This window comes from Triturus cristatus, chromosome 5_1 (assembly GCF_964204655.1).
Source record: "Triturus cristatus chromosome 5_1, aTriCri1.1, whole genome shotgun sequence".
NCBI classification, from domain to species: Eukaryota; Metazoa; Chordata; class Amphibia; order Caudata; family Salamandridae; genus Triturus; species Triturus cristatus.
The window spans coordinates 542,421,552-542,565,730 of record NC_140587.1 but is presented as its reverse complement, the minus strand read 5'-3'; the positions used below and the strand labels follow the sequence as shown (position 1 = coordinate 542,565,730).

At 44.2% G+C, this 144,179-nt stretch overlaps 1 protein-coding gene across 1 annotated transcript; it reads left to right on the top strand.

Moving 5' to 3' along the window:
* Nucleotides 1–35,143: 35,143 nt before the first annotated feature.
* GDAP1 (ganglioside induced differentiation associated protein 1) lies at nt 35,144–127,560 on the top strand. Its single transcript, XM_085605418.1, has 6 exons — nt 35,144–35,318; nt 38,775–38,967; nt 52,332–52,505; nt 79,280–79,374; nt 81,244–81,358; nt 125,783–127,560. Exons 1-6 carry the CDS (start codon nt 35,172–35,174, stop codon nt 126,163–126,165), a joined length of 1,107 nt encoding a protein of 368 aa, XP_085461544.1. The 5' UTR covers nt 35,144–35,171; the 3' UTR covers nt 126,166–127,560.
* The last annotated feature ends 16,619 nt before the right edge of the window (nt 127,561–144,179 follow it).

The window sequence follows — 144,179 nt, the reverse complement described above, 5'->3', positions numbered from 1 at the left end:
ACACATACAAATGATACATTGACAATAAATTATATGTGTGTACATCAATATAAAGGATGTGTTACATGAGACAGTGAGAGTTACAAGATGTAGGAGTCACATGTCCTTGATATCTCACTGTACTATATTAGAGGTATTACAATTAATGAACTGCAAGTAACAAAAGGATCTCTTACTCAAAAGCAGTAACCCACTTACCCATTTAAATAAAGTAAAAATCTGTCATCTGCGTGTTACATAATGTGCATTGCAGGAGACATATTAACCCTTCATGCTATTTTGATTCAAAGCTAGGGCTAGGTAAAACACAGATATCTCCAGCACATACGTCATCCTCCAGAGTTATCTTACCATTAAAATTATTATTCTCTGAGATTTAGCTGGTGCACAAAGATCTATGCAGCAGGTGCCTTAACTCCATAATATATTATAAAATACAGGCATTGCAACCAATTAAGCAGAACACGTTTATTGCCACGTTTCTCCTTGCTGCCAATTTCTTTGTGGCAGAGTTTAAAAAAAGTAAATGTCTGAGTTGAGACACAGATTTTGCGTCCGGGTTGCGTCAATATTTTGGCTCAACCCCAATGCAAAATCCAATTTTTTAAATATTGTAATGTGCTCAAATGTACTCATGATAAACCTGCTAAACATATGTGAGGTATTAAGATCTGATGTCCCTTTCATGGGTTGTGATGTCACTTCCTGTGATGCCACATGCAATGTCACTTCCTGTGATGTCACACACGGTGATGTCACACCCATTCTGCCTATCTTGGTGAGTCTCCACACTTCTTTTTTAGGAAATGAGCCCTGCCACAGGCACAGCCACTGCAAGTAAAAATGCATACAGTCTCCCATACCTTGCATAACACCTCTACAGTGTGTCCGTGCAAATTCAAAACTGTCCTAATTTGAAAATGTGACCCTCTTTTTTAGCTATCTAATTCACTAATGGAAGCCACTTTTATTTTGGCACCCAGGCTTATTTTATGTGCACACTTTAGGTCATTATGACTGAATTATGCAGTGCACAATTATGGAACTGGCATTTTGCTTCCGGTGAAGATGTCCTTGGTACAATCGGTTGCCCGAGATAAGGTTTCAGTACATTATAACGCATACCATATGCAGCTCAATGAGCTCAGTCTGGCGCAGTCCATCATCCTTGCTAAACCACTAAGTCTATCATCTTCAATGGAGCGCCCACCTTTGAGCAGAGGGAGACATCGTACTAAAGCAGCCAGACTTTGGATGAAGGTTCACCAACTTATCTACATGAGCCATCTGCGGGGACAGTGATTTGTCTGAACCCAGAAGGTAGTCCCAAATAGGTATGGTGTCAACTTCTTCAGTACCCATACCACAGCAAAGGCTTCTCTTTTCTGTTCCCTGGACAGTAACCTCCTACTGATGAAAGCTGCAGGTTGTTATAGGCCCTACTCATTCAGCTGTGATAGCACCGCCCCTATACCACACCCTGAAGCATGTATCTGCACTAAAAATTCCTTGGGGAAGTTAGGGGCCTTGAGTACTGGTGCTGTACACATGGCCCTCTTAAGGGTATCAAAAGCTTTCTGGTAGGACTCTGTTCATGTCACCATTTTGGGCTGCTGCTTCTCGGAAGTCAGCTCATTTGAACAAGCAACAATGGTGCCACATCCCATGAAAAAACTCCTGTAATATCCAGTGAGGCCTAGGACGGCCCTCACCTCTGTCTGAGGTCTGGGGTTCCCAGATCAGGATAGTCTCAACCTTGGCTTGGAGGGGCGGCACCATGCCCCCTCCCACTAGGTTTCCCAGATACACCACAGATCCCTGCCTTACCTGGCACATGCTGGCCTTGATAACAGGCCGGGTTCCAATAAAGTATATCTGGATGGGCTAATAATATGTTCAGGTGGAGCAATTTGTGCCCAATTTTTGACAATTCTGTAGGTGGCCTACAAGTGTTAGATTTACGTTATATTTCCTTCCAAACAGTCATATAGAACATGTGGAGAGTTATTTGAGAGTAAAAGAGGATGTCTATACTCGTCAGGCCCAACCCTCATAATTTCCAGCAGGCCCGGCTTTAATAAAAGCACCCAGATACCAGGCTGATTGTAATACTAGTTCAAGTTTCAGGAGGTACCTGTAATCACACCAGAGCTTTTGCATTTTTGCAGTAGCCATTTACTCCTTGCAATTTGCCAAACACTTATTTCTTTGCACACTGTGATCTTTGTAACTGTTTATTTTTATGTAATTCTTTTGCTTTCACTGATAAAAACGTTTAAAAAACAGCAACTCATTTGGAACAAAAAAAGCAGTATTTTTGATACCTGAGAACAGCTTTAATGTCTGCAATTGTAAAACCGTTAATTGCAGTCAAAGAGGTATCCTTCTGGGGCGTATAGCACAGAGAGCCCCAGGGGCCAAATGTCCCGCTTTGTGCATCCTGGGACACTACAATATTGCAGAAGAGGGACGCATGTGCAGCCCCTTCTGTAATACTGGTAGCGCTGGCACACATATAGAGCCAGCATTATCTTCAGAGCATATTCGTTCATTTTCATGGGAGTGAGGCCCCATGCAAGCGCAGAAATGACTTAGCCTCTGCGCCCAATTTCATGGATGAGGGAGCAGGGGTGAAAAGACTCAGGATGCGCACTGACAATTTGCTACAAGAAGGTGGTGCACAGTCTGTGTGCCTCCTTAAGCCAGCCTCCTGGAGGGGAGCCAAGGGGCTACCATGGCTCCCCTCAGACATGACCCTGCAGGCAGGTGCAGTCACTAACTGCACCTACCTGCAAGGGGATCTCTCTTCCCTCTTTATTCGCAGACCACATAATGCCTGCATTGTTAGACACATGATTTCTATACTTATAAACAGCTATTCCATATTTCACTGAAAGCTCTGCTCCCAGGGCAGGCATGTGCTCCTGGCTGTCCTGATGTCAGTGCATTAATTGTAACAGGGTGCACTGTCCCTGTTTGCACCCCGCGCACAAGTTTAAATGTTGACAGTGATGCAAACATGGATAATATTCCTTATCTGTAAAACAAGTCATGTTGTTCTTTGAAAGCTCTCTTACAAACTCAGCCATACATAAGTTTGCTGTGAGCTCCATTGCGTGCTCTAAAATGGTCAAATTCTGTTACCACTCATTGTGTGATGGAAAGGTGTGAAGACAGGAGATAGTGTTGAAAAGGTGCTCTCACAGGCTGTAGTTGCAATCTCTATAACAACTGCAGGTACCTACATTTTATGACGTACTGGAAAAGCTTCAGAATGATCATGTACCAGTTCACAAATGGTGGCAACCTCTGCGCCAGTGTAGCTCCTTGATGTGAGGTGATATATGTGTCTTCAGGGTGGGGAAGCATATGGCGGTGACAGCGCTGACTTGGACTGTCATGTAGAGTTTGAAGTTGTGACGATCCCGAGGTTCTTGGCATGGGCGATTGGGGTGGGTGTAGGTCCTAGCTCTGTTGGTCACCAGTGTAGTCACAAGAAAAAGAAAGCTCCCCAAAGATCACAACTTCAGTCTTCTCAGTGTTTCATTTCAGACAGTTGGACTTCATTCACCATTCATTAGTCATTGTGATATATATATTCTAGGCAGATACAGCTAAGGGGAGAGAAGCACTGAGAGCTTGTGGGGCCTGCAGTTTTTGATGCACTGTTTGTGAATAGTGAAGGTTTGTTCTTGTGCATCTCTAGTATATGTGATCTACATATGTACATGTGCAGTTTGAGTGAGCATTGTATGTGTGTGTGTCAGTGGTGTTTTTGCGCATGTGTGTGATGGCCATTCTGGTGTTGGGGTTTCTGTGTGCAGCGTTCCTTTGAGCCTGATTTGATTGTGCTTATGTTTTGTGTGTATGGGTATAAACATGGTGTTTATACATGTGGTGGATGTGATGTGTTTTGTGTTCGTTAAACAATGGATGGGTGTGCAAAACAATATTGATGAATTGACACAAAAATGTATTTGAGGCAAGCAGACAGCGTGTATTATCTAAATGTGTATGTGATGCAATTTTGGGCCCTGAAGGTCGAAAGAACACACACTCTGCAGCGTATGTGCATGAACCATCAGTTGTGTGACCTCTCACTATAACAACTAACCTTATCAAACCTAGTGCTATGCAGTGAAATGTAAGAGTAATCAATTACTATTTAGGAAATGTGACCAAATAGAACAGATTACATTTTGTCTTAAAAGTTGTACATACTTGGTTTTAACATAGCTGTATAAATTATATGCTGTGAAGTATGCAGAGATTGACCATTTATCTGAAAGTGATACTTTGTGGCAAAGGTTTAGCGATATCAATTATAAAATATACCTGTGGAATGAAATATTTATTTCTGCGGTAAGTTTGGATCATTACCCTTAACGCCACCATGTCTATATCATGCCACATTGTATAACTCCTGGTAGCTCTTTATAGAACTGAATTTTGATGAGTATCATTGCCAGTACATGTGAAGAGTAAGATCCCTATAAACAGGACCAATGGAATCATGAGGCAGGGGATGACCAAATTATGCGTCAGGGTTGACCAAATTATGCCTCAAGAAAAGACAAATAATGCGGTGTAATAAGGCACATTTTGTGATAGTATTACTTCATTACTTTGTCATTTTTTTACACTTGTTATCAATATCTGGGCATAGATTGCACCTCAGTTGTACATGTTTACAACCCAAGTATAGCAATATGCAACAGAAAAGGGACCAGCCAGCCTTTGAGAAGGGCCTTCAAATGTGCGGTAACACATGTGGCAATGTTTTTCGCAACTTTTGAAGCATTTGAGCTAGATATGTTTTTTAATCTGTAGATTATTCATCAGATAATGGATTATGTGGTAAATGCGGCAAATCCTTAATTATACAGATAACACCATAGCAGCAAATTCCAGTGGCCTGACTAAAACCTGCTAATGTGCAATGTACTGTGACAAAATATCAGAATATGAAATGCGCACATTTGTAACCCTGCCACACTTGTATGAATAAGTCCAGCCCAGCACAATATCTTACTTGAGATAAAACTGTCATTTACTTTACTACAGCATCTGGCAGAGAACAGACAGATGTACATATTCCAGTAGGCATTGTAAATCCATGTTATGGCTGCTCATCCAATGAGACATGAACTGCCACCATCTGAATAGTATAATGCATGCCCCATTCTACAATATATTACTGAGCGCATTCTACGCAGGCTAAACTTATATAACAATCTCAGAATCCCAACACAGAAACGGCCATAGTTGAGGTGCAGAGGCCGTTCATAGCCCTGGGCCTGGTACCACTGCACCTGCTGCATCATTGGCAGGTAAATCCATATCCTCTCTCCCCCAACATACACACACACACACCACTGAAGGTTGCCTCAGACATGAGCTAGGGTTGCCACTGGGCTGTTTTCTTTTTACTGGTATGACCAGCATATTAATGTCTCAGCCAGTAAAAAAAATGGGAAAATCAACTAAAGCCTGTATTTTTCTCCCTATCGCTACATAATTTAAACAGCTATTATTAAAACAATGCACTTTAAAATGTATTCTAGTGGTTCCTTGTTGACCCCTGACTGATAATTAGAGTAAACAAAATGGGGAAAATACCTGAATGTTTAGCCGTTGATATGGAAGATGCACCGAACATGTGCTTTCTCTGTGGCCTCTTCTGCTTTGACTGGGAAGGCCAAAGGTCATGTTTGGGTGAGCCTGGTCCACCCAGCTCATCTACTAGAACCCGGCCTGCTTGATAGTCAGGCCTGATGATGCAGGGCCTGAAGCACCTCCTCGAGGTGGAACAAGTGATCCTCCCGGCCACAGCTGAAGACAGGTATGTCATCTAGGTAGGCAGCACTAAAAGCCTCTATGCCAGACAGGACCCTGTTAACCAACCTCTGAAAAGTGGTGGGGCATTCTTAAACAAAATGGGCATCAGTCTGTATTGGCAGTGGCCCTCTGGAGTGGAGAATGCTGACCTTTCCTTAGCCCCCTCGGTTAGGGCAATCTGCCAGACACAGAAGTCAAGTCAAAGGTCCTTAGGAATTTGACAGCTTCCAGCCTATAAGTTCATCTGCTTGGGAACTGGGGTGAGCATCAGTCTTTGTAACTGAGTTAAGCCCCCTATAGTTCACCCAGTACTGGGTGGGGTGACTTTGGGTACCAGCAGCAATGGGCTGTATCAAGGGCTATTGTAGTGCTTTATCATTTGCAACTAAATCATCTTGGGCACCTCCTCCTTGATGCTAGCTCTCACCTCCTCAGACAACCTGTAAATCTTGTTTTTCACATACATGTTGCTGTCCTAGGTATCAATATAATTGGCACACAAATCGGTGAGCCCAAGGATCAGTGAAATCAAAGAGGCAAACTGCCCCGGCAACTGGCGACAGTCCCTCTACTGCTGAGGGGTCAGGGTAGAGGAGAAGTTAACATCTTTCACTGACCCATCCTGCTCTTTGGAAGTTAGGAGGTTGGGAAGAAGTTCACTCTCTTCTTTCATCCTATCATCTGTCACAAGCAGCATAGGAGAGAAGGGTTTCACCATATTGTGTTTTGGCAAAAAGGAGTAAGTGGGATTGTTTGCAGTAGGGCACACAGGAACTGCTGTAAAAGTAGGTAGGGTTATCCCTGAGAACTTTTTACCTAGAGGTTGAGGAGGTACCAGGAGTGACCCACATCCACAAGCAAGTGCCAAGCATAAATATGGCATCCCCTGGAACTCTCCTCAGAAAACTCTGGACCTGTTAAAGAACAGCTATTTGAGAATAGTGATGGAACCTGAAGGGCTAAGCCTGCTTCAAGGTGCACCAGGACAAAGAAGTGGACACCAAGGGCTAGTTGATTGACCTCCTACATAAGCTGCAGTGCCATAAAATGCTACAAGAAGCATTTCCCTTGAAGTGCTCAGTTGACCAATCTCCTGACCTGGACTCTGCTGTTGTCCTCTGTTAGAGTGAGCAGTGACCGCCAAGTGTCCTGGACCCTTGGCTGTGTCACATTGACTCCTCCTAACAACCCAGGTAACCCTGGGACTTAAAAAACATTTGGACTTCCGACCTCCGGAGGTCTATGACAAACCTGCTAAGTCAATCTGACCAAGTTGCCCTGCCTCTGAGCTAAAGATTTAGGTTGCCCCTTGTAAGAAATGGGATTATTAGTTGAAGTGGGTAAGTGCCCATCTCAATTAATAATTTCAATCCTTGTCAGGGTGAACCGTCAAAGTCACTAAATTAGCCTGAGCTCAACCCCCGGTTAGCTATGGCACAGAGCAGCAAGGGCTTAACTTAAAGGCATTGTATAAAGTATGGATGCACCATTGTTAGACTTGGCCCTTTTTGCATGGTTATGCCCAAAATGTTTGCTTCTTCCTCCAATGTTTTCCTGACCTGTTGTTGTGTGCTTTAGGACTCTGGGCACTTTATCACTGCCAATCAGTGAAAAAGTGCATATGCTCTCTGTGTAAATTGTGAACAAGATTGGTTATCCATGATTGGTATATTTGATTTACTTGTAAAGTCCCTAGTAAAGTGCACCGAAGCGTGCCAGGCCCTGTAAATCAAATGCTACTAGTGGGCCTGCAGCACTTATTGTGCCACCCACATGAGTATCCTTGAAAAAGTATCTCAGACTTGCTACTGCAGTGTCTGTGCGCAGTTTGTGAACTGACATGTTGCCCTGACAAGTGCACTACCTTGCCAGGCCCTAACCTACCCTTTTCTTACATGTAAGGCATCCCGATGGTAGGCCCAAGGTACCCCCATGGGCAGGGTACAGTGTATGTGAAAGGTAGTACATGTAGTGGTGTGTGAGACATGTCCGGAAAGTGATAACCTGCCAATTTTGTTTTTCACAATTGAAAGTCTATCTGTTCCATAGGATAGAATGGGAAATACCTTATAACATCTTACAAGTATAACTTCCCATAGGGACAAGATAGAGAATGAAGTTTGGGCTCTCTGAACTCAGAATTTAATAACACATCTTTTAGTAAAGATGGTTTTTAAAATTTGTGTTTGAAAATGACACTTTTAGAAAGTAGGCATTTTCTTGTTTTACAATTCTGTGTGCCTCTGCCTGTTTGTGTGTTGACTGTTTGGTTTTAGAGTGGCAGCAGCTGGGGATGTGCGTACACTGTAGACAACTACTGGAGGAGTTGAGGTGTGCCTAGCCCTTCCTTGATGACTCCGAGCTGACCTGAATAGTAATACACCTAACACCCAGAACTTTAGATCACTTCTGGACTCAAGTGGAACCGTTCCCAAGGAGAAGAGCTGAAGAGTAGTGTGGAAAAGTACTGCCCCTTTTGCTGTGTGCTGTGTGGGGTTGGCCTGCAGTTGCTGTTTCTGCCATGGAAAGGACATAGACTGGAACTTTGCTATGAACCTGCTTGAAGAAGATCTCCAAGGGCATGTATGTGCTGGCCTCCTGTTCTGAAGTCTCAGGGACACAAAGACTTCACCCCAGCTCCCCTGAACTCCGCTGCTGAGAATTCTGATCCAGTTCTGGGCCTCTGGAGGATGATCCCGCTGTCGGGAGCTAGAAGAACCCTAAATAACTGAAGAAATCAATGCATCGCTCTTCTAGCAGGTGTTTTTCCGATTCAGCACTGCTGTGTGAGAAGAATGTCCACACATCGCTGCGCCACTGCCGAACGGACGCAGCACCTGTCGCCACTGCAAGAACCAATGCATCGAGGGATCATGGCTGAAGAAACTAATGCAGTGCTGCTCAACGCCGCCACATCAATCGCCGCATTGATCGCTGCCACATCCCGGATTTCCACGCATCGTACCTGCGAGGCAAGTTTTCCCAACGCATCACCCACAGGCTACAAACATCTTGGAGTCGACGCATCACTTCCCCCTACAGACCGGATTCAATGCATCACTTGTCCTGTGTGCAGCAGAATTGTCGTATCGCCTCCTCAAGGTCTCACAAACTGACACATCTCTTTGCTTCTCGACGCTTCCCATCTCTGCGGCTGTTAGGCCTTGTGAATTTTGACGCATCTACAGGTACTTTGTGAGAAATCACGCATCCATAGTTCTCTATGGACCCAGTTGCTTGAAAACTATTTAAAGTCATATTCTTATTACATGTATGCTGGATTTTTGTCGTTTTGGTTGAAGTTAAGATAAAGATACTTTATTTTTCCTAAACTGGTGTGGTGTCCATTTGTGTTGCTATCACTGTATTACTGTGTGTTTTGGGTACAAATTCTTTACACATTGCCTTTTGGATAAGCCTGTCTCCTCGAGCCAAGCAACCCAGGGGGTGAGCAGGGGTTATCAAAGTGTGTATCCCCCTTACCCTGACTAGAAGCAAGGGTCCCTATTTGGACAAAGATACCTACCTCTGCCACCTAGAGACCCCCATTTCTAATAACTATCAAAACAGTAATAATGTTGAAGTACAAAATAAAAAAATCCCAAAACAAATTAGAATAATAGAGTAAAATGTATGGAGCAAAATGACACAAAAATTACAAACAAATCCAGCAAGGGTAACAGGTCATATGAATTTTTAAAGTTTTAAGTCAAACTGGTGCCAAGAAGCACAAAGTACCAAATATGGTCGATGTTTGCCGGACAGTAGGAACTAGACACAATTCGAGACTGACTGGGATGGCCGGTGGTCAAATACACTAGCCAGATTTGTCCTGGTAAAATATTTTACCTTCTGACTTTGCTCCGTTAGTCCTAACTCACCCTACAAGTACACTTCTAAATCCCCCTGTACCTTAGGGGAGGCACTTAGAGATTCCCAGGGTGGCAGGCAGAGGCCACCAGGAGGGTCTAGTCCAGATCTATTTGCCACTGGTCAGTTGGGCAGTTGCAGGAAAAGTCCTCTTGTAGCTTGTTGTGTTCATGTAGTCTTAACAGTGGGTCAGCCATACGACTGTTGGAATCCACATCTTTGTCTAGGGTACAAGAGGGAGAGCAGTTGAAATCCACCAGGGCTCTTTTCAGACTGTAGGTTCCGTCCTCCTCTGACACTCCACAGGTCCTGAGGTGTTTTGGAGGGTTCTGAAATGGGTGCCTGGAGATGTCAGATTTATACTTGGCATAAGCTAATGGGTGGGAATGACCCCTTTAGGCAATGACCTAAAGGTTCCAGAATTAACTCTACTGGCTTTGGGCATTTACAAGATGGAGAAAGTCTTCTTCCACAATTATCTTGGGTTCTGAGAGCAGGTATATGGAGTGTATTACGGTAATCCTAGTGTCCTCCCGCATCTAACACCAAAATCTAGTTATAGGCAGTCCCGAGAACCCAACAAACTCAGAGACAGAATTCTGATAGAACAAAGCTGAGTTTTCTGCAACTAGAAGTGGATATACAAATGTGTTTTGGCATTCTGTTTTCACCCATTGAAGTGCACCCCCAATATTATACGTAAACCCAGCAGACTTGTCAAACAGGCTGTGACACTGTAATCTAAAGAAAGCCCACTGCGATTGGGGCCTAACTGACTGGGGGGACAACGGTAGGGCCCTGCCCAAGTGTCAGCTAACATATACCTGTGACAGGGGGGCCTCTTTGGAGGGTGCCCCGAGTGTCATATAAAAACCCCAGAAAACCTCCTATCAAGCAGGATCTAACATTCAAGCAGGACTTGACCCTTTATTGTCAAAGAGGATCTTCACTGCCTCCCCTACATATTCTGTCAAGCTAAGATGGGCCGTCTCTATCCATTCAGGTCAGCCTAATATTTGCTTATTCACACCTCAGTCATGCCTATTCAAATGCTAATTACTGGCTGACCGACGTAGGATAGAAAAATGCAAATTTAGCTTATAGGGACTTCAGGAAAGACACAGGTAACTTTCTGAAAGTTGCTTTTCTGTAATATGTAGCAGCCCTCCAACTTTACCATTGAATTAGATTTTTTTACCAATCAAAATAATGGTTTTATGATTTGTTTAGTTACCCATTCCTGAGATACATTATTCTTTTTTTTAATATGGCATTTCAGTACTTTCTGATAGAACAGCCAACCCAGCTCATGAGAAAATAGCTTTTAGGGCTTTTTCATTTAAGGGCATGTTTACCATTAAACTTTTACGAGCCCTACTTTTAAAGACATTGCACCCTGCCTAAAAGCAAAGGCCGCCCCCCGAAGGGGGCCTCAAGGGCTGGCACCATAATGGCCGCCAGAGCCCAACAAGGAACAGAACTTGTCTCGCCGCCGGGAAGCGCCGTGTGGCAAAACGCACCTGAGGCCCCGCCCCCCTTCCAAGAACAATAGGAATAGAGGAAGGGGGGATATAAGGCGACGCTCCCCCGGGGCAGCTCACCTGCACATCATGGGAGCTGGGGGAGCGCCGCCAATGATTTTCGAGTCGTCTAATGGGTCGCCAGCTGAGTCTGAGTTTGTGGGAAGATTGCCACCGGAATGACCAGACGTGGGGGGGAGCCGTAGGAAGACGGAACCCTCCCTGGCGGCGTGGTGGAAACAACAAGCGTATTGGTTCGGTTATGGGAACACACGGACAGGGCAGTGTGTAGGAGGAGGGCCACTCACTCTGGGACGCGTGGCAGGGTGAGTACGCCTGACAAAATCGGGGTAGCAAACGGAGACGGCACTCACAGCCCAGCCCCCGCAGGACGGCGGGGCACAAAAGAGACTAACAAAGTAGCGAGTTGGGGCCTAACTCCGGGGAAAGGCTACCCTCCACATGCAAAGGGGCGTGGTAAACAACAAAGAACAATCTACGAGCTGTCAGGGTGATTTACGACCCTAGGAAATGCAAATGACCAAAAAACAAACCAGTGATTTATGGCCAGCCGATGATTTATGGCGGATGATTTATGATGCTCATGCAGAATGATTTATGACATACCAATGATTTATGACCCATGATTTATGGCTGATGATTTATGATGCTCATGCAGAATGATTTATGGCAACGAAATGATGACAGATTGTGACAGCGTGTTTTATGACAACAAAATAATGGCAGATTGCGGCAGAATGATTTATGATACACGATGATTTATGACCCATGATATCCAACTGACAATGTGTGACTTCCAATTTGTAATAAGGTGTGACAATGATTTATGACCCAGGCCCCAAGATGGTGTCCAGGGGAGTTGTACACGTATAACGAGTGTAATAAGTAATAAAACTGCGGCCAACAACGACCACCAAATACAACAACTGTTGGCTGTGTTTAGTAATGCAGATGCGCAAGTATGGTACGGTTCCTGGAATGGGCACAGTGCGGCCGTTATGGGCAAAAGGCCTAATAACGGGTGACTTATAAATCTGTAAGAGAAAGGTTAAGGCTTGTCAAAAGGGATTATCTTGACAGGTTAAATTTGCAGTTAAGACCTGAACAGCCAGGTTACTAGTGAAAGACCAGCAGACATGTTTACATTGTCACTGTACTGGATGGCACAAAGGGCACTGCTGTCCACCTGTGACATTATACTTACAAGCCCTGATACACCTTAGTACCATGTAATATAAACTTACCCTTTGGGTACTCATGACGGAATGGTTCCGCCACGAGCATCAGTGTACCTTTGCTCATGTTGGAACCATTCCTTCACGAGTAAAGGCTCAGAAAATTCCTCTGCTGCAGACAGCAGAAGGATTTCCCATCATTTTATTTTGCCTTGGGAGGTGGGGAAGAGCTTCCCCAACCTCCAGAGGCCTGTTTTTGGTTTTCCTTGATAGGATGATCGTGCACATGGTGCACTATCGTCATTACAATGAATACGAAACTTAAACTTAGTTTCAGTTTCACAGTTTTGGTGCTTGTGGGGCTATCTCTGCCCCGGAGCACCGAAACACATGGGAGAGGTATCGTTGGAAAGGAGAAAATCTTCCCTTTCCAATGGTACCCTTCCCTTGTGGATCCCGGCTTGGGTCCACCCCAGGAGGGTGATTCCCAAGCAGGGATCCACCCACTAGCAGCAGGGAAGGGGGAGCGCCCAGGAAAAGTGAGGAAAATTTGATTTTATTTCAGCTAAATTTGAGGTTTGGAGGGGACTCTGGGTAGGGAATCTTTGGGGATTCCATGCAAGCCGTACCTCACTGGACTCCCAAGGCTGTCTAGTTTTCAGAAATGTGTGAGTTTGGTAGGTTTCCCTAGATGGTTGCTGAGCCCAGGGCCAAAACCCAGGTGCCCCCCTTGCAAAACCAGCTAGTTTTGTGATAGGTAATTTTGAAGGCTCCACAATATGTTTAGGGCTCTTGCCTGTTGCGGGCACTAGGCCTACCCCCACAAGTGAGGTACCATCTTTCTTGGAAGACTTAGGGAAATGCGGGCTGGGTGGAAGTTTGTGGATCCATGCAGATTCCAGAACTTTCCACCACAGAAATGTGAGGAATTTTTTTTTTTTTTTAAATAAAGTTTGAGGTTTGCAAGGGATTCTGGGTAACAGAACCTGGTGAGAGCCAGACAAGTCACCCCATCCTGGATTCCCCTGGGTGTCTAGTTTTCCTGTATAGGTTTGCTAGATTTCTCTAGGAGCCAGCAGAGCTAGGGTTCAAAATCTACAGCTGGGCACTTTGTAAAAAAAGGGTCAGTTTTCACTGTGAAAATGTGGTGTGTCCACGTTGCGGTTTGGGCCGTTTCTCGTCGCGGGCACTACACCTACCCACACCATTTTTATTGGGAAACTTAGGAGAACACAGAATTGTAGAGCAACTGTTATTACCTATTGACTTTCAATGCATTTCTGCCTTCCAAATGTAAGAAAATGTGTAAAAAAGAAGACCTATAATTCACATGCAGGTATGGGTACCCAAAGTTTCGGAGATGTGCAGATAGCTACTGTTTCTAAACTCTATATTTTGTTCCTATTTTAGAAATACATAGGTGTCTTTCATACCGATTATTCCCTGTTTATATTTTCCCAAATGAATTGCTATATACCCGGTACATAATAAAAAACTATTGCAAGATGCTGCTCAGTTATTGGCTCTGGGTTTCTCGGGTTCTTGGTGAACCTACAAGTCCTCTATATCCTCACAACCAGAATGGTCCAGTGGATGTAACATTGTATTTCTTTAAAACATCTGTCATACTTAGAAGAAGTTACAGGTAAAAACGTTGGCACAAATGGCTGTTTTTTTTTTAACTCATTTGAATTTTTTCCTAATTTCAACTGTTAGTTTCTATAAGAAAACCTTGAAAGATCTACACAAATGACCCCTTGCTTGTTGAATTCAGAATTTTGTCTACTTTTCAGAAATGTATAGCTTACCAGGACCCATCATTGCTTTCATACCCATTTTTACAATTAACTGGAAGGAGGTTGAAAGCACAAAAAATACAAAAATAGGCTATGTCCCAGTAAAATGCGAAAACTGTGTAAAATCTTTTGGTTTTCTGACAAAAGTCTGCGTGTCCCTGAAAGCTGGGAGAATGGTGATTTCAGCACCACAAACCCTTTGTTGATACCATTTGCACGGAAAAAACAGACACTTTCATCTGTAGCCCTTTTTTCCCATTATTCCAAACAAAAACTAAATTTTGCTGTATTTTGGCTAATTTATGTGTCCCCTCCCGGGGAATCCACAAACCCTGGATACCTATAAAATCCCTATAATGTTGGAAGAAAAGGACGTAAATTTGGCGTGGATACCTTATGTGGTCAAAAGGTTACAGGGGCCTAAGCGCGAACTACCCCAAATAGCCTAAAAAAGGCTTAGCACATGGGGGGGAAAGGCCTAGCAGTGAAGGGGTTAAAAATGCCAACCAGATCTATACCATTTTCAATTTTACCATGTTGAAAGGAGGATCAAAAGCAATTTCACACTATTTAGCAGGGCTAAAGTGCACAGAGTTCTCTAGCCAGCAAAAGTATGGTTCAGTAAAAGGAAAGAAAATCTGGGGTGAATCTGTAGAAAGGGCAACATTTCAACACCCCTCTCAGAGCGTTTTGTAGCTGCAAATCCAATTTTGCTGGACCATGTCGAGAAACTATCTGGTCTTGTGGATCCCTCTTCAGAGCCAGCCCACAGCTCTGGCCACAGGGGGATTCCAAAATCCACAAAAGAGACAAAAGGGGTAATTCGAATGGCGGTGGGACCGCATCCGATGGCTCATCGGATGCGGTCCGACTGCCATCTGCTGCTGTGGTCTGACCGACGCATTACAATGCGTGCCATCAGAGGCAACAGGTGGAGGGACAGTCCGACGCTTTCCAATGGGCTCAAGTAGCCTGTTGGACCATCGAAGAGTCAGAAATCCCTACAATGGGAGCGGTGCCTTCTCAGGCACCGCTGTAGTTATTACAATGTCCCTTTCCGCCTGCTCTTCCATGGTGGCTCACCTGACATGAAAAGACAGATGGAAAGGGACTTTGGGTCCCCCTAGCGGACCCCCCTTCTCTCCTGCCCCTCCGCTATGGGCCTGGGGAGCACCTATGGTGCCCCCCTATGCATCCCTGCACCGTGTGGAAGACACCGTATGGTGCCTACCACAAGGTGCAGGGATATTTTTAAAGTGTATATATTCTATTGTGGCTAGGGCTGCAGCACAAGTCACAATAGAAAATATACACTTTGCATCCGCCGTGAAGGCGGTCGCATTGTAATAAGGGCGGGAAGACCGCCGACTTCTTGTTGGGCGGTCCCTCTTTGGGTGTCTACGGTGTCTGACTGGCATTGCAATGATGCCCTATTTTGACTGGACAATAGTGCAGAAAGTATCTGGCTGGCAAGAGGACTTACTTTGGGTGGGAAATTTGAATTTCTCCCACTCTGAGCTTTTCCCTCCAAATCCAATGGATTGAGGGGCCTCATCAAGCGTCTATACAACATCATAAAGCTCTATTCAGGTACAGCCTGCTGCCTTGCGTCACTGAAGGATTTTGAGTTCCAGAAAACTGACTTTGAGTTTCAGGCTAAAACCTCCAACCTAGTTAAAGCTGGTTGGTGTATCCAACTCATGCTCTTTTGTGGTTCACCTGAAATCTTTTTTTATTTTGTCCTCATTCATCAATAGATGCAACAGGGCTATTAAATTACTCCTGTGGGTTCCCTCTCGACTTCCCCCACTGGAGAGCTCTGTATCTATTTGGAGTTGCTTTACACAGAATCTCTCTAAATAATTGTTCTAAGGAAAGACTGGGCACCATATAGAACCAGAGAGATGAAGTATATCATATGTAAGGCTTAATCATTGGACCGATCTCTTTATTGTTGTTCAAAATTGCCCAACCAAGCCTAGCATGGACTCCAAAAGTCTGATCTATTTTCCCAATTGGTATTTAATGCTTTCTTCTCCAATTTAAGTCTATCCATTTTCATTGTATATTTAATGGAGCCGACCCAGTCTAAAAAGGTAGGAGTTATATCCTTTATCCATTTTTTGCAAATTTCTTTTCTTGCAATCAAAATCAGATATAAACATAGTTTATTTTCCCATCTGGAAAGAGATTCATACTCCGGTAATAGACCAAAAAACACTAGAAGTGGGCTTACCTGAATGTTTAAACCTATCATATCTTCCATACCTTTGTTTATCATCGTCCAGTAATTGTGAAGTTTGGGGCAGTTAACAAATATATGAATTTCATCAGCTTCACGGAGAAGATATTTAGGGCACTTTGGAGTTGGACCCTTCGAGAACTTCGCGAGTTTCTGGGGAGACCATTACACCCTGTGAACACAAAAAATGTGGTTCCTTTTCAAATATGGTGGCTGTACTGTGGTATATAAGATGTCGTGAGATACTTGCCAAATATCTTCAAGTTGAACACCAGACAGGCTCTCTCCCCACAGCTCATTCGGTAATTTGAAATCTCCTTCTTCCAGGTCCAGCATTTGCCAATACAGAGTTGATATCTCTTTCTTCTTACCGATTTTTTTCCAGAGTAAATTTTCCAATGCATTAGGCAAGCCCACCTCTGACCCAACATTCTGATATCAGCTTCTTACTTGCCAGTACTTAAATTTCGAAAGTTTGTAATCAGTAAGTATAGTCAACTCTTCCCATTATAATAAAGATTTTTCTACTACTAATTTTCCCCAACACCAAATCCCAGCATCTATCAAAGGAGTTGACATAGCATCTCTTGTCCAACCCAGCGACCCTGGAGCATTTCAGATAGGTGCAAAAGCACTAAAATAGCTAATCTTTAAGAATTTTCTAACTTTTGCCCAAAGACCAGCCAGATCACATAATATTTTTAATCGGACCTTTTTGAAAAATCTCAGATCTCCATATTTATATAAAAAGGATTTACTTCCATCTTCTACATCCAAAAGCATCGCTTTGAACATTTTTCCCACGTCCGAATCATCAGGGGTGCCCAAAAATTGTTTTCCTAACCTCAAAGAAAAAGTTCTGGCATACAAAACTAAATCAGGTAAACACAGCCCCCCCTTATTCTTCATCCTCCGGAGCTTCTTCCAAGATATTCTAATCGCTTTTGGAGCCCAAATAAAAGTGTTGAATTTAGACTGAAGTGATCTTAAACTCTTTTCCTCAAATGCCAGAGGAATGTTCTGTAATATAAAGATTATCTTAGGTAGAAGCATCATGTTTATTAAATTATCTCTGCCTATCAGAGTTAATGGAAGGTAGGCCCAACCTGTTAAAGAATTTTGTATTTCTTTCGCAACCTTTCGGAGGTTTAATTCTGAGATCTCATCGATGTTTTGGGTAATCAATATACCTAAATATCTAATGACATTCTTTATTTGATGGATGCAAGTACTCAGATTCCATGTCATACATTCTGTTTTTGTGGCGTTGATTTCATAACCTGAGATTTCTCCAAATTTTTTTGCTTCCTCATATATTAATGGAATTGAAGCATTTGATGTAAAAACCATTAAATTATCAGCGTATAACACCACTTTTTTTCCCAATCATTAAATCTGAATGACTGTATGCCTGAATGTCTTCTTATCTTTTCCGCTAAGGGTTCAATATATAAGTTAAAAAGCATTGGAGATAAGGGACATCCCTGCCTAGTGCCTCTCTGGATTATAACAGGGGCAGATAGATTCCCATTAACTAAAATTCTTGCTATAGGTGCCTGGTATAACAAAGAAATTGACCTACAAAACTTCTTTCCTAGATTATATGCTTTTAATATATAGTTTAAATAGGCCCAATTGACTCTATCAAAAGCCTTTGTCGCATCAACCATTATTATAGCTAGTGGAAGTTTGTATACCGTAGCTATATCAATTGCCCTTATCAAATTACAAGTAAGCTCCGTTATTCCTCTGCCTTTAACAAACCCCTTCTGGTCTCTGTGCAAAAGACACTTCGCTACCCCATTTAACCTCTCTGCCAATATTTTTGTATAGATCTTATAATCAATGTTTAGCAGAGAGATGGGTCTATATGAGTCACAGGATCTAGATGATTTAGAGGGTTTAAGGATTAGCGAAACCGTAGCTTCATTCCAGGACTGAGGAATATCCCCTCCTTGTTCAAAGATATGGGCAAATAATGTTGTCAGCACTGGGGCAAGAACATCTCTTAAAACCTTATATAATTCTGCAAATAACCCATCCGGGCCCGCGGCTTTCCCACTTTTGCCTAGATCTATGGCTCGAGCTATTTCAGTTCTCGAAATTGGTAAATCCATATTCCGTGCCTTGTCATCAGATATCATACTAATGGGAGTGTTGCCCACCCAGTCCTTTATTTCTTGATCTTGAACCATCAGATCCTCACAATACACTCCTTCAAAATAGGACTGAAAGGACTTTTCAATTTCATCTGGGGTGTTAATGGTGTCTCCTGGAACAGCCGAGTCTAGCTCGTTGATGGTACTCCTTGCCAGGTCTTGCTTGGTCTTCCAAGCCAGAAGTTTGCCGCTGCTTTCTCCATACTCAAAATGAGCTAATTTACTAGCTTGCCATTTCTTTCTTAATCTTGCATCGAGAACTGCAGCCAGGTCTAACCTAAGAGATTGTAGTTTTGCTAATGAATCATCATCTGTGGTAGAAGACTGGTGTACATTTACATGATTTTCAATATCTTGTATTTTTTTTTCTATATCCTCCAGCTCAGCTTTGTAATTTTTCTGCCTCACATACTGAATAGATGTTATCAACCCAATTAAAAAGCACTTATATGCATCCCAGACTATAGGAATCAGGGCACTACCCAAATTTATTTGAAAAAAGGCCTCTGTTTCTGATGCTAATTTCTCGATTGTTTCATCTTCCAGAAGGATGGCACGCTCCACCATCCATCTTCTGGCCATTGGTCTTATTGGTATCTTAAGTGTTAAGGAAACAGCTGAATGATCAGAGAGATGTTCCCCTACATGTTTAACATCTTGTACCCATTTCTTTAACAATGTACTTAGAAGAAAATAATCTATTCTAGATTTATGATTATATTTCTTGTTATGGAATATAATGGAATGTAAATCCTCTTTTATTGCCCATCTTATTTCTCCAAACGTCATACCATGCAAGCTGTTTTATTGTGGTTTTAGTCGGATCCAGGACCACATTAATATCTCCCGCTAATAATAGCGGGTCTGTATAGTTTAGTAATTCAGACAATAGATTTCCAAAGGGCCCTGGATCATCCGTATTTGGACCGTAATAACCTGCTATTGTAAACTTCCATTTATGGCATCTAATTCTAGCTATGGCCCATCTCCCCATTGTATCCACTATACTTGCCTCGAGAGATAAAGCTGTTTTTTTTTTTTAAATTATAGCTCCGGTGCATCTTTTAAATATTGAAATATTTTCTCCATCCTATATTTAGTTCTTAACCCGTTTACTTTCCAAGAGAGCACCTTTAAAGCAAACATTTGATTAGTTACAGGGCAAGCCATATACTTGATCTAAGCTCCTATCTAGACAACTGTTATTATATAGTGGTGATTTGGACCTAAACTCTCTTTTTTTATTTTCTCCCACTGCTTCCCACCCAGTGCTCCCCCCCTCCAACCTTTTAGTGAACCCCCCCCTGAAGAACCCCCCTTAACCTCCACCATGGCCATTTACCAAGGCCTATGGGACAACTCTACTTAGTCGGGAGTTTTTATTTTGAGTTTTCGCAGCTATCCATACCCCGGATAAACTATTTTTCTGATTCGTGCCCCCCCCTGAAATAGATAATAGGAAGGATTCCGCCTCTTCCACCCTTCAGAATATCTTCATGTTGTTGTTATGCATTACTTTTATTGAGGCTGGGAATTTTAATTGTGCCGTAGCACCCAATTTCTTAAACGGTTCCAGCAATTTGCCCAGTTCCCATTGCCTTGAAGCTGTGAAAGCTGAGACATCTGATCTTTTCTGGAAGGTTATATCTTCTGCGATCAGAGAGTTTAGTTTTAATGCCTTATTAAGTATTTCTTCCTTTAAGGTATATGTGAGGAAATGAACTAAAATCTTCCTTGGTCTTGTTTTGTTCGGATTGAGCCTAAAAGGATCTCGATGGACTCTCTGGATATCACCATTAGAGCCTCCACCGAGCATTCAATGCGTGTAGCTTGTTTTATTAATTTTGCTACATACTCCTTTATTTGACTGCCTTCTACCCCTTCCGGAACTTTGAGCAAACGTATTTTTAACAATTCTAGTTTATCTTGTGCTTCCAAATTTTTCCCTTTTAGTGCAGAAATAGCACTTTTATTCTCTTCTATCTGATTCGTTAGCTCAGTTACAGTGAGTTGTCATTAGATACTGAACCGGAAATCCATTTAAATCCTCTAATGCCCCTTCCATTGCCTCCAAAGTACTTTCAGAAGTGTTAACCCCTTCTAGGACTGTTCGTTCAGCCTCGCCCATTAGAGGGAGAAATCTATTGGAGGTAGGGAGGCTAGAGATCAGCTCATGTTGGTCCGCTATAGAGGTCTGTTGTGTAGGCTTTAATACCAACATACTGGGAGTCGCTTTGAAGTAGCTTCTCAAAGAGGGAGTTAACTTTGAATGATCTTTAAGCCGAGAAATGCTTTTTCTATTTGTATCTCTGACTTTAACTAAATTCAGATCTTTTTTACCGTGTAATTGCGCTTTTTTGTTGGTTTTATTGATTTTATGCTGCTGACTACCAGCTTTTTCTATATCGGCATCCCCTTGAGTGTCTACCATGGGTAAATTGGTTTTAGAGCTCCTTAAGGAGTACCTAATTCATCCACAGCCCGAAATGGATGTCATACAAGTTCTTTCAGCCCCCCTCTGGCACTCTGTCCTACCTTCTTGAGTCGACCGGTGCAGGCTCTCTGCTTCGTGCTCCCCTCCTCCTCCTTCGTTCTAAACACCCGGCTCAGATCCTCACTTGGAAACCGAGGCAGCCTTGGTTCCACCACGCCTGTGCTACCCCTGCCTCTTCCGCCCTGGAAGGGGAGTACTGCAACTGCTCTCCTTCCCCTCTCCAGCTCCCTGGCAGCACGAGTCCACACCGGCCTCCAACCTCCCGGAGCAACCAGGATGCTCCCTACTGCGACTGCCGCCTCCAGCCCGCCAAACTACTCCGAGCGCAAGGCCAGCCCGGAGGACGCCGAGAGCCGGAGACCAAAGCCAGAAACCAAGCTGCACCGCCCCGAGGCCCGCAACAGGCGATCCAGTGGACACACCCGCACACAGCACACAGCACGGCAAAGGTACGGCTTCAAATCGGTCCCTCAACCTCCCTAAGCTCAAGTGCGAGTCTTTCCCGAGTCTTCTCCCGGGGTAGGCATATGTTCCAAATGGATTTTTACTCCCGACTATCGGACCTTCCCGCGACCCGCTACTTGCCGGCCGCCATGTTCTTCCGTTCACCTGAAATCTTGCCTAGGTCCCGGTCTACTGCAACCATTGACTGCCATTGTCACATTTGGCGCTATTTTTACCTAAAACTTAAAAAATTCATGTCTCCATTTTCCCTTATTTGATTTTTGTAATTTTGGTGTAATTGGGCTCATTAAATTATCTTTTAATTTTATAAATTTGAGTGGGATTTTTAATGTGTTGCCTTGTCATCTTTTGAAATATTATGGTACTTCTATATGTTTCACACATTTTCTAAATGTAAGCATGTCTGCTCTAGATCATAGCTGCCAGCAGCTGAGCTCAGGTTTCAATTACTGAAACATTTATCTAGACATAACATGATAGTGAGACATAACATGATAGTGACCTTATTAATTGTCGTGAACTATCATACACCACAATAACTAGTTGACCTTCTCACTTTCATATATAAGAAAAAAATCCTGATATTAGCCACCATAATTGGATGCCATTATCAGCTGGCAGTGACATGTGAACATAAAGCAGATGGTATAACTCCTCAAAACTGCTAATAAGCAATTTTCTCTTTGTCCAATTTAGTCCTAGTACCTAAACACTTTCCAACACTGATCCACTCACTTCTTCTGATTTCCTTATAAATGTGGTTGTATGACAAAATATTGTGAACAAAAATATTAACGGACATGAATATCATGTCAAAAATATTGTTTACCAAAATATTTTATTTCTATACTCCTAGTGTGAATGACAAAAAGATTGTGTCAAAAACACTGTGAAGAGCATATCGCATAAAATGGTAAGAATGTAGTTTTTGTGCATAAATGTCGACCTTCAAGTAATTTATTTATAATAGTAAATTAGTTAAAAATAATATACTTTGCAAAAGAAATAGCTGTAATAATATCTATCTATCTATCTATCTATCTATCTATCTATCTATCTATCTATCTATCTATCTATCTATCTATCTATCTATCTATCTATCTATCTATCTATCTATCTATCTATCTATCTATCTATCTATCTATCTATCTATCTATCTATCTATCTATCTATCTCAACAAATTTCCACAAAAACTTTCGAACTCCCTTCATGACGGGTGCCTCCTACTTGCGAGTGGCCTGAACAAATTAAATTGTTCAGCAAAGTCCCTCCACCAGGAACACAACCGGAGCACTCACAGGTTTTAGAATCCATTTATTACACTCAGCATGATGCGTTTCGGCTGCCAAACCCTTTTCAAATGCTGTTTGGTGAAACAGATCCATGGCATACAGGTGTTTACATGCTTCATTTCGCTCCCCCTGCACAGTGGCTAGCGAGAAAGGACTAAACTTTCCATACCCTCACCAAAATTCACCATCTGCAATCTGGTTCTTCAAAAGTAGGAACCTAGTTGGCAATGGAGGTTAGCAGGGCTGCTGCTCCGGAGTCTGGAGACATTCACTGGTGTCACTAGCGACTCATCAACGGAGGTCGAGTGGCTCGGTAGACCTACCCTCTAAGATTCTGAAGGGTTCTTTTGAGCAACCAGCTTGCAGATGGTGAAGTTTGGGGAGGGTGTGGATTTATGTTCACACATTTACTTTCTTCACCCCTCAGTGAGTAGATTACATGGTGTTTAGGTCCCGACGAAATGCCACGATCGACATGAGAATACAGGCATGAAACATGTTGACCTCTACCCTGATTCACAATACTCGTAGAGACCATTGACAGATCTCCAGCAACAAGCACCGCAGGCTTTTTAACCATAACAAGAAACCCGCAAAATAAAGTTTCCTTGGCGAGTTCGATTAGTTATTTTTATCTTTATTCACCGCACACTCTACTCATCTTTTACACATACACCAGACAGCCCACACACCCCCACTTCATCTGAACTGCAGAACCGGCAGTTTAAAATATCTCCGGCAAAGGGCCCTTGCGTAAGGCCCATTGGTCATTGCAGTGCTGGTCCAACGAAGAGCTGCCTTACGATGAAGCATGACACCCTCCTTATTGGAGCTAATCCTCTTCCCTCCCCTCTCCCTTTTGGAGACTAAGCAGAGGTGGGAAGGGTGTTACATCATCTGGTCGGAGTTCATAACTAGGAGACAGTGGAGGGGGGCAAGAGACCCACGGCAGTAGATAAACCAAGAAGAAAAATCAATAGGGACATGAGAATTTTTTGTGGTAAAGAAGGCATTGGGAGAGTAGAGCATCTCGAGCTGAGGCACGTGGCGGTTTATCTTTTCAGAGACAATGTTGTGCATTTGTCTCGCTTCAGGATGGAGCTATACCTCATACAGATTAAGGAGGTACTGGACAGGTCTTTGGGCATAAAAAGGTATACTAAAAAGTTCTACGTTTGGGGGTCAGAAAAGTCAGGGGGCAGGCAGGGACTTTCCTTAGTGCCGTTTGATAACTAGTTTTTAAATGTTTACAGGTTAAAGTTATGTTTGGAAACAAGTTACTCCGGGAAACAGTCAATAAGAGGAAGTTAACATAGGAAATGCTTTGGTAGGTAGATGTTTTGAGAAGTGGGTGAGAAGTTACAGGGTTAAAGTTCAACAGTAAATGACTGTGTGGAGTTTATAAATAGTTGCAAGGAAAGGAAAAAGGGGGAGTCCTTAGGGGTGGGGACAGCAGGCAAGGTAGGTCAACAAATGTATAGCGAGGTTTAGTTCTGTACGGCAAAGGCCAAGGGAAATGTTGTGAGGTGCACACGTCTTCAATAAAGCAGCCTTTTTCACACTTATAGAGCATTTTGTGGTCTGGGCTGTCACCCTTTGGCCCAAGACACAAATATACATAATTTTGAATACCTCAGGCAGGCACAGAGAAGTGAACATATGTGATAGGTTACAGGTATGCCAGTGTACATTTTCAGCTAATCTCGTCAAAGCTGAATACAAATGTCTTTAACATTGCCTGGGTTTTGTGGACAAGGTGAAAGCTATTGCATTTGTACCTGCTTCTTATTGGTTTTGACAAGTCTTGGATGAGAATCCTGCCCTTAGGATGGCTGCCCAAGTGATTTGTACTGTGACAGCTCAATGGAGCAGGCATCTTAGGTTCAGAGCTGGCATTTGAGTCATGACATCTATGATACATCTAAAATTGTGTGCCGGCGGAAAAGTTGGGCGGGTGTTCGGAATAAAGGCAGTGCTTTTGGCTATTTGCATGCTCTAAATAGTCCATCTTTATGAGGGCAAAGTAGTATGAATGTGGCCCTTATTTTGCATCCAAGTTAGCTGCCAAACCACGGTGCTGCCTTACAGTACACGTTTCATCTGTGATCACAGCAGTGCTCTCTCACCAAACTCACACCCACCATCGACATAATGGGATACAACACGCCTGCATGGGGATGCCCTGCCCATGGAAGGCTGCAGGAAGGGCTGTTGTAATGCATCTGGCTTAATGTTATTTACTCCAGTGAGCCTATGAATACCACGAAACGTGGTGCGTCTGTTATAATATTACATTTGTGAGACTTCCACAGTACTGACCTTCCAGGTCATGTTTTTTGGGAAGAAGGCTTTACCAGGCATGTGTGCATAGATACCTCCCCACCTCTCCCTTCTCAGGTCTTGAAAGGCACCTGGGATACTGTGTTACAGCGCTCTGGCTTCACAGGGTGCAAAGCTACTTAAACTGGCGTTTGCAGATAGAGGTATCCGGACGTTCCTTCCCATTTCCGAGCACCTGTGTTGTGGTTGTTGACGAGGATCCCTTACATTGTCAGAGCAGTCAATCATACCGTCCTCTACTCGCCATGCCTGCACATGTGCAGTACATATTTAAGCTGTTATACCTTGGAAAGTGCGCAGTTCTGTTTAAAATCTCCCATCTACATGCATGGCTTGTTCCATCGTCTGATCTCCTGGTATGTTCGTTTTTAATTTTCCTGTTCTTAAATAAATAGGGTGTTTTCAAAACATCATCTGTGAAAGAAATTATGCGATTATTTCGTTTCAGAAGTTGACCTTTGCCTCTTTGATGTTGCAGGATTTGGGCTGCCAGTCTAGGCCTGGGCGTAGTTCGTGGAGTTTTGCTACGCGGAACTCCGCGAAGTTACAAAAACACTCCACGAATTTCCGCAAGTGGCGGAGTGCAGTGTGAAGTGCAGTTTGTGTTGGTATTCCTGCATTCGGGTAGAAATTCTACATGAGCGGCAGCTCATGCTCGCAACCTTACCGTTCGTGAGTGCAACCTTAACGTTCGCGAGCGCAAACCTACCGTTCGCGCTCACGAGTGGGGAAAAAACTCCGCTGCACATCGCGAAGTGGAGTTTTCTGCACTCCGCGAGCTCCGTGGAGTGCGGAGTGCAGAAAACTTGCAATATCCGCGAACGGAGCTAAGTTCACCACCCAGGCCTAGCTGCCACCTTATTTGTGTCGGCAGGACATGGAGCTTCCTTTCCTGTACTTTACATGAACACCTATTGCTTTCGGAAACTATGATCTTGATTGGAATAAAGCAGCTGCCAATAAATATTTGTAATATTAATGTTTAAGACTGTAAACATGGTATCCTGCAGAGATGCACCGAGTTGGCAAACTGAGTCAAAGATGTCATGTCCTCCCAGGTCATATGTGACACTTTTTACCAGTCCTGGCTACTAAGCCAGCAGCACTTGGTATGCTGAGTTTTTCAGCCCTTACTAACAAGGTGAAGAGTGAAACTACAAGACCGATAAGACAACATGTTGTGGACTTAACAATCAGGAATGGCTAAAGGCGTCACACCTAACATGCAAGCACTTGACGGCAGTGTAGTTGCTGTACAATAGGTTGCCTGTCTGCAGTCGTGGCCAGCATGGCTCACGGGTGGGGAAGCAGGCACGGGGTCGCGTGGGGGGGGGGGCGTTAAATAATAGTAAAAAATCTAAAAACTAACCTTTCCAGGGTCCTGCGTCTTCACTGCTTCATCTGCTCCTGCTTTCCTGCCTCTGAAGGAACAGGAAGCCAATCACAATGCTTCAATGGCAGCGTTATGATTGGTTAGGGTGCCTACCACACAGGCGTCTATGGGGAGGCCATTTTCTCCATGTAGGCTGCATGCAGCCTATATGGAGAAAATGAAGAGTGTACTTGACTGGTTTGATCGGCCCCAGAGGGCCGACTATACAGTCAGGGCCCACAACATTGGGCAAGCCACTCTTCCCCTGCTCTCGAACAGACCCGCCTACCTACCCGCCCCCAACTAAACTCTTTTTCTGCTTTCTCGCAGAAACATAAAATTGTATTTATAATACCATTTTATGTTTCTGCTTCTTGCACTGCGAGAAAGCGGTGAGGCGACGCTCCTCTGCCCACATGGAGGAGCCGCCCCTGCCTGTCTGTTTCAGGCATGTGTGTATAAAATACTGACGAAAGAGAGGATTCAACCTTTCGTCCACTTAATGTTGATAACTTTGGTCCCACAGAGCTGGCTCTTAATATGAATCTTGTGTACTTCTGGCCTTGTTTCCCCTGGATGTTATTGTCGAAACCAAGTCTGGCGTTAATGTGGCAACACACAGACCTGCCAACTTGTGAACATTTTCAGTGTGTGTGAAGGGAAGAGGACTTAAAGGGGACAGGGGCCTTGTGCTGAGCACTTTAACTAACTGACTGCCCCATCCCACGGCCAAACAAAATCAAGTTTTTTGAGGCTGCCGCTGATGTCATGGGGAGGTTTCACACCCCGCAATGGACATTAGCTGTGCGGGGTCCAGTTAATTGAATGCACATGCTGTGATATCAGCTCCTCACTGGGTGGCACCTTGTGAGTTAAAATGTCTGAACACATGCAAACATAGGCATGCAGAACCATATTTCAAAGGTATTGCACTTTAATGACGGGCCTATTGACTTTTTCAAAATTGTTCTTTCATGTATATTCTACCTACTTCATACCACAACACTGCTTGAAATGGAGAGACCTCCTTCTGTTTCTCAGCGGTGCTAAATAAACGAAGTTGTATTGTTTGTTACAGAGGTCGAAGTGAGTGGGATCTATTGGGAACAGGATTCCCAGGCTTTTTCAGTTTTCCTACTACAGTTCCCATACTTTTAGTCAAATAAACAACTGTGCCTTGGATGGCTAATGCTGATCTTAAGGTACCGAAAGCTGAAAGGTAAGGGTATGGGACTCCTGTACTGTGAATCCTAGGGAGGGACATACAGCTAACGAAGAAACAAGCCTTCTCGCCAGGGTGCCTGCATGCAATTTGTTAATCAGCAAAACTAAAGGCTACTTGGGAGCCAGTATAAGTTTTAATTGATAGAGTCATTTGAAGCTTCATGGTGACCAAGAATTTTTTATTTTTGGGGGGAGGTAATGTTAGGGAATTACTAGCTAAGTTCTGAAGTGCATCCTTTTAAGGTAAACTTAGAAAAACGTTTGCACTAGAATCAGCCTAACTTCAGTCTGATTGCGTATTACTACAACATATATTATGAATGTGCTTATCGTAAACATTAAATCTTGTTGCATATTTTGTCTCAGCCTTTCTTACATTTTAAAATAACCACTTATTCACTGTGCTTTCTGTTGCAGTCTGGGACCATGTAGCATTATAGATATAGGTCTCTATTTCCCACCACGTCAGCCAGGGTTTAATTCTGTGACTCTCTGATTACACAGACATCTGCAATGATCGCAATAACCAAATTAGATTTCAAAACCTAAAAGAGTGCATTTCCCGTGCATTTGTATACCTTGCATTTATTTTTTATTTAAGGTTTGTGTGTTATATTTTATATGCATTTACTTGAAGGTGAGCAGCCAGCAACATAGTTACAGTGGGCCCGATTCACAGAACTAACTTAAGACAAAATCCTAAACTTAGTACCATTTTCATATTCACAGAAGGCACTTACTCATTTTGGTATTCACAGAAGACCCTTACTCACTTCGGTATTCACAGATGTTAGGACTCCTAAATGCCTTCTGTGAATACTGAAAGTCTTAAAATTAGGATTTTTCTCAGTTTAGGAGTCCTAAAGTTAGGACTCCCAACTTTACTACTACTAACATGAGAAAAATCCTAATTTTAAGGCTTTCGGTATTCATAGAAGGCATTTAGGAGTCCTAAAGTTAGGAGTCCTAACTTTACTATTACTAAACTGAGACAAATCCTAATTTGAAGGCTTTCGGTATTCACAGAAGGCATTAAGGAGTCCTAAAGTTAGGACTCCTAACTTCTGTGAATACCGAAATGAGTAAGTGCCTTCTGTGAATACCAAAATTAGTAAGTGCCTTCTGTGAATACCAAAATGGTAGTAAGTTTAGGATTTTGTCTTAAGTTAGTTTTGTGAATCGGGCCCAGTATATTTTGTTAGTTTCAGCCTATCCCACACCCACATTCACTGACCGCACCCCCTTATACTTATATGATCGATGTGCAAGCGCACAAACCTATTTCTCATTCCCTGTTGTGTGCACCAAGGGATTGGATCGAGAGTGGTGTAGTCCCTACCAGACTTTGGGGCTCCCTGTTTGAACTGTCTCTCCTGATACTTGAATCGTACACCTTCAATATTAGGGTAAAAGCATTTCTGAATAAGAATGAAGGACGAGGTCTAAAGTTTAAAGGTTTACTCAAGGAATAGCAATTGCAGAAATGTGTAAGCTTAGTAATCAATCAATTAGTACGATATGTGTACAAATCACAAGTAATACAGTGAAGAACTCATAAAGTATTATTGAAAATCCAGCATAGATTTGCCTTCGAAGAAAGGGGAAACGTGTCCTCCTATCATGGAGGAATCACATTCTTCTATAGTTCTATAAACAAAGGATTTCATACATTCACTATATGAGTACATTATTCAAATGCTCTTAACCAAGGAGAAACAAGCAAAAAGAAACATTTACTACAAGATACATTTAGTGAATCTCTCACCATTCTACTACATTAGGCTTTAGTTTTCCCAGAATCTGTACATGTGACACGACTTGCTATATAGTATGTTATTCAGTCTGAGACAGTTGGGTTGGCCGTGGAAAAGTAAATTTAGTTTGGTTCACATGGGAAAGTATTAGTCTCTTCATAGCAAGCTTAACGTCCTTTAAATAATAGTAACAGTGATCTTGACATGGTATACTTCAATGTTGCATTCAAGATGACTGACAGAACAAAGTTGGCTGTTGGTTTGTTGGCAGTTTCCTGATGCTATGTAGTTGCACACTTGGTGTCATAAACTACTTGTCCATGATGCCCATCTTCTCTGGCCGATGCTTTTACCAAGCTCATCCTTTAACTTTTAGAGCACTGAGTGGCTCCTCTCCTCTGGCATGCATGTGCTTGGGCTCCTAGCTTTCCATTTTATACACCCTCTGGCTTCTCATTTAATAATTTCTGCTCTCAGCAGGTTCTTGCACTGTTCCTGTGTTGCTTGCTTCATAATCTGGGTTCCTGCAACTCTCCTGCCATGCTGACTCGACCAATATTGCCTGACCAACTCTAAAGTACAGGAGACATGGAAAAGTTCTTTGCTGCAACCCATTCACAAAAAGGGAGACACCGGGGACCCAGCGAACTACAGGCTGATTGCTCTCCTGGACATCGAGGCAAAAGGATATGCAAGCCTTCTTTTACAAGACTTGCAGGGATGGGCTGACGATAATGAAATCTTACTAGCCTATCAATCTGGTTTTAGGCCTGGAGCATCAACAACGGATAACATCTTAGCTCTCGCTTACCTAGCAGAACAGTCCACTCAGGAAAAGCAGCTTCCACTCTTTGCATGCTTTGTGGACTACTCCGCGGCATTTGATGGCGTTAACCAGAGCCTGCTGTGGCGGAAACTAAAAAACTGGGGGGTACCACCGATACTGCTAAAGACAATAATCAGCCTATACACCGGAACATGGGTACGGGTGAAACTCACGACGAATGCAGCCACTAAAAAGATCCCAACAGACCGAGGGCTGAAACAAGGCTGAGTATTGGTGCCCCTCCTTTTTAATTTATACACGGCGGACCTCGGCAATACATTATCCAAGGCTAACCTTTTATCTCCTAAAATTGGCTCGACTAGATTGTTTTTAATGCAGTACGCAGACGACATGGTGCTATTGGACCACACCAAAACAGGCATGCAAAATTACTGGAAGCACTAAACAAGTACAACCACATTAATGACTTACGGGCAAATGCAGGAAAGATGAAGGTAGTAATATTTGGGAAGTATGCCAACAAACTCAGACAACATTGGACACTGGCCATCTTGAAAATAGCAACAACAACCAAATACAACTACCTGGGGGTCTGGCTTATGAGCAATGGGAAACCCACGGCACACATCTCTTCCACTGAAACAAAAGCTAAGGCAGTGACGTATGCCCTATGCAAACTGAATTCTAAACTAAGTGGCCCATCCACTAAACCCATCAGAAAGGTCATATGCACTAAGCTGCTACCCTCACTCACATATGGTCAACTGGCATTCCCGGCGGCTTTTAGTAACATCTTGGAACAAGCCAACTGTCAAGCGTTTAAGCAAGTATTCCAAATACCAGCACATGCCCGGAATGCACTGGTCCAATTGAAATTCGGGCTATATAAACAGAGTTACAAGCATTGGGCCTTGATTGTGCGGTTCTATCGAGGGGTATGTGCGCCCCCCCCCGCACTCAATGAAAGCAATTTTAAAAACAATATTTGGGAAAGGAAATAACTCATGATCCAAAGCCCTGCCCACCGCTAGCACCGAATTGCACCTCAACATGTCCAACTGGCAGGATTTTATTAATCAGCCCGGCACCCTAAAATCGATCTTGAAAGTTAAACTACTTTCTAAGGAAGAGGATATGAAGGAAGTGAGGCTCTCCAGCAGCAACATCAGGATACTTGCTACCTCTTACGAAGACAGCCTAAGGCAGCCATATCTTGATGCCGCTTTAAATAAGTCAAGTTTAAAGCGAATCTTAGCAGTGAGACTCATGGTGATGGATTAAAACCATGATCTCTTGACTTGGTAAGAGTATTCTGCATCATTCAGAAACTCTGTCCATCACCACCCCCTTTTTCCCAAATCGATTTTATCCACACTCAGTGTGGGAGGGTATGCTCAGACGTGAGTCCCTTGCTCATTGCACCATCAGGATTCAGGCAAGCCGGGCTGATGAAGGCTGTGATGCCAGAAACCGGTCCCCGTAAGCTTGTTTCCTTCCCAGTATAGGAATTGGCTTGGTAGTTTGGTTTGCCCTGTTCCCATCATGCACTGGGACAGGTACAGACTAATTTGCATGTAGCCAGGTTCTGAGCTGGGATGGTGCAGTGAGCTAAAAAACGGTGATGGATTAAAACCATGATCTATTGACTTGGTAAGAGTATTCTGCATCATTCAGAAACTCTGTCCATCACCACCCCCTTTTTCCCAAATCGATTTTATCCACACTCAGTGTGGGAGGGTATGCTCAGACGTGAGTCCCTTGCTCATTGCACCATCAGGATTCAGGCAAGCCGGGCTGATGAAGGCTGTGATGCCAGAAACCGGTCCCCGTAAGCTTGTTTCCTTCCCAGTATAGGAATTGGCTTGGTAGTTTGGTTCGCCCTGTTCCCATCATGCACTGGGACAGGTACAGACTAATTTGCATGTAGCCAGGTTCTGAGCTGGGATGGTGCAGTGAGCTAAAAAACGGTGATGGATTAAAACCACGATCTCTTGACTTGGTAAGAGTATTCTGCATCATTCAGAAACTCTGTCCATCACCACCCCCTTTTTCCCAAATAGACTCATGGTGCTGCCGATAAAAGATATTAACATCTGCTGGAAATCTGCAAAGGTGGTCAGCACTTGCCGACTCTGCCAACAGTAAGAGGAATCCATGGCTCACTTGGTTTGCATATGCCACTGCTTGGCACACGCACGTCGCACTTTATTAAAACCATTGTTTTTAAAATATGAAACACGCACATGTCAAGATGCGATGAAACTTCTTTTCAATTTGGACATACCAATGGAACTGGCAAGATTTGCGAAATTTGCACACAAGGTGAAAGAACTCTTAGGCAACGCCTCGCACATCGCACTTTATTGAAATCTCCGTGGCTAAAAGCATCGAACATATACCTGAACACCCACCACGAAATCTCTCTCGGTCCTATATAGAGGAGTGAAAATCTGCACCTTAATGAAAAACTCTAAGACATTGTTTTAATCATGGAATAGATTTAATTGAAGTCTTTGACAGTTGACCACTTGCACCGTTTTATTTGTTTTATTGTCTAACGTAATATTTTAAATCTTTGAAGCTTGCACTTCATTGTAACAATTTTAATTAATTGAAACAAATAAAATGCATTATTATTATTATTAACTCTCCTGCCATGCTGCCTCGAGCTGACCAGTCGTTTTTATTTCACCTTTTGCAAAAGTCAAAGGTTTGGAGGAAGAACTTTAAAAGAACATTAAATCATAAAGGATTTCTCCCTTACACAACCTATTCATCCTCACAGCAACTGAGTGTTCCACATATGAATCAATTTCAGGGGCATTTTGGTAAAAATGTGGTCTATCTGTAGGAGTCTCGTGACTTTATGTAAGCCTGGCTACTATTTTTAGCTCTAAAAGACAGTATGGCTGCTTCTCCTTTAATCATTAAGGGCTGTGCAAAAGATACCTACGTTGACAATCTTGCAGCACTTTAGAAAATGGCAAAGCTGAATGTGCCCTGAGTAAGAACACGTATTGTATACACTGAATCAATAGGTTCTGTTTCACCAATATCATAATGTTCATAACCGAGATTTTCTTCATCTTCACTTCTGTAAAATATTTCGGGTTTTGTTTTTAACCTTCAAATGATTTCGGTTCCGGTTGGGCAATTTCTTGGCCGTGTTCTCTCTGTCTCACTTTCCTAAGACTAGCTTAACCCTGACCAAGAGCTAGTTATAGGGATTGTGGAGCTTCCGCTACAAGCCACTGGCTGACCGGTCAAGGAGGACCTGCGAAAGCTTCAACTTCTCTCTGTGTGCAGAGTATCTCCTCCTCTCTTGCATCAATAAGTATTTGAACGGTGGGTGCAGGCCAGGCCACAGGGCTGGTCCATCTCTGGAATACGGCGAGTATTTGGCGAGCTTCCCTTCTCTCCCGGGCAGGGAGTGGCTAGTCCAGTAGGCAAAGAGCAGGCTGCATAGGAGCAGGGTCTGTGGATTACCTATTCTTAGGTACCCTCAAATGCCCAGTCTTTTCTTTGATGTGCTCCATGGCTGTATCCGAAACACATTTTCATTACAGTCAGGTCAGTGTCCATGTTGACTAACATTAAAATCCACAGTAAAGTGGAAGCCCTATCATACTGCGTCTGGAGCTGACTCGGCTGCCCAGTTTCTTACCATTCAGATGCGGGCCCCTGCTCTAGCAGTTCAGAGCCCTATGCAACCTCATCTGTTGGCAGGAGGGCCACAGAGGGCAGGATGGAGAGCTTATGTCGAAATTCGGTGCTATACAGTAAGCAGGCTGGGGAGACGAGGCTCAAGAGGCAGCAGCACTTACCTGTCAAGGAATGGAAACTCCACACAAGAGATGTGAACCTTATTTACTCATTGATTTGCATTAAAATATGGGGGAAAGTAACATCAACGTTTTGTCTTGAAAAAACTGACGACTGCCTCCTCTGTAGATGGAGTTCAGTTGAAGTAGTGGAGCCTGAGACTGAAGAACAGTAGGGCTATTGATCGTGGAGCCAGTTACGCAGCCCAGTTGCTGAAGCGCTCTAATAGTACAGCACTGTGCTCACAGGGAACCCAGTGCAACCAGGGTGTTAGGTACTGCAACAAATAGGAGCTTGCAGATCGAGATATTGTGACAGCATTGGCAAGGATATACCTTGTTACCAGTCTATATTTTAAGGGGCCATCCAATGTGGAGAGGAACACCATTCCTGTTTGCCCAGTCCTGTATCTCCAACAATCAGTAACAGTAGGTTTTCCAAACTATTACTTTGATGATCTCTGCTTGGCGTTTGTGCCATATAGAGACATCATGTGCTTGACGGTCCCTTGAAAGGGACTGGTACACCACAAACAAATCCAAGATGGCAATTACCAATGCAAAATATAGAACATGTGTTAGAACGCATCGCTGTCTTTGACAGTATGTTATCTATGTGGGTTTGTTGCTAGGCAATATCTTTAAATGCTTATATTATTGGGACTTGCTGAGGTAGTTAGTTATTTAAACTGAGAAAATATTAAGATTAACTCAGAAATATATGTATTCAAAGTTAAATGTTATTGCACGAACATGAATATAAAAAAGCATGTTTTATCGGCAGTATTTGGATTGTAATCTTTTTTAATATATATCCCACTCCACACGTGCTAGATAGTACAACATTGTTATATTCGTTCAAATTATATTTAATTACACACACAGCACATTGAAAGTTGCCTTACTGAGGGATAAAACTACATCTCCCGACGTGCTCTGTTTCGAGGACAGCTCTGCGTAGCTGGTGACAGCGCAGGGCCGGGCAGCAAGGCAGCAGGAGATGGAGAGCGACCAGGGGGCTGCGGGAATGGCACCGGAGGGCGGCGGACAGGACCCTGGTAGGGACGCCGTGGTCAAACAGGCAGCCGTCGGAGGAAATGAGAAGCTCGTTCTGTATCACTGGACCCAGTCTTTCACCTCCCAGAAGGTAGGCAGTCGAAGAGCAAAGGTTTCAGCACCGGGACAGCGCGTCGGCGCCCTGACCAATGCGTACGTTCAAGGCAGCGGCCGTAGCGCGCGGTGCCTAGCACCTGCATTTACGCCTCCGAGGCACAAAGGGGTACAGGAGGGGCCATGCGAAGTGACTGATGAAAGAGCGGTGCACATTCCATGCTGGCACTCCGGCGTCCGCTTTCATCACCTGTGTTCAAGGAGAATGAGACGAGACCGTGAAACTGACGTGCATTGTGCATGTAACGTGATATGTGCATGGAACGTTACTCTGGCAGTCTGAATAACGTTACACGCACTTTGCACACCACGGTACATGAACAGTGCATATCTGTCTGAGACTATACTGGGACATTTCAAACCAACAGGACGATAAAAACCAAGACTCATGTAAATCCACTTCCGGAAGACAGGACATGCTGCGACCCTACCACAAAGGACACCAGTGGCAGTCGTATGGCTGATACTTGCTGTGCCTCTAAGTGATTGACGGTGTCTCCTTCAATGGCAATGCTTTGAGAATGTATTTATCCTTTCCAGAAAACCTCAAGAGCATGGGTACTCACAAACATTGTCCCGGGGCCAAAGGTTTTTCTTTGGTGTGACCGAGGGGTGCACCGATTCCAGCGGGGGAGGGGGGTGTAGTGGAAGCGAAGCATGTATATTTTCTGGCTGAACTCAATTGTGCAATGTGAAACCAGAACACCTGGTATGAATCCTGGCTTCTCCACTTGACCACATTGTGTGACCCAGGACAATTATTTTATTTTAATTTCCGTCTTTTTTCATTATCACATATAGGAGGACCTCGAAATACATGACCTCAGAATAGGTGCTGTACAAAACCATCTCCTGTGCTTGGGTGTAATGACTAATGGCTTTGTTGTCAGTGGGGCTAGGGGGGCATGAATGTTTCCAAATTCATTTTTGAAAACCATCATTTAAAAAAAAATACTTCTGAATGCACTGATATAATTTGATTTACTAAGGTGAAATGGTTCTACAGATCAATAAAATACACTTTCTGATTTTTTTTGTTTAACCTCAATTAACCCTTAAATACGTGCTTGGTCTGTATTTAACATATTTTTAATGTTAATGCTGAGTCGACTTAACAGTAGCCCAGTGCTGCTGCTGCTGCTCAGGGGCCGCATGTAAAGGTCAGGAGGGCCGCATGCGGCCCCCGGTCCTACTTTGAGTAGCACTGCTCTATAGCCTCACACATTGCATGGGAACCTGGAGATCGCCCCACTCCACTTTTAAACTCAGTCTCATGAATGGTTCTTTTTAATGGTAATACCTCGTGCAATGTATGCATTGATTTCAGTACATTTTAATTCGTTTTCCGTGACCTGTTAACATTCAAACATTGGCGTTTCTTAATAATTTATTCTGTGAAGGCTTGTTGAAGCAGAAAGTCCTGGGCCAGCTAGCTTCTCGGCTTGCTAAAGTCTTTACTGTGCTCCAGGGATCCGTCTGTCTTAGTCCCTGTTACTAATCCAGTGTAGGTCGTTTGTGCCCGACCCTATGCAAACTGAACAAAACTTTTTCTGACCTTAAGTTAACTCTTAATTTTTTTAAGGTGCAATCCGAGCCCCCTTGAGACCCATTGTTGGGGCTGTATCGGTCAGGAATTAGAAACCTGCTGACCATTAAAACATTAATGTATAGTCCTCATAGGCCTGTTTTGAAGTTTTTGAAGTGGCAGTTGGTGACTGACATTCACTGTCTCAAAAAGACCAGTTTTGCTGCCTAATATAGTCAAACAAGCCAAACTGTGACGAAATATACAGTTAATGCAGAGTCCGAGCTGTAAAAACACATTTATTTTTAAAAGTAACTTTTTCGATGTCTAATGGTGTAGATATTTTGATCTCAGTTTGTACATTAGAAATATATTTTTGTCCTTGTTTTTTTGGCTGTGTTTAGAACCAAAATTACACATCCTCATTGAAAACAGCATTCAAAATGCAGCACATATAGCCGCACCCACTTCGACGCACAATCTCTGTCTTCTTATATCAGTGGTAGAATTATGTATATATGTATATGGTATATCTATAGCAAAAACATAGCCAAAAGGCAGCAGGGCGCTGTACAGGGTAAAGCTCAGCATAAAGACAACGAGTTCTTGGAGAGGAAAGTCAGTTGTGGATGGTTAATTCACTGTGGTCTTCTTTAATGAGGTGAGTCTTAAACTCTTTCCTACATTGGAGCAGCCTTGGGGTGGTCCTAATGTATCCTGGGTGCATAGATGGAAAATGCCTGCTCTCTAGCCGTTTCAGGTTTTATGTCAACGATTCTGGCGCCTTGAGAGAAAGTGTTATGTACTCATTTTAATAAATGCCCCATTTCACGTCGCTATGAAAACACAGGACCTTGAGGCTTTGCTGGTGGAAGAAAGAGTTCTCCCTGTAAGCCGTTCTAGCAATAGGGAAGAAATGAAAGCCATGTGTTGGAAGTACTCATGACCCGCCTGTACATGGCCCCCTGAAGCACACACAGTGGTCCCCTTGTCACTCCCCTCTTGACTGCCAAAAGCAGTCCTATTTGGCCCCTCCACTAACCACTTAAGGCCCTTCAAAATTACTCCTTCCCCCAGAGCCTTTCCAACTTATGGTAGTTCTTGGCAACTTGTGAGCATCCATTGGATGCTGCCCATTGCCCATCCCTTGTAAAGTGCTGGTCCTCACATTATGATGGCAATTCCTGGCATATTGTTGGCATCCATTGCAGAGTGGTGATTATGTCAATATGGTGGTCATTATTTCCATATTGTGTGAATCCATTGCACAATGGTGGTAATTTGTGACATATTGGTGGCTTCCATGGCACCCTCACCTGCTGGCAATGATGGCCTTGTACTATAGTGATAAGTTTTAAATCAGTGTGGGCATGCATGCCATGATGGAGTCCACCCTGGCACAATGCTGGTCCAGGCTTAATCTTAACTCCTAGCATATTCAGGACAACCGTTGTGGTGCCAAGGCACAATAGTGAATCATTTCCACACATTGAAGTGCAGTAAGGTCGGAGAAGAACGAAAACAAAAAGCGCAAACCTGGTTGATAACACAGCAAGCAACCAGGGAGAGGGTGATTTGGAAGCAGGAAATGTAAAGTTCCTAGCCCCGAGTTATCTCCTTCATTTAGAGACTTAAAAAACAGTTGAGTAGATTAGGCAGTGCTACGTTTTATTGGTTGTGATGCAACAATATTATTTTAATGGTCACTAGCATTATTGCAGTGCTATGAGTAAAATGTTCAAAATCAAACAAAAGGAATTTAGTTCCTAATTTCGAATATCACAGGAGTCTGCTTTCCGGTTGGCGCATACACGTAAAAAGGATGTGACAGCAGTGCATTGCCGTGCACACAAACTCATTTCAAAATACCAAGAGTGAAGAGCTAATCCAGAAATGTCCTGTTTTCAGGTGCGCCTGGTCATTGCTGAGAAGGGATTGCACTGTGAAGAGCATGACGTGAGTCTGCCTCTGAGTGAGCACAACGAGCCTTGGTTTATGCGCCTGAACCCTTCCGGAGAAGTGCCTGTCTTCATCCACGGGGAGGATATCATCTGTGAAGCCACCCAGATCATCGACTATCTGGAAAGGACCTTCGTGGATGGTAATGTATGGATTCTATACATACACACGAGTATTTATCGACTAATCCCCAGCCTTGCACCATACCTACCTAACTAGTGCTGCCTGGTTTAAGCTAAATAAATGCCAGTTACCAAGCTATGATCTATGATATCATGGTCCTTGGATAGCATGACTTCGCTGTGGTGTAATACATGCTTCGTAGGTGTAGTGTCATAACACTACACCGTACAGTGGATGGGTTGCACCATTTTTACTCACCATATTTGTTACGAGAGTTCAGTGGACCAATATGTCAATTGCATAGATTTGTTTGTAAGCTACAGTCCACGGATCTGAACTCTGGTGGGTCCACTCAGCCTTTCAAACTTCCCTGGTCTATAACAAGCCCGCCATTGAGTTTTGTACTCACAACTGGTATTAGCGTCTAGAGTCCTGACAAATCTTATGAATGGGCTCTGTTGGTGGAGTATTCTTATATCATAAGGTGAATTTGCGGCATACAATATGTTGATGTCGTAGATCAGTACATTTCCAAGGTGGTCATACAGTGATTTAAATGCCTGGACATTTATTCAAGCCGCAGGAGGGATTTGTACTTTGTGCATTTCAGTGATACATCAATCACACAACTCCTTCATTGATTGTTTTTCATTGTCTGCACCTGCAAGCCCAGGTCACCTACAAACGCGGCTACATCACCCATAGAGCTGTGACCACAAACCACCCCTCACACCCAGTGGAGTAGCCGGCCTTACCTGGCTGCCAACACAGCACTTGACTTACAAACCTTGTCAAATTCTAGCTCCAGAAGCACAAGCAAGGGAAGACCTGCCAGCACAGAGTGCTCAACTACCTTCGGTAATACACGAGTGCAACTGCAGTCTCTGTTGTCCCCTCTGGCCCCAATTATATTTCATCCCATATAATCCTCTGCAGTCCAGCTTATTAACAGCGAAATGACTCTAAAACAATGGGTTCAGAGGGGAAACAGGTGCATAAGTGTACAATGGTAAATGACTGGAAAGGAAAGGCTAGCAGGGGCGCAGTGTCAACTTACTCTTCAAAGGAACCCCAACAGCCTCTGCTCGTTCCATTGTTTGCACTGCACCAGCAGGGTGGCCCCACCACCGGCTCCCCTGAGTGGCTACGTCACTTCCGCTTTGCCGTCTCACAGCCGACAGTGCCAGACCCGCCTCTCACACCACCATGAGAGGTTATCTGAGTTTCCCAGCTGGCCGGCCCAGCTCCAGAAAGAGGCTGAAGTCAAGTTTGGAGTTCACTCTTGACAGACTGAGTTGGTGAAAGCTATATTTCCAAATATACCTTTTATGAATTTCATTCTATAATACATCCATACACAGGTGGAGAATCTGAAAGTGTCCATGCGATAATAAATATAAGGAAGGATTACAGGACACACAGAATCTAGGGAGATTGCATTCGGTGCATGATCAAATTTAAATTTACATGATATGAAAAGTTAATGCTGCTAAGCAGGTGGGAGCAGTGAATCTGAGTGTCATGGTGGAGGACAGATGCTGTGTTGAATCAGCCAGCTTTCAAAGGGTCTTTGAATTTGGTAGGGGAAGTGAACTGCTCATAGGAAGCATGGCTCCCCGACACGGGGTTCGCAGTGGGAGCAACTGTTGCAGTAGGAATGCAAAGAGCCTGTAATGGGGCTAGAAATGAAGGAAACAGTTACACTGTTGAAGACTGGAATTAGAGCATGGAGAAAGCTGGTGGCACCTCAGGATAAAGTGTCTCTCAGGTGATTGGGATCACAGGTGAATGTGGGAGTTTGTGGGTGATGTAGTGTGGATGCACCACACTGTGCGTACCAATTAGAGAAAGGAGTAAATCATAATTTGTGGGATAGGGATCTTATTTCCAACAGAGCAAGAGCGAGAAGCAACTCCCTGTTAGAATTGTTTGATATTTTAGTTTTGCTTTTGCCGAATTTTATCTTTAGGTGGTGATGTGTCACCGTGGGACATTAGATTGTGCCAGAGGGCAGAGGTCAGTGGTGGACAGTCACAGGGTTCCAAAATGCGTTGGCTTTCTTGCAGTCTAGTGAGTTATGCCCACTTGTTGACAGAACCAGTAATTACTGGAGTTCAGGTAAACACGTCCTCCAAGTGATGACGTGATTTTCTTTTGTTTGGTGAGAAACAGCTCATCCGTTTGTGAGATGTCAATGTTTAGAAAGATCACTAGCTTTTTTTAATGTTTCAGAAATTGTTGCATAAGGTGTGTCATCAGCCTCAACACACCACTAGAAAATGTTTTAGCTTCAGGAAATGCTGCATCACCCTCAAACAAGTCCTCACAGTTATCCTTGCTGATGCTGACCAGGCTCGCCTGCACTAAGATGGCGAGGACACTATTTTCAAAGCTGTTCCAATGTTGTACTTTGGCCTGTGTTTTAGTTTGATTGCCCACCAGCTGCTGTATGTGCTAAAAGACGCCCTGTGGAGCTAGGGACACCTGGGTTCTTGTACTGTTTTCCCCACTTGGACAATCTCTGTGACCCTGGTAAAGTCACCCTAACGCTAACTCACTGTGCCTCGGTATCACCATCTACCAAAACTCCCGAGGTCCCAGAAGAACTTTAGTGTGAAATGTGGGTTAGCCAAGTCACACTCTTACAACACCACACCGTGGTAAGAGCAGAGCAGCTTTATTTATTGGCTGATGTTTTGTTCAGTGCGTCATGCACCTGATGAAGACAACTACGTGCAACATGCATGTCACCTTGAAGTCTCACTACTATTCGGCTCAGATGGTCACCTTTTGCTGTCAATAAAACGAGCACTAATGCGTTGGTTATAACTTCCATTGGAATAGTAGGAGCTGGCCAGCCAATCAGAATGCCCCCTTTGCTGGCTATAACTACTGTCATAATCCGCTCAGGGAGCTTCCCATGGCTGCCAGCTCCCAGTCTGTCGCTTCATTGTACTCAAATCTTCCCAGTAGCTCCTTTCCTAGCATATAGCTCAGCTCGTCTTTTTAACTTTAACCGAGGGAGCACAGCAGAACCTGGAGCAGTAACTCGCCACTAACTCTCAGAAAAATGGTTCCTCCGCCCTGCGGTGCTCCTCTCGCTCGTTTTGTTTCTCTAGTTTTATGTGGCTGCTTGGGCTTTCACCTCTGTGATGCAAGGCACTGATAATGAGAACCTTGACGAGCTACTCACAGGTGACATGAAACACTTGAGATTCCTGTAAACACCACCACAGCACAGCACATAAAGTACCAAGCATAATGCAACGCAGAGCAAGGCATTATGGGAAAGTCGTGGACTATTAGTGCATTCTAACACATGGGATGCACATCAGGTGGTTTCACCCATACGCCATAAAAATGCATTCCAGCACAATCTCTATGGCCGCACCCTACTCCCAAAGTCAAAATGTCTTCTGGTCAGACTCAAAACCAGTTCTTACTTCCCTCCATCAAACACCGCCCCACAAACTTAATAACCCCCGCACTTAGCCCACTCTCCCCCCCCAGTGGTACTCTCCCCACGTTGTATCCCTTGTGCAAATAAGCCAACGTACACACTTCTTGTGGTGGTCATTTGTTGGCCGCAGTTTTATTAGGAATACATGTAGTTATACTGGCAGTTTGGTAAAAGCTTTATTGGCATGTTAGTCTTGTCTCTTGGTCCTTCTGTCGGTTCTTTCCGGTTGGGTTTCCCCTTTCTTCTGCGTGGGAGGTGCAGCAGCTGTCCCGGAGTTAGGCCGCAACTCGCTACCTTGCCGGACTCGTGTTGTGCCCTGCCAACCGGCGGGTGCTGGGCTGCGAGCGCCGTCTCCGTTTGCTACCCCCTCTTGGTAGGCCGACTCACCCAGCCGTGAGGCATCCCAAAGTGAGTGGTCCTACGCGCACCCTTCGGTCCACTCACCCAGCCGTGAGGCATCCCAAGGTGAGTGGTCCTGTCCCGGCACACCGCCCTCCGGTGTGCCTCCGTACCGACTGTTCTCCCCGTCGTTCTCCGCCCAGCGTCCTGCCTGTTCCTCAGCCCTGCGACATAGCTGTTCCTCAGGTGTGGGTGGGTGGGTCAAAGAAAAAGGGGGGGTCCTTCGCCGGTGCTGCTCCCCCGCTCCCAAGTATAGTAGCCAGCTTGGGAGAGCCATGCTTATATCCCCCCCCAGCGTAGCTCGCCCCTGCCGGTGTTCCCCCCTCATTGGGCCGTTCGTATGGGGCTAGGGCCCCCATTGGCCGGGGGGGTTGGCGCCATGCCAGCGGCTGCGGCTGGGGGGGGCGGGTAGCCTCCTGTACTGTGGGCGCTTCTTGGCGCCAAAAAAACGGTTTTGCGGGGGTGGGGAGGGGGCCCGGCGTTGGTTATGGCGCCGGCCTCTTATGCCCCCGTTGGGGGCTGCCTCTGCGATAACCCCCGCACTTAGCCCACTCTCCCCCCACCAGTGGTACTCTCCCCACGTTGTAATCCTTGTGCAAATAAGCCAACGTACACACTTCTTGTGGTGGTCATTTGTTGGCCGCAGTTTTATTAGGAATACATGTAGTTATACTGGCAGTTTGGTAAAAGCTTTATTGGCATGTTAGTCTTGTCTCTTGGTCCTTCTGTCGGTTCTTTCCGGTTGGGTTTCCCCTTTCTTCTGCGTGGGAGGTGTAGCAGCTGTCCCGGAGTTAGGCCGCAACTCGCTGCCTTGCCGGACTCGTGTTGTGCCCTGCCAACCGGCGGGGGCTGGGCTGCGAGCGCCGTCTCCGTTTGCTACCCCCTCTTGGTAGGCCGACTCACCCAGCCGTGAGGCATCCCAAAGTGAGTGGTCCTACGCGCACCCTTCGGTCCACTCGCCCAGCCGTGAGGCATCCCAAGGTGAGTGGTCCTGTCCCGGCACACCGCCCTCCGGTGTGCCTCCGTACCGACTGTTCTCCCCGTCGTTCTCCGCCACGCCGCCAGGGAGGCTCCCGTCTTCCTGCGGCTCCCCCCCTCTCTCCTGGGACGGCTTCACCTGCAACCCGCCATAGCCATGGCGCCCCACATGTTGTTCCAAAAAACCCCCATGCCTTCCTCGGACAGGTGCACCCCATCCTGTGCGTAGAGTTCTGGGCGGCCCGTGTGGATGAGCCCGTGTCTGACTGACTCCAAACCATTGATTCTGCAGAATTTGCTTACAGTGAGGTTCAGCTTCTTCCGGGAGTTCTCGACCGCTTTCTGGGATTCTGCCCCGCGCCATACCTTCCTGCTGATCAGCTCCGACCAAATAATGGTGGTGCTCCTGAAGGCTTTGGCTGTCTCCGTGAGGTCCCTCTGTATGTTGTGGAGGAGTGCTCTCCTCCCCAGTTTGGCCAAATCGTTCCCCCCAAGTGGATAATCAGGACGTCCGGGTGCCATACCGCCTCCGCCTGTAGGTCTGCCAGGGTGGCCGGTAGCTGGTCCCACCTCATCCCTGGTTGGCCGTACCACTGCACGCAGGTGTCCCCTGGCCGTCCTTCCCGCTTGTGGCCCCCGCGTCGCCACCAGGTTTGCATCCGATTTATAAACGAGTGGCCCACCACCCACACCAAACGTGGTTTCCGTCCTGCTGGTGAAAGGACAGCAACAGAAATTGTCATGTGGGTGCCTGACTGCTGGGGGGTGCCTTCGCTTCTCCCCCAGTCGCCCTGTATCTCATAGCAGCTGGGGCCTTACGTTGGTGCCGTATGCCCGTGACCGCCATCGCCCAACTGCTTGGATCCCCGCCTCGCTCATCCCATGCAGCGCGGCGGTAGTGGCAGCCCCTATCCGGAATGAATGGGACCCGAAGGCCGCTGGTGGCAGCCCTGCTTTGCTGAGTGCGAGTCGCAACATTGCTTTGAACTAAAATTTGCTCAGGTGCGTGCCATCACTGTGCCTGAATAAGGGGCCTTCACCGGCCGGGCGTATGGCCATAAAAGCCAGCAGACAGCATACTGCGCAGCAATCTTGTTCCCTGATGCATCGTAGTTTTATTAATGCTCCCTTGCCAGCCTGATCTGTTTTTGATCGTTTCAGCAGGATCTCCACTTCCCCTGCCCCGGGCGCCACGTCGCCCGCTTGCAAGCAGTGCTCAGCTGCCCCTGTCTTTGCTGGCGCCACCAGCTCGCTGAGGCGGAATGCCCCGAAGAAGGCGGTCGTAAAAACCGCCCTAAACAGCAGGAGCTCAAAGTCGTCTTTGGCCGCGCCCTGCAATGCCCCCATTAGGCTGCCCAGCCTAGTGTAGTCTATTGGGCTCCTGCTATCCCTCCTCGTGCCCTCCGAGCGTCTCCAACCCTTCATTGCCGTTTTGATGTAGTGGGATGCAACTGGGTCGTGGCCGGTCATCAGCTTACTGTAATGCGATACTGCAGCCAGGTGGGCCTGTGCCCATGACCTGGACTTGTTGGCGTTAAACGCCCACTGTATGAATACTCCGGTTGCTCTGCCCGTTGCGCCCACATTGCCCAGGGTCTGGATGCCGCCCACTTGCATTACGGTAGCAACGTACTTCCTATACCTCCTGTTTGCCTCCGGGGCGAGTGCCTGGCCAATTAGTTCTGATAGGTCAACCCCGCCAGGCCCCACAGTGGTTCCGGAAAGGGGGTCATGTTCTGCTCGGCGCTGGGTGCTAGCTCCCTGAGGCTTGCCATTCGTGCTCTGGACAGGGCGTCCGCCACCTCGTTTTCTACTCCCGGTACGTGGCGAGCTCTCAGGTCTATGTTGCCCTCCAACTGCAATTTAATCAGTCGGCGCATTAGTCTCAAAGTATTAGGGCACCTGGCTGTCCCTCTGTTAATCGCTTGCACCACCCCCTTGTTGTCGGACCAAAGTGTCAGCTTCATGTTCTTTAGGGCCTGCTTCCATACTGTGAGTGCGACTATGATAGGGAATAGCTCTAAGAAGGTGATATTGCTGGTCATGCCCTCCCTGTGCCAACTGCTAGGCCACTGCCCTGCGCACCACTTGTCGCCCAGAATCGCCCCAAAGCCCGTGCTACCTGAAGCGTCAGTGTACAGCGCGATCTGCTTGCTGGTCACCCAGCCTTCCCTCCATATCAGCACGCCGATGAAGTCTGCCAGAAAAGTGTCCCACATTAGCAGATCCTGTTTGACTGCCGCACCCAACCTCACATGATGGTGCTTCTGGTGGAGCCCGCATGTCAACTGTGTCAAGCGCCTGGCAAACGCCCTGCCCGCTGGGATCACTCTGGCCGCGAAGTTTAGCTTGCCTATGAGCCTTTGGATTTCCCTTAAGGAGGCTTTTTCCCGCCCGCAAAGGCCCCTAATTTCTGCCCTGAAATCCTCTACTTTGTCTGGGGGGAGCCTGGACGTCCCTGCAATCGAGTCTATCTCTATCCCTAGGAAGGTGATGCTTGTAGAGGGGCCCATTGTTTTGTCTCGGGACAAGGGGATCCCTAGCTCGTCTGCCAAGTCCACAAATGCTGCCAATGTGTTCCCGCAAACCGCTGACCCAGCCGGGCCTGTGAAGAGGAAGTCATCCAGGTAATGGAGCTTCCCGCCCGCCGGGTGCCTGTCGTGCAGTGCCCACTCAACAAAGGTGCTGAATATCTCGAAGTAAGCACATGAGACCGAGCAACCCATTGGCATAGCTTTGTCGAAATACACCCTCCCCTCCCACTGGAAACCTAATAAGTGGAAACTTGCCGGGTGTACCGGGAGTAAGTGGAAAGTGGACTCAATGTCCACTTTCGCCATGAGCGCTCCCTGGCCTGTGGCCCTAACTAGGTCGATGGCGTCGTCTATCGAGGAGTAGCTCACTGAACATACCTCCGCGCAGATCCCATCATTCACCGAGGAGCCGTGAGGGAAAGATAGGTGGTGTATTAACCTGTACTGTCCCTGCTCCTTCTTGGGCACCACCCCTAGAGGGGAGATCACCATTTCCTTGCTCATGTCGGGGGGGAGGGGGCCCTCAATTCTGCCCAGGGACCTCTCTTTCTCCAACTTCTTAGTCACCACTCCTGGGTGTAGTAATGCCGATTTCAAGTTTTTGGTGCCGCCTGGCGGGAGGGGGCCTGAGAATGGGATGGGGAAGCCCTCCTCAAAGCCGTGAACCAAAGTTTCTGCGTCCTTCCTGTTGTGATATCTGTTTGCTAGCTTGCGTAACCGGTATGTGTTGATTGGTGACCATGCTAGCCCAAATGCCGCCCACCCCCTGGGTCCCCCTGTGGCTCCCGTGTGCCCTTCACTATTTCTTTGCGTCTTTCCTGTCCCCCTTGTGTTCCTTTCTTCTCTTGCATGCTGCCGCTGGGTGCCCACCCCCGCAGGATGAGCAGCTGTGTTGGAATTTACATGATGCCCCGTATGTGCACTCGTTAGCCTCAAACTTCCAACATATTGCCGGGGACCCATTGGCGTGTGATGGTCTCCCTGCACTGGCCTGCCTGGTCTTTTGAAAAGGCCTCCCTCTACTTTTGTGGAAGGGGGGCCAAAAGGACTGCTCGCTCCTCCCCGCCCATGACCTGGCCTCCTTCGCTACCATCATCTTATGGATGAAGCCGGACACATCTTCCTCGTTCCACTCCATTTCGGGGTGCGTCTGCATTTTTAGCCTAAAGCCCTTGTCATATTCCAGCCATGCATCGCCTGGGAATTGCCTTTGCGCTTTATGTATGTTGGCTTCATAAAGCCATAAGTCAGCTGCGCAGCGTGGGAATTTCTCTACTATGATGCAGGCCATGATCCTGAATGCATCTAGCCAATTGTCGAAATTTCTTTCTTTGCGCTCCCTTCGCCTCTCCCTTCTTTCGTCGTCCTTCCTATCGCATGCCGTCAAGTCCAGCCCCTCTAACTGTATTTCCAACAGGGAGAAGATGTCAATAAACTCTTTTCGCCAAATTCGCTCTTTTACTGCTGGCGGTATGAGGCATGCCAAGCCTGTCGCCCTGGTGGTCATAGATGCCGGGCCTGGTGACGGCCTTGCATATGGTTCGGCCGTCGGCGGTGCCACGTGTGAGCTGCCCTGCGCGCTTGTGCCCCCTCAGGCTGCTACTGGCGCCCCGTTGTCTCCCCCGGACCCTGCCGCGCCCTGCCCTAGTGCTTGCCCTGGGTCTATGAGGTGCCACGGCAGACCAGCCCGCTCCTCCCCTGCTGCTGCCGGTGCCCCCGTCCCCCGATCCCCCTGTGCCTGTGCTCCTGCCGCCCCTGTGTTTAAGCTCTGTAACAGCAACGGTGTCATAGATTTAATACATTCCTGCACTATTGCGCTGATATGCTCACCGGGTGTTGTCGTGTCACTGCCCCCTGGGCCTGGTCCCGCCGCCGCCGTGCTGGCTACAGGTGGTTGGGCCTTCCTCTGGGGAGTTTTCTTGGGAGCGGCTGCCTCCGCGAGCTTGGCTGGTGCCCTTCTTATCCTCTTGGCCGCCGTTCTGGCGTGCGCCTGCCGCTGGCCGCTTGTCCCCTCGCTGTTGTCGTCCTGCGAATAGCGGTCCATCCAGTCGTGCCCATGCTCTTGCGACGCAGCGCGGATCCTTTTCAACAGCTCTCCCAAATCCTCCTGCTGGCGCTTCCTGCCGCTCTTTGCCATCTCGTGTGCTCCTTAGGGATCTCCCCGCTGCAGGGTGCTGCTGCTTGCTATATTAACCAAGCTACCGTGTTAATTTGGCAAAAGGCGGGGTGCTGCCGCTGGCTATATGCACCAATTCCCGCCCTTACGCTCGAGATGCTGGTTTGCCACTGTAATGCTGTGCGTCGCCTCCCTCACGTTGCCCGGCAACCCGGCTTTGTTTATGCTGCCTCAGCGGGGGCGGTGGCCGCTTCGTGCTCTCCCTCTTGTAGGGCAATCCAACGCTGCCTCAGCCTGCCCCGTGAAGTCGTGCCTGCCCCTTTAAGGCATCCTCCGTCGGGCGTGCGTCCGCTCGTACCTTGCTTCTCGCTTGGGCGGGGCTGGCTGTAGCAGTTCGCCTCCCGCTTCCCGGTACTTGCGCCGGACCTCTGGGCACGGGGGACGCCGTTCCTGCTCCCGTGGGCGCTTCCTCCTTCCGCTTCACTTCTCAGGCCGTGTGGCTGGCCCCACGCTGCTGTCTACCGCCGGCGGGCTGTCCTCGGCGGCCTCCTTGGAACGCGATGCACTAGGTTGGGAAGGCGGCGAGAACGGGCGGCGAACTCCACTCCGGAAGGACCGCGCAGCTGTCCCTGGTCGAGGCACTGGTCGTCCTGTCGGCACGGCAGTCTTCGGAGTCCTGGCAGCACGGCAGTCTTCAGCGTCCTGGCAGCCCGGCAGTCTTCGGAGTCCGGGATTCTCCTCACGACGGGTAAGATCGATGATTACTTCCGTTGTTCCGCTTCTCAAAGAAAAAGGGGGGTCCTTCACCGGTGCTGCTCCCCCGCTCCCAAGTATAGGCCAGCTTGGGGGAGCCATGCTTATATCCCCCCCCAGCGTAGCTCGCCCCTGCCGGTGTTCGCCCCTCATTGGGCCGTTCGTATGGGGCTAGGGCCCCCATTGGCCGGGGGGGTTGGCGCCATGCCGGCGGCTGCAGCTGGGGGGGGGGGCGGGTAGCCTCCTGTACTGTGGGAGCTTCTTGGCGCCAAAAAAACGGTTTTGCGGGGGTTGGGAGGGGGCCCGGCGTTGGTTATGGCGCCGGCCTCTTATGCCCCCGTTGGGAGCTGCCTCTGCGATAACATGACCGATATCAGCACAGTATTTACAATCAGTCTGCATGTTTTCCTCAGTGGCATAAAGCCTTAAACCCGTCATGTTGTCTCAGGAAGTCTTTGCAGCTCAATGTGAGCAGAGACAGACGGCGAAAAGGGACAGCCCTTGCCCTGTCAGCCTGGAGCAACATTGTATCTGTATTCAGATGATAAGCAGTTGATAGTTGCTCTTCCTTGATGTAATTCTGAACTGACCTCAGAGCACTCTTACATCCTGTTAAATACACTGTTACCTACACATGGATTGTGGAAGCCAGAGAACATCTTGTGTCTGAACCAATCTAAAGTTCAAAATCTGCTGGGGCCTTCTCCTGTCTGTAATTGAGATGCCTCTTGCTGGGCGGAGTGCAGGGTTCCAACGCTTCCCCTTCTAAAGCCGTTTGTAATATTGTAATATATATATAGACGAGGCGGTCCCTTTAAAAACCGAGGCCACAAACTCATGCAAATATGTTTTTTTGCAGCTGCGGACCTTAACCAAGGTTTAACCCTTCATACCATCTCCCCTTCTTCACATCCTGGTTGTAATAGCTTTGGGGCAGCCCAACATGGACTATGCAAATGCCATCTTGGCTGGTCGCTAAAGAGTTTTAGACTGTCTCTAATTGGTGCAAGACACAGCAGTACGTCTGATTTCTTACTCTCCCGGACACGCATATATTACACAAGTGATTACATCACTGCGTTGACTGCTGGCAAGGATTCATTTTAAAGCAATGACTATTATTCATTGAATAGTCAATACCAATCCGCCGACTTTTCTTTCCAAATATTCACTACCAGATTCAGAGGCGCAACTAGAGCCACATTTCGGTGGGGGGGGGGGGGGGGGGCTAATAAAAATGTAGGGGGGGCTGCTAATTTTTCCAGCAATAGGCAGAGTGGAGCTGCAGAGCCTCTAAGAAGAATGACAAAAACAACAATGCCTCGTTAACAAGCAAATGGTCTTTTAAAGACCTGTGAAGTACTCGGGTGCGGCTGCAATAAGACACGCCAGACCAGCCAGCCCACAGCAGCTCAAAAACTGTCTGTGTGTGCCCGTGAAGCTGCCTCAGCCTGGGCTGACACACATGAGGGGGGTGGGGGGGGGGGTTGAGCCCTTTAAGCCCTATGGGCGTTGCGCGCCTGATCAGATTGGAATCTTAGATCAACAAATCTTTTCCTGCTCGATGTCTCTTAAGTTCCACTTTCGGGGATCGTGCATTTTCGGTCCCGGCTGCAAAGCAATGGAATTCACTTCCGCATGCTGCCGGACTTGCTTCAGACATCTTTTAAAAACTTGCTTTTTTAATCTTTAGCTGTCCAGCACTTTTCTCCAGCTCCCACACCTTTCTCCCTTTCCTCGCCCACTGTTTGCACAACATGCCACGTGCAACAGCCTTATATGCATCCCATACCATTAGAGGGAAGCCGTTTCCAGGTTACTTCCAAATACTGCCAACTTTCCTTCATTACTACCTGGAGCACCTCTGTAGCTAAAAGTAGTGTTCTATTCAATGTCCACCTAAGTTTGATCTGAACCTCTGGCAACCCTTACTCCAAAACACTGCTGAGTTAGTGGTGAAATAAAGGAATTATTGGATGATATAAAAAAATCATGACATGTGATTCAGATATAGTAATCGAGATCTTGAAATTTATTAATACAGTTTGGAGTCCTTGGAAAGAAAATTAATGGTCTCTTCTTCACCCTGCAGTAATTTCAACGAAAATGCAAACACTGTTGGAAAGGATTTAATCACATCAAGTATTTTAAAATCAAAATGAATCTGTTTGTTGGAGTGTCTTGTTAAAGATGATGTATATTATTCGTCCTAATCGCCATTTCTGCTCAAAGTATCATTTATTTGTAATTCTTGACAACACGCTTCAGTCATCCAATCAGAAATGCATGGACATTGAATAAAAACATCCACATGTCGTGGCAGCTGTAAGCATTTCCCAAGTTTTCTCCGTGATGTTCTTGGTCGTCATCGGCTGTGCAGAGTGGGCACACAGGGTATGCTTTCTTCATATCACCTCTCCTTGTGTCATCAAACACAAGGCGTGCTTGTACAGATCTCTTCTGATCCAGTGCTTGCCCTTGTGTCCTCTGCACCATGACTGTTCCTGGCCTCACCTGGCATGGAGAGTGAGATCTGGCTATATGGAGCATCCCCTCCCTGCAGAGCCTGGCACAGAGAGGTTTGTAGATACAATAATGCCTGTAATCGAGGACAATAATAGGAATGAGGCTGCAGAAGGTGCAGGGTGTCCAGGGAGCTGCATCCGTATTCTTATGTTGAAACAGGTATCAAACATCCCCGCCACTCCTTGCGTGATCAACTACTTCTATATTTAGTGATGGAGCATGTGGACTCGCAGGATGGAGTTACACCGCACTTTCTGACCCCTCTTATTACACTGCTATAACAAGCACATTGTTTTTTGTGTTTTTCTTTAATTCATTTCTGATATGTGTGTGTTTTACCTACTCAAGGTACAATACCAACACGCGTTCAGTGTACTCCATCTTTATTTCATCAAGTTAATGATATATGATTGGTTGCTATATCGATTATATTGTTCTAACAGCCACAACAAGTCACGTTGTAGGAAAATAAAGAGTTTCAAAATATCAATGTACCCAATTTCAATCCTAATCTATACTAGGAGTCTGTTTTTTATTTGCGGTCAGTAACTGTCAAATATCACTGTTTCTGGCAAGGTGACTCTGTTTTACATATTTTCATTCTGATACATTTTTAGACAATACGCCGCGATTAATGCCTGAAGAAGGAAGCATGTACTATCCCAGAGTGCAGCACTACAGAGAGCTGCTGGACTCCCTGCCCATGGACGCCTATACTCACGGCTGCATCCTACACCCGGAATTGACGGTGGACTCGATGATACCGGCCTATGCAACCACTAGAATCCGCAGTATGTATTGACAGACTCTAACCCTCGAGGACACAAGCACAAGTCATTGTACAGTGGAGTTGTGTTTTGTTAAATGACTTGTGACAGAGGATACACTTACACCCATATTACACCAGTGTAAAATGTGTATTCCTTCAAATAAGTTTCAGGATAACCCTCAGTACATGTTCTTGAATAAGGAATGCGGCCCATCGCTTCCAAATAGTTCATACATCATGTGGTCCTCCCTCATTTATTATTTGTTGATAATGCACTGCTTACATGAAGATATTTGGGATTTGTTATGATCTTACTATACAGTAATTAATGCTAATATTTATTTCTAGCTAATTGTCTGGTGTAAAGGCACATAGCAAACATGTTGAATTAACTGGTGGTCATTTTGTAACTGGAGCTTCTTCCCATTCCTCTCCAGCAAACTGCGAGATACTTAAATGGGGGCCATGCCAGTGTGGGGTTTTGTTACCTCCTAGAATACCGTAACATTCATCTGTCTTTGTGTCGACCTAAGGCTTCCATGATTCAGCATTCCATTTGAAGGGAAGAGTCGTGCTTTCCATTATACGAAAGCGCAACGTAGGAGCATCCTCTTCATATATCCAACTACTATGAGCCTACTAACACTTAAATGGGGCAGTGTTATTTCTCTCTGCGTACCTGGGCTCCTCATTACCCCTCTGGAGCCGCGACTCCCATCATCAACACACATATCTTCTCCACCCCAGAAGTCCAAGGGAGCTGTTGCCGTTTTTATGCACTAGTGTACGCCTAAAAAGATCCCAACAAACATGGGGGAGGCACAGTTGTCTGCTTCGGCCCATTTCAACACTTCCTGTCCCGAGACAAATCCTTTAAAATTGGATTTCGTTCAGACTGAAGTAATCTAGGAAACGACTAAGAAAGGTTAATTAGCTACAATACATGATCCTGCTTTCCCACGACCAAAGCCACCAAAGAATTTAAGATTTTGCTCTGTTATATGAAGGTCAATACCCTGTCCTCCAGAGACAAGCCTTTCTTCTGAAAGTACAGGAATAAGGTTAATTCTTTAAATAGAAACAGAATATGTCAGGGCCATGCCTACAGAAGCCCCACTCCTGTTAACCATGAGTAAACGAATTCATTTGAACTTTCTTAGGGCTTCTTGTTCATGTGCCCTGTACTATATTAGAGCATGCTTGGGGCATATTTTCCAATATGTCATGTAGCTCAGAAAGTCATCTTACGACCTGCGTGACACGGAAAGAGCAAGAATGTGCTGTATTTAACATAATGTGGGGTATTCGTGTCTGCGTTGTTAGCAGGATTGTTTTTGTACAGGAAGGAGCACCTTCCTGCACAAAAACAATTCCCTGAGGCATTTTACTCTTTCTATGTGTGCTGTGCAGCACACAAAGAAAGAGGAAAACACCATGAGAAATAAACATATTTCTCCTTGTTACACCTCACCTGGGGAGGTATAGCAGTTTTTGCGCATTCACAGATCTACCACTTATCCATGGGTTTTGTGTAGGAACACCTAGCCAACACCCATGGAGCACCTCTTTGGGGAAGACTAACGCAACACAGTGATTTGCGCTTTATTGCTTTACTCTGGATTTGTTAAGCCACTCAGGGCCATGCAAGGTGGCCTCGCGTGGCTTGATAAATCAAATTATAAGGGTTGCGTCGCTTTTGCACAACATTGCATGGTGCAGAAGCGACAACACCCTATGATAAATACGGCCCCTACTCTTTATGTTACAGGGAGTCATGATGTCACCAGCTCTGAGTGCTGATTGGTATATGATACTAAACCTTACTTATGATCAGAGGAAGTCTTCAAACAAACCTTCCCCTCCTCCTTCCCTCTGATGCAGAGTGCCGCCCATAGATCAGGGGTCCAGCCTTTCATAAACATTTGTGGCAGTCCAAATGGTGAACACCATCTGACCCACAGTGTAAAGGATAATTCTATCCAGTGATATGGACCAGACTTAGATTGGACCTAAAGACTATTTTACCAAAGATGAGAGTTCTTCTTTTCAAGAAATATTTAGAAAATAACAGGTAGTTCTGAATTTTAAAGAACACTATGCCAGGAACGCTGCTCAATACTGGCATGATTGAACAACTACTCTGCAAGGTAGCTTGCTGCTCGCCTACAGACGTTTGGGATATTTGTAATTAATGGCACATTTTGCAGCACATTAGACCATTAATATTGGCACATACATTTTGGGGTTTAAATAGAATTTGGAAAGGAGGCTTGGACACTTTACCACTACACAATATTTAGTCATGGAGGTCTTCATTGTAAGTGGCCCATATTTTTCAGATTCCTTTGCAAACCCTTCTTTGTGTAAGGATCAGAATTACAAATTATGTAATTACTGGGGGGCGATAAAGTTTGTGTCCCATGTTGAGTTTCGGCACGTCAAACCTGCTGAAATCTAACTTAAAAATGCTTGATAATTATCAGAACATAAACGTGCACATTTTGGTGTGATGAGGAACAATATCCATATTGTATTTCCAATAACTTATAATAGGTGCTCTATCTCATATTTGCCCCAAATGAAATCCAAGCCCTTTGGTTGTAGATTTCATAGTTTGCCATGAATATTGCAACTTTCTCCAGGCCACTCAATTCATTTCAAAATGTTTATTCGGCACAATCGTGATAGGCCATTAAAGTGCAAAAAACAATATCTAATAACTAATACTGTATTTTAAATAGATGTACAGTATACAGCATAAAAACTGTTCAGTTAAGAATCCCCAGCTCCAAGCTCGTACTATAAACTAAAATGAAATACTTTTCACAATTCAAATTGAGCCCCATATGTAAGGAACAATGCTAAGACATATAGAAGGATCCTTCAGTGCTCACAAGTATCGTACACATGCAAAAACAACAATTGATGGACAGAATGCAGAACAATGTCATACATTCAGCCCAGTAAAGAGATCTGGGCCTAAATCCATTGTTTTTGTGCTCACCAATGCTTTCCAGTTTGGACCAAGCCATATGCAAAGCAGTCTTGACCCTGCGCCCAATGGGAACAGTCCAGCCCAAACTGCCATGCCTCGTCTTCCCTGGACTGGAAACAAGCATCCTAGGACCATTTTCGAGCTTTCACCCCTCTTCAGCCAGGATAGCTTGATTCCAGTGGCATGGAGAGCACAGGAGCATATCTGTCCCACTCGGGGTGACAAATGCAAAAAGAACAATTGATGGACAGAATGCAGAGCAATGTCATACATTCACCCCAGTACAGAGATCTGGGCCTAAATCCATCGTTATTATGCTCACCATGCCATTCCAGTTTGGACCCAGCCATATGCAAATCACCCTAAGTGGGATGGGTATGCCCAGACGTGGGTCCCATGCTCACTGTGCCACTGGATTCAAGCCAACCTGGCTGATAAATGATAATACCCAGAAACCGGTCCCAGATGCTTGTTTCCGGTCGAGGGAGGACCTTGCATGACAGTTCGGTCTGGACTGTTCCCATGAGGCACAGGGTCAAGACTGATTTGCATATGGCTGGGTCTAAACTGAGGTGGCAATGGTGAGCAAAAGAACGATGGATTTAACCCAGATCTCTTGACTGGGGGTAAATGTATGATTTATTCAGCATTCTGTCCATCATTTGTTTGTGTAGCACAAGTATCGCACCGTAGCGTTATAGTCCCTAATATTCCATGTAAGGAAGATCGGTCTCTGGTAATATCTCCTTAGACCATCATAAAATCAACAGAATAAAATAAAGTGCTGAGTGTTTTGCTTCAAGATGCCATTGCATTGGCATGGGGTTATTTCCAAGGGTCGTTGCTTCATGGTGGGGAAGGCAACAAAACATGTGCTAAACACAACCGCAGCCTAGTTAGAACTGAGCGGTGCTGGGTATTAGTCACCAGATACAGGTATGGTTGGTAACCCTCCTGAGAAATATTTGACATGTAAGAAATTACTGTGAGTTTCTTTGACTCAACAAAGGCTGTATTTTCATATTTAATACTTAGAAAGTAAGACTTAATTTCACTCTTATTAAGAACTAGCATACTGTGTGGATCATGTGGAACGGGCAAAACGAATAGTGATTAAAAAGTTTCATTGATGTAAGAGAGCCAGGGAATTTTAAAAGCAAGGTCTAATGCTAAATAATCCAAAATAATTGATATGGTAAAACATGTTTCAACTTTTGCCCAGATGGAATACCAAAGTAGAATATGCTTCAGCAAAATGAGTCCTCCAGGTGGGTTAACCCATCCTCCTTATGAACAGTAAAAGTCTTTTCTTCCCACATGCCATTGTGTATGTTTTAGAATTATTGATCTTCATTTTCCTAGCCCCCATAAAATCTGAAAATTTCTCCATCAGTCACTGCAGGCCAAAGGGAGTCCTTGACATTAACACAGCATCACAGGCAAACAACAGCATGGGACCAAGCGTCTGGAGATGATGGGCGAATCGACCCGCTGAGCCTGAGGGGCATCATCAACCCCATTAATTAAAAGAGAAAACAAAAAAGGTGCCAAAACGCAACCCTTTCTATTTCCTCTCTTGATTTTAAATGAACGGAAGCATTTCCCATTGGGGCCATTAAGGACCTTAGCAGATAGATTCTCATAGCCGGAACAGAAAGAAGACTAAGGGGTCTGTTAGGATGGCGGGAGGATTGCCGCCGCCAGTGCACCGACGGACCGGCGGTGGCCATCCGCCCGCCATCGAAACCCAGAAAACCACCGGTCCGATTAGCATCGCGGTGGTGACCAGCACGGTGTGATTTTCCGCCCACCACTTTTCACCCGGTTGCAGTCCGCCCGTTTGCCTGGCGGGCTGAGCTGGACCGCTACAATTGTTGCGGATCAGGGCCAAGCACCACCGGTATGATTATGATGCCGGCAGTAGCCAGCCTTTCCGCTGCAGTTGAACCGCCATGGAAAGACATGCGGAGACATGTTCCGGGGACCCATTGCGGGCCCCCAATGTGTTGGGGAGGGTGTGGGTGCACTGGGGCCCCATGATACCCCCCTACATGTCCCTGTACCAGGTGGCAGGCACTGTGCAGTGCCTGCCATGCAGTGCTGGGATATGCAGAACATGCTCTTTTTCACATTGCGGCGGTGCTGCTGGCAGCAGCGACCCCCACAATGTAATCGCCAGAATCCGAACGCCGCGGTCGGATTTCGAATTCGGAGCATCCTAATTGGACCGGCGGTTATTCCGCAGTCCTTGCGGGCGGTCTTTTCCCACTACCATGGCGGTCGGGGAGATTTTCCGACCGCCATCCTAACAGACCCCTATATTCACAAGGGCTCCAAGTGAGAGCAAAGTAAGCCAGAGAATCAACTGATCAACCAAATCAAAAGCGCTGCTGAGGTCAGCGAAACATAAGTAGAGGAACCCTGAATTGGCCTAAGTGTATTTCCCAATGAGCAGCTCAAGATTCACACATTGCTTCACTGTCCCCAACCCCCTCCTGAATCCATACTGATTAGCTGAGGTTGCTCGTTTTCCTAATGCTGCGGGACACAGGTGCTTCTATCAGCGCAGGGTTAGCGTGCTGAAGTGCTGACGTAGAGCCTCCCTGCCTCTGTGGATGATGGCACCCATAGTCTTGCCCTAGGTTGCTGGCTTTCCCCGTACTGTGGGACACAGGTGCTACTTTTAGCACCAACTTGGCACGCTGAAGATGTTGGAGTAGTGGCTCTCTGCCGCTGTGGATGTTTGATGCACGTATTCCTGCCCGTGGCTGCAGGCCACTCTTAATGAGGTTCTCAACGGTAAATGATACTTTTGAAGCATGTTATGCCAGCATCATTGGTCAAAACTTGGTAGGATTGAAAAGCACTTTACCTGGAAGGGATGACAGTTCTCCTAACTGGAAAGTCTAGTAAATCTAGATGAAAGCAGTTTATTAATCAAAATATGGTAAGAGATAAAGACCACTCTATGGGGGTGATCATGTTCTACCCAAGGATGTTTTGGGTGGTACATTGGCATAAAGTGCATTTTAACAAACTGTAGTCGGGTAACTGTGAAATATTGATAGGATACAAGACCAATTTAGACTGGAGTCTTAGCAAACTTTGCAATTTTCCATAATGCCTCAGCTACCACACTTAGCAAGTTTCCATAAAACATAATTTACCAACTCTGATCAGCAAGCTGTCAAAGTAACCTAGCTATGCACTCTGCAAAATCTATAAAAGTCATGCAGGAAAATCTACTAGCAGAATCCACCATTTCTGAATTCCAAATTAAGAAGTATCTATGTTTATCATTATGAGTCTTGGGCAAAGCTTTCACGTATGAGTGCAACATAAACTGCATAACATTTATCATGTGTTTCGGAGAAATATGTACTGTTCCACAATTCAAATACTGATCTAGTTGCAGTGGTGATTGTGGACTGCACTGCCAATGTTTCCTTAAATAAGCTAGATATTAAAATGAAATTATTATCCATGTTAATGTTGTTTGATGAACAGTTCATACAAACTTTACTTTAACCCCAGCTAAACAGCCTGTTCTAACTTGGAAAAGAACTTAACAAATTACAGTTGTAGCCTCTGGTTTTCCGCTACAGTTGTATTTTAAAAAAACACACCTCAATTACATCATATTCTGGTTTAAGACCGTAACAGAGGAAACGCATCCAACAGTAGCATATTTATTATTATTTGTCACCACCCATGAAGGATCAAATCAGTTTGGGTTTAAATGAATAAAAAATAAAAAAAACAGCAGTCAGTGCCATGTTAATGCAAGGGGGTTTGGATGTTCCAGCAATCATTTTGGAATTTTTATCACATATTTGACTTACAGATTCCTCCTTAAATGAGGAAATTCTGAAAAAAATGTATATATGACATTTAAACAAAAAATATTTGCATCAGATGGTTACTCGCGGGCAGAAACCAGGATAGGGCTGAACCCATCGGACGTAATCGGAGAGGAAGAGAATGGATATCCCTTAAATCCCCACTACAAGTGGGCAACAAACATCCCTTACAGAGTGGCACTGTCATGGAAGTGACCACCTATAGAAGAGGTTTTGGGGTTTTAGTAGACTGGTAAACAAGGTGTGATACTGCTTTATCACAACCTACCACACTAGTGTAGTTAACAAACAAAAGCAAGCAATGTCAAACAGTAACAAGTGAGGCAAGAAAACTCCATATCCAGAAATTTCTTTCATTGTTGGGGGGTTGTTGGCTCCAAAGAAATTAACTGAATGCTTAGGAATGCTTCGGTGGTGGGTGTGAGAGGACAAGGACCTGCAAAGGGGCTCGCGTCTGAAACTGACAGGACAGACATCTAAAAAGCTGCTGGAAAGTAATCCTTTGTTAGTATATGTTACTGCTGACCAAATGCAGAATACACTTTATATTTACAATTTCTGAACACAATCAACTACATAGTGAAAATTGTGTCTTTCAGCATTAGTGGAATTTCTTTATGTGACTGTTGTCATCAGCTATAACTCTGTTTGTACCCTTCTATTGACAAAACTACCAAGGAGCACAAGGACGTTCATCAAACTCCCTGAAAAAGTCAACTCAACAAACATGAAAAGTTGCAGCATTCAAACTTGTCATTGGCTTGTTATCAATCAGTAAAATGACGCCAACAGTTTGGTGAAAGAGCTCAAAATCTGCAGGGAGCCACCACACCAATGCTACTACTGATTGGCTGCTTCACATGCATCTGTCCAATCGCTGTGTACATCCACTGCTTCAGAGAGATAGGTTATGGGAGTTTGAAATTCTTGTAGACACACGTATGGGAAATCACCCCTGTATTTCGAGATCGATCCATTTTTCCGTCGCATGACTTCTCGTGGTTACAGAAGGGACAGGTAAACTGAGTATCAAAATTCCCTGTCATCCTTTTCTTGGAAGGGGGCTTTCGTTTTGATTTACGTTGACCCAGATTCTTGACCTATTGAGAAAAAAACTGAAATAAATCAAAAAAGCCACCCCTTTTCCCTCCACTAACCCAAACTGGGCATGCCAACTCAACACTCCCTTTTCATGCAACCCTTCTCAAAACTCTTTTAAGCTTTACTGCCTCACTTTCTCCACACACTGTCAAAATCATCACCCCATGTCTCAATACAAAACTCTCTCTCTCGCTCCGCGATGACCCGCCATTTCTGAGTTCCAAATTAAGAAGCAACTATATTTATCATTATGAGTCTAGGGCAAAGCTTTCTCGTATGAGTGCAACATAAGCTGCATAACATTTATCATGAGTTTTGGAGAAAAATGTACTTTTCAACAATTCAAATACTGATCTAGTTGCAGCGGTGATTGTGGATTGCATTTCTAATGTTTCCTTAAATAAGCTAGATATTAAAATGAAATTATCTCCTAGCATCCACCTGAGATTCTGACATGCAGTCTGTCAAGTCCTATAGTAGCCGAAGCTGCCTGAGAGAATCAAAACACACCAATACAGCAGAGCTCATTTGACAGATTTCCATTTAGCAAGCTCTTAGGTGCCCTATGGTATTGTATCAGTGGCCCGTACTGAGAGTAAACGGAAACACAATCGCCATCTCACCACCATCTCCCTTGTGTCCCACCTTAACATCTTCCCATGCACACCACTTCATATTTTAGGGGTGTAGTAAGACTTCTATGGTACACCCCACATCGTCACACACTTATTCATAAAGAAGCTAAGAATGTGATCCTTTGTCTACTTCAGTTCCAAAGGTTACGAAATGCACAACCTCCACATCATCCAGTCGGTATGTTATGCTAATCCACCCTTCAACTAATATTCACATAGTTTCCTGATCAGTTCACACTGCAGCCACCCTGAAAGCCAGATGGGTCTCGGCAAATATATGAAGACTGACATAAAGAACCTGTCTACTACTTTCTGAGTTGCATACATAGCCAAACACTACACAGTGCTCGGAGACCTTGCTACTGCCACTCGTTAGAATACCCCACATGTGGCAGCAGCTACCTGTGAAGACGTGTATCAGAACACACTATCACAATCCAACCAAATGTGAACAAAGAAGATAAAAAAGGTGATACATCCAAGCAAGAGCACCATCATCTTAGACACTGGAGTGCTCAAGTAACTATTAATCTGCCTGCCAGGGAGCATTTAAGACTCCATTATGCTCCACAACACAACCACAAACAAACCTCTCACATCCTAAATGACCATGTACAAGCCCTGCCAGGGCCAAAACTACGACAACTAGACCATGAGTTCACAGGCAACCGCTGCAGAACCAGTTGGCACCATACATAGTTGGGTGCCAGTTGCCAAGGGGTGACATGGTGCAGAACTGCTGAGACAAAAGCACACACACACTCACAAACACCCACACATTCACCTCGCCCCCACACACTTGAAGATCTTTTTTTATGAGTACTGGCAGTAATGATATCTTTTGTGAGCTCCTTGGCTGATGCCAGAGAACATACTGTACCCATTTCCACAGACGTAAGCACCACTGTTTCACACTACAGCATTTGCAGTCAGCATCAGGTGAACTAATCCATGACCTCCTCTACATCAACCGGAGTCTTTTGTTCCTTGGGGCATTCTACCTCTGCTAAAAGTGCCGTTGGTTTGTTTTGACTGCATCCATTGCTCTATTATGAGGATTGCAAAAGGCCCCACTGACTATGCTATTGGATCTATCATCAGGCCAAGTTGACTTCACTGAAAATGGTGGTGGACCATATGAGGCATCAACACTGATAGATCATTATGCAAACTATTATGGTCATTCTCAGAAAACTCATGTTTTATGGGAACTGACAATATAGTCCCTCATGGGGAAAACATTACCAGTGCCCAATTATGCTGATGCAGTTTCCAGCTGTTGTGTGGGGAATGGTCCCCCTGAGGCGGCTCTCGCCACGGTGGTGATTGCCTGATGAAATAAAGCCACAACTGTTTGGTGTCCATTTGTAATCATTTCAGTCAATCTGCCTTGTAAAACTCTAAAAGTGGCTGCACGTTTGAATGTCCATGACTGTAGCTTGTGCGTTCTCAGTACTCAGCTACAAGTACTCTTTACCGATTACAGACCCATTGGTGGTCTTAATCATCCTAGGCATGCAGTCAAGCAGCTATCATATAGCACTGCATCCACATACTGCTTCAAAATGAGAGGGGATTAGAATGTTAATTTACATGCTAAGTGCAGAGACCTTCAAGATTTGTACAACTCAATGAGTATAACACGGCGAGTCACGCTCTACGCACATACTGATGGATCAATGCAAGACTACCTTCTCATCGTGCAGCTCAAACGTGGTTGGGTTGGGATATACCAGGTCTCTTTTCGATATCGCCGGTGGACCTATATGGAAATACATAAACAGAACATCACTCTTTAGTAGAAAGATTTCGTTTTGCATCATATTTACATCATTCACCACAAATAATGTCGCCCTCAGATGGCACGGATACACTGCATTTCATCACAGCCAGTGGTCCCTTATAAAAAATACACCCCGTTGTACTTACTGTAGCCCTTCCTTTGCGTCTCATGTTCCCTGTCCCCTCTAGAATCCTTCGCTGACATTCTGGGGTTGGTCCTGCGTGGACATCCAGGTAGTCAGTTGATCCCTGGCCAGCTGTGGAAGCGTCCGTTACACTGCTGGACTGAATAAACCAGTTGTTTGCTTAGCTTTCCTGAAGCATCCGGCTCAACTTATTTACAACACACTCCATCACCTTTCTTCAGTAGAGGACTTAAATGTTGTAAACCTGAATAAGTCATTAAATTAACCATCACAGTTATGTTTCTTGGTTGCTGAGTATGGCCACGCCTTTCTGAGCCTCTTCACCAATATGGAAAATACAGCCTACCTCCCTATCCCATTGGTTGTTGGATTTGTACCCTCGCCTGCCTTACCTGGCAATACGTATTTTTTGGGGAAGCAATGCTTATACCTACTTTGTTATCCTTCCCAGGCCTGGTCATTTATTCCTACGTGAGCTTGAATATTAAGACATCTCGACATCCTGTCATGCCGTGGGAGGTCTGAGATGCAGTTTCATTGACCGACATCCATGTAATACCTAACGTGGTAGTCTCAACGGACAGTACTTAAGTTGTATACAGTTAGACTGTGTTTGCTTGGACACAGAAGCCCTTGTATATGCAGTCAGATGCGACATTGTGGCGGGTTCTCCTGCTTTTCCCTTCATTCGAGTAGCTTTATTTGAGATTGAATCTCGCATGCTAGGATAACAATTTCATTTTTGTGTCTGGCATCGTGATTGCTCTTGTGTGACTGGTCCTTGTGGCCTTTGTAGATGCAGCCACATAATGGTCATATTTAGCTGAACTGATGTTACAGGTATAGCTTTTAGTGCGTGTGGTTTCTGTGGCAGCCTGCGGCTATTGGCACGGTTGGTGTTGGGACTTGCCTGCTCTTGGGGTTGTTGGTGCTCTTCAGTGTGTTTTCTGAGCATGACTTGGCATTAGTGCATTAACAATCATTGGCGAGAGTGCCATATTTATGTGAGCATTTATAGGCCTTGGTGCTGGTGCTCTGCATGAGTTCATGGCTTCTGCAGTTGGGATAGATGGGTGGGTATTAGGATCATGCATGAGACAGGGGGTCTCAATTTTGCACATCACTTCCTGTGACCAGTAGGAAGGGGAGGCGGGAAAGGACAAAAGACGCAGACCAGTAGGGAGACTTAAAGCAAAGATGGTGAGAGACAAGCAGTCCAAAGAGTAGAGTGACCATTTCTGAAACGAAAAATAACTATTTTTTGTATTTTTATATTTTTTGCTTACTCATTTATCAGTAGTGCCTGGACGTACACTGAAAACAGTGACATCGCATGCAGGACCACAAGAGGCATAAACAGAAGAGTGGACGCAGAGCTGGCCTTTGCTCAGATTGTGCCCTGGGTGAAATACAATCTGGTGCCCCCTCCACTAAATGGGAGGGGTTGGGGGAGGCGAGGGGGGAACAAGAGAAAGGAGAACAACAGATTTTAGAACAACGTTTACTAGACTCTTCTTTAGAGCCAAGCTGGATAGAGACAGCTGCGCCTGCGCTCCTCTGGATTTTGGCACCCCAGTCGTGGACCCAGCTCGACCATGCTAAAGGCAAGCCCTGAGAGATCCACTAACCTGAAAGATGTTTTCATCATTGGAATAGCCTGAAATCTGACCCAGCTAGATTGGGAGGGCATTCCACAACCGAGGGCTAATTATGTTCAAAACTATTCCTCCAGAATGCACTTTTTTAAACGAAACAGTTCCACTAAATAAGACAGATTTTATGGCTCTTGTGTGAACATGTGGGGTAATGAGGTCAGAGTATCAGACTGGCTTGTTTTATAACATGCCACCAGCATGAAACAGCGTGTTCAATTGGATGTGTTTCCTTATTGGCAGCCAGTGCAGGTAACGGCATGGACCACACATGTGGTTTGTGAAGGACATGCACAATGTGTAGTTTCTGCAGTTTTCTCATCAAGATCTTTGGGAGCCCTCAGCTAACATCAGCGCTGCAGTTAGGTGAGACAAGACCATAGACCCAGTAATTGAGGCTTGGTATACCAGGGGGAGGAACATACGAATCTTCTCCAAAATCGCAGCAACATGGGCAACAGACTTCTGGATCGTGACAGAACCAAGCACCTTGGTTCTAGGCTTACTAATTGTAACTGTGTTATAAAACCTTTTGTGATCATCCTTAGTAAAGTTAGGACTCCTAACTTTAGGACTCCTAAATGCCTTCTGTGCATAACCGAAAGTCTTAAAGTTAGGATTTTTCTCAGTTTAGGAGTCCTAAAGTTAGGAGTCCTAACTTTACTACTCCTAAACTGAGAAAAATCCTAACTTTAAGACTTTTGGTATTCACAGAAGGCATTTAGGAGTCCTAAAGTTAGGAGTTCTAACTTTACTACTCCTAAACTGAGAAAAATCCTAACTTTAAGACTTTCGGTATTCACAGAAGCCATTTAGGAGTCCTAAAGTTAGAAGTCCTAACTTTAATACTCCTAAACTGAGAAAAATCCTAAATTTAAGACTTTCGGTATTCACAGAAGACATTTAGGAGTCCTAAAGTTAGGACTCCTAATTTCTGTGAATACCGAAATGAGTAAATGCCTTCTGTGAATACCAAAGTGAGTAAGTGCCTTCTGTGAATACCAAAATGGTAGTAAGTTTAGGATTTTGTCTTAAGTTAGTTCTGTGAATCGGGCCCTCTATGTCTAAAGTTTTAGTAATATGGAAAAACTCTCCCATGTATCGTGCATTTTTACCACTTAACAGCTTGTTTAATTCTTTAATAACAGGTATTTCAGAAAACACTAAATCTATATTGGAGAAATGATATTCGAGTTTCCCCATTACATAAAACAGACTTGTAAGTATGCTGCAAGACACACCATAGGTTAAAGGAAGGTGGTGATAGGTCACCCCTTCTGAGACAGATGAAGGTAACTGCATGCACAAGTAACAATCACTCACATTCATGGTCTCTATGTATGTATTCATAGAATCATTTAGTAAAGACATTTAATGAGAAATCATTAATTGATTTATCATGATGGAGAATGCCTCAATCAAATGGTACTACATTTGTATTTGGGGTTTCATAAGTGACATCATTAATTCTTTCACTTGTTACATCATTAGTATTGTTTCTTTTATCAGTTACCATTAGAATAGGTACAAGGACAGTTAATAATAACCACATATTAATAACAAGACGCTACATAAGCAAGCTTTCATACACCTATGTTGTAGACTAGATTTTAGAAGTTCTGTCACTACTGCTTCAACCATTTTGTTTCTATATAAAAATAAAATGTATCTATACCTCTAAATTCTAAAAATAAAACTTTAAAAATAGTAGTGTAGTCCTACACTTCAAGGCTTTGTTCTTTACCCCCTTCTTTTATTCTTTTTTTTTGTTTAGTCTGCTTTGATTCTTTATTTTGTTTTCTTTTCAATCAGCAACGTTGCATCTCATTTTGTCACAGTTCTTTTAAGGGGGTCCCTATTTGCTTTCATCAGTTTGCTCAGTGTCAGAATTGTCTTTTTCTTGACTCGGATCTGAGCTTTCTATGTCTTCCAATATGACGCATGTCCACTCAGGTGCTCTGTATTTCCTACTCTGAACTCTTACTCTTCGTGTTTTTCATTCTAGTTCTTTTCCTGACTCCTCTTGACCTGTTTGACTTGAGACCTCATTACTTTGTTCTGGTCTTTTTCTTAGCTTTCTCTCCACGAGAGTGTATTTTAGTCTTTTCACTCCACTTGGCCAATCATCATCTTTTCTTGGTTTCTTTTCTTTGACCACTTTTTTACCTTCTTACTCTGGTTCACAGGTTCTTTTGCTTGCCCTTTCTTCTTACTGTTTTTCTTTTTGATTTTCTGTTTCTTCTGGTTCTTCTGTTTCAACAATACCTTCTCTTTCAACTGTGAACTCACTTCCTTCTGTTTCAAATACAGTTTCACCTGTTTCGGGTTCAGCTGCAAGTTCACTTTTTTCTGGATTTTAGTGAACTCACTTCTTTCTGGTTTAACAGTAGTCTTCTGAATCCTAGAATCTTGCGCCCACTCTACTTGACTTGTGCTTGGCTGTTCACCAGCTGTTTGTTCGTCAGAATCTGTCACTCTAGATGTATCAGCTTCACTCACTTCAGCCACTGGTCTTTGATACTGATTCACCAGTTGTAACTCCTCCGGTCTTTCAGGTGGATCTACGGTTTGTTTGGTGTGGCTCGCGTGAATCCAATTTGGCAAGCCAGCACACTTCACTGCGGTTGTTGTCACATGTATGATTTGATAAGGTCCGTGCCACCTGGGTTCTAAACACAATTTTATAACGTGCTTCTTGATGTAAACCCATTCACCAGGACTCAGATCATGAGCTTGATTCTGATGTATATTTGTGGCATCTGCTCCAACCTGGTGAGACACAGAACGTACCAGTTCAGCCGATCCTCTGGAATAGTCAAGCATCAGATCATCAGATATACTCATCAGTTGTTCGCTGGTATTTATGCCTGTCTCATTGCTCTTCCCATGAGAATTTCATGGGGACTCAATCCAGTCTCTTTGTCAGGAATGCTTCTCAGACTCATCGGCACAAGGGGTAAAGCGTCAGGCCATTTCAGTGATGTGGATGCACACACTTTCCCTTACCTAAATTTTATAGTGCCATTGATTTGTTCAACTACTCCAGATGCTTCTGGTTGATAGGCACAATGCAGCTTCTGTTCAATCCTAAATAATGCACCAATCAGCCAAATTATCTCATTATTAAAATGTGTTCCTCTATCTGTCTCCAAACGGACTCGAATTCCAAATCTAGGGATCAATTCTCAAGAGTAGTTCGGCTACATTCCTTCTCGTGGGATAGGCTTCCACCCAGCGAGAGAACAAGCAAACAATGACTAGCACATATTTTAGCCCATTGCAAGGGGGAAGCTCGATAAAGTCAAGCTGGAGTTGGGTAAATGGACTTCCTGCCCTCCAAATTCTTCCCCAACAGACAACTGTCTTTCTGCCTGTATTCTGCTGCTGCCAGATAATGCACCTCTGGCAAAGGCTCTCTGCAATGACCCTGAACTTCGGATTATCAATGTCTGCTTGAAGAGTCTGATCATTGCTTCTCTTCCAATATGTGCATTTCCATGGTAAACCCTGGCCATGTGGGAAAGTAAGGAGTCTGGTAAAACTGGTCTTTCATCCTGATAAACCCATAATTCATCATCTTTTCTTTTTCTACAGCCTGTCATTTTCGAAATTTCCTTTTTCTCATCACTTGCCTCTTCCTGCATCTGCCTAACTTCATCCCAAGTTTCAAATGTGGTTGTGTACATAAGATGGCATTCGGTGTTTCATCTTTCAATCGATCTGTTAAAGGCCATTGTATTTCGTTCACAATAACGTGCAATATGGGCGGCATATCTGTTGCCTTTCGTCACATAATCATCTCCTGATATATGTGCGGCACATTTGACTACTGCAATTCTTTTGGGCAATTGCAAAGCATCCAATAGTTCTTGTACAGTTTTACCATTTTGAATAGAGGAACCTGAGGAAGTCAGAAATCCCCTTTGCATTCATAGCTGACTAAAATCATGTACAATTCCAAATCCGCATTGGCTGTCTGTTAATATATTGTTACTTTCAAGCTTTTGGCAATTTTGCAGTTCAGCTATTTGTGCGGAGTTTACTCCTTTTAGATGGGATGCTTCAAGAACTCCTTCTATGGTGCAAACAGCATAGGCAGTGCATAATTCACCTCTTTCATTTATCAAGCATGATCCATCAACAAACATCTCACAATCTGATTCTTCCAACTGACTATTTTCAATGTCTGGCCTAGGTTTGGTGCATAATTCTGTCACATCCAGACAATCATGATCCGCTTCCTCTATCACATCCTCACAGGGAGAATTAGACAATAAAGTTGCCGGATTCACAGTAGTGCACCTGACCACAGTCACATTTTCAGCACCCAGAATCACTCTTTCGTACTTAGTCAGATGACTAGAAGTAAGGTATTGGGCCCTGGTGTGAGTCAAAAGAATCTCAACAGAATGTGGCACATACACTTTGACTGGAAAACCCATCACAATTGGTTCACTCTGTTCCAGACTCATGCAAGTAGCTGGCATTGCCTTCAAACATCCAGGCAACGCTGCAGCCACTACATACAGAGTAGCAGAAAAATATGCTACTGGACGTCACGCCATTCCATGTTTCTGAGTTAGCACTGAAAGTGCACATCCATCTCTCTCTCTCACAACAGTACAACGCAAATTCCTTTGTATAATCTGGCATTCCCAATGCAGGTGCTCGACAGAGACTGCTTCTCCACTTTATAAAAGCATTCATACCTTCATCATCCAAAGCAATCAGATCTTTCACATCCTTTTGTGTCAACCACTGTAGAGGTTTTGCAATCAGTGAGAAACCACATATCCATTGATGACAATATCCGCCCATTCCCAAGAACCTTCGTACTTCCTTTTGAATTTTAGGTGGACTCATCTGTTTGAACACACTTATTCTTTCTGGGGTTACTTTCCTAAAACCCTTTTTTATTTTGTGTCCAAGGTACTGTACTTCCTGTTTGCAAAATTGGAATTTTGCCGGAGACAGCGTGTGTCCTCCATATGCCAAATGGTTCAATAGTGCAACTGTGTCTGTCACAAATGCCTCTTGGGTCTTTGATGCCACCAGTAGGTCATCAATATATTGAACCAAAACCGAATTACCTGGCATGACCAGGGTCTCCAGACATTTTTTCAAGATCTGATTAAAGATTGAGGGGCTCTCTGTGTACCCTTGAGGAACTCGGCACCATGCCAAAACACGGTCTCTGAAACATAATGCCAATTAATATTGGCTTTCCGGATACCAAGGAATCGAAAAGAATGCTAGGCACAAATCAATTACTGTGTACCATTCAGCATCACATGGAATTTGATAAAGAATCACTGCTGAATTTGGCACTATTGGACAACAGGGTACTACAATTTTATTAATTTTATGTAAATCCTGCACTATCCGGTACTTCCCACTGGGCTTTTTGATACCTATGATAGGTGAATTACAAGGACGGCTCATTATTTCTTTTAGAATTCCTTGTCCAATCATTTGGTCAATTACTGGAGTAACTCCTGCGATCACTTCTGAACTCATTTTGTACTGAGCGGTGTTCAGATACACAGCACCATCCTTCACTATTACCTGAATCGGATCTACATTTGTCATTAGGCCAATTTCTTTTCCTGAAAAATCCCGCACATCAGGATTCACTGCATTTTTCAACTCTTCAGGCAGATTCTCTTCTGTGAGAAGTGAAAACAACTCATCCACTTCTGTCCCTTGCTTTGCGAGCATCATCTTAAATTCAACATCCTCATCCGCGGTCTGAAATACAATACCATCTGGTGTACAATAGTTGGTGCAGTTCATTTTACATAGCAAATCCCTTTCCAAGAGATTCACTGGGCTCGAGTCATATACCACAAACCGATGCATGTCTTTGAATTTTCCAATGTGAACTTCTATTGGGGTTGTGACCGGTGTTCTAATAGCTTATTCGAGACTCCTACAACTTGGATAGTTTCTCCTGAGAGGGGTAGGTTTGGAATTTCTGCTGCTCTCACAGTAGAACAGGTAGCACCAGTGTCCACTAAGAATGTACTATCATTACTTTCCACCTTTTCGTCAAGAAATGGACCTGATTGATCTAACGTCAAAGATGTGCCAAGTACGGACTCTTCCTCCCCCCTCAGGCACCGTCATTGAGATGAGTCTGAATCACTCCCATTGCATTGCACCCAATACTGCGGAATCACACCTTGATTGTTACCCAGCTGGTCACCTCCGAGATATCCAGTGTTCGCACAGTACCTCTGCACTTGAGCATTCACATTATTTTGCATGGCAGCCTGTGGCACCTGTAACTGATGAGTAACTATCTGCTGCTGCTGCATTTGATTTATACCCACCTCATTCTGCATCTGTGTAATTAAATTTTGATTTCCCCCATTAATCTTTTTAGTAGATCTACACTCATTCCTCCAATGATCAAGCTTTCCGCACGCATGAGAAGGAAATTTCTTCATAGCTTCTTTTTTACTCATCTTTCCCTTCCCTTTACCTCCATTGTAATTCTATCCATTTGAACTCTGACCATCTGCCTAAACTTTGAGGGCTGTTATTTGCTTCTTGCTGCTCTGCCACTTTCACCTGTGCCCACATCATTTTCTACTTTAACTTTTTATGTCTTGAATCAACGTCATCACTACAATATTTTGCATACCTCAAAATTTCGTCTATCGTTTTGCTTTGCCAGCAAATCAAATGCTGTTGGATCATATTACTAATATCTGGTCGTAATCCAAACACAAAATGATACACGAAATGTCCCATATCTTTATCTCCAATGTTTTCAAATCCACTATACTGTTTAAATACCTTCAACAACCTATCATAGTAGGCATGTACTGACTCATTTGGTTCCTGGGTAGTTCTGTCAATTTTAACCCAATCAGTTTCTTTTGGGGAAATTTTACCCTTTCAGAAACATGATTATCTGATTGTACTTTTTCATCACCTCCTCTGATGGAGTACCTGTTTTAGCATCTCTGGGATATTCATCCTTGGGCCAATCAACAGTGATCTTACACTCTGTCCATAAATCAGCTGGTACAACAATCCCAAACAACCCATCTAAATCTTTTAGCAGAACCTTTGAGACCTTTACAAACCTTTCTACCTGTTTGTACCATTCAACTGGTTTCTCTCTCAGTCTGGGAAAATCATTTGTAAAAGACAGTATATCATGACCATGGGACATGAACATATCCACCACCCGGTACTTCTCTCATCAGACACGCCCTTTCAACCTGTTCAGTTTCTTTCATGGGAAAAATAGATACTCCTTTACTAGCTGCTTCTTCCTTTTTTTTCGTCCACCTATTTTTCCAGCGATCTACATCTCCCCGTTTCTTCAAAATATTAATTATTTCCTTTATCTGCAACCTTTTTCCAGATGCATTCAAACTTTTTAAATCCTTGTCATTGAAAGCCAACCTGTACGATTTCTGCAATACCTTCGACTTTGCTATGTCTACTCCATACTCACTAGAAGCTTCAGATATTTTCTCATGTAAATTCTTTGCCCTCCAGGTAATACTTTTACACAAAAACAATAACTTTTCATCACAGTAGGTCCCTAATCTGTCTGGATTTATCGTACCAATAATAATTTCTTTGAAATCAACTTTCAACTGACACATTTATAATCTGTGGTTGAGTTTTTGGCTTTGTCATCTCTTTTATCCAATTATTCAACTCTTCTGGTGACAGACCTGCTGAACTCCCTGCTATTGGAGTGACATTTGGCCCTATTCTTCTTGGGTCTAATTGTATACTTTTTTGCGGGGTGTCTGTTATCAACTCACTAACTGGAAGATCTAGCAATGTATTATTCGCATTTGCCTGTCCATCCTCATTCGTACTACTCCTGATGCTACTTCTCGGTACTGCCAATGCATGCACTTTAGGCACATTCTGACTATCTTCATATAGTGTAACTACCGGACCAATTGTTAGCGGTACTGTCAATGCTTCTGCATTCAAACTCAACTGATTCAATTTCTGGACCTGTTCTAGTCTGACCTTATTCAACCATTTTGCTTCATTTTCTTTCATTACTTTCGCTATATCTGAGACTTGCGGAGTCAATGGGGTTCCCATTTGTGGGGCCCTTGGAGTCACTATCCCTAAATTCTTTTGATATGGCGGAGGTCATTTGTTCATAATGACCTCTATCAATTCATCATCATCAGAATCATTGCTATCACCTCTTACACTTGGAGTCTGTATATGGTTCCTCTTCTCCTTACATTTACCTTACCTCCAGTCTGCTCATCAACTGTTAAAACTGGTTACAGCCATTCCGTTACCACAGCTCTCCTCCATCTTTTCAGGTTTTTTACCCTACTTTCAAAAGCATATCTGAACATCATGCTCATGTAACCTCTGTTACCAATTCTATATTTTTCTCTCTCAAATGCCTCTACTTCCCATTCTTCCAAGGCTTCGTACTGAGTCAATCTAGGATTTGGGACTAAAGAATTAATTCGGTTTCTCAAATTCTGCAATATCATCACATTAAAAGTACCATGTTGCGGAAAAGCTAAAACACCATCACCTTTTGTATACTCTGTCCAGTTCTCTAACCACGTACACATGTGGTATCCTCATTCCAACATCATAAAAGAAGCAGGCGTCTTTGGAGGTGGAATCGGAATTCTCCCTCTAGGCACAATTGGTTTGTCCTTTTTGAAGAAATTATTTATTTTCTGCATCAGCTTCATTGTCTGGCTTCCTCCACTAATGGGTCTTATCATGAATAAACAAAAACAACCTTTCCTTAATTCCACTTATTCTATTTGTTGACTTTCGTCCTATACTAGCGCGTCTCACACCAACCAACCAATCAAGGTACTGCTACGTAAGCAACGTTTCAGCCAATGCTATCGCGGCTCACATCAACCAACCAATCACAACCCAGTACACGTCCACTGCCTGACCAATGTCAGCGCGGCCTTTTCTGACGTCAGTATTACTCTTTCTACTGACCCTCCCTTTTACAAAATTTTCACCGCAATACTTTTCTATTTTTACTCAAATTAAAATTCAGTTAGTAACGACATAAAACAATGCTACCTTGTCTGTTCCACTAAATAAAGATATAGTCTTCACTCTTCAAGAGATTTTCTCCCTACGAGTTCTAATAACGACCAGTGTTATTTTACCCTTCAGACAAGCTCCAGGTGGAACTATTACTCCTCTAGAGATAAGGCCAAAATTTCACAAGAGGCCGTTTTGATGTGTAAAGGAGTCTTGCTATTCTCTTGGGAATAAGGCTAGAGTTTCGGCTGTGGACCCTTCACTATTTAGACACTCTGCTCACATACAAACATTTGCCTAATATAACACCTACAGCCCTCCATAGATCTTAGGTATCATTATAACAGACAAAGTACTTCTGCAGTGTGATTTCTCTACCACTCTCTTCTTCTGCCTACTTCAGGCTATATTCCATTTCCCGGGATTCCTCAGGTATCTCCGTACCTGTACTTCTAGACAACATAGAACATGGCACTAAGTTTCATGTTAAGAACATATAATCAATAATCAATAATCATCACCAAACCAATCAATAATTAAACTGTCCTCTGCTACCAAGAAACTGATCTAGCGCCAATACCAAATATTGATCAGGGGTCAATAATCAATAACATCATAACACAATGGCCCATGCACATTCACACAGAATCTCTGATGCGCTGGGGTCAATTTATATGTCCAAACATTTCTTTCCTTTTTATTGATTCAAATGAGACATCTTATAATAACTAATCCTTTTAATATCAACTTTCCTTCTATTTGGTCGATGGACCAATTAGTTGAATAGTTGATGGCAATGATAACTACTGACTTTATCAACCATTGAGTCGATAAAATGATCACGGACTCTCAATAAAGTTAATAATGCATTTTTATCTCAAATATTAAAGGATTAATGCTCAGTTGCATTTGGTCACAGATTACAAACACTAAATCTCACAAAAGTAGAAATCATATATGAAATATAAACTCATCCAAAATTAAACAATCACTTTATGCATTGAAGGAGTGGATAGAGTAAGAGACAATAGGTTCAGCAAATATTTATGCCAAACATAATATACCTAACGGAGGGATAGATGAAGAGACAATAGTTTCATCTAAATAATACATAGCAATAAATCATTGACGGAGTGGATAGGTGGAGAGACAAAAGTTTCAGTGACAAAATACATTTATATTTAGATTCTTAGAACGATTTTCTAGCTAAATACAAACCTATTGGTCTGTAGGGAAAACCACACCCATGGTCTAGGGAATGGTGAGGGTTCCCCAGAACAGAATCAGGGAATAAAGGGTATAAGGACAGGAACAGGACAGGTCAGGTACAGCTAGGCCTCTCTGCAAACCGACGGAAAGTGACACATCTCCCCATTTCTCTCCTGCCAGCCTAAGCTCTAAACCACACCCCTAAAGGCAACCCAGTTATACTCTAAAATTGACATGTCCATCCCACAAGTGTTGCAAACTATCATCAAACTTGTACAGGGATTGGTGGACTTGGGAGGTGCAGTTGTTACACCACCATGATTTGACCTTTAATTCAACAGCTTTATTGTTATACTAGTTCCCAAGGTCTGAATATTAGTCCGTTCCCACGTTCCCCACAGAAGATACACATTTTTAACAATTCTCTTTCATTATATATTAACATCATATGCAGTATGCATCTCCAGTCCCACATCTGAGTACAGCATTTGGCAGTTGTCTGACACTCTGGCCTTTACACTTCTCATGTCATCTGCCGTGCACAGCGCGTGTTGTTTGCCTCATGACTGAGGCCTCACTCCTGCAAGCTCTCCCTCCCACATTAGCCAATTTTATAAAGATGGTTGCTTCATTCAGCATACTAAAGTAAATGAAAATGAACATTTATTAATTATACAATAATGAAACCTTCACTGTTTACCACCCACCTTGCACTATTCCCCATTAAATGTTACCTAGCATAAGCTTAGTGCAAAAGTGGCATTAATAATTACTTTAAAGCAGGATGCATCACACAAAATACTGAGGCACATGTGGCCTATTCATGCAATTTCTCTGTTTTCTTTTGAAGCACTAAAGTTATTACAATGTTATTTATTTACGTGTCAGTTTAGACATACGCAAAGCAGTTCCCTTGTGTTCATGTTGGGTGTACATTAGTTTTATGACAATTACTTATTATTAGTACATATTATGGGGGTATTAATTTGAGCAGGTTTCATTTTTGCAAAACCCTGCTCCATCAGTAATGTCGCAGTTGTGGTACTGACTGCGTTTTAAAGCACTACGATGTAACGCCTGCGTTGTCATAGATGTTTCTCCCTGACGGTCCTGTGGTAGATGGCTTGCTGAGTCAAGGGTTTCTGATAGTGAAGCCAGCCAAGATTTTGCTGTCAGAAGCCGGCCTTTCTTCCACTCCAGAGGAGACAGTGGAGCCACAAGGATACTGATTTTGTCATTTGTTGTGGCATTGTCAACCCCTAAATATTGTTGATGGTCTATCAGTATACAGGAAGTAAGGCCTTTCTCCTTCAACCAGGTGTTTCAGATACATTTGAGGATAAAATCTTGCACAGAGTATTTATTTTAAATGGAACCTCACATAAAAGATATAGTAGTGTATTTTCTTTATTCAAAATAGTGGTAAATTGACTCCTTTTTTATGTCTTACCCTTGTGATGAACCACTTTCCCCATTAAAACTATCTTCTTTGTCTTGTTGGTGACTACACCACTCAAACCCACGACTGCTTGTGTCTTGATGTTTCACTTTATATAATTGTGTTGTTAATATCACGCCACCAGGTAGAGTCAATCTTTGCAAAGCTCATTTTGCTGTACTGAACTAGCCTGTCTTCAGCAGTGACAAAGTGATACTCTTTGCCCACTATTCATTAATTCTCAAGGTACTTTCTACATTACACCCCAACTAGGAGCTCTCGATCGTTGTATTCTTTCACCCTGGGATCAGTGCTTCTGGGCAGAGTAGAGTCTATACAAATGGATAGGAGATGTGCTGGGAAATCATTCACTGCAAAAAGCAGTATGTCATAATCCTAAAATGTCATCTACGTTCAGAGACAATGAACCTACCAGGATTTGTCAGGACCATTATCTTCAATTAGTTGCTATGTTGCATCTTATACACAATGGAATAGAAATGCTTCATCGAAAAAAATGCAGCTTCCCTTTTCTTCAAGAAACACACCATGCTGCCAGTTTACAATGGTTACTTTTTATTTAAAAAAAAAATAGGAATGGCAAGACTAGTCTCAAGAGATAGGACGTTTTGATCCTTGAGTGGCAAATTGAATAGTTAATTATGCTTTTCTCCATAACATACTTCTTTATTCATTCTTTACTCAGCTGGGCTGCTAATGTGGCAGCTAATGTCCTCCAGTATAAAGGTGTTTTGCTGCTGCAGAGTGTGCATTTTGTAAAAACACAGGGCATGCAACCACAAAACACCATTTTACAATGTATCGAAGCCCTTTTTGCAAGTCAGAACAAGCATTGGCAATGCCAATGGGTCTGGCGTGTGAAAGAAAGTGCCTTTTGTGCCATTGATGGATTTAGGCACCTTACATCTTACATACACACTGTCACTCATCTTTGCACTCATGCATCTATTCATCCACCCACTGATTCATTCTTGCATTTACCCTCTGACACAACCACAAAGAAACACACACAAACCAACATCATATGCTAGATAAAAAGAAAACAAGTAGAAAAATAAAGCATGCTACTGTCTGAACACAATGGGCATATGCTTGCAATAATGAAACTAAACATAGCAGCGGGTGTCTGTCTTGCAAAGGACCTAACAATCCATGCATTTTAGTGTAGCTTTGGGCTGGCAAACACATAACTGCACTTTGAAGCATAGTGTCCTAGATAACTGCATATTTATGGTGTTTGTTGTTCGCTGGCAGCAGCACAGATGGTTGCCATCCCATTCTGTGCTACTGCCAGCGAAAAACAACCACCATAAATACCTAGCTATCTAAGACACTTCAGTAGCAAGAAGGTCATGTGTTTGCCCCTGAAAACTCAAGCTCAAGCAGCTTGATAATTAAACGAAATCACCACAGCTGTGTGGAGGGCAAGCACTTTTTTGTGGAAGCACACAATGTCTGCCCAATCAAAACATGAACTCCTGGTTCCCCAACATGTGGGCGGAGCAAAAGCCCCTCTCCTGGTAGTGCATCTTAAATCCCTGTTTTACATTAATCAACTAATGTCTGGTGAGAGCTGTGCTGTAAACCAGACTTTAAAATATTTCTGAATCATAAAAGGGCTTTTACTATAGCCTTATAGCCCTCCGTAGCGGGCTATACCGGCTATTAAAGGCCCGCTGCAGCGTTTAAGGCCCGAGCCGAAGGCGAGGGACTTTAACAAAAGCAGCGGGACTTTAATAGCGGTATAGCCCTGCTACGAAGGGCTATAAGGCTATTAGAACATTCTGCCACTAGAGGGCAGAATGTTCTAACAAATTAAACAAAGGCTTCTCGAAGCTCGAGGAGATTTAAATCCCCTCGAGCTTCGAGAGGCTTTTGTAAAACATTGGAATGTTGCTCTGCGGGCCTTTACCGGCCCGTAGAAGCACGGAGCACTCCATTGTCTATAATGGAGTGCTCCACATTCCAATGTTCTAATATTCCATATGAATCGCAAATAGGAGGAGGTGCCCCCTCCTATTTGTGAGTCACAATTGAACAAAGCAGTTTTTTTTTTACCGCAAATGCAGTTGCAAACCATTGATCAGTTACTGACCTCCAAGTTGGGGTGATAATCATTCTCAAAGGGGAAGCATGTCTGTGGGACAGCTTTTTCTTTGAGAAGTATGTTGTCGGCCTTGAGGGAGCACACGGTGGGCCAAAGAACCATAGATGCTCTCCCGTGTTCCCCAAAATGAAACATATTGTTTATTGGGGAGAGGGTGTAGCCTTATGACTAGAGTGGTCCACCTCGAAGCTGGGTAACCGAGTTCGAGTCTCGGCAACGACACTCAACATCCTGTGATTCCATGCAAATCACCTAATCTCCCCGTGCCTACAAAAAATGAATGTGTCCATCTATAACAAAACTGGTGCTCATGTAAAGCACTCTGATACCCGATGTCTCGGGTCTAGTTTGCGCTATATAAAACTCCCCCAATTTTTTTTTTTTAAAGTGGCACCTTTACTGGCCACTGACTGCTGTTTGGGAATGAAAATGCAGGTATAGGGGTCTGCTGTACTGTGGGTAAAATAAAGGTTTCATTAATTAGTATTGAAAGAGCACCTCACCATTTATAATACCGAGAGGACTACTGTGTCTCTATCCTGTTAGCAGCTGGAATATTCTGGTTTCACGGGCGTCACTTGAGGCACAAGTGTGCTTACATTTGCAGATGTGCACACAGGAGTGTCTCTACAGTATGTAAAATCCTTGGTTCATTTGTGCATTTGGAAATTTCAAAAAGCTCAACATCTGGTTGAAGTGCTGTAGTTTCTTTCCCTTTGTAAATCTACCCATTTACGGAATTACGTATCACAATGTTTAAATATCTAATGTCACAATTACTTTTAAATGATTTAATTTGTTCTCTGTTTTTATTGTTGTTCAATAGCCCAAATCGGAAACACAGAAACGGAACTGAAAAAACGTGCCCAGGAAAACCCTGATCTTCAAGATGCCTATATTGCGAAGCAGAAGCGCCTTAAAGTAAGCTTGCACACACCGGTGTGGTGTCAAATATTAAATGTGGTACAAAAGAAATTGGCTAGTGATTGATTGTTTTTCTTTTGGCTACTGAATGTAACTTTAAACCATACAATCTCGAATTCTGCAAGCTGCAAATGTGAAAAAGATATTTGCAAATGAGTAAAGACATGAAACGTGCAAATAATAAGACCACCATTTTATGAACCTGATGATTCAAACGTGTCCCAGGATGGAGCCGTGTCTGGAACGGGTTAGCCTTCCTTGGGAAAGATCATAACTCACCAGAGGGGCATATTATCAAGGACGGCGTTAAAAGTATCGCCGCTTTAGCGGCAGGAAACTGCAGCTAAAGCAGCGATAATGAGCTTGATAATATGCCGCAGAGAATTCCAATAGAAGCCGTCCTTGATAATATGCCCCCAGAGTTGATCTGGGCTCAGTTACATGGAAATTATGTTTCCCTCTTGGCCAATATGATGCCACCAGTGTTAGCTGTTGCCCATGTGACGAATTTTCAGACCAAACCGTGCTGCATTTTATATTCTTTTGTGCATTTTATAAACGTTTGAGAAAGGGCTTCCTGCTTCCAGTTCTTCAGAAAGTACAGATTAAAAAATTCAGAGCAGCTCCGATTTATCTGCAGTCTTTGTGACACTGGAAATATGCTTCAAGGTGGGCCATTGTTTAACATCATTAGACTTCTCAATTCAATGTTGTTTTAACCTTAATTTATTGTGCAGCTCTTGAAGAATTGAGCTTTTAACCCACCATCATTCTTGTCCCATTGGGGGCGGGGGTGATGTATATTTGTCCTTTTAGCACGATTCTGAACTTTTTAATTGTGAATGTTTGGTTTTAAAAATTATCTTTTACGTTGCATTTTTAATTTGATTTGTTTTCATTGTATAGTACATGTGCTTTAATGGTCTATTTTGACAGAAATTAAGATTTTAAAGTAAAAAGTAATCAGACTAATGAATTAATGAGCTAGATTAAAGAGCAAGCTATACTATGTTATGTTGCCCTAACTAGGCATGCAGTCTCATCCTTCCACTGCACAGCTGAAAGTCGATCTTTGTTATCAAGGCCATGTTGTGATCAAACCATGTAATTGAAGGATTACAGATACATATTATTAAAAAAATAGAGAGAGGAGGACTGGATACCGAGTGAGCTTGCGCTTTGAGGAGGAGGAGAACGGGGCACAAACATTGGGGCATATTATCAAGAAACGGCGTTACAATTATCGCCGCTTTAGCGGCACGAAACTGCCGCTAAAGCGGCGATAATGGCCTTGATAATATACTCTAGAGAATTCCAATAGAAGCCCATGTTCTGGTGTGAACATGGGCTTCTATTGGAATTCTCAAGAGCATATTATCAAGTCCATTATCGCCGCTTTAGCGGCAGTTTTCTGCCGCTCAAGCGGCGATAATTGTAACGCCGTGCTTGATAATATGCCCCACAGTGATGTGGAATGGAGTGGCCCAGTGACATGGGCTCTGGGTGTGGAGTGCTATGTAAGCAAGAAGCTTCCCTTTCCGGAACATTAAGTGGGGTGCATTGGCTTTTGAGTTATTGGCTTCCTTTTGTACTCCTGTTTGTTGACGTTTGAGTGCACACAGCAAAGATGCGTACAGGAGCTACAAGGAAATGTAATTTCTGGAATATGTTTTATATCTCTAAAAATTCTGAAAAATAGAGACTTTTAATTAAAAATAAATATGTTGCGTCCATCCCTACAATTTGAATAGTTAAATTTATGTGCTTGAAAAGCAAACTTTGGTGTTGTCTTCTCAATAAATTGTGTTGATTTGTTATATTTTAGAGTAACAGTTGGTTTAACCCTTTTTAATTTGGTCCTTTCAGTCTAAGTTGCTGGAACATGATAACATCAAATACCTGAAGAAAATCCTTGATGAGCTGGAAAAGGTTCTGGATCAGGTCGAGACCGAATTACAGAGAAGAAATGAAGAATCACCAGGTATCATCTAATTGTCTAATGATAGACAACATTTGTACAAAGGAACAGATATAGGAAGGTTTGAACAAACCATGACAGTTGACATATGTACTACAAAGTTTAATTGCACATAGAGACCACCACCTACATCCACCATGCTCCCAAACAGCAACTTCTAAGCCCTTTTCCAGACCCTGCACTCTGTATCACCTACTGTCAGTCCAAGATGGAACTGGAGGAGATTGGGGGAAACAGGAAAATATGCCGGAACTATATATATATAATTTTTTTGAAAGAATCACAACACATGTATAGTGTTGGAGACATTGTGTCACCTGATGGTAGGAGCAAGTTGATCCACCAAGCAATTCTGGGTTAAGGTGCTCTCACCCCGCCTGACCTTGTGCCCCTGGGAGTGGCATCACTGTTCTGAGAACAATACCTTTAGTACTACTAAATTGGGTTATATTTAAAAAAAAAAAGTCTTATTCACAAAACCTAGATACAGTAACATTGCTATATTAATGGATGTATCTTTTTTCTTTCCCTGAAGAGACTTCCATTCCATTTTCTCTTATGTTTGTGGGATACTAGGCCAACCTGTCCCATTCCAGGGCCTATCACTTCCTTCTCTTCAGCATACAAGAACTATCACTTTCCCTTTACACTCCATCTTTCAACACTTGCTTTTCTGCCTTACAGGGTTGTTCCGCTTTTCTCTCCCACTCCAGGAAGTGTTACCACATTTTTTGTTCCCTGGAGGGATGTAAGCTCCTTCCATTTGCCTGGATGTACTGGGAATCCCATCGTAATTTTTAGCTCTCGCCTACGCAGCGCGGAAGCGCTGCTTAGAAAGACCTTTTGGCATCACTCAGCACTTTTGCTAAAACTCGTGCATGTTTGCACTGCTCTCTATGGGCACTTATGCACGTTTGGCGTTTCCCTTGCGGTAGCGAGCAGCGGCACCATCTGTTAGCAATGATCGCGCCTTGCTGCTCGCTCCCGGAAGGGAAACGCCAGCAGCACGCAGTGAGCGTTTGTCATTTGGTGAACGTTTGCGTTCCATTTAATTATACAGGCATGGCTGCTATTATCTTATCACTCGCAGGCTGTGATTCCGAGTTTCTTCATATGTAATTATTCTGAACATTTCTCGCTGTGCTAAAACGGGCTGGCTCTGTGGAGGAGGGAGATGCTGCCATCTGAGCTATGCGAAATACAAAGGACGAAGACTAGAGCTGCTGCGGCGAACCGGTTCCGTGTGACGAGTCAGAGCGGCGCATTCTCAGGGGTGGTAAATGCGCTTTGTGGATTCACTCACCCCGCTTTACAAGAAACAGAACCTTGCGCTATCACCGCCGGGGGACTGAGCTCGGTTAGAGGATCATGTCCTGTATGTAATTACCGGTCTCCAGCAGTGGGAGTGCCCAGCTGCAATTCAGGACTATAACGGTTTATCAGCCTGCACGCGGCCTCGCTTGTTCCTCAGACACCGGTATGATGCCGCGCACACAGCTATAGCATTTCAAAACTTAAGGGAATGACGCGTTATTTACGAAGCCTGCCACACCGCGATAAAATTTCGCTGCTCCAGCACATCATTAGTTTGTGAAAAAGTTACAGCCGTGGCAATATTGAATATTCATTTGTATTGTCGGCCTTTGTTATTGATGTCGGACGCGCCTTTGGTGCATGTGGTTCCCAAGCATCGGTCTGCCCATGTCTCCCTTGCCTGCGCTTCCCGTCATCTCCATGTTTGCCCACAGCTCATCCACCTTTTACCTAATCTTTTCTGTCTTACAATGTAGCCTAATAGACGTGTGTCCTTCTCAATACCGCGCCTTAGCCCCGTCAGCGCTCCCCACACATAAAATAACCCTATCCCATCATGCTTTTCCCCAAATTAGCCGTACCGTATCAACTTCAATCAGCCTCCCACCCTCTCGCACATCAGCACATAACCCCTTCGGAATCCTTTGCACTTCATCTTGCAGTCCCCCCCCTTCTCCAGCTTGTCTTCCTTTAAAATGTTTTCTAAAATCAGCCATTGCCGTTCAGTGTTACATTTGACCCCCTTAAAGCCGTGACCGCACGCCACCTCAAAAAGCAATCTGGAACTGTAGCACACTCGCCTATACTGCCATTAATTCAGCATTTATTTGTTTCGCAAACCTAATGTTTTCTTGGAATCTAAATAGTATGTTGCTGTTCCGCAAATGAATAGGACTCATTTTATTTCACTAACACGATCGGTAGTGCTAATTGGTATTAAGTAGCTTACTTACCCCAAGTGTTGGTCCTAGGGGTAGAGGGTGGGCAGTTGGACTAAGGCACTAATTGGTTCCGCGGTTAATGATTGGCTAAGATGGAGGGAATGGCAGAGGATCGAAGATACAGATTTCCCAACACCATTCGAATGGATGAATTTATAGGAGAACAAATGTTTTACTGTTTTCTGTTTGTTTTCTTTTTGCAATGTTTATGTAGTGCCAACTCGACCTAAAGATATTGGAGCGCTTTATGTGAGCACCAGTTACGTTTCAAAAGGATACATTAATTTTAGGTAGGCAGGAAGAGATTAAGTGATTTGCCCAGAATCACAGGAAGTTTTTTTTTTTTTGGCAGGTTTATATAGCGCGAACACGACCCAAAGGTATTGGAGCGCTTTACATGAGCACCAGTTATGTTAGACAATGACAGATGTTGAACCGACGCCGAGACTCGAACCGGGTTCCCCCAGTTCCAAAGTGGCCAGCTCTGGCCATTACGCCTGCTTGGTGACAGATTATCAGGGGGCGCACCACTGCCATGCCAGCCACACACTAGGGGGCTGTGTGTGTGTCCGGCACGGCAGCACTGTTTGACAAAGGGGTACACAACTAGAAAATAAAAGGTTCCAAGAGAGACACAATCTCACGATCATTTCAAGCGTGCACAACCGGTCCATCCATCCAGAGACCGCTGAAGCTTGATTAACCAGGATGCACGTGACTGTCAAGTAGGTTGTGAGTGACAACTTCAGGCTGTCTTTTTATTCACCCGTGGGTTGTGTTCAGGGACTTGTAATTTCACTTTTGTTCACCACAAGAATGAGCTAAAAATCCCACAAATCTTAGTGCTATTTTGCGGAAAACCGTGACTTTCAATCAATCAACTAACTGCACTTTTATAGCTGCAACCTGTGGTTCTACTGTAAAACTCTACAGTAATTGGTACGTAGTACTGCACCTGCTGCTACACCCTAACTTGACTGTATGGCATGAGAAATGCGCAGTGCATTCTGGTTTGTTCTCCACGATGAGGGTTAATTCCAAATTAAAGCCATTAAAAACATATACAATTTTGGGTAATTTACATAAATTCAGTTTCTTTGTTTATGGTGCATTGGCTAGTTAGTCAAACAAGTCCATTGTTTGAAGAAGCAAACGGTAGCTGTTAGGAGCGGGGCAAGGGGGTCGGACACAGAAGATTTGAATCCGGTTCACCTCAGATTTCCCACATTGGCATCTCCGTAGTCCAAACCTTTGACTTTTGTTTTGGCACTTCGATACCTTCCATTAATCCACGAGCACGCGTTGCATTGTATAGTAACGCGCACGTGCCAACCAACATTTTAAAAGGGGAAAGAGGGAGATTTTGACAAAAATAAATCAACATAAATCATAAATGACCCTAAATAAATAAATAAACCTGACAAATCAAAGGGGTGGATTTCCTCCATTGACTCAAAAGAAAGTAGACCGCCAGAATAAAGAAATTTTGACTTTAAAAATGGGGATTTTCCCACCTCAGTCAGGCTTGATTGCATGTATGTTGTGAGGGTATTTATACAGCTTTTCTGTGTGCTCTGCCATGCCTAAAGCGCTTCAGACTGCACCCTTTATATCGCTTTAAACCTCTCTCTCGATAGAGTAACTTTGAGTCAGGGTCATAGCGCCATTCACAGCGCTTGGTTGAAAGAGTGTTTGTTATTCCAATTTGGTCCATAAGAGACATGTTGGAAGTGCTGTTTAAATATTTGTCGCTGTGCATACACATTAACTGTTACATGCTGGGGATTGTGGGTCCTGTGATGTTAAAATGCTGACCTAATTTATCTTTTCATTAAAAATACACAGTGGTCGATGAATAGTTTCGATTGGAGTAGCTGTCAGCGTACCTAATACACGTGGGTCGTTGCAGTAGTTCCTTTCACCCCAAAAATTATTGTGGCAGAAACAACACCACATACGTTTTGTCCTCGCACATTAAGTGATATCCCAATCTTTGTCCCCAAGAAATGGGCATTGAGTAATTTTAGGTCTGGTGTTAGCCAAAACTTTTTATTTTATTAAAATTATGAATATATTATATTTATTTTTAGGGAATTTCAGCTCCTTGGTCTGTTGTGTTGTTCACATTTTTCTTTCTCCCACTAAAGTGTACAGCAAGGGTTCATGGGTCTTGCCATTTTAGTCATTTCCTCACTGTGAGTGGGGCCATTTTTACCCTATCACAAGGAACACTTCTGCACGCAAAGTTGTTCCTTTCATTGCCAGGGGCTACTGTGGCAATGCTTTTTAAGACTCAAAAATATTTTTTTCTCAGTTTCTCAAGCTCTGGCTACTCCCACAACAGTGCTTTATAAAAGTCATGGCAAAAACAAAAAAGTATTGCTAACCCTAAGGCAGACGGCCAATGCCTGAGCAATTGACTTTGCCAATACTTTTTTAACAGATTAATTTTTAACTTGTATTTAACCCATCAATAGTCTGTTTCGAATGCCCATTTGCTTTCTTGTACAATTTCAAAAAAATAAAACTCAAAATGAGGATCCACCTTCCCAAAAGCCTCCTTGTTTTTACAGAAGAGCCGCTATCTCTTTCGAAGGTTCCCTTTTACTGTCCTTTATTTCCAGCGACCGGCTATATCGCTTCAGTTGTTAAGTCGAGCCAACCATATAGCCAAGTTGTTATGATTACAAAAGACTTATTGTGGGTCTACCAAGAATTTGCAGGGCTTACAGCCCGCCCATAGCTTATCATTGGTTGGCTTTATTGTCACTCTTAATTGTTTGCTTCTTTTTTAATGGCTTTCATCGCCTAGCTGGAGGGTCTTGTCCATTCCCTGGAGCATAACATTTTTACCATATATCTAATTTGCTGGCTTCTATCCTTCCACTGATCACTTTTAGCGAACTAAGCTTAAGCACTCCAAGAAAGTGCATGTATTTTCCAGCTACCTCCCTCTTGTGCTTCTCCCACTGACAAATACCTGCCCCTGCACTCTGTGCTGCTATCTCCCTTGAGTTGTAAGCTCTATTGTGTGTTTCTACCATGCCAAATTTACTCCCTCACTGGTACTCCATGTTGCTTTTTTGCAAGTTTGCTGTTCTCCTGGCTGCTTTGTTGCTGGCTCTCATGGTCTGCTTTTACCGTACCCCTACCTACTTCCTATTATTTCCAAACCTACTCCTATGTTGCCCCTGACACCCACTATCTTTAAAAAAAAAAAAAAGATTAAATGTATTTATTTATTTGTGGAGGATCAGGCAGCCCATTGCTGCTGGCATCTCTATCTTAAACAAGCATTGGCATGACCAATAGGTCTTGCCTTTGGGACCTTATAAGTGTTTAGCCATGCAATAGCTGATGTTGTTGCACCAAGGATATTGTGCTGCATAACTAAATACTTATAAGGTCCCAAAGGCGAGACCTATTGGCTATGTTAATGCTTGTTTTGCTGGTGTTGTCCCTGAACCTTTCAGCATGTCACTGTCAATGTTGTCTCAATCTTCCTTCTCTCTTCAGTTGGGGTGATCAGTGTAGACGTCGTTGGAGTGACTGGTATGGCTGTGAACCGTGTATAGAATCCGAAGTTGTCTCATGTGGTCGATATGACCAGTTTGGCAGTAGTGAAAGTCACATGTAAATTGTGGTTGTGTGGTGCGCTACAGGTGAGTAGTGTGTGGGATGTTTCTGGTATGGTGGATAACGGCTTTTAAATGGGATACACCTAGGGGATAACAAAGTACCTTTTAATGATGTGTATATTCCTATAGACAGATGTGCTTTAGCAAAGATGTGAAAGTCCTTTATTTCTTTATTTACTTAATGTTAATGATGGTACAAACGCGGATAGGGAAAAACACAACTCCTGATGAATGGAATTGTATTATTAACAATTTATAACTGTACAGTTAGTAAATAATTGGTGATCCTCCCTTCTTTTCTACCACTTGATTTCCCTCATTATCATCCTATATCATCGTGTGCGTTGATTCACCGGACCTATTCCAATGCACACCTCATGGACACTACTCTTTTGCTAGTATTTTAGCATTTTGTGACATTTAGTCAATTATAACTGCAACCATCATGAATTCATTGCAGCTGTAAGATAGAGATTTTAAGGGTCTTGTGATGTAATTTGCTTGACTCCCACCGTCTCGTGAGCCCTAGAGAAAAGCCGTTTGTTTTTCACAGGGGTCGGGTATACTTCAGGGTCTGAATAGCTTTAAAAAGAGGTCTCATTGCTTGACTAATTGTCACATTATATTTCTTTGGTGAAGTATTTTCCTATTGTACTTTTCTTTTTCTTGAGTGATGTGGTTAAGTAGGTGGGAATTGGTGTGTTTTATTTCTATCATTAAAATACTTGTTTTAGCTTAGGCCAATTTCAAGGACACCTCTATTCAAGATGTTTGCACACTCCTATTGGGAAGCTATCGTGCAATACAACTGCCACAATTGCAGACTAACACATTTCTTTCCTCTCGAGCAGGATATTCCTCCAACTTCCCTAAATTTCCCTTTTCACTTAACACGTTTTCCTCTCACTTTCATAGAAGAAAAATGGTGACTATTCAGAGTGTATGGAAAGTTATTACTAGATGGGCAGATGTATATATATTTCCACTGAAGATGTTACCTTGCTGTTTGGCTGCATGTCAAGAGCATTAACAAATGTGGCTTCTGCTAGCCTAATTTCTCTGCAACATCTCTTCATAAGCATTGTTTGAAAGGCCTAGGAGCTCTTTGTCTTGTACATGTCTATTTAGGAATCATTTACCAGTGCCCAGATGTCATAAGCGATAACTATCTCACCTGAAAAAATCACAGAGGCGTTGGGAATTTGTTGGGTATGGTAATTATCTCTTATTCTCAGTTTGCCAAACGGATGGGCACAATATGCAGATGTTGGTGCATACCACACTAAAATTCTCATGTGCCGCGCCCCAGTAAATATTGTCACGTTTGACCTGCACTGAAGGAATCCTAAGAGACACAAATGGATTTGTGAAAAAAAAACCTCTAGAGAGTTACCCTTTATAAACAAAAAGGGACAGGGTATGTGTACCAGAAACAGAAGAAATTCCCTTTTCATTAAAAACCAATTATTAGTTCTTGGAAAAAGTTCTACATAGATGTATAAGTTGCCTCCATGATGTAGAGTGAAGGATAGATTCCTATGGATGTAACCTAGTCAGAAGAGGGTATATGAATAGATCCTCTCTGTCTATAGGCAATACAACCCTTGAAGACTACAAATTAAACTGCATCAATGGGTGAACAAAAAGCAATACTTTTCAAATATCCACAAGAAAACAAAATAAGCATGTTGGATTTAGGAAAGACAGTGTCTTTATTTCATTATTATTTGTATGACTAAGCAATAAAATAAAGCATGTTAAGTCATTAAAAATGTTAAAAAAGTCACAACTCAATGTTCTTAGTCCACAGTGTCAAAATAGTTATATTACAATCTGGTAATCAAAATTCAAAATATGCACATACTAAAACAATGTTGTTACATTAAGCACATCAAATTTAAAATTTCATAAATTCAGATCATCTAATACATAAACAACAACAATATCATGAGTGTTTTATAAAAATATTTATACAACAACCAGCAAGCTCAGGAAGAACTTGACTGGTTTAGGCAAAGTGTTGAAGCGGCGTTTCGGTGAAAAAGACAATATTCATCACCTTTTTCAGGACAAAGTCTAAATTTTCAATTCAAATTTAGATTCCAAAAGTCATATATTGGATATCCAGGAAGTTTGCCTTGTCCAGACTGTACTCTTTGAACTGCTATTAAAACCCACAGGATAAGATAAATTGGTTAAAAAATCTGTAGGGTATATTTCAGAGATCCACTCCAAGGGCTTATAAATTGCCCGCAATAAAAACGATTTCGAAATATATCCCCTCTAATGGTATACAACTCTATAACGCGTGGCCAAGATATTTAAATTCAAGGCAAATCAAGTCTTAATGGTCATCACTTCGGCACCGGGTACGTAAGTATCACCGAATGTCTGAGAAATCAATAAGCGTAACGGTAGTCGGTAGAGACTCTATCTCATGAGAGGAGGTAACTAAAAGGATTTACTACAGCGTATATCTACAGTACCATTGTGGATAACAAAACAGTAGTAACTCCCACTATAGAGTTGGAAAATGGGCAGAACAAGGCATGGATAGTATTGTAAGGTTAGGAAGTCTACAAACTTCTTAGTATGTAGGTATGCATAAACTGTGATCTGATCCTTTCCCATGCTGGGAATGGTCAAATATTTACTCCAATGATGGGCTGGAATAACTCCTCTTCTGTCACCACTTTTTGGGCTTCAATAAGGACATCTCTGCCGAGGCCATCGCTGCACTCTGACCAAAAACGGTATCACACTGATCTTAAAGAGACCGCGTTTTTTAAATGTGGTGCAGCTGTTTCATTCGGTACTTTAATTTGACACTCTTAGTGGAGAGGCGGACAATGCAGTATTTTGTTCCTCTCACGCCTGAAGCTTTCTTTCAGCATGATCTCTACCAACCCAAAACAGACCTTTGCTTGGTTCTCAGACTTCATTTCAATGTTTCTTGCAGCTTTTTACAGGATTTTCCTAGATCTGGCCCTCTTACTCTGTGCCACTTGACAGGAGGTGGAAGATTTTCTTCTTCCCAAAATAACGCGGTCAACTATGCACTCTCTGTCAATAGTCTTTTCCCAAGCCATACTTACTATAGTACATCCTGTATGTCAGTTCCTGCTTCTGCTTTACAAATGCCTGTTCCTCCCTATTTTGTCCCTAGTTAAAGAGCCTGATCCTGCCATTCTATGAGTTGCAAATGCTTTGTCAACTGTAGCTGTGTTTTTCTGCTTTCTGGTTACTTGTTCCTGGAATCCTGCTACTGCTCTGGGATGGTTCCTTCATCTGGAATCCTGCTGTTTCTCCTGAAACTTGGATACATCTCCTGGAATGCTGCTCTGCTACAGGAAATGTTTATGAACTCCAAAAAGTAGTAAATCTGTACCCATTCCTAGGAGTATTTTTTATGGTGCGGCTACGTTTTATTAATTGCCCCTGAAGTCTCTATCCTTCCTGTTCCTGGGGCACCAAAACTGGTTACTCTCCCCCCACTAACTGAATTGAAGATATCGAGGTATTTTGGCATTCCTCTGCCCAGTGTATCATCCTACAGATCTGCATGGTTTGGCCATGTTTGGAAGAATGCCGTACTGTAGTCAAGTTTTCCATTATCTCTAGCCTTATGATAGATGCCACATTTGTCCAAAATGCTATCCAGAGAAAATGCAAACTATATTGCTCCTATCCTCCACAACACTGTGTAGTGTTCGCACCCCTCAATTTGAGGCATGTAGTTTGCCTGTGCAACATCAGACCCTCCTGATGAGTAATCTATATGCATTGTTCCTCTGGAAAAAACATATTTCAAAGGGTATTCCTTCTTTTGGGATAAATCAATGTGGATCCACTATTCTGGGCATCAAATGTATAACGCTTGAAGGATGGGGAGAATTCAGGTGAATGCATCTTGTATCCTCTCTAACGAAGTATTCATGTGAGCAGCAGATGTGGATACAGGTGTTATTGTTATTTTGACATCTTTTTGTGATCAAATGTTCATGGTTGCAAGAACCATTGCATCTATAAAGTTAACCTTAAAATAAGCATGGGTCAGTGTGTCTTTTTGTCACCAATGAGGTTCAGGAACAATCCTGAATTTGTCATTTTAGAGCATGGTGAATTTCACTCAACATTTCGACAAGTTATTACAACAAATCAAAATTGTGGCAGTCAGTCATGGGGATGCACTATGGAATTCTGAGTTTATCAATTCCTACATAAGTCAGATACAACTTCTGGTTGGCAGATAAATAAATATGCCTTAATAGTTCATTTTCACCTCTGATTATATAATGATAATGAGTAAAAGACACAGATCTGACTCCCTCCTCTCAGTGATAAGAAGTAATCCATTCCCCGTGGGCACTCGGGTGATATTAGTCATTGAACAGGGATTCAAAACACCCCTGTATTCGGTCTCATGTTCCTTACCTCTTTACACACATCCTTTTCCTCAATTACTCCTTGAGGAATACGACTCTCTTTGTATAATCACCCTCATTTTGCTGGGCTGATGCTGCTGTTTGTTTTTACTCTGTGCATGGGGACACTGCTAACCTAGGACTCTGTCCATGTGCTCTGACCCCTAAAGCATGTGGAAATGGGTTACATGCCTGATTGGCATATTTAACTTACCTATAAGTCCCTAGTATATGGTACCAAAGTGCACTCAGTGTCTGTAAGTTAAATGCCACTAGTGGACTGCTGCACATTTTGTGCCACCACTAGTGACAATGTAAACATGTCCCCAGGCATGACTCTGCAGCCTAGTTGTGCAGTTTTAAAACTGCCAATTTGGCCTGGCAAAATAAACACATTCCTAGACCTAAACCTTCATTTTAATACTTATAATTCTCCCCTAAAGTAGGCCCTACATGGCAGGGTGCATGGTATTTAAAAAGTATGTCATGTATTGGTAGTGAAAACCCACAAAATCGTGTTTCACTGTGTGAAGGCTGGTTCTCCCATTGATAAACACTGGTTTACATTAAAGCACCTTATAATTCATAACTTCAGTTTGGGAATAGCTAGTCAACTGATTCAAGGACTTTTAGAAATCTGGTGTTTTCCTTCCTAAGCCAAATGTGCCTTTCTGCCGGTGTTCACTCTCACCTGGCTGTTATTGGCTCTCCTCCATGTATTGCTACCAGACATTGGACAAAGTGCTTGGGTGTGGGGAGATGTTTTTCTACTGACAGGTTGGCCATCTGGGCTGCACCTATGAACTTAATTAACTGCAAAGGGTGACTCCTCTGTTGCAAGCAGATGTAGTTCACACCTGGGCCTGCCCTCTCAATTGTGCTGCTAGCCAGCCAGGCACCAATCCCAGTGGGGGAGAGTCTACTCCAAGAAATGGTTTTGAGTAACCAAAAGGCAGAGTGTGACTAGTATCATAGCCACATCTCTGGGTGGATGCCGAAAGCTTTGCACAGGGAAAAAAAGGTTCTGCCATAATGGTTTTAGGTCTTGAGGGGCACTATAAGATAGTTTACAGTAAAACACACAGGAAGTGCTGCAAAGTGGGTAGGGACACCCCTGGGAATTTTTGCCAAATTGTTTACGGAGTGGCAAGGAGTTTCCCCAACCCACAGACTGGCACTGGTCATAACTGTGGCACACCCCAGACTCCAATGGTCAATTAGCTGACCTCCTGTTAAGATACAGGGACACAAAATTTGCAAGAAACCCACTTTCCTGAAGAGCCCAGCTGACCAGATCCAACTAGACCTGCCCTAAACCTTCCTGGAGGCCTCTACTGGAGTGAGTCCTGACCTCAAACTGGGGTCCCTAAGGTCCTGGGGCATTTTGATAAGTGTAGAAATGTACTCCTCCTGCCTAACCCTAAGAACTGGGACTTCAAAACTTTTTAAAAGATTTTTACTTGGAGAACTGACAGAAACTCAATTCTATGAAGATGCATTGCCACTGGACCAAAGATTCAGGTTGCTTCCGCTTCGAGCTTTTCTACACCAGCAAATCAGTTTGAGCTGGAAGTTGTGGAGAAGTATCTGGCCTTGTGGAGCCCTTTTTGACTACAGATTACAGCCTTGCCCCACTGGAGGAATCCGAGGTAATAAAAAGTTACTTAGTCCAAAAGTAGAAATCTGCACCGTGCGAAGGTGCGAAAAGTATCCGTCTGGCAAGGGACCTTCCTAGGGCATACATTTCGAATTTCTCCCACACTGAGCTTTCCCACCAAAAGTCTACAGCTTCACCAGTACTTTGTCTGATGGCTATCCGGCCTCATGGAATCTATCTCAGCCACTCTCTGTTGCCTTGCCCCACTGAGGATTTTTGACTTCCATTTGTAGGTCAGGTAACATTTAGGCCTTAACTTTGTACTTTCATCCAGTCTAGCGTGACCAAGTGTCTGCAGTTAGTGTTTTGATCTTTTTGGCACTAAAACGTAATTCAAACTTTGAAAATTAATATTACAGATTTCCTGGTTCCCCTTATTGGAATTACTTGGGGTGAATTACCATCCACCCCTACTATCAATCGATTTTGTAACACTTCTATAGTAGTTTCAGGCACTTCTAGCAATAAGGGTAAAGAAAACCATTTCCCACAAATGACAATAATTAGTTTGTCTATTCCACATGTATCTAGTCAACAAGAACACCGGAAAATCATGGGCCCTTCTGCATATGCATCCATGCATTCACTAGCGATTCGAGGTGGTATCTCTCTCCCACATACTCCACGGCTTCAGATGAGATCTGACTCTGTACCCTGGTCATGAAGTGCCAACGTTCATGTCCCCATCTGGCAGTCTCAGGGGGTAGCACCTCACGTCTATGGCACATTTGGACAAATATCAATATAAGTTTTTTTAGGCTCTGGGTTTTGCGCAGTTAATGTGGCTGTCCCAAACAGAGCTGCACATCTTTCCATATCTAGGTATTTGACAGAGTATTGCCACTTGTCATTACATTGCACAGGACATCCACGACGTTGCACCCTAGCTGCGATCTTTGACAAAGCAGCAAGAAGCGGCCCTCGTTCCCCTGGGATCCTTACACACCTACATCTGAATTGTCTTTCAACTGCAGATGTCCCATTGTTCCTAATAGCATTGTGGGTACTGTTCTTGTTTGTTCAGTTCCTATTGAATGTTTGGATTGTGTCGCGCGTCACTCATCTCAGCATTTCAATGCTAATAGCCCCAGGAAGCTGCTCCCAAAGCACAGTCTTGGATGCAGGAAAAGCAGTTGTGGGGTGGTGTCACAACAAAGACAACCTCATTATTGGTGTCCAGTCTAGATTTCAAGCTCACTTCTCCATCCTCTGTTTTTCAAACAACAGCCGAGAGACTGTTCTGTTTTGTGTACGAGTTTATGGCTTGTGGTCACTGGAAGACGTCACATCCGTTTATTGGAGATAAAGGCTTTCATTCTGATTGAAGGCATTCTTCCGCTTGCTGCAGGGCAGGGGATTCATCTTAAAACATGAGCACAACACAGGCAAAGGGTTACTCAGTCAATGTATCTGTGTGGACTGGCGATAGACTTAAGAAATTGGACCCTGTTCTCAGTTTTTTGCGACCCACTTGCCAGGATGGAACAATACACAGCGGCCATCTTGAATAAGGTAAAGCATGGCCTGCATGGGCTGGCTCCTCACTGAACTGGCTCCTCCCTTCTCTGCAGGAAATGGAGGATTACAAGGGTAGATATCTTTGATTCGAAGTGAAATGGCAAATGTCACCAGCTGGCATCTTTGGTGGGCAAGGATTGCCAACTCCTGTATGGTTTCCTCGTGATCCCCGGGGTCCTATTGTAATCCACACATGTCAATGCGGGCGGGGTGCAACAAGTTGTCCTTCCAGTGGACACACCAGCTTTGCTTTTGAGACTTACTTGAACTCAGCTTCCGCTTTTCACGAACCGCTCAGAGTTTATCCGTTTCTCACCTGGAGGGGCTTGTACCTTCTCTGGATTTCTGACCTCAGACGCGTGTGGCCAGGAGAGTTCGCGAAGATCATCTAATGAACTCGCAGGCTGGGAGTCTTTTAGCAGGAGGCGCTATAGTATCTAACTAGTTACCAGTATCACCTGCTGAATGGCACTCAAGTACTTTAGAAGCATTAAAGATATCGTATTTGCAACAACAATTTACCCGCAACACATTATTTTGATACTGTAAATGTGAATCTGACAAAGTCCTTAATAATATTCCGAATCGAGGCAAATTGCTGGAAGATTTCCATATTGCCATTTTAGTGATGAATAAATCATCAATACAGTGAAGCCATAATATTTCTTCTCTTTGTAACTGCTCACTACAATGTCAGCGCGGCTCTCTGTGATGTCAGTATAACTCCTACTACTTACCCTCCCTTTACAAAACATTTTGGCAATTCATTACAAACCTTTTTCAAAGGAAAAATAGGATTAGAAACAACATAAAATGATCCTGCCTTGTCTGCTTCACTAAAAAAGAGATAGATTCCATCGAACAAATAAATTCTTTCGCAACCAGTAGAATATTGACCAACGTAACTCCACTCTCAATCAAGTGAAAATTTTCTGGACTTTTTCAGCTGCGCTTTCTAAAGGTACCCAAATAAATCTCCACTATACTAACTTCATAATTCCCTATGCAATATTACCAACCTCTTTCGTTGCTCAATATCACACCAGCAAACAACGCACTTCTCAGTGTGTACCACACTATTCCTCTGCCCATTAGGCTAATAATATCCTGGGATCTTAGGCAACTCCATAACTGTTTTTTCTTGACTACATATAACAACAGCACATTATGTTAGTAACCAAAATTATTAATTCAAACCTATTAATTTGACAAATTATTTAATTAAACCATCAGTCTGCTACCAAAAACTGATCCAGCGTTTCAGGAAACTAAAAAATCTATCATCTGGACCCAAATTCAATACCACTACAGTCCCTTTCACGCTGGGTGAGTTTAAACGAACGTACCAATTAGCTCATCACTGATTATACCTATCTTTGGTGATGAAATCTTTATAAGTTAATCAGGGTTTGGCAAAATAATTTTAGAATGTCAAAATATCACAATAGAATAATCATCTCACCTAACTAATACATTACTCTAATAAAGACAAACTCAATTGTGAGTTATAATGCTTTATCTAAATATTGGTATTGCTCATCAAGTACAACTACAGCTCGAATCATAAATCACCACACAACAGAATAAATCATTCAGTAAATATAATAGCTGTTATACATCTCATATGTTAGCGCAATGTGTGAGTGGATAGGCGTAGAGACAAAAGGATAGAGAAATAAGTCATTTGCAAATCAGTTATGCAAATTCAGAATACCATACTAACCAAGGTTCAAGAAATCTGGAAAGCTACCCTCTGGCTATGTGAGTAAGCAAGACCCCTTATAAGAGTTATGGAGCAAGTTAAAGACTCAAGTTCAGCAGAACAGCAGCCAGCCCATAGATTTAGGAAACAGCAACACAGCGCTATTCTCTCGCAAAGTAAAGGAAAATGTGCCTAAACACACCTCCTTTCCACAACTAATTATACTCTAAACTCACAATAGTCTAACCCCGACTCTATCCACCCCATATAGAGAAAAAAACGTGTAAGTGGCTAAAACAAGGGGTGTCTGAATCACACCACTTTTGTCATGACTTCAATTTCAACGCATCTTTGTTCTGAACTATACACCTCATTCAGCCTTCAGTAGTAGAACTTTCATATCTATCTTCCATGACTTGCACATAATCCTCATTCAGGCAAAATTATCGAACTGTGGAAGAAAATGTCCTCATGCCGCTCTTGGGGGAAGTTTTGCTTCTGTTGTATTCACTGTTTTCATCCACACAACCTTTACCATCATCAGTGGCACGCGAGGATCAGCTTGCAGGATTCAATTTTCCCTTTCTATTTTAACATCCCATGTTAACTCTAAAGTGTCTCTCGGGCTTTCTCTGCAAAGCTGCAGACTATGCTTCTAGTAAGACAAATACATGCATTAATCTTCACTTTATTAAACTCTATTATCAAGCACGTTTTGAATGCTTTTCATTTGCTTTCCTTTTCTTTACACACTGCACATTTATTCTCTATTTATTAGTGAAAGATAAATCCTCACCTTTGTTTTAGTTTCTACATTAGTCATGTGCATTTGCAGCCTACTCGATTTATGCCAGCACGCACTTGCGCAGTTTTCATTTTTCCCCTTTTAGTCTTATTTTATTAGTTTCACATGTTTCTCGGTTAGTATTTGTCACACTGAAGGGTTCAATCTGAGCAGGTTTTATTTCACGAAAACCCTGCTCCATCACCTGCAACATCTGTGTTTCCAGTGACCCTAATTGAGACTTCCATATAAATAGGACCCACAGGGTCTCAGTTCTTGTGACTGTTTGTAAAAGTGAACCAATTGTTATAAAATGATAAGGATTTAGGATGAAGTCAGTCACCTCAGAGCATTTTGCTGTGTTGGAAGAAGCTGAACAAACTTAGCACTAACAATTTTATTAAGTTTTCTATGAGGTAGGTAGAGGCTAGCAACATAAACAGTTTTCAAGAGGAAGGTATTCTCTTATAACAAATACATATGTAGATGATCTCTCGTCTTTTGTGAAGGAAATTCAGCTGTATTTGGTGTCCAGTTACCCCCTGACATAATTGGTCCAGTGTTGTGTTTAATAATAGCTTAGGGTACTTTAGTAACAGTTTATACTACCAGCTCAACTGCTCATACATAGTTAGACACTGATATGCATCTGCGTCTATAAGTCCTTCTTATCAGTCCATGAATTTTACATCCAGTTCATGTTTATACTCATGTGTGTCAGGTCGTTATTCATTTTTCCAAAACATAACTAATATTTCTCGAGTATGCATTTCTGTTTTACAATCAATTACATTCCTTAGAACAACGTCGCCCTTTACCAGATGATCCTTTGATACTAGTAATCTTTCTGTAATCTTTCCACAACAAGATGTTGTTCTTTCATGAAATTCTGCTTGTCAGTGTACCTTTTAGAATGCCAAAGCCTGAAATGGCGATATAGTATTTTTCCTCAGTCCTGCATCAGTAATGCAGTCCATTATGATTCCAAATTCTTCTATTTCTGTTAGTGGCACATTTCTTACAGTACCCTACTTTCCAATTCCCGTTTATAATTCATGTAATAGGTGTAAACATTGTTTTGATTACGCGTCATTCATAAAAATCCGTAGGCCACCTACTACCGTTTGCAAATCAGCAATTATTAGTTATTCATTTGTCGTGCTAGTCCGCACGCAGCCAGTAGATGGCGATATTTCTTCAGCATGGATTGTTATAGTTTTCCTCCGAATATAAATCCGTCACGTAGACCCTCAGTATTATCTGTGACACACTGGAAAGAACATTAATCAGAATGTGGAAGTATTTCAGCAATTGGTTCGAATTCCCTTCAAGAGATATTTTTTTATTTTTATAACACTGTTGTTACTTGTTATTTTGATAGGTTGTTTAACCTGTACCTCAAAGTTTAAAGACCCCCCCAGTTCGAAACAGAACGTTTTGTATGTACTGCCTAATAGGTCCTTTGGGTTTATTACTCCCAGTTTCTTGAAATTCATACCATGGAGCTTCCTCTAACTGAATGTGGACGTCTTCTAGAAATGTGAAGCACTTCATTGATATAATGGGGCAGATTTATGTTAACTGGCGCATCCCTGCATATCAGCAGGGATGCGCCAGTTATTATGCGCCACAGCTGCGCCACCATGGATGCGCCGCATTTATAATGCGGCGCACCATGGGGCAAAAACGGCACGGATGCGTGACGCATCTGTGCCGTAAAAGTGGCGCATTGCTGGAGTTCCGTCGCAAGCGCGACGCAGCTCCAGCAATGTTCTGGGGGGCCCTATCTGTACAATGCTGCGTCAATCCTTACGCCTGCTTCAAGCAGGCGCAGGGTTTTGACGCAGCATGGGCCTAAAAGTGACTGAGTGAAATCTTGTAGATTTCACTCAGCCACTTTTAGGAGGCGTTCCTGCGCCGGAACGCCCCCACCTGCCCTGGAACGCCTACATGTGGCGCAGGGCTTTACAACGTGACGCATCTCCCAGATGCGTCACGTTGTAAATACCCCGCACCATGGCGCAGGATTTGCGCCGCTGCTGCGTCACAAAAGTGATGCAACGGCGGTGCAAAAGTGGCGCAAGTGCAACATAAATCTGCCCCAATGTGTTTTAAAAAGTGATTTAAAAAGGATAATAATTCGCTCTCTTGACCTCTCCTTCATTTTTGCATTTATAATACTTCAGATAGGGCAAAACCAAAGGAAATGATGGACGGAGTGTTGAACATTGCAAGCACTCACCCCCAGTCAACTGATCTGGGTTTAATCCACCACCGTTCTTTAGCCCACTCTGCCACCCCAGTTCGGACATGGCCATATGCAAATCAGTCTGACCCTGTGCCTCATGGGAACAGTCCAGCCCGAACTGCCAAGCCATGTCTTTCCTGGACCGGAAACAAGCTTCCTAGGACCGGTTTCTGGCATTTCAGCCATCTTCAGCCAGGCTTGCTTGAATCCAGTGGCAAAGTGAGCAAGGGACTCACGTCTGAGCATACCCTGCCAACTTATGGCGAGCAAAGCAAAACCAAAGGAAATGATGGACGGAGTGTTGAACATTGCAAGCACTCACCCCCAGTCAACTGATCTGGGTTTAATCCACCACCGTTCTTTAGCCCACTCTGCCACCCCAGTTCGGACATGGCCATATGCAAATCAGTCTGACCCTGTGCCTCATGGGAACAGTCCAGCCTGAACTGCCAAGCCATGTCTTTCCTGGACCGGAAACAAGCTTCCTAGGACCGGTTTCTGGCATTTCAGCCGTCTTCAGCCAGGCTTGCTTGAATCCAGTGGCAAAGTGAGCAAGGGACTCACGTCTGAGCATACCCTGCCAACTTATGGCGAGCAAAGCAAAACCAAAGGAAATGATGGACGGAGTGTTGAACATTGCAAGCACTCACCCCCAGTCAACTGATCTGGGTTTAATCCACCACCGTTCTTTAGCCCACTCTGCCACCCCAGTTCGGACATGGCCATATGCAAATCAGTCTGACCCTGTGCCTCATGGGAACAGTCCAGCCCGAACTGCCAAGCCATGTCTTTCCTGGACCGGAAACAAGCTTCCTAGGACCGGTTTCTGGCATTTCAGCCGTCTTCAGCCAGGCTTGCTTGAATCCAGTGGCAAAGTGAGCAAGGGACTCACGTCTGAGCATACCCTGCCAACTTATGGCGAGCAAAGCAAAACCAAAGGAAATGATGGACGGAGTGTTGAACATTGCAAGCACTCACCCCCAGTCAACTGATCTGGGTTTAATCCACCACCGTTCTTTAGCCCACTCTGCCACCCCAGTTCGGACATGGCCATATGCAAATCAGTCTGACCCTGTGCCTCATGGGAACAGTCCAGCCAGAACTGCCAAGCCATTTCTTTCCTGGACCGGAAACAAGCTTCCTAGGACCGGTTTATGGCATTTCAGCCGTCTTCAGCCAGGCTTGCTTGAATCCAGTGGCAAAGTGAGCAAGGGACTCACGTCTGAGCATACCCTGCCAACTTATGGCGAGCAAAGCAAAACCAAAGGAAATGATGGACGGAGTGTTGAACATTGCAAGCACTCACCCCCAGTCAACTGATCTGGGTTTAATCCATCACCGTTCTTTAGCCCACTCTGCCACCCCAGTTCAGACATGGCCATATGCAAATCAGTCTGACCCTGTGCCTCATGGGAACAGTCCAGCCCGAACTGCCAAGCCATGTCTTCCCTGGACCGGAAACAAGCTTCCTAGGATCAGTTTCTGGCATTTCAGCCGTCTTCAGCCAGGCTTGCTTGAATCCAGTGGCAAAGTGAGCAAGGGACTCACGTCTGAGCATACCCTGCCAACTTATGGCGAACAAAGCAAAAACCAAAGGAAATGATTGACGGAGTGTTGAACATTGCAAGCACTCACCCCCAGTCAACTGATCTGGGTTTAATCCATCACCGTTCTTTAGCCCACTCTGCCACCCCAGTTCAGACATGGCCATATGCAAATCAGTCTGACCCTGTGCCTCATGGGAACAGTCCAGCCCGAACTGCCAAGCCATGTCTTCCCTGGACCGGAAACAAGCTTCCTAGGACCAGTTTCTGGCATTTCAGCCGTCTTCAGCCAGGCTTGCTTGAATCCAATGGCAAAGTGAGCAAGGGACTCACGTCTGAGCATACCCTGCCAACTTATGGCGAACAAAGCAAAAACCAAAGGAAATGATGGACGGAGTGTTGAACATTGCAAGCACTCACCCCCAGCCAACTGATCTGGTTTTAATCGACCACCGTTCTTTAGCCCACTCTGCCACCCCAGTTCGGACATGGCCATATGCAAATCAGTCTGACCCTGTGCCTTTGGTTTTTGCTTTGTTCGCCATAAGTTGGCAGGGTATGCTCAGACGTGAGTCCCTTGCTCACTTTGCCACTGGATTCAAGCAAGCCTGGCTGAAGACGGCTGAAATGCCAGAAACTGGTCCTAGGAAGCTTGTTTCCGGTCCAGGGAAGACATGGCTTGGCAGTTCGGGCTGGACTGTTCCCATGAGGCACAGGGTCAGACTGATTTGCATATGGCCATGTCCGAACTGGGGTGGCAGAGTGGGCTAAAGAACGGTGGTGGATTAAACCCAGATCAGTTGACTGGGGGTGAGTGCTTGCAATGTTCAACACTCCGTCCATCATTTCCTTTGGTTTTGCTTTGCTCGCCATAAGTTGGCAGGGTATGCTCAGACGTGAGTCCCTTGCTCACTTTGCCACTGGATTCAAGCAAGCCTGGCTGAAGACGGCTGAAATGCCAGAAACCGGTCCTAGGAAGCTTGTTTCCGGTCCAGGAAAGACATGGCTTGGAAGTTCGGGCTGGACTGTTCCCATGAGGCACAGGGTCAGACTGATTTGCATATGGCCATGTCTGAACTGGGGTGGCAGAGTGGGCTAAAGAACGGTGATGGATTAAACCCAGATCAGTTGACTGGGGGTGAGTGCTTGCAATGTTCAACACTCCGTCCATCATTTCCTTTGGTTTTTGCTTTGTTCGCCATAAGTTGGCAGGGTATGCTCAGACGTGAGTCCCTTGCTCACTTTGCCACTGGATTCAAGCAAGCCTGGCTGAAGACGGCTGAAATGCCAGAAACTGGTCCTAGGAAGCTTGTTTCCGGTCCAGGGAAGACATGGCTTGGCAGTTCGGGCTGGACTGTTCCCATGAGGCACAGGGTCAGACTGATTTGCATATGGCCATGTCTGAACTGGGGTGGCAGAGTGGGCTAAAGAACGGTGATGGATTAAACCCAGATCAGTTGACTGGGGGTGAGTGCTTGCAATGTTCAACACTCCGTCCATCATTTCCTTTGGTTTTTGCTTTGTTCGCCATAAGTTGGCAGGGTATGCTCAGACGTGAGTCCCTTGCTCACTTTGCCACTGGATTCAAGCAAGCCTGGCTGAAGATGGCTGAAATGCCAGAAACTGATTCTAGGAAGCTTGTTTCCGGTCCAGGGAAGACATGGCTTGGCAGTTCGGGCTGGACTGTTCCCATGAGGCACAGGGTCAGACTGATTTGCATATGGCCATGTCTGAACTGGGGTGGCAGAGTGGGCTAAAGAACGGTGATGGATTAAACCCAGATCAGTTGACTGGGGGTGAGTGCTTGCAATGTTCAACACTCCGTCCATCATTTCCTTTGGTTTTTGCTTTGTTCGCCATAAGTTGGCAGGGTATGCTCAGACGTGAGTCCCTTGCTCACTTTGCCACTGGATTCAAGCAAGCCTGGCTGAAGACGGCTGAAATGCCAGAAACTGGTCCTAGGAAGCTTGTTTCCGGTCCAGGGAAGACATGGCTTGGCAGTTCGGGCTGGACTGTTCCCATGAGGCACAGGGTCAGACTGATTTGCATATGGCCATGTCTGAACTGGGGTGGCAGAGTGGGCTAAAGAACGGTGATGGATTAAACCCAGATCAGTTGACTGGGGGTGAGTGCTTGCAATGTTCAACACTCCGTCCATCATTTCCTTTGGTTTTTGCTTTGTTCGCCATAAGTTGGCAGGGTATGCTCAGACGTGAGTCCCTTGCTCACTTTGCCACTGGATTCAAGCAAGCCTGGCTGAAGACGGCTGAAATGCCAGAAACCGGTCCTAGGAAGCTTGTTTCCGGTCCAGGAAAGACATGGCTTGGCAGTTCAGGCTGGACTGTTCCCATGAGGCACAGGGTCAGACTGATTTGCATATGGCCATGTCTGAACTGGGGTGGCAGAGTGGGCTAAAGAACGGTGATGGATTAAACCCAGATCAGTTGACTGGGGGTGAGTGCTTGCAATGTTCAACACTCCGTCCATCATTTCCTTTGGTTTTTGCTTTGTTCGCCATAAGTTGGCAGGGTATGCTCAGACGTGAGTCCCTTGCTCACTTTGCCACTGGATTCAAGCAAGCCTGGCTGAAGACGGCTGAAATGGCAGAAACTGGTCCTAGGAAGCTTGTTTCCGGTCCAGGGAAGACATGGCTTGGCAGTTCGGGCTGGACTGTTCCCATGAGGCACAGGGTCAGACTGATTTGCATATGGCCATGTCTGAACTGGGGTGGCAGAGTGGGCTAAAGAACGGTGATGGATTAAACCCAGATCAGTTGACTGGGGGTGAGTGCTTGCAATGTTCAACACTCCGTCCATCATTTCCTTTGGTTTTTGCTTTGTTCGCCATAAGTTGGCAGGGTATGCTCAGACGTGAGTCCCTTGCTCACTTTGCCACTGGATTCAAGCAAGCCTGGCTGAAGATGGCTGAAATGCCAGAAACTGATTCTAGGAAGCTTGTTTCCGGTCCAGGGAAGACATGGCTTGGCAGTTCGGGCTGGACTGTTCCCATGAGGCACAGGGTCAGACTGATTTGCATATGGCCATGTCTGAACTGGGGTGGCAGAGTGGGCTAAAGAACGGTGATGGATTAAACCCAGATCAGTTGACTGGGGGTGAGTGCTTGCAATGTTCAACACTCCGTCCATCATTTCCTTTGGTTTTTGCTTTGTTCCCCATAAGTTGGCAGGGTATGCTCAGACGTGAGTCCCTTGCTCACTTTGCCACTGGATTCAAGCAAGCCTGGCTGAAGACGGCTGAAATGCCAGAAACTGGTCCTAGGAAGCTTGTTTCCGGTCCAGGGAAGACATGGCTTGGCAGTTCGGGCTGGACTGTTCCCATGAGGCACAGGGTCAGACTGATTTGCATATGGCCATGTCTGAACTGGGGTGGCAGAGTGGGCTAAAGAACGGTGATGGATTAAACCCAGATCAGTTGACTGGGGGTGAGTGCTTGCAATGTTCAACACTCCGTCCATCATTTCCTTTGGTTTTTGCTTTGTTCGCCATAAGTTGGCAGGGTATGCTCAGACGTGAGTCCCTTGCTCACTTTGCCACTGGATTCAAGCAAGCCTGGCTGAAGACGGCTGAAATGCCAGAAACTGGTCCTAGGAAGCTTGTTTCCGGTCCAGGGAAGACATGGCTTGGCAGTTCGGGCTGGACTGTTCCCATGAGGCACAGGGTCAGACTGATTTGCATATGGCCATGTCTGAACTGGGGTGGCAGAGTGGGCTAAAGAACGGTGATGGATTAAACCCAGATCAGTTGACTGGGGGTGAGTGCTTGCAATGTTCAACACTCCGTCAATCATTTCCTTTGGTTTTTGCTTTGTTCGCCATAAGTTGGCAGGGTATGCTCAGACGTGAGTCCCTTGCTCACTTTGCCACTGGATTCAAGCAAGCCTGGCTGAAGACGGCTGAAATGCCAGAAACTGATCTTAGGAAGCTTGTTTCCGGTCCAGGGAAGACATGGCTTGGCAGTTCGGGCTGGACTGTTCCCATGAGGCACAGGGTCAGACTGATTTGCATATGGCCATGTCTGAACTGGGGTGGCAGAGTGGGCTAAAGAACGGTGATGGATTAAACCCAGATCAGTTGACTGGGGGTGAGTGCTTGCAATGTTCAACACTCCGTCCATCATTTCCTTTGGTTTTTGCTTTGTTAGCCATAAGTTGGCAGGGTATGCTCAGACGTGAGTCCCTTGCTCACTTTGCCACTGGATTCAAGCAAGCCTGGCTGAAGACGGCTGAAATGCCAGAAACTGGTCCTAGGAAGCTTGTTTCCGGTCCAGGGAAGACATGGCTTGGCAGTTCGGGCTGGACTGTTCCCATGAGGCACAGGGTCAGACTGATTTGCATATGGCCATGTCTGAACTGGGGTGGCAGAGTGGGCTAAAGAACGGTGATGGATTAAACCCAGATCAGTTGACTGGGGGTGAGTGCTTGCAATGTTCAACACTCCGTCCATCATTTCCTTTGGTTTTTGCTTTGTTCGCCATAAGTTGGCAGGGTATGCTCAGACGTGAGTCCCTTGCTCACTTTGCCACTGGATTCAAGCAAGCCTGGCTGAAGACGGCTGAAATGCCAGAAACTGGTCCTAGGAAGCTTGTTTCCGGTCCAGGGAAGACATGGCTTGGCAGTTCGGGCTGGACTGTTCCCATGAGGCACAGGGTCAGACTGATTTGCATATGGCCATGTCTGAACTGGGGTGGCAGAGTGGGCTAAAGAACGGTGATGGATTAAACCCAGATCAGTTGACTGGGGGTGAGTGCTTGCAATGTTCAACACTCCGTCCATCATTTCCTTTGGTTTTTGCTTTGTTCGCCATAAGTTGGCAGGGTATGCTCAGACGTGAGTCCCTTGCTCACTTTGCCACTGGATTCAAGCAAGCCTGGCTGAAGACGGCTGAAATGCCAGAAACTGGTCCTAGGAAGCTTGTTTCCGGTCCAGGGAAGACATGGCTTGGCAGTTCGGGCTGGACTGTTCCCATGAGGCACAGGGTCAGACTGATTTGCATATGGCCATGTCTGAACTGGGGTGGCAGAGTGGGCTAAAGAACGGTGATGGATTAAACCCAGATCAGTTGACTGGGGGTGAGTGCTTGCAATGTTCAACACTCCGTCCATCATTTCCTTTGGTTTTTGCTTTGTTCGCCATAAGTTGGCAGGGTATGCTCAGACGTGAGTCCCTTGCTCACTTTGCCACTGGATTCAAGCAAGCCTGGCTGAAGACAGCTGAAATGCCAGAAACTGGTCCTAGGAAGCTTGTTTTCGGTCCAGGGAAGACATGGCTTGGCAGTTCGGGCTGGACTGTTCCCATGAGGCACAGGGTCAGACTGATTTGCATATGGCCATGTCTGAACTGGGGTGGCAGAGTGGGCTAAAGAACGGTGATGGATTAAACCCAGATCAGTTGACTGGGGGTGAGTGCTTGCAATGTTCAACACTCCGTCCATCATTTCCTTTGGTTTTTGCTTTGTTCGCCATAAGTTGGCAGGGTATGCTCAGACGTGAGTCCCTTGCTCACTTTGCCACTGGATTCAAGCAAGCCTGGCTGAAGACGGCTGAAATGCCAGAAACTGGTCCTAGGAAGCTTGTTTCCGGTCCAGGGAAGACATGGCTTGGCAGTTCGGGCTGGACTGTTCCCATGAGGCACAGGGTCAGACTGATTTGCATATGGCCATGTCTGAACTGGGGTGGCAGAGTGGGCTAAAGAACGGTGATGGATTAAACCCAGATCAGTTGACTGGGGGTGAGTGCTTGCAATGTTCAACACTCCGTCCATCATTTCCTTTGGTTTTTGCTTTGTTCGCCATAAGTTGGCAGGGTATGCTCAGACGTGAGTCCCTTGCTCACTTTGCCACTGGATTCAAGCAAGCCTGGCTGAAGACGGCTGAAATGCCAGAAACTGGTCCTAGGAAGCTTGTTTCCGGTCCAGGGAAGACATGGCTTGGCAGTTCGGGCTGGACTGTTCCCATGAGGCACAGGGTCAGACTGATTTGCATATGGCCATGTCTGAACTGGGGTGGCAGAGTGGGCTAAAGAACGGTGATGGATTAAACCCAGATCAGTTGACTGGGGGTGAGTGCTTGCAATGTTCAACACTCCGTCCATCATTTCCTTTGGTTTTTGCTTTGTTCGCCATAAGTTGGCAGGGTATGCTCAGACGTGAGTCCCTTGCTCACTTTGCCACTGGATTCAAGCAAGCCTGGCTGAAGACGGCTGAAATGCCAGAAACTGGTCCTAGGAAGCTTGTTTCCGGTCCAGGGAAGACATGGCTTGGCAATTCGGGCTGGACTGTTCCCATGAGGCACAGGGTCAGACTGATTTGCATATGGCCATGTCTGAACTGGGGTGGCAGAGTGGGCTAAAGAACGGTGATGGATTAAACCCAGATCAGTTGACTGGGGGTGAGTGCGTGCAATGTTCAACACTCCGTCCATCATTTCCTTTGGTTTTTGCTTTGTTCGCCATAAGTTGGCAGGGTATGCTCAGACGTGAGTCCCTTGCTCACTTTGCCACTGGATTCAAGCAAGCCTGGCTGAAGACGGCTGAAATGCCAGAAACTGGTCCTAGGAAGCTTGTTTCCGGTCCAGGGAAGACATGGCTTGGCAGTTCGGGCTGGACTGTTCCCATGAGGCACAGGGTCAGACTGATTTGCATATGGCCATGTCTGAACTGGGGTGGCAGAGTGGGCTAAAGAACGGTGATGGATTAAACCCAGATCAGTTGACTGGGGGTGAGTGCTTGCAATGTTCAACACTCCGTCCATCATTTCCTTTGGTTTTTGCCTAATACTTCGGATAACAATGCCCTCTACTTACTTTTAAAATATTTTTCATTGAAAACTGAGAAAAACCTCCACAATTTGTATATCCCGATGAACCGAGTGGTAGGATGTTTACCACCCAATCCCCTTTCAAGGCCCACATTGCATATTTCGTCATTTTTTTCATTCTGCAAAGTTGCTCAATCAGGGCCTCCCCATTTTAAAAGAAACACAAGCAGTTAAGGCTAAAGTGGCATCAGTGGCTTGTGATTTCCATGCTGTGTGAAAGTATTAAAGAATAGCTACCTTGGTTGCCTTAAATGTTTTCTCAAGCATTAGGCACTTCATGCTAGCAAGATATCGGAGGCCGGATCTCATTTTTTTTTTAACTGGCTCTATTACGCCATTGGTGGTGAGGAAGCACTTCCTACAAATACCTGTAACGATGTCATGAAGCATATTTGTGTAGGTGGTAAGACATGGCAATAATATTTGTACATATTTATTTTGTGGCATTTTCTTGAGCTGTTGGCGTGTGGTGTTGTATTTTTTTGTTTGTGCTATTATGTTCTCGTACTGTGATATTGCTTTATGTAGTGATGTACTGTGGGTGTTGTGTTGCATTCTGTCTGAAGGTTTTGTTCGGTTGTGTTCTATGACGTTGTGGTATTATTTTTAGGTCTTGCCTAGACAGTGCGCATGCGTTGCTCTAGGAGGGCCTTTAGCCATCGGTCTGCTCCTTTTCAAGCTCACTCGCACTTGTGCTGGCATCCACCTTGAGTGAGCGAGCAGCGGCGTGCGTGGTAATTGAAAACATATTGCTCTCGCGCCGCCGCTTCTCGCTCCCGCAAGGCGGATGCCAGCACGAGTGCATTTGCCTGCTCTTTCGGGGCCGCAGACGAGGGCCTATTTTTGTTTATCCTCAGCTTGCTCGCCGCCTCTACACCACCTCCCGCCCATTGCTGTCTTTCAGGGTTGTTTTTTTTTGCATGAGCTCACTCGCCATCTTTACACCATCTCCCGCCCATTCCTTTCTTTAATGTTTTTTTTTAACTTTCAGCGCGAGGCGCGCATGCTTGTTTGTTGTTGTTTGTGTACTTGGCTGTAAGTGGGCTCCCCTGCCTGCGTGCTTGCATGCTTGAATATGTGCATCTGTCCCTGCCTACGGCCTGCCCCTATGTGCATATATAATACAAAAGTAAAACCTATTCGCTTTATCAGTGATTGAATGTTCGGGCTTTTCTTTGCAGCATCACCTTTGTAGTGTAAGGTTTTATAAAATGGAAGGCTCGGATACACATTTTCAACTAAAGCAGCCAGGCTGCTTCAGAAAGTGAGAAGACTTGTGATTTACACAACCTGTCGTGAAATATCTTCCCACAACTTGCAGGCAATGACCAAGATCCAGTCTATATTCACAATACTTACCTTCAGCATCGCTAGCGAAGCCCTGAATCAAAGAGCTGGAGGCTTGAGCAGTAAGATGTAGGACTTTACATCAAAGCTGCAGTGCTTTTTATTGGATAAACCCCTTTTCTTGATTAAGTGTTATTAAAGCATTTTGCCAGAGATGAAATAGCGGCTTTTGTCGCTTTGCCTTTGACGACGCCTGCCCAATTAATCTCTAATTCATGTAACACCTCCATAAGGCCTTTCAGCCAAACGCCTCCTCCATTTGTCTTCCTTGCAGGGGACGAGCGCGCGATATCATGGGTAGCAGAGCAAATAGGAAGCAAGAAGATGAATAGAAAGTGCCTCGATCCTGTGTGATAAGCGCCCTTTTAAGGAGACCCGCAGCCTGTCTATCCCCCAGCTGCAGGCGAGACACACTGACACAGACTCTGATGGCACATGTTAAGATAGGCCTGGTCAGCGACCGATTACCTTTCTCAACACGAGAAAGTGTACTTTTTGAGCAATGTTTAACATAAGCTCCACGTTTGCACAACTCGTTTTTAATCATTGTTGGTTGCCGTGAGTTGATGGGTCTTGTTTAGACGTGGCATCAAATCCAAATCAAATCAATTGCACTTTTTTATTTTGGAGTTAAATTTGTTTGGGGGTACGTGGGATGGCTATCAAATTCAAAGAAATCTTACATCAAAGCTTTGGATGAACAGCTGTAAACAGATACTGGAGACATGCAATGATGACTTTATCTTTAAAAAAAAAAAACTCAGTCCGTCATCACTTTCAGTTGGAAGCCACTATCATAGCAAATTAAATAAACATCAATACACTTGAATATTCTATTATTGCTTCCTGAAAGCCACTATAAGAAATGTTATTTATCATATAATTTTAGTGAAAACAGGTGGTCTTGGCTCACACCAGACCTAAACAAAAAATAAAGCCATACCTCCTGAAAGTGTGGAAGACATTTGCATAGCTCGGCATTTCACTTATTTGTTGAAACCGCATCTCTTCCACCTTTCCTCTCTGCAACTCTAAATTTACTAAATGAAGTTTCAATAATAACATCTGTATCCTGCTCATGTAGAAGTCTGATGCTTCGTTAGATAATCTTCGATATTTATGAGTGCTTTGTTAAGTATGTCACCCGAGTATCTTCAACTGCCAAACATATCCATTTGTCATTTCTTGGACATGTACTTGTAAATATTCTGAAAAGATTTATCACTGTCTGCTACTTGGCTATTTGAGGAACGACTGTGCCACACTTTTGTATAGCTGGTAAAGTATCATAACTTCCAAGGGTACAAAGTGCAAGATCTCATGAATGTTCCCTCTTTGATGACAAGAACACGAGTTTGTTCAACCTCAAGTAGTATTTATGCTGTAATTCCTTTCCCCACGTACCCCATAAGAGTGGTACCCCAATAGTTTATCAATAGATTTCCATACTAAGGGCAAACCACATGCTAACACAGTGATAAATAACAACAAGCATTGGCATAGCCAATCGGTCTCGCCTTTGGGACCTTATAAGTGTTTACCCATGCAACAGTTGATGTTGTTGCACCAAGGATATTGTGCTGCATAACTAAATACTTATTATATCCCAAAGGCGAGACCTATTGGCTATGCCAATGCTTGTTTAATGTGTGTTATGTCATTGCCTTATGTTCTGGAATTACATCTAGAGATCTCAACACTTTGTGCTGCATTTCCAGACAAAGGGCACTTTCCTTTGAAGTTAAAGTGGCAAACAACTATTTACCATTGTCTAAGGTGAAATACAACTTCTCCATCTCATTTACTATTTAAGACACCAGTCAAGCCAAATCTGTGGCAGAGACCTATCTTAATGTGCTTGTTTTGTGTGTTACAGTTCTAAAGGTTTAGGGCCAGATTTACTAAGATTCTGGGGTTGCGTCACATTTGTGGTGTAGTCCTGATGCAAAATCCATTTCAGTATTTACTAAGCCACCTGCACATAAACAATCATTCCTTCAAATGCAGACACCCTTGCACTATGGTGCAAGAGGGCCTGGTTGGTGCTTGGCAGCTAAACTTAGTGCCAGTGCTAGGGGAAGCGCAGGGGTGCGCCTCATCTTGTGAATACGGCGCATCCCTGCGTTTTCAGAATGGCGGAGTGTGGTGTTAGCAATATTTGCTGAACGTCACACTTCGCCATTCACTTGTAAATATGCCCCTATGTTCATTAATAAATTTGGTTGATGTGAATTGTTAACTACATATTACCAATAAAGTAAATAAGTTAAATAAGTACATCTAAACTGGGCATAAAACAAAGCTGAGGAACAAAAACAACTTAAAAGTACGACAAATATCAATAAAATGCAAATGCAAAGTGACAGCAATGAGTTGAAAATATCTTACTAACTAAAATCCTACTAGTAAAAAGTGTGAACAAAACCTAGTCATATATTTCATACTTATTTCATGCATACGACCCCAAATGCCTTTGTAATGTTTAAGTTTGTCAGTGATGAACATTTAAGTCATTTTTAAAGATCCCAGGAAAAAATCTGAATCAGACAGTTGTCAAGCGAAAAGTTTTATGAGGATTCCCAGTTTTTGAGCAATAAAGATTTTGACAAATACATCTGAATTAATGAGGTGACGCTATTAAACGTAATCAGGAATCTAGAGCAATGTCTATTCCTATGATCAATGAAGCTCTTGTCAGTACAGCTTTACAAAGTTCGGCAACCACTGAGAGCGATTTGCATCTCAATCAAGTTGAGTCTTCTTTCAATCCAAGCTAGGACAACTTCAGAAGTGGCCAATATTTGTGCATACTGTGTGAGTTGGGAACATCAACGGCAGAATATCATATATATATATATATATATATATATATATATATATATATATATATATATATATATGTATATATATATACACACACACACACACATATATATATATATATATATATATATATATATATATATATCTCCCAGAGAAATGATCTTGTTGTGATCATAGATATGAGGCGCACACGAGGAATGCTCTCTTTTCAAAGTTTTATTGCCGACACAATAGAAACACCAGACAGACCCGTTTTGGCACAATCACTTTCCCCAATGTCGGTGTGGCTTGTTTTTCATGGATTATTCCAAGAAAATCAAAATAAAAATTGAAGTAGTTCATTTGTAATAGAAATCAAGGTGATCTCTTACAAATCACAGAGGCATGTTTCACCGTCGGCCATTTTGCAATGGTACAGTTTTTAGCAATTGCAATGCTTCCTCCTAGAGCAGAGGTCTTCAATCTGTGGGGCGTGACACCCAGGGGGGCCGTGGAAGCATTGGGAGGGGGTCGCGCTCTTTATTTGCTGAAAGAAAACGTTCCAGACGTATTTGAAATGCTTTCCCCGGAGTTTAATTCAGGGACTCTCCTGTGCTGGGAAATCGAACCCAGACAGATATCTAACCACGCCTAGTTTCTACCAGTGTGTTGATGGCCTGAAAGAAATGCAAATGTGCACAACGAGTTAATCTGCAAATGTAAAGGATTTGCAGATTAACTCGTTGTGCACATTTACATTTCTTTCAGGCCAGCAGCACACTGGCAGTAAGGTGTGTTTAGCTGTCTGCCTAGCTTTGATTTCTCAGGATACGAGAGTGCTGTTCCTGTTAATAGACAGTGGCGTAACAAAACGTGAGGGGATCCCCCTGCAAGATATGCTGAAGGGGCCCTCTCACATGCGGGGCCTTTGTTATGCCCCTGGTTGCTATGAGTAGCATACACTTTGCCAAGCAAATGATGGCAGCAGGTACCAACGTTCAGTCTAACGCTGCACCAAACCCCACATCCTTATATAGGATTTTTTTTGGCGTTCGATGTTTTGTGTTTAGAGGAGCAATTATCTGCATGCTATTTATTTATATTTGCCCACTTCTAAAGCGCTATATCCAGGTAGGTACCTCAGCGCTCATTCTTCAAAGACCATTTCTGCAAATCACTAACCAGTCATATAAAATCACATGAGCCTTGTAGTGGAAAAGCCAGGTGTTTAGTAGCTCTCTAGTCTGCATTCCAGCAGGAAGTATTCTCTTCTTAGATTCAGTGTAAGCCAGTTCTAGAGCATTGCTGCAGCCACTGAAAACCATCTTTCCCCATAAAGTTCTCTAAAATTTGGGAACCGTGAATAACCAAGCTTTTTCTTGGGGTATAGAACCTAGAGTTGTGGGTAAGAGGGCTATGTCTACCGCCATATAATGCTTTATGAACTAAGCATATCAATCTAAAGTTAACCCTTTGAAAACTCTGAAGCCAATGATGTTTATTTAGGCATTTTGAGAAGGACGTGTGTTTTTTAATGTTTAGTATGAGTCACGTTGTGACATTTTGTACTAATTACAGTTTATTCGAGGCTTTTGCAGGATCCCCAGATATACAGCATTAATAGAATCAAAACTCACAGTCACAAAAACATAGAAAATCTGTATTCTTTGCTGGATGTTGAACAGAAACCTAACCCGTTTTAGTATACTTAATTGTAAAAAACAGTTCTTAGTCATTCAGCAAATCTATTTATACAATGGTAGGTCAAAATTAAATCTGATTACCAGATTCTTTATCAAATGTACGGGGGGGACTCTGATCTAAAGAGACGACTCCCATGCTATTCACAGAGGAAGTGGTCCCAACATATCTACCTGGTTTTCCTACTATTCCTATTGTCCAAATCTTATCTCATGTTTTGTAAACACTGAACCAAAATGGTACGGTAGCTCAGTGAGTTGAGTACGCATTGCCTAGAGCTGTGTGACCTGTAAATTGCTGGATATAAGCAAGAAAACGAAATTCAGAGTTTCGTCCATCTAAAGTTGTTAAAGGCAGTGGCATTTTAAATGGATAACACTATTAATTCTTTATTAAAATGTTCTATGTAAAAGTGCAGAAGAATTAGCAGATTGTTATACTGCTTTGTGATAATGAGAAAGGAATGTCTTTGTATGGTAATATATGCATATGTATGTCCTTCCGAGCATGCACCTGACGTACCGACATGGCAGAGTTAAAAGCAAATTGTAAAATTGTAAGATAATAGTTTCTGACTAGAGAGTGGTGGTCCTTCCGTCTAAACACCTTTGAAGGGGGGTTTCGGCATCAAAAAGTTTGAAAACCACTGTCCTAGATGAAGGGTCCCAAAATATTCATGTATGCATGAATACTACAATGCAATCTAATCATTTTCATTGATAATTATACTTCTGATTAAATTCATCATGAAATGAAGTTGATGGCGAGCGATCATCATAGTGCAATACTGTTCAATAACGCCCTGAATGGGCAAACGCTCCCAAATAAATTGGCAACTAAATAGTTAATTTTGCATTTTCCAATCACCCTTTTCTCAAGAATTTACATATGCATCTTATTAATTCATGTACCCATACTTCCATTAAATCCATTGATATATGTAGTTGTAATTTGTGTTGCAATGAGATTGTTTGCTCAATAACGCCCTTAGTGGGAAAATCCTTCGATTTCATATTCTAAGCAAAACAATTAATTCATTTGATAATTAATTTCTCATTTTCCTATTCATACTTTTCACTGTATAATGTACTTGATAGCAGCATTCAACCCTATCAATTTGATCACATAGATGGGGGTTCATAACCATTCTTTTACTATATGTGTACCCACAGTTCCCCTTCATTATTTAGGCCTCTCTGGGTTTTTGTTTTTGTTGTTCAATAATGTACTTAATTCAAGTGCCCTGAGTCTTTTTCTTCTATCTCCTCCTCTTTCTTCTCTTCGCACTTGGTCTAGACAAAAGAACTTCAATAGGTTCCGATTGCTATTGTGTTTCTTCTGAAAGTGGCGGCCCACTGGATGGGCCTGATTCACAGAACTAACTTAAGACAAAATCCTAAACTTAGTACCATTTACTCATTTTGGTATTCACAGAAGGCACTTACTTATTGATGAGTTAGGGGCATATGTATGAAGCCCATTTCCCGTTCGCAAACGGGCCGATTCTCAGAATCGGGAAAAAGCCTTTTGGGATGTATCATCCCAGAAGGCCCTCGCAAAATAGGGAATTGCAAAATTTGCGATTCCTTATTTTGCAAAAGCATTTAAGGAAGCGCGAATTGCGATTCCTTAAATGCGATGTAAAAAGCACCCAAGTTGTGCGATTTCTCCTTAAGAAATCGCAAGTTGGTGGTAATTTGCGATTTCTTTGAAAAATGCACTTTTTTGCATTTTTAAAGGTGCCGTGTGGTGCACATACATGCCCTTAGGGCATGTATGTGTGCCACATGTGCACACATGAACATTTCAGGGGTGCAACTGGGTGTCCTTTTGACACCCTTGAAATGGCAGTCTCAATTTGAGATTCTCTAATTGAGAATCGCAAATTAAGAATGTCTTCCCATTCATTCCTATGGGCCTCTCGGCCCATAGGAATGAATGGGGAGGTATTCCTTAATTGCGAATCGCAATTTACGATTCGCAATTAAGGAATATGTAGGATTCGCAAAATTACTTTCAAATCCTACATACATAGCGTTTTGCGATTCTCAAATAGCGATTCACAAAAAATCGCTATTTGAGAATCGCAAAAGAACATTTTAATACATTCGGCCCTAAGTGCCTTCTGTGAATACCAAAATGAGTAAGTGCACTTACTAATTATGGTATTTACAGAAGGCACTTACTCATCAATGAGTAAGTGCCTTCTGTGAAAACCAAAATAAGTAAGTGCCTTCTGTGAATACAAAAATTAGTAAGTGCCTTCTGTGAATACCAAAATGGTAGTAAGTTTAGAATTTTGTCTTAAGTTAGTTCTGTGAATCGAGCCCGATATGTTTGGTCTTTGTTTTTGTCCGCCCGCATGTGCTCTAACACTCATTTTTTAGTAGGGTGTATCATGCTGCCGACATATTGTTTCCTGCAGGGCCAAGAGAGACAATAAACCATATACTCAGAATTACAATTAAGCAACTTGTTAGTTTTTTGCTTTGTTCTATTGCCTGGTATTTGAAAGTCTCAAACTTTATGACTATTTTTGCATGCCTTACATCTCATGCAGGGATAGAATCCTGTAACCATTTCCCTCTTCCTTTGTCATGAAGTGGCTCCTAACTAGATGGTCCTTTAAAGCGGAGCTTCTTCTATATGTGATAAGGGGTACTTTTGAGATATGTGTGCCCCCAATATAATCGGTTTTAAGTATTCTCCAATTTCTGTGAAAGATTTGGTATACCTCAGATGAACTGTTTGTGTTTTGTCAGTGATCATTCTTATTTTTTCTTGTTCTTGTTTTCCCCCAATTTTGTTAGGTATTTCCGTTAGGAGATCCTGCCTTTGTATATTGTCTCACTTTCTAACTGCTTCCTGCAGCACCCCCTCAGTGTATCCCCTCTCTCTGAATCTGCTGAGGGCCAGGTCTCTTGAGTTCAAATATTCCTCCCTTGTGGAGGAATTATGTTTTATTCTCAGTATCTCCCCATAGGGGACACTGCTGATCACACTCCGAGGGTGGAAGATATCTGCATGCAGTATGCTATTTCCTGCCGTAGGCTTATGATACAATGTGGTTTGCAAGGAATTGTCCTTGATGTAGACCAAACGATCCAAATATGCCACTTGTGTGCTGCGAATGCATTCAGTAAATTTTAGATTTAGGTCATTAGCATTAAGAGATGTGATGTAATTTATTGCCTCTCCTTGTGTGCCTTTCCAGATAATAAAAAGCACAAGCAAACCACACAAACCACAAATTAACTTGCGCTTAATCTTCTGGTAGCTTGGCACACAAGCGGTAAGGCTTAACTTAGAGCCAATGAATAAAGTATTTGTGCAGCACTTCAAACAGTAATAAAGTGAAAACACAACACAAGAAAAATCGTGTAATGTAGGAAAATAGAGTAAAATTTAATAAATTATTTGAGACCAAAACAACAAAAATCCAATCAGTAGAACCGGAAATGTGCAATTTTAAAGTTTGAAGTGAATGCAGTGCATAAAAGCACAAAGTGCCTACTGTGGTTATACTGTGACCCTCCAAAATTCTGCCTTTGATATTTCCTAACACAATCTTGAATAACAATTTGTTGCTGTGTGATAGATACAATGCAATCTATTTTCACGATGGCAGATGTTAATAGTTCACAGTTACTGGACATCTGCCATCAGAACGCAGATGAATGCGGATGAGTGCTCAGAATGCAGATGAGCCTCACCGTCCTATGTTTGTGGCTGTCCAGAGGGAATACACATATTGTCGCTGTTTCCCAGACCCGGTCGTGTATTGGAGACAGGCTGCAAGCACACAGAGTTATAAGCAGAGAGAAAAGTCCACTTTGGAAAAGTGACATTTCTAAAACAGTAATGTAAAATCCAACTTCACCAATATGGAGGATTTATCATTACCATTCTAAATATGTGAAACATGAAAAAGCTACTCCTCTGTGCTCAGGAATTACACCTTAAAAGTGTATTAACAAATTCCCAATTCTGGCCTATGAGAGAGGTATACCTCACAATACCTTGATGGACTTCCCTGCTTAGTGCGATAGAACGTGGACACTTCCCCACTCCTGCAGTGGTACCTGCCAGTTCTACTCCTTTCCGAACCTAGTTGGGCCCCTCTGTCTAAGCTCTCAGAGCCACCAAGCTAACCCATGGGGAGTCCTTCTCCTTATCTGTGGACCCCATCTGTGTAGCACCTAACTTTAATCACTCTCAGTAGGCAGATATTACCACCATGGGCAACAAAGTGATTTGGCCCATTCCAACTCTTGGGTCTGACTTCTGTCCCCAACCCAAGGAAAATCCTCTCCACAAAGACAGCAAACAACAGAGGCTGCTGACAGCTGTCAGCATCAAGAACCGGGCCCCAGGCCATCCAGGGGTCTTTGTCCTCTGTGGCTTCTCAGAGTGAGGGGCTGTAGCCCCAGGCTCCTTCAACCTTTCTCCACTCCACCTCCCACCAGTTCTGGGGTGGTACCGTGCAACTAATCCTCCAGCTCATGGTCTGTGCCCTTGGGCTGGACAGGCATCAGGGGTGAGTCCTTCCTCCCCTACCTCTCCATCTGGTCTTCTATACCCTCCTCTATGGAGTGGATTTGCCAGAAAACTGAACTTTCATGGTGCTTGTGGCAGCTGCCCTGCCCAGCCCTCCCACCAGTTCAGGAGTGCGATCCTGCAACTGGTCCTCCAACTCAAGGTCTGTACCCTTAGACTGAACATGCGCCTGGCAAGTCTGGACTTCCAGGTGAGTACACCTCCCCCAAGGGAAACACACTGTGCATGTGTTGTGCAAGAGTCTGCATGGTGCATATCTGCCAACCCCTGTCTATGTAATAGAGCATGGAGCCCCCGCAGGCCAGAAATTGCCTCATCGGGGTCAGTCTTGAGGTGCCCGGATCTCAGAGCTGACAACCCTTACCCACTAGTTCTCCCACTGGGGACTGTCTCTCCCTCATAACCCTCCATCTGGGCTTTTGCACCCTTCTCTGTGGAGTGGTACTACCAGAAACCAGAACTGGTTGGATGCTTGTGGCAGCTTCCACCCCAAGTTCTCCTGACACTGTGGGCCCCCTTGAGTAGATGGCCTCTTAGTACAGACTAGGCTCCCCTGCTGGTGCTTCCTCTGGAAACTATCCAAGCTCAGGGACTGGAAATAGGGCACCCTGGGTATCCGCCCACCCCCACCTCTCCTTTTACTCTGAGAAGAGACATGGAACACTTTACCCCCTCCCTCCACTTTACTGGGTTACTGTGAACCTCCCCTACCCTCGATTGGGGGATCATGAACCAGTCTCCTTAGGATCACTCCCAAATGCCTTTTCAGACACCCTGGTACTCACCCAGAGGTATGCCTCCTTTGCAAGTTTCCTGGGGTCAGAGAACTTACACTCAACCAGGTGATGGCGTAACCCTGGAAACAAATAATTGAACATGTTCTCTCTGGCAATCAAATTGTACAGCCCTTCAAAAGTGTTTACCAGGCTACCCCTCACTCTACCATCCAGTGCTCTGAAAACGTTCCCCACAAATTCCTCCCAGGGCTACCAAGATTGTTCTTGGTTGCCCCTGAATCTCAACCTACACTTTTCTGGGGTGAATTCATACTTCCTGACCAGGGCCTCCTTCATGGGGGATACCTCAACCTGCCCCCCTCTTCTAGGGCCAATAGGGCATCCCTTCCCACAACAGGAATTTGACTCCATATGCCAGCTCCCCAATCCTCCTCAGGGATCCTGTGCACCTTTTGAGCTACCTCATATGTGTGAAATCACTGGTGTATGTCCCACTCCTCCTTGAAGCTAGGAACCAAGTCTCTGAGTATGTGGGTTTTGTCTTCAGCTCTGGACACAGTCAGCAGTTTTGCTGCCACCAATATTGTTGTTGCTGGACCCTTTCTACAGGGCCCTGATTTCCAGCTCCTTGAGACTCAGCTAATGAGTTAACAATGTTTTTCTCTCTTCCATTGCTCTCTATGCCTCAGCTGCCCTCATGGCAAGTTTATCTCTGGCTACGGCCCTTTTAGCCTCAGCCATCCTCTTGTTAGCCAGAGCTTTGTCAACCTCTGCTCTTCTCTCCTCTGCAGCAAGCTGGGCCAGCTGCAGCCTCAGGTCCCTCTCAGTCTGTCTGTCCTTGGGCTCCTCGGGGGACAGGGCTTGGAAGGAGACACTTCTCCCAGCATAGGAAACAGTAGGGAACTCCCTCTCTGTGGGCTCCCCTCTCTCTTCTAGAGCCTTTGGCCAGTAATTTCTCTTCTCCCCCTCCTTCTCAGGAACATTGCCCTCTTAGTTCTCTGGTAGAGAATCATTCCCTAGAGTTCCAAGGGGGTCCTCCCCCTCAGAGTTTCCTATTGTTGCTTTCCCCCTTCATTTTGATTCAAATGCATGTGGGGCCAGCTTGAGGTCCAGACTGTTGGAATCCCTCTTCACAGACAGTCCCCTCTCCTTGCAGAACCTCCTCCTCTCCCTCATACTACAAGATGGCATGCAGTTGAGATCCATTTCCATTCTGTCAAGGTTTCACTGGTACAAAACAGAGTCCCAAGCTGATGAAGATGAAGCCGGAGTAAATTTAGGAAAATTACCAATTTGAGAGAACAGTAGACTTTTAAACTTGTAGTGGTCTTTGTATCGAGTTGTAGTGAACAATTAGTTACTATGTTAATGCACAAACACAAGTCCTATCCCACAGCTGCCACAAATGTTACTAATGGGGTTTCTGGTTGGCTGAGGTTTACTCCCAGGCAGAACCCACCACTCTAGTCAGGGTAAGCTAGATACACAACTAAGATAACATTTTTTTTTAAATTATTTTTATTGAAAAAGGCATGTAAACAATCAAAGCACTACAATGCTCAAAGGGTCTGTAGAGCACATTGATACAGCAGTAATAGCCCATTGTACAGTACATTATAAGTGTTGTCAAGTGTCACATACTATACAACTACAGCAGCACCCTCATCCCCGCTCCCAGGTGGCTCACATATATCCCCTCGAAAGGTGTTCCATGACCCCCATATTTGTGACCATTTCATCGGGCACCCCCTAGAGACATAAATAGGAACTTCCGTCACCATACACCAGTCCATGTCTTTGGCCCAATCGGCAATGCTGGGTGGGTTCGGGCCCTCCATAGACGTCTAATGTTTCGCTTGGCCACCATGAAGCCCAGAGCCTCCCAGATTCTCTCCTTAGCACTGAGGTCCGTGGGGTCCCAAATGTTCAATAAAATCAATTTGATGTTACATGGTATCTGTTGTCCCAACGCCTCCTCCATCATACGTACCACCCTCTCCCAATATTTCTGTATTATACCACATTCCCACAGTGTGTGAATAAAGGTGCCCTCTTGCCCACAGTGTCGTACACAATTACTGTCTTGGGCATAGCCCATATGAACCAAAGAGGGTCCAGGCAAATATGTTCTGTGAAGGATTTTCAATTGGACCAATCGGAGTATGAAAGAAATGGCGACCTCCCGCGGGGATGCCACTGCAGCCCGCCACTCCTCGTCATCCAGCCCAGCCACGTCGTGGTCCCATTTACTTCTGACGCGGATCAGGGGATCAGGCATGTTGTTAATGAGCTTTCTATATATGAGAGATATGGCCTTCTCAGGCAAATCGCCATCTAAGATCCTGTCCTCCAGTGGAGAGGTCAGCCCCTTTAGGGAGAAATTCAAGCAGAACGTGCCTGATTTGGAGGTACCGAAACTGTTCACAATTGGCCAGTTTGTATTCTTGCTGCAATCGGGAGAATGGTATGACCTCGCCCGACTTCCACAGGTCCCCGATTCTAGAGATACCAATGAGTTCCCATTTGTCGCACCCCTGGGAACGTGACAATCGACCCAACCGGTCACAGTTCCAGAGCGGCGTGGCCCTGGTGAGCTTGCCTTCCCAACCCAGGCTTCTGGTTGCGTCTTTCCATACCTGCACAGCATGTTTAGTCGGACCGGACAGGACGGATATCAGAGATTTGCTACACATCGCCCCCTCGAAGCCGCCTCCTGGGAGGAGCCATCGGTCTATCCGAAAGGCCGGGTCATCGTTACGTCTATATCGGCATTGATTGATGGCAACGAGCTGCGAGGCCCAATAATACCTTCTCATATCAGGTAGCCCAATTCCACCGTCAAACCAACCCAACGTGAATTTTTGCGTGGCAATGCTGGGGGGCATACCCTCCCATAACAATTACCGCACCAATGACTCTAGTTCCTTGAAGTACGACGCTGCTACCGGAATGGGCGTGTTTTGCAGGGCATGTAGAAGTCGGGAGAGGGACATCATCTTAAATAATGCTGCACGCCCCAGGAGGGTTAGGGGAAGCGACTTCCAGTGCTGGACATCTGATTTGAGACATTCTAACGGAGGCCGGAGGTTAGTCTCATGGAATCAGGACAAGTCTTTGGATACCCAGATTCCCAGATATTTAAACCCTTCCACGGCCTCCGTCAATTGGCAACCCCGGGGGAGTCGGGGCTTCTGCCCACTAAGGACGTAGAGCACAAATTTGGACCAGTTGATCCTGAAACCTGTGAATCTACCGAAGATGTGAAATATGTCCATCTCGACGTTGAACGACTTCGCCGGGGAGGCAAGATAGAGCAGGATGTCATCCGCATACAAAGATATGCGGTCCTCCCAGCCATGAGTCCATCTCAGGCCCCTGATAGCAGGGTCCCAGCGGATCCACGCCACCAAGGGCTCCAAGGCCAAGGAGAAGAGGAGCGGTGATAGGGGACAGACCAGCCTGGTGCCCCTACCCAAGTGAAAAACAGGTGACTTCCGATTATTGACGACCACCTGTGCCAACGGTTGGCAATATAAAAGGCGCACCCATTTAATAAATTCCGGGCCAAAGCCTAATTTGCGGAGCACTGCAAACATGTAGGTCCATTCAATGGTATCGAAGGCCGATGCAGCATCCAGGGACACCACCACGGCATCTTCTCTAATGGTGTCTGCCCTGCAGAGTACTCCGTGTAATTGGCGCGGATTCTGAGATGTTTCTTGCCAGCTTACCTTAAGAGGCAATGTGTAAAGTATTTGTGCAACACACACACACAGTAACACAATGCATACATCACAAAAAGACCTCACGCAGGTTTAGTAATATAGATTGTTATTTTCTGAACAAAACAAGACCAAATGCTGCACTTATGATTCCAGAGTATGACAGCAGTATTAAAATGGTTAAGTCTTTGATGAATCTGAGACTTCGTGAACAGGGGGCAAGCCAGCAAACCCTTTGAGATCAACCGAGTCAGAAAGCAGCGGGGCAACAAAGCATAACAGCTGTTCTTTCAGAAAGCAGTCCAATTGAGGTCTTTAAGCAGCACAGCAGTTCCTCTGGCAGAACTTGGTTACTAGTCCAGTAGTGTCTGATTTGATAGGGTTAGAGTCCCTGTACTTATACTTAGATGTGCCTTTGAAGTTGGGGAGACTTCAAAAAGTGGTTTTGAATTCCACAAGTATCCCTTTTAACCCAGTCCTGTCTGACAGGCTATCTGTGGGGGCAATCAGTTCTTTGTGTGGGGTCAGGACCCTACCCATTGAAGTGTAAGTGTCAGCCCCTCCCATTCCTCCCTGCTCAGGAAGACCCATTGGAATGCAGAGGAATGCAGATGAGTGCTCAGAATGCAGATGAGCCTCACCTTCCTGTCTTTGTGGCTGTCTTGAGGGAATGCACAAAGTGTAGTCATCGCCCAGCCCAGACGTGTATTGGCACAGGCTGCAAGCATACAGTTATAAGCAGAGAGAAATGTCCACTTTCTAAAAGTGGCATTTCTAAAATAGTAATGTGAAATCCAACTTCTTCAATAAGGAGGATTTATCATTACCATTCTAAATATCTTGAAACTTAGAAAAGTTACTCCTCTCTGATCAGGAATTACAGCTTAGATATGTATTAAGAAATTCCAAATGCTTCATAGGCCTCAGAGTAGTGAAGAACAAAATAGGCTATTTGTCATTACCGGGACATGCACATCATAAAAGTACTTTTTTTTACCTTTTACTTACATAGCACCCTGCCCATTGGGGTTACATATATGTAATAAAAGAGGTGTTTAAAGTTTGACAAGTAGTTTTAAATGCCAAGTTTAAGTGCCAGTGGCATGCCTGAGACAGGTTTGAAAGACTACTTCTGTGGGTGGCACAATCAGTGCTGCAGGTCCACTAGTAGCATTATTTACAGGCCCTGGGTACATGGCATACCACTTTACAAGGGACTTGTAGGTAAATCCAGTATGTCAAACAGATGTAAACCAATTATACCGTGTTTAGAGGCGAGAGCACATGCAGTGGTAAAGTGCCCAGAGTCCTAAAGCCAGCGCAAAGATGGTCAGTAAAATAGGACGAGGAAGGCAAAACGTTTGCCTGGAATCATTACCACTAATAAATCAACTGTTCCCCCTTCACAAATTGTGCAAGGTCCCATTGCTCTGTTCAGACATAATCACAGCAATCCGTTGTGCACACCTTTCACCAGTAATTATCGCTGTTTGCAGGCCTTCTCCAGTATAAATTGATCATTTCAAACATGATGCCAACTATCAGCTCCTCCATTTGTTATTGTTCCATTAGCCATTGCTCGCGTTCAGTTGCAGACATTGTACCTATAGTTATTGACTTTTGGTGGCGTTGAGTCCATAGTCATTGGATGCAAGAGAGCCTTCCTTTCGTGTAGTCACAGCTGAGTCATTGGTAGTCTTGGAGGGAGTGGCAGGAGAAGGTGGGGTCTTCGGATGGGTTCTCTGCTGTCCACACAGCTTCGGTTCTTCACTGCTGGGTCGTCCCAGCGCCACCCCATGCAGCCAACAGTAGGCTACTGCAGGGATTAAGTGGGCAGACACTGGTAAAACGAAGTGGCTGCACAAGCCCAAGCAGGGAGGAGGCACACTTAACGGGGAACTGATTCTGTCTGTTCAACTGCTTCCTCTTGGCCCTTCTTCCTGCCAGTGTCTAAAGCCAGACCTCCTCTCTCCTCAAGAGGTGATATTGTACCTCCCACGCGCCGTCAGGGGGGTCGAGTACATTGAGCGCTCGATGCTGAAGCATGCAGTGATATGTGGGGCACAAGATTGAATGCTGGCTAGGCCACCTCAGCCTTCCGTACGTCAAAGGTTGGTAAATTGGGTACTAGTAACAAGTTATAATTGCTAGAGGACGCAGAAGTGTGGTTGGAAGCACTACGTAAAATTAAACAAAAATATTGTGTTGCTCGATACAAACCCCCACATTTCATTATATCATGCTGTCTCCCTCCCGGTATCCTTCTTCATTTCCTCTTGCTTCCTTCCTTTATTTTTCTGACGGATGCAGAAAGAAGAAGAAGCCTGGATGGTTATGCACAATAAACCGAGCCTTAAGTCATAAAAGAAGTGCATTGAAGTATTTTACCGAACATCAAGCGCTGTAAAATACTTTGCCTAATGCTGAAGCTGCGATGTCAAACATAAGGTTACAATAACTGCTTTTTGTTTTTAGGTCTGGCAGCACATTGCAGCTGTCTGTCAACCTAAACTTACAAATGCTTGAAAATATGTTTATTGGGTGGACTTTGGCTCCACCTCGAGGAGTATTACTCTCTCACCTCATGCTGTTGGCTATTTGGTGTATTGCTGGTGTATTTATTCGTCTTCCATCTAAGGGGTGCATGAAGTTAAATGCATGAGATATAGTTTTATATCTCAAAAGTACACAGAATCATTACATGTTAAATTGTTTATCTCAAAGATGCATTGTATACATAAACAATCGTTTCTTTTGTTTTGGTTTTTCTCTGCAGCAGGCTTTCTTTAATGTGTCAAGACTCAAACCGCAAGCCAGGCCTATTACAATTGCCAAAGCTTGTTGTCCAATTTTGCGACTCTGGCGCATGCAGTAAATGAAGTGAAAATAAATGAAAAAATAAACAGTGTGATTTTAAGTGCCAAAGTGTCAAACCCCATGTTTTCTCCCCCCTTTCCTTAGAGGAGGGACAGGAACTGTGGCTCTGTGGCCAGTTCTTCAGTCTGGCTGACATATCCCTGGCTGTCACCCTACACCGGCTGAAGTTTCTTGGATTTGCGAGAAGAAACTGGGGCAATGGAAAACGTCCTAACTTGGAAAACTATTACGAACGAATCCTGAAGCGGAAAACCTTTCGGCGAGTTCTAGGAAATGTTAACAACATCTTAATATCTGCGGTGTTACCGACCGCATTCCGCGTAGCAAGGAAGAGGGCCCCGACCATCCTGGGCACCACGCTCATGGCTGGCCTGGTGGCCGGCGTGGGGTACCTGCTCTACCTGTGTATGAGGAAAAGACTGTCCACCTTTGTGTCATCCTTTAGAACAAAGCAACATTTATTCTAGTACATTTGATTTTGTTTATGTCTACATGCACTGCATTTCCATTTCTGTAATTGCATTATGCATAAAGTTACACAATCTATGAGACACTAAACACGAAGAAACACACAGTGACCAAACTAAATAGTCGAATTTTTTCATAAGTCGGTTTACAATTACCTCGTACTCGGTGTGACCTACGTTTTTCCCACTCACCAAAACGGTAAGATGCTATATGTTGTGCAGCTATGGTATTTTAAGCTCACTGTAAGTGTCCTTTTTACATGTTTGCTTCCTTTTACTGAATCGTGTACTTCCGGATCATGTGCACATTACAAAGTTGCATATCAGCCATCAATCAAGGGATTTCTTCTCTGAATCAAAATGTGGGCAGTTTTTAACTTGAGAAACGTAACATGTGTCAGCAGATCAGCATGTCTGTAGCTGTACCACAAATTGTTCTGCAGTTTTATCTTTTATGGGGTTCTGAGGTTTACAAGGGCGCAAGATCATTAATGAACCTTTATTTAACAAAAGATCTCGCATTTTGGAAGACCGAAATCATGGATATTATGTCAGTTGGAATAGGTTTTTGAAGAGTGGCAGCTGGATTGAACGATGCCAATTAAGAAAACAAGCATTTGCAATGCAATCGGTCTCGCCTTTTGGACCTTATATGTTTTTAGCTATGCAGCACATTAGCCTGGGTGCTGAAACATCCACTGTTCTTTAACATGGAGGGAAAGTAAGCACCAAACTGCGTGACACGCCAGGCATGGGAATACATGGAGAGAAATAATGCCTTTCAGCGGGAAATGGTATAGTCCAAATCAGGACAGTTAAATAGAGGCAGTTAAACTGAAAAAAAATCCCTAAGCGGAAGCAGACAAGTCTTAGGGCTGATCTCCAGATCCCACAAAGTACATACACATATAGGTATATACTAAAGCATATACAAGAGGTCTTGAATGCTCATCCTAGAAAAGAAAATGATCATTCGGGACATAGTGTTAACAAGCACACCTCAAACGTTTTGTTCCTGTTTTCTGCTTGGCCTAGCCACAAGAACTGTATCGGCACCCATCTAAGGTGCAGTTTAAAAGTCAACATACTGGTTGTGGGAAGTGTACCGATGGTGTCAGAATTCTGCAGACTGAAGTCCCCTTCATTTCTGTTACCTATGGTAGAAGTGGAAACCGAGTAGAAGAAGGAGCCATCACCCTCCTACATTGAACATGTGTTTATTATTTTTAAGTTGTTGCTGCTTCTTACACTCGCCTTGTTTAATCGCAAAAAATGTTTCTTTGAGTCTGATGTTAGTGTCATGTTTTGCTTTTCAGGATGTACCTGTTAAAGTCTATTTATTATGGACTGTGCTATAACAGAATCACAAGGAAATAAAATAAATGATCTTGAATCAATAACGAGTACATATGAATTTCCATATAGTTTTAGTAATATGTTCTTAATTCCAAAGGCAGCAATCTAATTCAGACTTACCTTATGAAGAAGACATGTTAAGGAGGATACTGTAACATTTTTAGGAAGACATAAGCTGCTGACAACACATTTGTCAAATAAATGCATGAGTTCCTGTAGGGTTTTCTTTTTCATCAGTCAGAAGAACTGAAAGAACGAGTCTGCTCGTCCAATGGCTTAGTGGAATATCTTGTACAGAGTCACGGTCCACTATTTACCCCAAATTATTTCCATTTTTTTGTAGTACTAATGTGGCTCAAGGACATCAGAGTGCTTTACAACAGAACCAGTTTACATCATACTTTTTTGGGGCTTAGGGATATTAAGCAATTCACCTCGAATGAGCCGAACCTAAGATTTGAAACTAGTTCACTATGGTGCAAAGTCGACTGCTCTAGGACTAGGCAACATGTCCTTCCCTCACTATTTTTAGATAACTATATTTTCTGTGCCTGTCTAAACATGATTTCACAGTTATAGCTTCTGTTGCTAGAGTGATGTCTATTAGCACTAACTTTTTTAGGTCTGGCTACACACAGATATAGTGTATATCGGAGCTCATCTCATCAACACACACATACACACAGAGCGTGCTGTGGGTCAGTCTTCTTCAGCCATTGCATGTTTGAAGTATTGTTTTTATTTGGTATCATCCCACAGGAATGACTGCTCAGCCACTCTGAAGTTTCCCCGGTGGGCTGCAGACTGGATGAGCTGCTTTCAGAGATTGATGGACTACCATGACCAAGCCATGAAGGCAATATGGCCTTAATCAAGCTCCAGTCTCCTGCAGTATGGGGCTGTTTTGAACATGTTTGTCAGGACTGAGCTTGGTTTCCAGTCCAGCCCTGGCAAGTATACATTTTGCAGTGGGTCTCGCCCTTCATCCATTGCTAATTTGAAGGGTGTACATATTTTGTATGAGTTTACAGGAGTATTGTGCAGTCATAAGCTTTGCAGGGCGTTATTGAAAAATATGTCTATCCCTTGTGTAGCATGTAAGATGCACATCAAAACTAGACACACAGTTGATTAGTATGATACTTGACTCTCTATTGTTAGAATATTTCTATGAAGGGTGGCATTGAGAATAGAGGTCTCACTGCCCATGCGCATTGCCCCATCTGGTAACATCTTAGCGACAATTAAATGGCAGAAAATAACAATACTAGAAGATTCACCCAACATCATTGGCATGCAAATGAACCCTGTAGTGATTGCTATGAGCTTCAACATACAAAACAGCAGAAAAAGGTCTTAAAATCAAAAAGTTACACCTTGAACACAAACCCTTTGACAGTAACTTTTAAAGGACTAAAATGAAGTGGTTCTCTGTTGGTTCTTGTATGGATATAATTAATACGAAGTTCATGATTGTTACAATGCACACACATTTTCTCACTGTAGAGTCACATTTCAGCACCACATGCATCCTCCAGAAAGATGCTGGTCAAAACACAGTTGAAATGTAAACCAGCACTCCAACCATAAATTACTAAAATGTTAAGCCTTGCTTTGTCTACGGATTTTGGAACTCTGTATGTGTAAAATGCTTCCAATAATCCTAACTCCTTTCATCACTGCCACACAAATCGCAAGTGGATCCAGGGAAAAGACATTATGAAACCTCCTCTTAGTGAAGGTGTTTGGTACTCTAAACTGCTGTCCTTAAGGTAAAGGTAATAACATTCTACACATTATCTCTTGCACAACAAATGTTCAAGGTTTAATCTGTTCTCATAAATATGAACCTGGAGGATTCAGGATTAAACATAAGGATTGTGGGTATGTAGATTTCATGCAAACTATTGTGGTTATGGGGATGTCACATCTTCGAAACACTTGTCCCTGCTCAGGTCTACCACCCTTATCTGTTCACTATCAGGGCTCCCCACACTGTATTCCAAGTAGAAATGTGATCCTTCAGAAAGTAATATTATTCTAGCTAAGCCTGCCTGCTGTGACTGTGCTCTGTCAGGGACATGTGCTAACTGCTAAGGGTGAAAGAGTGAACGCTTATACAAATAACATGAAGCACAGTCCAAAATATTGAACACATCATCTGTGGGACCATAGGTCTACCTTTCTTAGTGTGCCTGCCTCAGATTGATTGATTGATTTATTGATTTTCAGTTTATAAAGCACGCTGACATCTAAAGGTTCCTGGCACTAAAGAAAACAGGTCTACTAGTTAGTTGGATAGCATGAATAACAAGTCTTTAACTGTTTTCAAAAGGGTGTCAGGTTAATGCTAGTGGTGACATCCACAGGTGGATAATTCAGAGGTTTTACTGCAGGGATTGAGATGGATTGGCCTCCCTGTCCTGGGAGCTTAATAAAGGGCATGGCTAGGAGATGCAAGGAAGAGGATCTGAGTGTGCGTGGAGGCCTGTAGAGTTAGGTTGGATCTGTTATTTAGAGCTCTAAATGTAAAGCAAAGTGCCTTAAAGATGTTATAAATACAAGTTGGAGGCTTCAAAAGATTTTTGAATTTCTATTCAGGTATATTGTAACATCAATTTAAAGAGGTGAAGATAGCTGTGCTTAATCACACTTTCCAAAGCGCCAGATGACTCACGTTTCGCAACAATTATATTAATCATGTCACTTCATCAGGTTAAACTGATATGACATATCAGCAATTGTTTGGAAATAATGGATATTGTGAAAGTGATACCATTTATCTAGTTTAAGAGGGCTGTTCACATTTTTAAATCAATGTTTTGATAACACCAGAGTAGAAATAGAACATTTTTTAAAGCCTCCAGCCTCTCTCTATATTATCTGACTATTAGAGCTTGGAAGGGGCTGTACACCCTTGAAGCTCTTGAACAGGTCTGGATTTGGGTCCTCCTTCCGTTTTGCCTTAAAGATGATTAATTTCCAGTTAGCGAGCCAATGGAGATTGGCCATAGTTTGGAGAGATACATGAAGAGGTGGGCGTAGGCATTAATAGGCGGGCCACCGTATTGTGCACCATGATTAGAGAGCTTTTTAGGGGCTCTAAGTAGCAGCGAGTTCCTGTAATCTAATCTAAAAGTCAGAAGAGCCTGTACAACTGTTCTACTAGCAGAATGGGAAAGAACCGGAAGAACCTACGTAGCACATGTAAAAAAAAGCAAAGCAAACAGGGAAGACGTGGTTGACTTGTTGAAAAGAAAGTTTTTCATCAAGAAGATTCATAGATTTTCAACGGAGGACTTTGGGTAAAGGGCACTGTCAAAGGAGGAAGGCCACCAAGAATCAGACTAAATGTATATGTTTTTGTCAAAGACCAACAGTTCATATTTGTCTCCGTTCAGCTTGAGTCAATTAATTTTAATTTATCTTGAAAAATCTTCCATGCAATTCCGGATCATGATCAGAGTTTCCAGAGTTTTGGCTGGAATAGACACTCTATTTGTGTCCCATCGTTGAATGATACAATCTCACATCCGTGAGAGCAAGCCAAAGCTTGAAGATGAGAAACATAGATATTAAATTCAGTGGGACTAAGGATAGCGCCTTAAGGTACACCATATTTTACAGAGGTGAAGCAGACTGGAAGGGTGGTAGTAAAATAGCTTGAGGTCAGTCTGAGAGGAAAGAGTGAATCAATTTCAGAGGTGATTTACTAAAACTGAATTCAAAAAGATGAGAGAAGAATAGAATGTGAGACCCTATCAAAGGTTGAGGACAGGTCCTGAAGCAATAAAACTGTGGCTCAACTGCTGTCAATTGTGGTTCTGATGTCATCTGAGATGGAGAGCAAAGCAGATTGAGTACTATGTGCCAATCAACAACCAAATTGAGAGCTATCTAGTAGTGTGTGATGTTCTTGATAGGTAGGCAGCTGGTGGGTCACAGCTTTTTGCAAACTTTTAAAGATGAAAGGCAACAGAGAAATGGATTTAAAGTTGCTAAGTTGGTTAGGATTGGATGATGGCTTTTTACGCAAATGATCTTTGCCTTCTTTCTGTGAACTGGGACTGTGGCTTCTGACAGAGATAGATTGCAGCTGACTAGTGGGGCAAAAGTGTGCCTGTAACGAGTGAGAGAACTTTAGGAGGACAAGGGTCGGCAGGCAAGGCGGGCTTAGTTAAAGTAAAAAAATGGCTATGACAAGGGCATTAGTGATGGGAAGATGGTTGAGAGGTGAACCAATGCATTCCTTGGAGTAACCAGAAAAGTCAGGTGTATTAGGTTGACCAACCATCCTGGAGAAAATAGAAAGGGGCTTTTCAGTGTTATTGCTAAAGAATGCGGAAAGGCCCTCGCATAGTCTCTGTGAGGGTTAGACTGCGTTATCCCAGGAAGTAGGATGATAATTTTCTTTACAATACAAAAGGTTTCATGGACAGAATTCCTCGTGCTTTCAGTTTGTGAAGTGTAGAAGTGTGAAGCCTTTATACTGGATCAACTCTTGTGAGTAGATGAGCTTATTGGAAGGAAAATATTCCTTCCTCCACATACATACAAAAGTGCATATATTTTCGTTTGGCCTCATGTAATTCGTCACAACCAAGGAGAAGAGGGAGTTTGTGGTGGTTGACCACCTTCTTTTTCGGGGCAATGGCATCCAGAGTGGTGCCAATCCAGCAGCTGAATTCAATAAATGGAGAGATGACATTGGTGAAGTTCAGATGGGGGAAGGCACCTAAAGCATCACAGAAATTGAAATGGTTAACTTTATGCCAAATTCCGGCAAGGCAGCAAGTTGGAGTGGTAGCAGACAGAAAAGAAATTGTAAAATCAGAGATAACAAACGGACAGCAACGTGTTTCGACCAAACTAAAGGACGGGGCCTCCACAGAAACGTAGAGATGATCAGAAAAGATGGAATCCAAGGTGTAACCTGCCATCTGTGTGGGAAACAAGAGCTCCTGATGAGCAGATTTTGCTCCTATCACTTACTCTGGTTCTGCTGGCTCCATAAACTGCTCCTTCCGGAAGGAGCATTACCTGATGTTTTAATAAATATTTTTAAGAAAAACACTTAAGACAGAAAATAGGGCACCAACTTATTTTCTTTGTAAAGTTGGTTTAGTGGTACAGGGCTGCTTTAAATTATTTTAATATATATAGGAGGCAAAATGAAAGCACATTGTTTTCCTGATGTGGGGCTATGGGTAGGCGTCTAAGTGCACAGGGCATCTGGTAACCTATTTTGGCAGTATGCCTGTCTGCTGATTTGAGAAGGACACATAACAATGGCCTGAGGTGCAGCACCCTTACTGTTAACTTCAGAGGGATCTCTAGTTACGACCAGAGGGAGTGCCCCGGTGTACTTACTCCAGAGGGACCTCACGAAATATGCTTTGGTTCTGTATTCTTTCAGTTGACTTTAGAAGGTCCTCTAGTAACAGCTTGAGGTACTGCCCTCATACTGCTAACTTCAGGGATATGTCTAGTGAGAAACCCTTTTAGCTGAGCTCAGTGAGGCCTGTAGTAATTACCAGGGATACTGAACCCACTCTGCTTTCATCAGAGGAACCTCCAGTAATAACATAAGATCGTGAACTATTTATTCTGATGGCAGAGGGATCCCCAGTAATAGCCTGAGTTACTGCACCCTAACTACTGACTTTAGCTGGACCTCTAGTTACAATTCGAGTTACTATAACACATTACTTGACTTCAGAGTAACCTCTCGTAATGACCTGATGTACTGCAACCTCTCTGCTGATGTTAGACAGACTTCAAATAATGACCTGAGTTAATGCACCCTCTCTGCTGACTTCAAATAATTACCTGAGTTAATGCACCCTCTCTGCTGACTTCAAATAATGACCTGAGTTAATGCACCCTCTCTGCTGACTTCAAATAATGACCTGAGTTAATGCACCCTCTCTGCTGACTTCAAATAATGTCCTGAGTTAATGCACCCTCTCTGCTGACTTCAAATAATGACCTGAGATAATGCACCCTCTCAGCTTCTTTTCAGAAGGAACATGAGTAACAACCGGAAGTACTGCACTCTGTCTGCATAGTTAAGAGGGTCATATAGTAACACCCTGTTACTAGGTGACAGCTGACAGCATTAGGAGGAAGGAGGTGATAAATAAATCACTGCTGGAGAAGGACGGGGTGGGTGTAGTGCCATCAGTATGAATATTATACCCTTTACATATGAAAATGGCTTATTTAAATATCAGACTATGTGGCATTTTTGTTTCTATATTTGCAAACGTAATATGGCAGTTTTTCTTTTTTATTGTATTTGGAGTTTTGTATAGTGCAAACCAGGTCAGGTAATGCCAAGCGCTTTACAATCGGTAGAGAGAAACGTATCAGTACAACAGATGTCTATTCTAACACAGTCAAACTGGAAAGTACAGTTTGTAAATTTAAACTTAGCGATTACAGTTGTTGGAGAAAACACCTGTTGAGAAACCATTTGATACAATATAAATACATATTTACATAGTCAACCAGGAAAGTAAGAGCCGTGATAAAAGAAATAACAAAGAAAACATATATATGTGAGTCTGATGATATTTGGACTAAAATCAGAAAGCGAGCATTTCCAAAGTGTAGGTCAGTTTACTGAGTGATGGTGTAAATATGAGTAAATACTTTGGAGCTTTGTCTAATGATTATCGAGTCACTGCACAAATCTGAGCATGAGCTAGGGCTACGGTGTAATAGTAGAAATGCGCGTGTGCAGCCAGGCCTTCTAAGTCCAGGTGAACATCTTGCTGAAACCCAAAGGGCCTCATGTATGAGGCTTCCCTACGACAAAAGAAGAGGGCAGGAATCTATATCTATAGGATACGGCACATTCCTGTTCTTTTCCCCTGCGCCGGCGCACAATTGGCTGCCGTGTGCCAATGCAGGCACCTTTGCACAATGGTGCAGGGGTGCCTGCGTTGCGGGGATGATTATTTTTGTACATGAAGGGAAACCTTCCTGTACAAAAATATCACAAGAGGCTTTTTCCTCACATAGAAAAAGGAAAAACAAGTAGAAATAAAGATATTTCTCCTCATTGCGCCTCCCTTCCCTGGGGAGGCGTCAGCTTTGGCACTGCCTCAGATTTACGATTTCTCGTAAATCTGGGGCAGTGTCAAAAGCTCGTGGATGTTGCTGGGAACGCCCCCAGCAACTCCCATTGCACGCCCCTTTAACGCAGAACACTGCGTTAAAAGGACTGATATTTATCAGGCAGCATTAAGCCAAATAAAAGTGGCTAGATGCTGCCTGATAAATATCACGCAGGCTTCTGTGCCACGCAACGTCACAAAAAGTGACGTTCCGGAGGCGCAAGGAGTCTCATAAATGAGGCCCAAGAAGATTTCTAAGTGCAAATCTGAACCAGCATCCACAATGAAAGGGTGATGGTGCAAATATTAATGTAGGCTGTGGATTTCTGAGTGATGGGGCAAATTTAAACACACGTTGACGAGTAATGTGGAAAATATAAACATCCATTTAGGATTAATGAGCAGTGATGCAAATCAGTGCACGAAAATTAAGGACTGTTAATGATGGGGCAAAACTGAACGTGCACAATGGTAGTAAATCCTAACATATGGTTGGCACCAGTCGCGGCCCGTGGAGGGAGTTCCGTGGGGCGGTAAGGTGGGGCGGGGGAGGGGCAGGGTGGGGGGTTCTAAAAACCGGAATATGGATAATTGCAGGTAAGTAAACAATTAAATAAATAAAACGAATTTCGTAGCGCGTGCTGCATCGCAAAATGCGATGCAGCGCGCGCTACGAAAGTTGGGGTGCGATGATGGAGCTGAGTTGGGGTACGATGATGGAGTCGGCTTTGTTGAAGATGTGGTGTAGGCAGGGGTCGGTTGGGGAGCCGGAGTGGATGGTATTCATCGTGTGGGTGGTATCTTCGGTGCTGACCGTCGTCCAGGTGCGGAGGGTGGTGGTGGGGGGCGCCGGATCGGTGGTAGGGTGCGTGGTCTGTGCGCCGAAACTGTTGTGTATGACGGCAATCTTGCGGTGAAAGAACGAGGCGAGTGAGTCGCAGAGGTCCTGCGAGGGTGTGATGTCGTTGTTGCAGGCGCTGGGGCTGGAGAGCTCTTTGACGATGCTGAAGAGTTCCTTGCTTTTGTGGGAGTTGTTGTCCAGTCGTTCTTTGAATGTGGTCCTTTTGGTGGTGCGGATCAGTTGGTGATGTTTGCGGGTGGCGTTCTTGAGGACTGTCATGTTTTCTGTAGTCTGGTCGTGGCGCCAGGCTTTCTCGAGGGTACGGCAGGTTTTCTTGGAGTTTTTGAGGTCGTTGGTGAGCCAGGAGGCTTTCTTGCTGTCGTGTCTGCTGGGGGGGTTCTTCAGTGGTGCGAGGTCATCGGCGCAGTTGGTGAGCCACTGTGTGAGGTTGCGGGCTGCTTCGTTGGGGTACGTCGTGTTGGTGGGAGGGTTCTGGCTGAGGGAGGTGGTGAGCTGGTCGGCGGTGATCTTGCTCCAGCCTCTGCGGGGAACCTGTTGAGGATGGTTGTGGGTCGTGGTTCTCCTGAAGTTGAAGTGGACGCAGCTGTGGTCTGTCCAGTGCAGTCCGGTGGAGTGGCTGAAGGAGATGTGCTTGCTGGAGGAGAAGATGGGGTCAAGCGTGTGGCTGGCGATGTGGGTGGGGGTGTTCACCAGTTGCTTGAGTCCGAGGTTGGCGAGGTTGTCCAGCAGGGTGGCGGTGTTGCTGTCATTGTTGTTCTTCAGGTGGAAGTTGAGGTCTCCTAGGAGGATGTAGTCTGAGGAGGTAAGGGCGTGCGGGCTGACGAAGTCTGCGATGGCTTCGCTGAATTGTGTGCGTGGTCCTGGGGGTCTGTAGATGAGGGTGCCTCTGAGGGTGGTCTTGGGGTCGGTGTGTATCTGGAAGTGAAGGTGTTCGGCGGCGGTGAGGGTGTCGTCGGAGTTGGTCATGATTCAGATGGTGTTTCTGTGGACGATGGCGATGCCTCCTCCGACTTGGTTGACGCGGTCCTTCCGGGCGATCTTGTAGCCATCCGGGATGGCTATGGCGATGTCGGGAGTTGAGGAGGCGTTCATCCATGTTTCTGTGAGGAAGGCGACGTCTGGTGATGTTGTGTCGAGAAGGTTCCAGAGTTCGAAGGCGTGCCTGTGGATGGAGCGGGTGTTGAGTAAGATGCACTTGAGGTGGTCGTTGCTGGAGCCTGGCTTGGTGGGTGCAGTGCAGGATCGGGTGCAGGTGAAGTTGCAGGCGTGGCAGGTGAATGCTCCGTGGGTGCGTTTCGGGTTGGCTTGGTAGCAGGCTGGCTGTCAGCCGGTGTTGAGTGCGTGGAGGGTGGCGGCGTCGTATCTCTGTCGGGTTGGCTGGCTCCGGCGGGGTCCAGGGGTTCTGGCGCTGGGCGCGGTCCAGGCATGGACGGGCGTAGACGGGCTTGCCTTTGGCGCGCCTTCGGCACGCAATCGGCATGCCCGCTGCGCGTACGCGCGGACCCCACCATATATGGCGAAGTGGGAGGGAGGAGCAGCTGGGAGGCGGGAGCGGGGCGGCGAATGGGGAGCGGGTGCCAAGAGAAGGGGACGGGGCCGCAGGAGAGCAGCGGCAGGGAGCGGAAGGGGGGGTGGAAAGAGCAGGAAGACGGAGCGGGAGAGCGAGGGCAAGCCTGGGCAAGCCTGGAGAGCAGGGGCCTTAAGGAGAGGTGGCAGCAAGAGAGGCCAAGAAGGCAGCAGCAGCAGAATCTGGGCACACGGGGGCTGTGCGGAGTGGAGTGACCGGGTCAAGGGTCACTGCTCACTGTGAGTGGACTTAAACCATTTGATGCATGTCCCATCTAAATGTACTGTGAATCATTTGATTTTGTTACTGCCCCTACTTTGAGGACTGTAAACAGTTGATACCTGCAATCTATGATTAAACTGGGCCCATTTGATTTTGTTACCTGAACTCAGTAAGTGGACTATGTCCATCAGATTCTGAATCATCCGAGTGGACTTCTACCACCGACTGCACGTCACCCATGTAGTAGCTCCACATTAAACCCTGATAGCTGTTGCTATCTTACTGCTTAGAGCCCCACTTTCTGTACCTTTTACAAATTGTTGACATGTCCTAGTCTAGAAAAAAGAATTCAGTCCTAAAATTATTTCAAACACACCACTTTCATTTTTACTGCCTGTCTCTTATTGCCTAAAACCACTTGACTCCATAGCCATTCATGTTATCTTTTTTGACAACATATTTCCTGGAACTGCAGCCAAACTCCATTTCCCACCAATTCTCATAATTCCAAGCAAACCACTTCCACATAATTTAATCTCACCCTATGCCTTAACACACAGCAAACACAACCTTCTATGAGAAGGAATCTGCTACAAGCCTTCAGTGATTACCAATCTACTATCATCCCTTCTCACTCTGCCTAAGGAACACTGGGGGATATTATCAACAACTTGCGATAATTATCGCAAAACGTGCTTAGCGCGTTTGTTTTTATCGCCGCCTATCGCTGGATATTTTTGCGGAGATAACACGCTATTAGCAACGTTTATCTCCACTGTGATAAAATATTCAGCGATAGCGGCGAAATGCCTGAATATCGCTGGAAATCCAGTGATGTTCACACATTAACGCCATGGTGGACTTAGACTGACAATCCACCTCCCATTGAAGAAACAGGTAAGTCATGTTTTTAGCAGGTGTTAAACACTAGCGATAATCGCGCTTAGCGCAACTTTTTTTATCGCTTCGCCTGCGTTGCTAATAGGGGGAAGTTGTGTTAGCGACTATTTTCAGTCGCTTTTAGTTGGGAACGCCTACCTTGCTGCCATTAGCGATAATTATCGCTGGCATGCAAGGTGACAGGAAAACCGACCAATATCGCCAGAAAGCTGTCGCTAACGCCTGTTAGCGACAGCTTGCTGATAGGGCGATAAAAAAATTGCTGCTTTAGCGGCAAAAGGTGCAGCTAAAGCGGCGATAAAGCCCTTGCTAATATGCCCCACTGTGTGTTATGTACAAAGGCCAGGTTTATCACTAACCACTTTGACTCCACCATTTTAAAGCCATTTCACGGAACTCGCTCTCGCTTAAGAGAGGTGGAGTTGGAATCCTCCTCAAGTAATACCTTCTAATTAGGGGACGACGCCTCCTGGTCTGGCTTGGGGGTTTCTCTCTCCCTCGGTCGGGCATGCGTGGTGGGGTCTTGGGTGTTGCTGGGGCCCAGCCGGCCATCGGGATGTTGGGCCATGGTGGCCGGAAGTCTGTGACATCGGGGATCAGGTGCGGTTGCGGGGTGGCTTGCTGGTCGGGAGGGCCCACGCCACGAGGCCGGTCTCACACCAGGCGATAAAATTATCGCCGCTTTAGCGGCAGAAAACTGCCACTAAACGGCGATAATGGGCTTGATAATATGCTCTATGGAATTCCAATTGAAGCCCATGTTAGACGTCCTTCACATTTAACATGGGCTTCCATTGGAATTCCATAGAGCATATTATCAAGCCCATTATCGCCGTTTTAGCGGCAGTTTTCTGCCGCTAAAGCGGCGATAATTTTATCGCCTGGCTTGATAATATGCCCCTAAGTCAATAATCAGGCAAGCCCATCTGGGTAACTGTTCACATTGAGAGACTGCTCACCTCTATGCTAACTGTGTGTGGAGACTTGTAAATGATGGATTGCTTGTGCTACAGATGTGTAATGGAATTTTCAAGCCAGACCCAATGGCAGTTGCCCCATTGTAATTGCAGCAAGAGCTGGTCTCATGTTTATCTGTTGCACGAAATGAGTTGTACGGATCCTGCTGGCAAAAAAATACTTAGCTACTCCCTGATTAGTAGGGCCAGAAGTCCAGTTGTATGATACTGCGCTTCCAGTGTGCAAAGCGCATGTAGTGTGGTGGGCTGAATTTGGAGGAACTAATTGGTTGCTGAAGAGGGAGCCGCCACTTGTGGCCTTAGAAGACTTTGACCCCAAACACCTCCAGCAGTATTTGACCTCAATATTGTTTTTTTAATGTGGATTTCTGATGTGAGAATTTGCTTTTGTTCCGTGGACACCTCCATTTTTGTTCTGACTGGTATTGCTGGTTTTAAGCTCTACACGCCCAATGCTGTCTAGGCTGTAGTGTATGTGCGGTCACTCCTATACCTTGGTAAAATGATCTAAATCCTACTTGGCATATTTGCCTTCTCAGTAAAACCTTATCATATGGTGCAGTAAATACATCAGTGGTATGAAAATGTTAAATGTTACCTGTAGACTGCAGCACATGTTGTGTCATCGACTAGACTGCCAAAAATGGCTCCAGGCCTACCTGTGTAACCTGACTCCCACAGCTTTTAAACCTGCAGGTAAACCTGTCACAATAACCCTTTTTTGACAGGAAACAACCCTACTTTTAAATAATCAATAAGTCACCCCTAAGTAACCCTGGTAGCCCCACAGGGTAGGGTGCCTAGAGTTTAAATATAGTGCATGAAGAAATTTAATGTTCCCATACACCTACAGTGACTAGCCCTCAAATGTGATTTTCGCCATAAAGGATTGTAGCTGTCGTATGAAAAAAACTAGAGATTCAAATAAAAACAAAGCCCTGCTATCTCCGGTTTGGAACAAGCTACTGGGATAATTGAAACACTATTTTTATTATTTGTTCGTTGGGGAAGAATATTTTTAAATAAATACATACTGACTCTTAAAAAGTTAGACTTTATCTGCATGAACCTTCAGGAGGCTTATTAGCATTCACCAGCTGGCAAATAGCCTTGCTAATGCTTCCCCTCAATGAGGTGTGAAATCTGCTCCCAGAGCAGGAACAATGGCTCAGACCTTTTCACACGAAGACCTGGGTGTAAGGTATGTGACAGATATCAGTTCAGAAAGGTCAGCTGGGTAAATTCAAAGGAAGCAGGCAGGGTGAGGCCTGCCCATTAATATTAGGAGTAAAGGGAGACCTACAGAAGAGAAGCTTTTCTTCCATAGGACCTCTGTAGCTAGTTTGACATCAGCCCAGTGGGAGGGGGGAGAAGCTGATCTGAGTACCAGTTTGGTGTTGCTGATGAGTAGGGAATTACTAATTTCCCTAAGCATTCTCTTGACTGGCATACAAGCTCCCTTTGGGGGCAAAACATTTCTGTCATGTTGGATTTGCTCAAAATCCTTCACTGTGGTACAGTTTACAGTAAGGCAAACTGGATGTGCTGCACATGGGAACTTTTCTCCTAATGATTATGGAGTTACCAAGGCTTACCCTCACCCACGGGCTAGTGAAACTTACAAAGCTGGCACTTCACGCAGAGCTCATCAGAACACTCTCTGGACCTGCGGAATAATGGAAAAGTGCTGGATCTGCTGTTTGAGCCCTGTGTGGAGGCTTGAAGGGTTAGACCTATACCCACTTGTACCAAAGACTAAGAATTGGACTCCAAAGGTCAGTTGGCTGACCTCTTGTGTGGCAATAGGGACGATTCAAGCTGTAAGAGGTCTTTTTCATGTTGTGCCCAGTTGACCAGTAGCAACTGGAAGTGGATTAGACACTGCTGGTGGCCTCTCTTGGAGCGATTCCTGGTCCCTAAGTGCTGTCTCTGAGGCTCTAAGTGCCTTAGAAGTGATTAAGAGGAACTATTGTTGAAACTGAAACGTTGGGACTTTTGAACTTCCAAGATCTCCAGAGCATCAGTGGGATCTCATGGCAAAGGTGTTTGATTTCAAAGTGATTTCTTTGAATACAGACTGAGGTATGCCCCACTGGAGGATTTTAAGCACCATTGAAAAATGACAAAGTTGAAACATAGAAATCTTTTCCGGGAGAAGATGCAAAAGGTTTCCGCCCTATGATAGGACTACAGTGGCCCATAAATCAAATTTCTTGTGCTCTGCTTTTTTTCTGCCAGTAGCAACAACCCTAGCAGGACCTTGTCCAGTGGCTATCCAGTTTCAAGACGACTTCAAGAGATACAGCCTGCAACCTTGCCCTGCTGGAGGGCTTTGACTTCCATTTCAGAGACTAATTCAGAAGGTAAAACCTTTGACCAGCACAAATCTGCTTGGAGTATTCGGTTTCGTGCCATTCCAGTCAGCCAGAAATGTTTCCTTCCTGGACCGGAAACAAGCATCCTGGGACGGGTTTCAGGGCATCACACTTCATCATTCCTGAAACCGGTCCCAGGATGCTTGTTTCCGGTCCAGGGAGGACCTGGCTTGGCAGTTCGGGCTGGACTGTTCCCACAAAGAGCAGGGTCAAGACTGATTTGCATATGGCTCGTTCCAAAATGAGGTGGTGTGGTAAGCAAAAGAAAGATGGATTTAACCCAGATCCTTGTGACTGGGGGTGAATGTTTGCATTGTCCAGCATTCCGTCCATCAATTGTTACTTTTGCATATGTTACCCTAAAGGGGAAGAGTATGACCACACTTGGGTCCTGTGCTCAATACACCACTGGATTTAAGGTAGCCTGGCTGATGAAGGGTGATACCCTGAAACCAGTTCCAGGATGCTTGTTTCAGTCCATGGGGGACCTGGCTTGGCAGTTAGGGCTGGACTGTTCCCACAAGGAACAGGGTCAAGACTGATTTGCATATGGCTGGGTCCAAACTGGGGTGGTGTGGTGAGCAAAAGAATGATGGATTTAATCCAGATCCTTGTGACTGGGGGTGAATGTTTGCATTGGCCAGCATTCCATCCTTTAATTGTTTCTTTTGCATATGTTGCCCTAAGTGGGAAGGGTATGCCCAGACATGGGTCCAGTGCTCACTACACCACTGGATTCAAGCTAGCCTGGCTGATGAAGGGTGATGCCCTGAAACAGGCCCTAGTATGCTTGTTTCCAGTCCAGGAAGGACATGGCTTGGCAGTTCAGGCTGGACTGTTCCCACAAGGAGCAGGGTCTAGACTGATTTGCATATGGCTGGGTCAAAACTGGGGTGGTGAGCAAAAGAATAATGGATTCAACCCAGATCCTTGTGACTGGGGCTGAATGTTTGCATTGTCCAGCATACCGTCCATCAATTGTTTCTTTTGCATATGACGCCCCTTGTGTCTATATCATGGATACACAAATGGGTGAGCCCAGGGGTCAGTGATTTTTTATTTTTTTTATTTTTTTATTGGAATTGATTGGTGTCATACATAGTTATTGATCAAAAGTACATTAAAAAAAATGTGAACAGCGAATCTCGTACAGAAGACCCTGCTTTCAACAGCTAATATCAACATATGGATAATTTACAGGTTTCCAAAATCGAGAACAAAAAGGTAATTAATTATTCAGAAAAAATTTCCCCAGGTCTTTTCAAATTTTCTTCCCCCCAATTCTCAAGGCATACCTTTGCTCACTTATCTTAACTCTACGCATTTTGATTAACCATTCATGCATAGATGGAGTCTGATTTGTACTCCAGTTCTGAAGAAGTAGCGATCTAGCTACTGCCATACAGGTATACACCAGTTTTGCAAATGGTACAGAAAAATTAAGATAAGGATCAAAACCATAAAGCATCAGTTTAACATTTGGAAATAACTGAATATGAAAATTTAAATGTAGGAAGGCAAAGATATCCTCCCAAAAGGCTTTCACCATGCTGCAGTCAATTATAACATGAGTCCAATTAGCTGGGGCAAAGTTCAGGCATCTGAAACAATTAGGTATAAAATTACTGTACATTTTAGCAATTACCGCCGGGGTGCGATATAGAAGCCACTTACCAAAAAATAACATTCTGCGCCAATTAGCTCCCCTTAAAGTAGAAAAATTGAACTTATTAATGGTCCGCCAAGCAGTCAAACATACAACATGATTTTCTTGTTCCCACCATTTTTTGACAGCTTTGGAACCCAGATCCCCTTGTCTAGATTGAGCTAGAAAACGTTTCCACTCACCGGGTTTCCTTATCGGAGTATTATTAAAGAAAAGATCATTATTTAATGAGGAGATCTGAGAAAATGAAATGGGAGTATTCTGTAGCAAGGATTGATAAATTTTTTTATAAGACCCGATTAACAAAAAATTTCCTAAGAGTAGTACTCGCATCTCGGACGGGGTTATCCAGCTTGACTGTTGTAGAAAATCGCCCACTTTGCTGAAACCAGCTTTAGCCCAATAGGCCATTAAGTCAGAGCCTGGACTCATCCCACTAAATGAAAGTAAGGAAACAAGAGAAGAGGAGGAATTAAAAAGAGAAAGAGAATATCTTTTAAGCATAACGGTGCGCTTCCTAAAAAACCATGCAATTATTTTATACCTAACCAATTTGGGGGATTTAGGTACCAAAAGAGGGCAGGGTATTTGACTTTCCGAGAAAATTGAGTAAAAAAAAAGCTGATGTATAAATTTGGATTTAAAGTTGGAATTTTAAATCGAGAAAGATATTGGGCAAAATAGGCGCTATAATAATCTCTAATATTTGGAAGTTCAAGGCCTCCATTATCTCAATCCACAAAAAGAGTACTCATCGCAATACGAGGTGTTTTTTGTGCCCACAAAAAACAAGAAAATAAAGATTCAATTTTAGTAAAGAAAGTGCCTGAGAGAAAGCAAGGGATTGTTGAAAACAGAAAATTAAACAACGGTAAAATAGACATTTTTATCAAAGCGACTCTGCCCAAGATTGAAAGCGGTAATTTATTCCAGCGCGATAACATTGAGCGAACCTTCTGAAGAAGGGG

Bases quoted from the DNA above. Each gene is read 5' to 3' on its own strand.
- GDAP1 (XM_085605418.1), top strand. From the start codon at position 35,172: ATGGAGAGCGACCAGGGGGCTGCGGGAATGGCACCGGAGGGCGGCGGA. The intron at 38,968-52,331 runs GTAATGTATGGA...ATACATTTTTAG, and splicing joins GGAAAGGACCTTCGTGGATG to ACAATACGCCGCGATTAATG. The intron at 79,375-81,243 runs GTAAGCTTGCAC...TGGTCCTTTCAG, and splicing joins CGAAGCAGAAGCGCCTTAAA to TCTAAGTTGCTGGAACATGA.